The sequence below is a fragment of the Lemur catta genome, chromosome 9 (genome assembly GCF_020740605.2).
Source record: "Lemur catta isolate mLemCat1 chromosome 9, mLemCat1.pri, whole genome shotgun sequence".
In the NCBI taxonomy this organism is placed as follows: Eukaryota; Metazoa; Chordata; class Mammalia; order Primates; family Lemuridae; genus Lemur; species Lemur catta.
In genome coordinates, this window is record NC_059136.1 from 78,995,973 (window position 1) to 79,140,151 (window position 144,179).

The following is a 144,179-nucleotide window of genomic DNA, read 5'->3' on the forward strand; positions in this document are numbered from 1 at the left end:
AACTTCAGACAAAATTCCAGGTCTTTAAGACTTTTACATACTGCGGATCCTCGTGGTTGCATAAGCTGGGATCATGGAGTCCACAGTTAGCTCAGGATGTAAAATGCAACCATGAGTATAGGCATCCATTGGCAAGGAGTCAAGCAGCTCTCGGTAATGTTGTACCCGTGGGAAATACATGCTTCCTTTATCGGGCATCAACCTGGGTGTTCTTTCTAAAATACACAAACAAATATTGAAGAAAAAGTTACAGATGACTTGTTACAACCAAGAGTAAAATCAAAAACCTTAAGCCCTCATCATTAACATTGTCAACATATCAGGACATTCACAAGATGATGTATCCCCAGCCCAAACATTCAAAATTTGAAATGGCCTGACATAACAGACCAGATTCCAAACCATGATCACACTGGTATTCTCTCACTTCTCCACCTTGTAAACTGCTACTCAACCCTCAAGGTCCAGTTATTTAAGCCACTTTTTGATGAAGCATTCTCTGACCTCCTACAACAGCCAACATCTGACTGGTTCAGGCATGCCTTCCTCTATGTACCCATAGCACATTGTGCATACTCTATAGCCCTACCACACTGAAATTCATTGTTTGTATCTTTTTGCCCCATGAATGTCTTTAAGAAAAGGAACCTAGGATCCAGGGTCTAGCACAGTTCCTCACACACCTCAGTTCCTCACACACCTCAATAAAGGTTGGTTAAGTGAATAAAGACTTATCATGGGAAGATGATCATGGGCCATTCTTTTCTAGGTGCCAACCACCACCAAGAGTAACCTTGCTGATACCACATGAATGTGACATGACAATCTGTATAGAATGGGAAACGCCTTTTCTCAAATACCATAGTTGCACTTTCCCCAGAATTTCTAAAAATTTATCTCTGGAAAGTGGATTCTACATAAATCCTCACTTGCTAGTTAAAAATTCAGACTGTAGAGTCCTTGTGGGCAGGGACCATGTCTTGCTCTCTGTTAAAACCCCAGTGCCTAATATAATGTTTACAAACAATAGGCATTTAATAAATTATAGCTAATGAATATATTCTCAAGTTTCTAGTTATTATGGAATACTTGAGCTGGAGAAGCGCTGCAGTAGTTAATGAGTACACTGAGATACAGAGGCTGACAAGTTTTCCCAAGATCCCACAGATAGTTAGAGGCAGAACAAGAACTAAAGGCATCTGATTCCTAATGTAATGCTCTGTTTTATTACACCATCACAGCATCTTCAAAGGGCTTACATTTCAGAGACCATCCAAAAACAATAAAAGTGAAGGATGCAACCCAAAGGTCAGGGCTATGTTCCTTTGGGTTCATTTCCTACCTCTGGCTCTCAAACTGCCCCTGAAAAATGCCAACTAGCTTATTCCAACCAGTGAATAGAACAGCTTTAACTTTCTTTATTCATTTATCTCTTAGTTTGAGTCATTTAATTTAGAATCCTTTTGAGCATCTCTTGTTCATAAGTGTTGACAATCCAGAGTTGGCTGCCATCAACAGGACATTTCAGGCAAGATCTCATAATGCCAGACCAAGCAGAAGAAGCTTTTTAGCCAGCAAGTTATTTCTGACTCCCTAAGAAGAAACAAGATGGATTACTTCTCAAACCAGTGGGCAAATGTTTAATTCCCTGCGTGAGAGTCCAATTCTGAAGGCTGCATTAGAATAACCAAGAATGAAGCATCGGATACATACTGCTCCCCAACAGAATTTACTCAACTAAAGCATACTTCATTGCTGTCACCGTGTGGAAAGGAGGCAGATAAGTCACCTATGCATGTGGAAGGTAGCCTCTAAACAACACAGATCTAATAACACCTCAGATCCACTTTTCAGGACCTCAATATATCACCAGGCCCCCAGTCAACGCATGGTAGACATTTCCTTGAGGACAACAGACTGGAAACCTTGAAATTCTAAGAAGTTCTTAACCTTTCATGTGCCACTGACCTCTTCTCAAAATTGCAATGTTCTTAAATGCATAAAATGTAAGACAACGTGTTGCAAAGGAAATTGATATTAAAATATAGTTATCAAAATAATTTTAAATTATAAAATAATGATAGGCATGCATCTTTATTAACATAATATCAAGATCTAGCAGGTCTAATAACTGCCACAATTTCAAAGTACTAAGATATCCATAATAACTTAATATGCTATGAAAATATCTGTGATCTCTATTGGTAACAAAGTCACAGTCACTCCTAATATTGTTATGGATTATGCCTACATTGGTAGTGGAAAGAAATGATAAATTTCTGTTAGAAATTAGTGAAAATAAAGATGCAATTATTCCCCATCAAAGATCTCAAATCTCCTGAATTGTATTCTTAAACGCCTAAGGGCAACCGTTCTCAAAGTGTGGTCTGAGGATCCCTGGGCTTCCCCGAGACACTTTCAGAGGATCCACAAAGTGAAAGCTATTTTTACAGCAATATTGAGATGTTAATTGTTTTTTCAGTCTTATTCTTCCTCAAGTGTACAGCAGAATTTTCCAGAGGCTACAGGAAATGTGATGACTTCCTCATTCTGACAGCTAATGAGATTTGTGCTTGAGTATTCTGATGTTTTAAATTTTTCTCAGTTTTCATTTCTAAATGGTAAATATTGATAGCTATAACCCACATAAACAAAAGCTCTTGGGCATCCTCAATAATTTTTAACACAAAGGGGTCCTGAGACCAAAAATTTCAAGAACCACTTTAGGGATTCAAGAACCTCAGGTTAATAATGATAACTGGTACATTTTCAAATGCTTCCCAAATGGTCAAATTTATGGCTACTGAATCTGGCTGCTTCCTGGTGCCAGGTTCTGGGGCTTTTCTCCAGAAGACCATGAGAACAAGAAAAACAATGTCTAACTGCTTTCTGGAGAAGTTCCATCTGGCCAAGCCTGAATTCTTCAAAGGAGGACAAATGTTTAAATTCATGAAAATAATTTTCTCCTATTCAGTGTGCCACTACTGTCTAACTATTTCCTGAAGGACTTTATCAACTAGAGCATAAGACACTCACTGAACCCAGGTTCTCTTCCTGTCATACTTTCTCTCCTTGCACATGTCAAAGATACACTGTCCAGTGTCACATGGGCACTGCACTGCCACCCTCCTCCTCACACCAGAGCACAACAGTGTCCATTGCCTCTGCAAATAGAGTTTTTCAAAAGACAATTGGGAATTTCCTTTGAATTAAACATGAAATCTTCCCACTCAATCCCATTCTACTTTATTTTCTAGTCCTACCATACAGCATCTTTATCATAATACTAAAAAAAAAGAATCTTTTCTCAGTAATCTACCTCCATCAGGAGTGGGGAAGCAATGGAAGGTATGCAAGGGAGGGACACGGAATCATGGAATTTAAGAGGCAGGCAATGACAGGAGGTCCCAGCATTGGAGAATGGAATTACAATAGTGGATGCCAGGCTCAGTGACCAAGCTATTAATAGAAGAATAAATAAAAATAAATAAGTTGGCACAAGACTTGACTTCCTAGAAGAACTGAGTAGGGGACAAAGCAGGTCTTGTATTACATATAAATTTAGGAAGCAGATTAGAAACAGGCAGATAGACATAATGCAGAAAGATGTGATAAACAATTGCAGGAGAAACCAAAATAACCAAAAAAAAAAAGAGAAACAATAAAAGCATTCTGCAGCCACTTAATAGAGACAAACAGTCCCATACAATCTCAAGTCCCTGTACTGCTTAGTAAAGTAACAATGGCTCTAAGCCATTTAAAAAAATTGCATTTGGCTTCACCAAGAGCAAAAAATTAAAAAAAAAAATTAGGGGCTCAAAAGCATAAGCTTCTATTATTATACTAAATTCACTACTCTGGTTTCTCATATTTCCTAGTGATGGCAGATAAAGGAGGCATTATTATGTCTTGTTTTCAAAAAAAGACCCCCCCCCAGTCTATGTGAATAACTTTCAAGTTTCCTTTATTAGCTCAATGAAAACAGATTAGACTTCATTGCTCACTTTAGCCCTTTGCTGTTTATTTCACTTAGATTGCGTAGTGATGGCAATTAGTATATGAGACAATGTGCACAATTTAGCTAAATAATACTGTACCCTTCAACTAGTTACACACTAGTCTACTAAAAAAAATAATAAAGGTAAACAATTATGACCTAAAGCAAAAGATATGGTTACACACTGACTATAATTTAAAGCTGTCATAACTTTGGAGCTAGAAAGATCAAATCTAAACATAGATGAGTGGGGAAAGAGCATGGTATCAAATTATAATATATAAGTTCACTATATGCATTCAGGATTTTCTGAGACAGACACAAACTTGTGCATTATTTCAATAAATGTTATACATTATACATTAAATGTTTGGCTACTTCTAATTGGTATTATATTTAAGACTTTTAACAGAAACACTGGCAATGAGGGAGGCAAAAACTCCTTTACAGTTTGTTCCAATTGTTGGATACACATAATATAGAACTAGGGCCTCTGCATTTTAATATCCCCATTTATCTGCTGAAATTGGACAAATCACAAAGAATTTTTTAAATGTTACTTTTTAAAGCAACTTCTTTTTTTTGAGACAGTCTCACTGGGTTGCCCAGACTAGAGTGCCATGGCATCAGCCTAGCTCACAGCAACCTCAAACTCCTGGGCTCAAGAAATCCTCCTGCCTCAGCCTCCCAAGTAGCTGGGACTACAGGCGCATGCCACCACACCTGGCTAATTTTTTCTATTTTTAGTAGAGACGGGGTCTCACTCTTGCTCAGGCTGGTCTCAAACTCCTGACCTCAAGCTATCCTCCTTCCTCGGCCTTCCAGATTGTTAGGATTACAGGCACGTGTCACCGCGCCTGGCCAAAGCAACTTTTATTGACACAATCATTAGTTTTAAAGACTCATTTTCTTTTCCTTACCATATACCATATGGTATATTTTCTCCACACTTTATGCTAATTTGAAATTTCAGTAGTTGTGCTAAAAGGCATATAAAATTATTCAACTACATACAAGAGCCTTTTATTGATGGACATAAAGTTATTCTATAAATCTTAATACTAATTGGAAATTCCTTAATTACATAACTATTTTTAATGTAATAGTGACTTCAGAATTAACGTTCTTTTTAAAATGGTATTTTTGAATTTCAATATATATTGACAAAATTTATCTATAAAATAAATTTCTATTTCCTAATCAGACTTATATGTGATTTTAATATCATACCAGAATAATTTGATTATTTCCAAATCAAATTCTATTTCCTAAAAATACTTTAAATGATATACATAGACACAAGACATGGACATGATTTTTAGAGAACTGTTATGTATTAAATTACCAAAATTCATTATTCCCCATATGCCATCCTTGATTGTAGGTTACCATCGAGTTATTTGGTAGTAACGAATATACATTCCAGTATTTTATAGTTATTTCATACCATATTTTTCATTATCTAGTAATCAAATTAAAATTTATTGAAAGAGATTATGAATAGTACAAGAAACAGCTAAAATTTTTGGCATTTAAAATTTAAGAATATAGCTCCCCTCCCAGACAACCAGAATAAATAGTAAAGCTCCTTTTTCAAAAGTGGCGGGGAAAAAAAGAAGAAATAACTGAATTTTAAAATCTGCATTAGTGTGTATATGCACTTTGTCACATCCACTGTTCCTGAGTTTGCCTAGTTTGCTTATTATCATACCTTAGTTAGCCTAATCAATTGATTGCTGTAATATAACTATTCTTTATTACATGCCCAGATTGAAAAAGGTCTCATATATACATATAACAGTTTATAAAACTGAATAGTAATAACAGCATATACATACATGAAGGACAGGTTTGGAATTATTATCAAATTCATGGAAAGAAATTATCTTTGTAAATTAGCAAGCTTCTAATGATTTGGGATCTTTGAAGTATCCCAGGACCTAATTAATACCCAATAAATGGTTTACTAGAAGAATGAACAAAGAAATAGCTGTTGGCCAGCTCTTACTTGGGTAGCTGAGTACTTTTAAATTCCTGCTTTGACCCAAATTTTGCCCTCAGGAGTATCATTCATGTCTACACCATTCTTCCACATGACTGCTTTCCAAAAAAAACATCAAACATAGCCATTATCCAACTTAAATATTCACTATTTCAGGCTAAGACTTGAAAAGGATTCCCTTGGCTATCAAATTTCTCCCCCAAAACTATCAATTATTTAATGGATTATCCCAAGAGTATAAGGATGTAAATATGTAAATACTGATATATAAAAAGCTTGGGGAAGGTTAAGAAATGTTTCTAGGTCAGTAAGCCATTATTTTTAGTATAATCCCCAGCTGATAGTACAATGGGGGTAGATAACAGAGATACCAGTTCATTACATTCTGTTCTCTAGACAAATGGCTACACTTAATTAATTAAAGTCTCCTATCATGATCATGGGCAACTACACACCTCATGAAACCCATCCACTTACTAACATTCTAACTTAACAACATTCCTCAAAGTTCCATCCACAAATAGACAACAAGCCAAATGTTCCAACCAGCTCAGAATGCAGAGGGTTACAACTCACCATGATCTAGACAGAACCTACAATTTTCAAACAACCTGACATCACACTAGCCTTTCGTTTTATAATCGGCAATGTACTATTGACCCCCATCCTTCCTTAATGCAGCTGATTTTTAAAAACAAAATTCCCATATTGCATTTAGCCTTGTTAAACTTTACCTTCATTTTTCCATTTTATTATTGTTCCATGAGAAACATTTTATAAGCTAGTCATCATCTTAACTATCCCAGTTTTTCTGTCATTCATAAACGTAACAGTATTTCTTTTATGTCTCTATTCAAGTCATTCATACAATAGTTAGGCTCAAGTCAGAGAACAGAAGCCTACAAAAAGAACAGAAGCCTACAGAAGCCTACAAGAGATCCCTGTCCAGGCTGACATCTACTTCAATAATTCATTCATTTTAATCATTCAAATAATTTATTAAGTACTTACTAAGGACAATTCACTGTACAAGGCATTGGGGATACAGTTTTGAATAAGATAGACACTGTCTCTGACCTTATGATACTTACAGTGCTGTACAAATTGATTCAAATATTTAAAATAAAGTATGATAAAAATTATTGTAAGTAAAGCAACAGTCTATACCTGGAGGGGTAACTGGGTATAAGAAATCTGTAAATGAATATTCTTCAATATGGTAGCTTATTCATCTGCAAATGTGCATTCTTATCATCTAGCCATATTTGCTCCTTTATTCTACAAGGTATGTTATGTGAAGTAATTTCAAATGCTCTGCTTAAATTAAGATAACTATATCTAGAATCATGCATGGCACATAAAGCACATTTTTTAAAAAGTGTTAATGACATTCTCCAGTAATGTAAAACTTAAGCTGGTTCCTTTTACTGAGCTATTCAAAAATTTAAAATACATTTTTTAAAAAAACTTGACAATCTATTCTAGAATTTTGCCAGATTTAAAATCTGTAATTTATAGTAGAGCTTAAAGCTTAATGACGAATTTATAGCAGTATTCTCAAACTTTAATGTACCATATGAATCACCTGGGGCTTTTGTTAAAACAAAGATTCTAACTCAGTAGATCTACAGTGAGGTCTAAGACTCTGCATTTCTAACAAACTCCCAGGTGATGCTAGTGCTGCTGGTGGATGTAACATACTTCAAATAGCAAGGATTGGTTGAATTCACCTTCCCTGTCTTTGACACTGAGATGACAATTATCTACCTTTTGTCTGCCTCTTTCCCTATTCCCCCATGAGTTCTTAAAGATTAAAATAAAGTAGCTTAATTATAAATATGATAACTTTTTTATTTCAATACTCTGAGATAAACTTCATCGTGACTTATTGACTGAACTAGCCTTGATTTATATAATTATTATTCTCTTGCTGTCTTCATATCTATTATAAGTTTTAGGACCCTTATTCTTAATCTTTTGTTAATTGTTTCATATTGAATGACTATTCTCTTGAAATAAGAGTTGGTTGGACTTCTTTTATCTCTGCGACTAATACAACTGCCTCACCTAATCCAAAAGGCAGACGGAGAAATCTAGTAACCAAAGATATTCAGCAAGTTCGTGGCATCATCAGACTAAAACTTAGGACTCTTGATTGCTTACTTATTATAAAAGCTCAACCAGAATTAAAGTCTGTAGTTTTCATATTTCCATCCTATCATTTAGTCTGCAGTCCCTTCACCTCTAATTAAATCAATAGTAATCAAAAGAACAACTTAGTATTTCCCCTGTCTGGTTATTTAAACATAACTTAGAAGGATGCAATGTACTTGAATTTTGCTATTATTCTATAGTAAAAGCAAAATGGAAAGCCTAAAAAAAAATCTTAAAGCCTAACATCAGTAACATTACTATGTTATAAAGAATCACATTTTATATCACTGGATTTCTTGAGGAAAAACAGTATAAGAAGATGAAAAGGAGAAGGAGGTGGAGAAGGAAGGGAAATGATGAATAGAAGTCGTACTTCAACAATGCTACCAAAGATTTAAATGATTTTCCACTTATATCTTTTTAAAGTTTTGATCATTTAAAACAGAATTCTTACATAATTATTATGTTTTGTTCACATTACTACTTACAATCACTTCTCCCAAAAAATATAAATTACTGTTAACAGACTTATCCATTTCCAAAAAGCTCAAGATTGAGAAAAATTGTTTTAAATTAATTAGTCACCATTTTTGGTACAGTCTCCATCATATAAACTTATAAGGGATGGTAAATAATGGTGAAGAGAAAGTAGTTCATGAAACTCTGGTTTTGACTGAGGCTACCATTAATCAAAACCTCCAATCACAGTCCTAGGCAGCTAACACTGGGATTAAGAATGGGGTAGCCTATTGTTAATCTAATTCCCTGGGCTTCCCTCTAGTCACCCCATTTAGGTTGCATACCCATTTTCCTTGTAAGTACTTTAGACATTTTTTGATCCTAGAATTTCCTTTCTCAGCTTCCTGTAATTTAGGGCTAAATTCTGGTTTCATTCTACCCAATAAACATGAACCTATCTGCTGGAAGATGAAAAGTAACTGGATCTCACGCAGCTTCTTTTTAGAAGAACACTTAGCTAAAACCTTGGAGCCCTGTGTTCTGCTTTCAGCTCTGCTGATGATCAGCTATGTAATCTTGGGTAAATCATCAAAGCTACGGTTCACCTCAAAAAATTGTTATTAGTAACAAACAAGACAATGTGTAAGTGACAAAGACCAGGGGAGTCATGTGGTATAGTATGAAGGCTTTGGTTACTTTGGGCAACCCTCTGTTTCTCTTCCCTCATGTACAAAATGGGAATAACTAGTCTACAATGCCTATCTCAGTTCTTTTGAGGACTAAATAGAAATTATAAAATGTCTGGCACATAATAAACTATCAATAAATTATTACTTAAAAGAACTACACAAATTTAAGCCTTATAATTTCTTCATAAAGATATACAATTCAAACTACTCAGAAGTAACTGGGGAAAAGAACTCAAAGTATGCTAACTTTCTATTCTCCCTTGTCTAAAATTTATTCCTCTTTTTCCTTATTATTGCTTCTAAGATGGAACCATTTGGTAGATAAGATGAAATTGATTGTCATGGGGTACATTTAGAATCAATATTATGAATTTTAATTTAAGGCTAATAAATCACCAGCACAAACCACACACTTGCAGGGTTTTTGCAAGTGAATTTAAAAGGAAAGTTTCAACATTAACATTTATACTTTACATGAAATTCTTTTAAATGGAGTTGTGCTGGCTCATACAAAATTTGTTATTGACTTATTTTATATTTGTGTGCTTATGGAAATGGAAAAGGTATTTAATCACTAAGTCACCATCATGAAACGAGAGAGAGAAAGTGAGAGAGAAGGAAAGTGAGAGAGAGAGTGAAAGAGTGATAGAGAAAGGGAACATATATTTGTGTTGAAAGTAAATCCAAAAATCACAAATAGCCTTAACATTACCATCCAGGAAAGTCTGTTCAAGATAATCAATGATCTGAGTGGCCTCACAAATTATGTTTTCCCCGTGGATAAGGACAGGCACTTCTCCAGTTGAGTTCAAACGCATAAACCAAGGCTCATTGTGCTCACTCAGGGGCAGACTTACATCATGTTCCTCGCACTTCAATGCCTTTTCAGCAATTACCAAGCGCACCTGGAAGAGTTCACACCGGTTACTACAACACAGGTAAGTTTTCAATTAAATGACTTTCCTGGACACCTAAGCAGCCTTTCTGGTCTTCCCTAATTATTAACATTATCAACGGTCTTTCTAATGATTCCTATTCCTGGAATTAACAAGTGAGATATAGTCTCGCGTCTCATTCTTATAAATTAGAGAAGAAAACAAAATAAGTTCATGAAAATGACTCTGGCTATGTTCATTATACAGTCACTCTCCTCATCACCTCATCTGCGTATCCTAAACCTGATTATGCGGCCTCACCAGACAAGAACCTGAAATATAGGTATGTTAGGCCTTGTTGAAGAAGACTGAATCCAAAAAAGTTTAAAAGAAGTGAGTGTAGAGTAGGCGGGACCTGAAGGCGCTTTCTTCTGCCTCACTCCTCAAGGCCCAGAGGGCAAGGCCTCCAGGCCAAATGCGGAAAGTGATGCTTTTTCGGCCGCATTTCAGGAGTGGCAGCGCCTGAGTCAGAGCCTTCCATCTCACACTGACTCCCCCGCTCCCCACCTAGGAGCGTCCCTGCCCCCGAGGGAGCGCCCGCTCGGGCCGGGACTCCGGAGCGGGTCTCCGGGTGGGCGGGCGCCCCGGGCGGGACCGGAGGGAGCTGTCCGGTGCTGAAACCCGATCCGCGCCGTCCTCCGCAGCCGCGGCCTTTACCTTTTGAGAGCTGAAGGAATGCGTCCAGTGGTACAGAATGAGCTTAACCTCCGCTTCGGGCTTGCCTTCCGCCATCAAGGGCGCGCCCCCTCTCTGCTCGTCCTGCCTCCGAGCCATGTCGCGGTGCGTGAGCGCTGGAGGGCCGCGCCCGTCCGCCCTGAGCTTCTCCCACCCACACTGCCCCGCGACGCGTCCTCAGGTTTTCCACGGAGCCTCCCCGGGCCGGGAAGACGAACAGACCTCTGGGAAGTGTAGTTCCGGCGGCGAGAACGCTGCGCGGCCGAGTCTGCGCAGACGCGCGAGTCTGCGCGCGGGAAAGCCGCCGGAGCGCGGCGGTCACCTGGGAGATACACTTGAACTTTATTTAGGGGAAAAAAATCTAAAATGTGAGTCCCTGGTTATTAAGGTGAGTAAGGAAAAATGGTGACAGCAAATGTCTCAATCGGTTTGGAGGTTGCTCGGGGGTAAAAGCAGCAATTTCCCAAGATACTTAGGGTTCCTCTTGGAGCGCCTGTTCCTGCGGCGGAAAGGAAGTTCCGGACAACAGAGCAACAGGAAAAGGATCTATGAGTTTTCATTAGAAGATGCTACGATGGGGGAGTCATGCAAAAAGAAAAAAAAAAACTAATAAACAATGGCGCTCCATAAAATAGCCTAGTTGTTAAACACAAAAATTTTAGAGCAGTACTACCTGGGTTCATGCCCTGGTTTTTCTGTTTTCTCCATTTTGGGAGTGGAAATAACAATTTTATTTCCCTCGTAAAGTTGATGTGAAACTTGAATAAGTAATAAAATGTTAAACACTCAAAACAGCAGGCATGATGTAGGCACTCAATATTATTCCCAGGGTCAGTTGCCTTATAAACATTCTCTTTATAACCATGGTCAGAATCATAATTTTATGAGTCTAGTTATTATTGTACAGTTCTTAAAATTTGGCATGATAGTAAATTGATAAAATTTCTCTTTCAGTAAATACATATAAATATGACCATGAAACAAGTGCCTGTATAATTTATTCAACAAATATTTATGGAGCACTCACAAGGTTCCAGACATTGTGCTGGGTCCTGAGAATACAAAGACATGTAAGACCTGATACCTGCTGCCAGAGATACAAGTCTATGGCAGAGATGAGAAAGTAAATAGACAACCACAATACAGATGAGAACTGTCTTAGAGTGAACACAGGGTACCATACGAAAGGGGGGCAGGCAGCCAACCCAGGTCAGAAAATGGCCCCCCAGAAGAGATGGAACTTCCTGAGGTCCTTCCTCCCCTTTGCAGCACTTCATCTGTTGTTCTTTATAATTCTTTTATAATGTTTGGAGATTTTATATCTTTTTATATCCTTCAGTTAATGCAAATGCTACAGCAAAAGTGAACCCCTCACCAAATGAGCTCTATCATTTCACTCTTGAGAGTAGAAGGGGAAAGAATAAACCTTTGAATGAAACAGAGTAGGGTTTAAATTCTAGCTCTACCCCTAATTTGACCTCTCTTATGCTTTCACTTCATCATGTGTAAAATATGGATGTGTAAGGATATATGCTGACCCAGACTGCTGTAGGAATTCATTGGGAATGTAAACATATACAGAACTGAAGGCAACTTTATCAATTGCATCAAAAACCTTGAAAATGGGCATAATTTCTAACCTAGCAATTTATCTATTTGCACTTTAACTAAGGAAATAATTGTGGGAAATTCTGAAAGTTGATCCTAAAAATCTGTTTCCCCTTTCTTCCATGATAATAGAAATTTTAGCTGAGGACATGACCGCTGAGAACAAAGACTGCATTTCCCAGGCTCCACTGCAGCTAAATGTGGCCTCAGCCTTGAAACTATATTCTAACAAAGGAGATGTCACAGATGTGCCACAGGGCAAGCTCTGGGAATCTTTCTTAAACAGACAATTTGTCCTGTGCCTCTTCTTCATCCCATCCTCCATCCTGCTTCCAGGAGAGTGGATGCTAACTTGGACCATGAAGAATGGGGCCACATCCTGGCTGCACCATAAACCTGGTGGAAACTGAGCCTCTAAAGACACTGGAGAGCAGAACTACCTCCCCAGCCTCAGTCTGCAAACCTCCAAGCTTTTACTTGAAGAAAAAATAAAGCATCTTGATTAAGGCACTGTTATTTGGTGCTTTCTGGATGTTATTGTCTTAACCCATCCTAATATAGCAACCTTACAAAATATAGTTGGCTGTTATTTCTTTATGTTTCTGCATATTCTAATTTTTCTGTAATGAATACGTGTTGCTTTTAACTCTTAAAGATGTGAACATTAAAAGAATATCATTAAACAGATGAGATAAAGAAAGATGGTGTTTGTTTATTTATTACAACAGGAGAGAAACTGCTACCTCTACTTTCAATGATGTATAATCCTTTTTACTATCCATCCCAATAAAAGGCATTTTAGGTAATATGGAAACCTTATTATCTGTCTGGGCATAGTGACTCACCTCTGCAATCCCAGCACTTTGGGAGGCCAAGGCAGGAGGATCTCTTGAGCCCAGGAGTTTGAGGTTGCAGTAAGCTATGATGACGCCACTGCACTCTAGCCCAGGCAACAGAGGGAGACTCTCTAAAAAACAAAACAAAACAAAACAAAACCTTATTATGCATTCACATTATTCATAGCTTCTATTACATTGTCTTTATATTCTGTATCTATGTGCCTTTGTCCATCGTAGCATTATTGTGGGCTCCTGGAAGACAGGAGACGGTCTAGGTGAATATGTTTTCAATAAACATGTATTGAGTCCCAGGCACAGTGCTAGATATAGAAGATACAGAGTTAAATATCACAGTCACTGGCCTTAGGGAACTCAAGTGTGGAGGGAGAGAAGTGAGATTTCAACACAGTGTGATAATTGCTTTAATATCTAGAAAATTGTAATAGAAATATAGAGAAAGCCACCTAACATAGATAGGCTTCCCAGAAGAGGCAATAATCTTTACCATAACTAACATCATACTAGTGCAATTACCAATATATCCAGTGTTGTGCTGCCACTGGCTCATAACTGATTGTTAAATTTTCAGGAATTCTGCAAGTTGGATTACTCAGCCATTATTCAAAATTAAATTGAGTTGCATTTAAATAAGTTATTTTAAAAATAAAGCTAGCAAGTACTCAAAACTCATCACTTCCTAATTATTTTGTTTATTATCTATACTCTTGTGTTTATGTCTATTATATCTACATGATGGAAATAGCATATAAGGGTGTGCTACTGTGTATCTCTCTTCGTAACTCCCGTTCAGTAATGTCATGTTAGTAACTTGAAATTGGCCATGTAGGAGTATTTACACTACAGAAATCAATAAATGCTATCTATCATGTTTATTTTTTTTCCCAGAGACTTGGTTTTCAGACATTTACCAGCATACCACTAAATGTATCTGTTTAGTATTTGATCAATTGTTTTGATGAGGAGGAGGAGGAGGAGGAAGAATACCCTGGGTAAATTTGTGAATGAGTAAGTTTGTATGCTGATCTGTCTTTGGTACCTTTTCCTGTCCCAACCAGCTTTAGCTCTACTTCCCTCTCTATTTCTCAGACATCCACTATCCTTATTACCTTTCCATTCTCTTCACTGTGATTAGGAAGAAAGTAGATATGCACACATCAATCTACCCACTATCAAACAGTGAGCACTTTCTGTAGCTCATCTTCCCAGCAGCAAAACCATGAACTATTATAGTAAGCATTGGGCCGGGCACAGTGGCTCACGCCTGTAATCCTAGCACTCTAGGAGGCCAAGGTGGGAGGATTGCTCAAGGTCAGGAGTTCGAGACCAGCCTGAGCAAAAGCGAGACCCCTGCCATCTCTACTAAAAAATAGATAGAAATTATCTGGACAACTAAAAATATATAGAAAAAAATTAGCTGGGCATGGCGGTGCATGCCTGTAGTCCCAGGTACTCGGGAGGCTGAGGCAGAAGGATTGCTTTAGTCCAGGAATTTGAGGTTGCTGTGAGCAAGGCTGATGCCACAGCACTCTAGCCTGGGCAACAGAGCAAGACTCCTTCTCCAAAAAAAAAAAAAATAGTAAGCACTGAATGAACTGATTATTGCATCGCTGTTCAATATTAACACTTTATAAATAAATGAAAGGCATAATGTAGAACTTCCGTGTCTAAAGATCACAGACCACTTTCTTACAATCTCATTTTGTCTTCATTTGTGGCTAACATTCTTAATTTATAGTTAAGGAAATGAAGTTTAGTAAATGAGACAGTAGTTGAAAATCCTGCAGCTAGTAAGTGATAGAACTGTAACTCAAATATAAATTTCCTACCATTCAAGTATTATTTTCTACTACAATACGTTAGCCTTAAACCAAAGAGATAAGTTGTAGACTTTTAAGCCTTAGCCAGCCTGGGGTGGACTTTGGGGAAAATATAGCCACCTTCTTGAAAATTAGTCCACACAGTTGTATATAGAGCTCTTGTAAAACTACTGTGTTTAACTACCGTCTATGTGCCTTTCCTGTGCATCAGACTGAGCCTCTCAAGGACAAGGACCTAAATTATTCATTTAAGTATCCCCAGGAACCCAGAACAGTGCTTGGTACCTAGAAGATGTACCCAACTTGCTTATTAATTCATGGAGAAAAAGAGTAGATTAACTACCAACAACAAACGATGACAATAAATAATAATAAAAATTGTAACTTGTCTATTGCTCTAGAAATTCTATGTGTAAAGGTAATTTCATTCGATAAATTTTGATATTTACAAATCTAGACTGTAGATCATGGTTATATAAACTCTTTTATGTTAATATTTATTGAAGTTCTTTATCCATTTGCATACTTCTGAGTGAATGAAGTTCAAATGGATTTGAATGATGTTATAAAAGAACAAATCACATAACTTCTGGGCCTGAATCACCTTATCTATATGTACACTTATGATAAAAATTGAACCATTATGCTGGATACACTGATATACCCTGTTTGGGAAAATTCCTCAAACTAGACACATGATTTCTACACTTCCCTGTAAGTTTTATACTCCAATAAAGTTTTAATTTATCATATAGTACCGTTATGGCTAAATGATGTATATATCTATAAAAGTTACCTCTATGTAAAGCCTATTACTGATCTTATATATTTTGACAGTTATTAGGTAATTCATACATATATTTTTAAAATGAATTTCAACTAAGCCAGAGAGCTAGGTTTCTGTTTTTTAAAGTACTTTCATCAATGACCACCAGAGGTCTCTATTTTTTTAAGAATAACTAATCCCCTGCTATTTTTCTCTCTTGACAAAATTAGAAATGGTGATATTCTCCAGGGAATATATTTAACTCAAAACCAAATTTTGCAAAATTGAAAAAGATCTTTTATACATGCATAGAAATAGAATCATCTCCACTTTCTCCTGACAATAGCAATGTTAATACTAAGGGGCTGGACGAGGTGGCTCATGCCTATAATCCCAGCACCTTGGGAGACCAAGGATCAATTAAGACCAGGAGTTCAAGGTCAGCCTGGGCAACATAGTGAGACCCCACTCTACATAAAAATTTAAAAATAGCTGGGCATGGTGGCATGCACCTGTAGTCTCAGCTACTCCAGAGGCTGAGGCAGAAACATGGCTTGAGCCCAGTAGTTGTAGGCTGCAGTGAACTATGATCACAGCACTGCACTCTAGTCTGGGTGACACAGTGAGACCCTGTCTCTTAAAAGAAAAGAAAAAGAAGAAAAATACTAAAGACCCAGAAATTATTTTGCCTGCTCAGCCTTGACCTATCCCAGTAATTTGATACATGTGAGTTACATAAGATTTGTAATTGGGATATACATAAGAATAGCCACATAGACTCATCCACATAGGCACAGGCACAAGAAAGCAAGCATACTGTGTGTGGCCAAGACATATTATGAATACAGCACACTGTGGACAAGGTGCTCAGTGACCAAGGCTTGGGCTATGATGAAGGTATACTGTGTCAAAGGGGCTCTGTGATCAGTATGTTGGGACCAAGACATATGAGGACCAAGTAGCATTGTGTCCCCTCCAAAAAGCGGAGGAGTCCTTATTTAGAAATTTTTGTTGAGAATTTTTATCTTGAATGTGAACAATTCCTATTATCTAATGTCCTCAAGTGTCTACAAAACTTTAAGTATCATCTAATTGAATGAGGTAACAGACGGCTCATTAAATACATTGATTTAATAAAAAGAATTATGATGGCTAGTTTACTAGAGTTCCAATCAACTTGACTCCTGTATTATATTTGATTTATTGCAGTAGTTCTCAAAGTATGATCCCCTGACAAGCATCTCAATATCACCTGGGAACTTAAAAATGCACATTCTACTGAGTCAGAAGTTCTAGGGGTGGCCCAGCAATCTGTGTTTTAACAAGCCCTCCATGTTTTTCTGATGCAAATAAAGTTTAAGAACTACCAATTTAGTGCATAGCTGATGAACCATCCCAATTCTCAGTCCCTAGTTTTCCCCATCTGCAAAATTTTTAGAGCAGAATAGTGTGTAAAAGTCAAAAGGCTGATTTATGGTTGCCTAGAAGAAAACGTTAAATAATTTGAAACAAGCTCCACAAAATGGACCAGTAAAACCCCCTGGTGCCAAGCCACCAAATAGAGTTCCCAGGTACAAGGTGCTAAGACTCCGCCACTTACCCCTTGAAAAATGTTCATTACCCCCTGTGGGCTTCTAAGCAAAAGCCTCAGCAACCTTAGAATAGCCCAGACTTGATTTTGAAACTCTAAAATGTTTCCTCTGGTCTTTCAATGCATCCCAGAGCAAATAATACTGTTTAATACCAAGTGTGACTTATTGACTTAGCTTTGAGGTTACTGTATGCTTACAATAATTTGATTAATATTCTAGTTTCCCAAAAAGGGCTAATAATGTTAATGATGCACTAAATTATTTTTTAGTAGAGAAATCACTTTGAGCTCTATTTCTGCTCAAAACAAGGATTTGATATATCTACCCCACCCTCTTTCATCCATTTCTACGGTGATTAATGATATACATGTCCAGAATAAATACACAAATATGGACCAATATGCAATTCAAACAAAGATACATTTGTACTACTTGGTTGCTAATATTTTTTGGAATGTTTACTATATGCCAGGAACTGTTTTGAGGGCTTTATATGTACATTGTATTTAACACTTGCAAAATCCCTTAAAGCATGGAGAAATAGCATCCCTGTTTTATTGACAAGGATATTAAGGCACAGAGAGGTCCAATAAATTTCCCAAACTTGCACTATTTGGGCCAAAACTGGGACTTAAACACAGAAGTCTGGTCTACAGATCATGGTCTTACTGCTACAATATCTGGCCTTACTACATGAGGCACAACCATAGTCATCAGCTTTATTTCACCAGTCTTATATATAAATATCACCCATTCGTTAAGTTGCTATTTGTTTTACTTTAGGAAATTTTTGCCCAAGATTCTACCTTCAGAGCTCACAGAAAAAACTGGGAGCAACCAGGTAGAGAGAATATCCTCCTAAAAGTAAACCAACACTTACTACAAATTTTTACCAACATTCCTCTAATAATATCTAATTTCCTTCTAAAAGTTTCAAAGTGCCTTTATAAATAGTACTCAAATGATTTTCTCAGCAATCCCCCTTGTAGGGTTAGTGCTGCCCCACTAATAGTCAGTAGAGCTGGAACTGATACACAAGGCATCTACTGCAAACTCCACGCACATTCTACCACATCCCACCACGTCATCGTGGCCCACTTGCCTTAGCCCGTATATGGGACCAACTCTAGGGCCCTCTCTTTATTTATCTATTGGCATCACAGGCTGACTTTTGTTCTCTTTCTTGGCTTTATAATAAAGGATTTGGATACATCCATCAGGTACTGTGGGATCTTACCGTTGTGTGAGTGCGATGGCTGAAGTTATACTTCACTGTGTCATTTCTCCACTTTAATTTAGCATTACTCCCCGCCCCCAGAACATGGACTTGTAGTTAAGAGCTCAGATTCTGAAGTCAGAGCTGGATTCAAATCCTGACCTCACTGCTCACCAGCCTGTGATCACAGCTTATCCAACTATATAGCCCAGGTAAAGTAATTATACCACCATTTTGGGATATTTTAAGGATTAATTGTAATTCTTAAAATGTGAAGTATTTAACACAATTTTAGCACATGGCACATAAAAATTATAATAGGTAATGATGAAAGAATGGTAAAATAACTGATTTTTAATGCTTTTGGTAAATGTTAGTTATTTATATAGCATGTTCTCTAGTCAGAGGAGCTATCCTGCTAGATTGTCTGCACTTTTAAATTTCGTTTTTGGCAATTCTAATGATTTAAAATGAATTGTAGCCATTTATAGTTCAAAAATACATGTGAAATAATCACTACTAGGTGAAAATTAAATTTTATAATGAAAGAAATGACAAATAATAAAATCCTTAGCTACTACTCATATTTCCACATGGGATTCATTTCTTGACTTCATACTGTACCTGTTGGAATAGATATTAAAAGAACACCTCAATGATTATGTTAATATTCTGCAAGTAGCACTTACAATATGAAAGTAAGAAGTCTAGGAGAAAAAAAATCACTTCCCAATGTGTTCTGATATTTGAATAAAACTAACATTAACATTTCTTTCATTAATGTAACAACAGTAAAAAGGTCTATTTATAAATGTTTTCAACTATGAAAGCCTCTAGGATATGTCAGACACAATCTCAGAAAAGCATATTCCATAGAGGATACTTAATGCCTAGGTTTGGAATTATAGCATTTAATTAGTTATATCTTCTAAAGTTAAGTACTTTCTTGCTAATTCAAAATGTGCTTGTGCACATTTAACTATCCTCTCATCATAAGTACAGAATGCCATCCTCTCAGTGAAAGGTGCCCTACTCTTGCTATTTCCCAATAAATGTTTCAGGTAGTCTTCTCAGACACCTTATTTTATCATTCTCTTTTCATGATTAAAGGAATCTTTCCAGGGATTTAAGATCATTATAAGTCAAATTAGAATGTTTAATTATACATTGGAATTTATGTTTCAAATGTCCTTGCTTTCGTGCTTTTTTAGTTATTAATACTAAATAATAGGTGGAAAAGTTCATTTATGTGTGCATTGTCTCTGACCACATGAGAAAAAAATAGCATTAAAACTTTGGAGACATAAGCTTTAAAGGAAGAAAATGCTAACGTTGCATGGGTTTCTCTAAGTGAGATTTTGCTTTGTGAATGTACAAATAGGGCAAATTACGGTTCTGGGCAACAGCGGATGCCGGGCACCAATAGTCAGTCATCTATGTTCCTTTGGCACCAGTTTCAAGGCACTGGCATGATTTTTTTCTGAACTACCTACCACCACCAGGGACCTTGAGAGAACGAACATGAGAGCTAACAGTATAACAACATACTTCATTTATCTCGTTGGGCTTAACAAGATCCTAAAGAAGCATAAGATAGCAGTGACAATAGAATACAGTGTTGGATTTTACAAGGACACCAAAGTCTAAAGCAACATTGGCTCTAGTTTTTTACATATTATATTTTTCAAATAAAAGCAATATTGTGATCCTTAGAGAAAAGATGAATTTAAATCCTCCGTGTACCTGAGACAAATGAATGCATGGAGTTCAGTCTGTGCCTATTAAAGCTATGTGAGGGAAAGGGTAGATAGACATGGGGCCAAAGTGAGCCTGCTTCCAGGCACTCCCGGCAGGGACATGCTGCAGAAGTCAGTGAACCACAGAGATCGCAGAGACAAAAGCCTTGGCTTTATAAGAAACTGTATCATTTTAGAGCAGGGAAGTTTAACGGAAAAAAGGGAAACTAGTCAAATTCAGGGGATGCTTTTGTTTCCAAAGCACATGGGAAGAATCAGCTACATAAGTGAGCCTAAAAACTGTTCACCTGTCAGACTCCTGCTGGGCTATTACATGAAAATGTAACAGTCCAGTTCCGCCAATTCCAGGTGGCAAAAGAAAGTGAAGATGGGAAAACTGCAGCTACCCAGAGACGCGGCCATATGGAATATGAAATTGGAACAGACAAGAAAATGGGCAGATGAAGAGGAAGCCCCCAGAGATGCAGAAATGGCCTGAACCCAGTGGCTCGGTCCGGAGAGGGAGACTTAAGGAGTTTTGAAGGGAGGGAGATGCCCCCTTCTCTTAGACCTTCCAGAGCAAAGGTGCTGATTCTGTACAATGAAGTGGCTAAAATCCGATGGGCCTTCTTTAAATACCTGATGCCCCATTGGCTCATTAGCGCCCTCTTTTTCACCTTCCTCATTACGCATGTGCCCTGATGGCTGCGGCAGCTGCAGATAACAGCAAGTTCTCAGGCAGACGTGTGGGGAAGTTCTGGGCTCAGCTCTCGAGAGCCCTGAGCCAGCTGTCCTGAAAGCTGATTTAGAACGTCTTCCCTTGTGGCCAGAAGGATGTCGAGCCCCCTCTGGCTCTGAGTTAGGGTCTGTGCCGTTTCTTTCTGTGCCAAGTCACAAACTCTGAAATCAAGCCTCTCACTCAGCACCAACTTTTGCACATGTTCCCTCCAAACCCCTGAGCCACCTCTGGTAACCAGGAGGCCTGCTGGGTGCCATAAATGTGATCCTGTCTGTCGTTTCAGCCTCAGCAGAAGAGCGACATGACCATATTTATTGCTGTTGCTATTCTGGGGGGTGGATGACGTTTTTCTCCCCTTGTGGCTGAGCACTGCCCGTTCATCTTTCACCACTCCCTCCAAGTCTACCAGGCTAAGACCAGTGATACAAATAGATTCTATCAGGAGGAAAGTTAAAATGAGAAGTTCTTAGGCATTTCCAAATCTATCTGCTGTATGTCATCAAAAGCTTTAAATTCTCTCATCCTGTATTTTAAATGTATAGTGTCAGCATCCCACTATTACCATAAATGGCTATTGGTGGTAACTTTACTTAGGAAAGAAAACATGGATAACAGGGAAAAAAAACAACAAATAAGCACAGCTTAGAAATTTGGCAAATGTTGACTTTATCACTGCTGAGTATGGAGACTCCAAACGTTACCAGAACACTTGAAGATTTTCCAATGGCCTGTGTGTGAGCTCAGTCCCTTCACTCTTCCTCTTGTGTGATGTGAAAGGGACTCAATGACAAGCCACAGAAACTCCAATTAAGGATACAATGATACAGGGCACAGGTGACGGCTCCTGGGAAGTAACTATATACAGGTTTTCTAAATGAAGGACTTAGGCACATAAATAACTAATTACAACATGCATTACATGATGCACCAAAGGAAATGATTCTGACTTAACCACTAACCCCAACTCATTACCAACTAGTATAATCTACCATAGCTCACCATCCCTCTGTGTTACTACTCCTGGCTGATCACGTGCATTTGGCATGGTAGCTTTGCTAAAATGACCCTTTGGATTTCTTTCTTCAAATCAGTCTGGAATCTGATTTGAAATGTATACAGAAGCAGAACAGAATAGGGGAGGCAGTGGGTTACAGAGGTGACATGCATGGTCTCTGGGTGGGGATCCCTGCTTGGCCACAGCCCAGCTGCGGAACCACTTTAAGACTCCATTTCCTCTGTAAAAGTAAAGTGATAATAGTGACCACCTTATAGGCATGTTGTGAAAATTAAATGGAAAAAAAATGTGTGTAAAAACAGAAAAATGAAAAGGCTGAGAACATAAGCCACGTTTTCATTTTAGAGCAGGGAAGTTTAACCTCACTCCAGCTAGGGTTCTTTGGATCAGCTGTAGTTCATCTTCAAACTGTCTGTTCACTCTTAAAATGACAACACACAAGAGTTGTGCTCCAGATTCCAATGTTTCTGGCACCTGCTGGAGAAATTCCTTTTCAATATTCAGGATGTTATTTAAAGTGTACTATTAGCTGGCAGGTTGACTAATTTTCATCTGATAAGTCCATAAACTATAGAATTATTTAAATAAAAGCACTTAGAATCAGTTGTATATCTCTGCACCGTCCCATCTCAGATGTGTAAAAATGAAACTGTCTTATTTCTCTAGGAACAAAATTAATTGCTCTAGAGACCTACTTCTACTGATGGTGAAAAAAACTCTTAATTTTGTCCCTTTCAAGGGGTCTCAGCAACATCTGGTATAGTACAAATCTCTTTGGGGTAAATATTCAGTTGTCCTTCTCCCTCTTTCTGGTCGTAGGAGGGAGGGTGGAAAATGGATCTAATTTTCTGGTGGCTTAGTCTTCTCCTGGCCTCAAGGGAGGGGCAGCTGGTTTGAGAACCATCTTCTGGACCTCACTGGCCTCCCTTGAAGTGTCTTTTCCAGCTGGATCTTTAGGACTTGACCTCTGGCCTTGCTGCAACTGCTGAAAGATTCATATCTAGGATCACTCGTGGTCAGTCCTCCCAGCACAGTCAGGCATGGTCAGCGTGTGGCTCGCCACTCCTCCTCATTAAAGCTGACTCAATCTTGGCTCTAACTGATCCTCTGAAATACAGCCACATCTTCCATCCCATCTTTGCCTTTGTGGTACACACCCAAAGCCTCACCTCTCACAGCAACCCACTGGCAGCCCACCAGCTTGCAATTCTTACCCAGATTTGGTCAGGAGAACTCATCTCTGGTTTTCTTCACACTTCATCCCCACAATCCAGAAGACCTAAAGAGCCTTGATGCAACTACGGATTCCTAGGAAAAGGACTTTGAGATTTACAGAAGATTTATTGCCAAGTGTCCTCCATGCAACACCAGTAAGGAAATGAGGGCAGCTGGGTTGAGCAGAGAGAGAAGTTAGAACTGCCGTGGGGTTGCGAAGAAGCTGATTATACAGGGAACTCGAGCTGGGACAGCCTTTCTGAGTTGTTCCAACTGAGGCAAGGGGGCCAGACCTTCATGTCCCCCACAATCTACCAGTCATTGGATGTGGGCTGTCCCCAGAAGTTCACGTGACGTCAGGCTAGGAGGCCCCCTTTGGCTAAGGGCCATCCTAGGAGAAGGACTCAGCCACAAGGCATCAGCTGCCAACACTCACAGCAGCTGAGAATGAGTGCCGGATGCAGAAGCGGGGTCTGGACCGCTCCGCAGCACCCACTACACGGCTAGCTCAGGCTCTGCCTAACTAGGCAACACTATCCTCTCTGTCCTACAGAGGAAGCTGCTGCCACTCCCTTCCCCAGACATCCAGGAAAGAAGTGTCATCTAAGTCACTTTTACCCTCAGATACTCAACATATCTGGAAACTTCTATCCCCACTCAACTTCTCCCAAACCTCTCCGAACTGCTATGATATCACATCCTACATCCTCTCTCATCTATGTTTCGCAATAAAAATCCTGTATTCAATTCTCCAATTGATGACTTTTAGGAACCCCACAAATCATTTTTTTTCCTCTCAGAAAAACCTGAATCTTACAGATATCAGCCTTGATATCTTCCAAATCATTTCTTCTGAAGTTAAAACCTGTTTTCAAGTTGGAAGTTTCAAATTTACCCCTTGGTACCATGCCTTCCTCTTCCTCTGAAGCAATAAACATGGTCGGTGGATGGGAAGACTTGTGACAATTGGAACAATGAAAATTAGCTTTAGTTGACATTTCAAATGTGTTAACCTGATCAACTTACAAATGTAGACTACACCATTTTCTGCCTTGTCACGAAATGCACATCTCTTTTATTGGCTACTCTTTGCATTTGGCAGATTATACAAACTGTTGAGAGCTCTCAGTTTTAGAGAGCCCCTACTCAGACATCTTTGAGAGCTGTTCTTCATGTGCCTGAGGGCAGAGCTCAGGTTTCCCAGGGCTCTTAATATTTTCTTCCCCCACCCCAATGGATCGGTTTGTGCACCTGACTTTGGAAGCTAGTTCTCTAAGCCTTTTTCAGCCACATGGCCAGGGAGGCAGAGACCTCGCAGTCGCCTCTTTCTAATCCTGTCTGTCCTGCAACCCCAGGGACGTGTGACCTCACCCAAGTTCGTCTCTCCTTACACTCAGATCTTAATGATCACTCCCTCTCGACCATACCAAACCTTGGGTCCTAATGATCCCTTTTTAGAATGTCAGAAGGAACAATTTATCCTGTCCCCATGGATCTACATGAGAAGAAATAGTTTCCCTTTTTTCCTCTAGGAATAATCCACTCTTTATTTAGTACTGTTTTCATACAGAAGGCCACATGCCCATGGAAGTTTACCCAAGTATTCTAAAGGACCTGGTAATTCTCTCTAGAGTTTTCATCTCTGTGGACTGTTACTTGGTTTTAAAGGCTGATTTTGTGTTTATGTTTAGGCTGACTGTGGCAGTGAGTCCTTTGACTTTAATAATCTCTGATTAATGAGAAGGGAGGCAGACCTAATATGTAACTAACGCATCTCCACCAAGCAGTAGCCAAATGGCACACCAGCACTCCGTACAAAGAAGCCTCCTGATAGATCACACAGCAGAGTCCCCAGGGGCATCTAGCAGGATCCGGCGCTGTACTCAGGAGAGAAGCTGTGCGTCCGTGGGCAGTACCATAGTATTTTAAAATGCAAAACATCATCTGTCCCATTAAATTCAGGTTGTTAATTTCAATATTATTTCTTTCCAACTTAGGTTGGTTTTGTGTTGTAAAGAAACTATAAGCATACAGAGATATACCTTATTTAATGTTTACATATCAAAGTATACCTATACAATGATAGTAAATTTAAATAAAAATAACAAAATTATTTAATCCATCATGGGAGAGAGGTCTGGCTACATTTTTGTTTTCCTTCAAAAGCTAATTTATATATTTCTGAAGTTTGAAAAACACTTTTCTATAGTAGAGAAGTCACACCTTGCTTCAAGGTATGCATCAGAATCAATAGGGAAGAGCGGGCATTTAACACCCTTTTCATACTTTCTTTCTAATACTACCCTTCTTCCTCTTTTGCTTTCTCTACCCCATGGACAACTATGAGGGAAGTGACTAAACAGTTATGGCTTCTCTCTGAACTCTTAGGATAAGATCACAAACAGGCCCTGGTCCCTGCCTTCCTCCCCACCATCATCTCTTACCAAGATCCTCTCTCTTGCTCAGTGAGCCTTAGTACAATGTCCTTTTTTTGGCTCCTTCAATGTGCCAAGTTCTTTTCTACCTTAGAATTGTTTCCTCTTCTCCAGCGGATCCACTCACTTTCCTGCCTATCTCCTACTCATCCTTCAGAGCTGAGCTTAAACGTCACTTCCTTAGAGAAGCATCTCAGCAATATCTGTTGGAAGGATGGATGATGGATAGATGGACAGATGGCGATGGATGGATGGCTGGATGGGAAGGCCTTCCCTGATCCTGTAATCTAACTGAAAGTGTCCCTTGCTATCCTTTTTTATAGCATTACTTTTTCTTCTGCAGCACAGCAATTTGCAATGATATATTAATTTTGTACCCACCCCCTCAGAGGACTGTAAGTTCCATGAGGGCAGGGAGTTAATGACCTTATACCCATTGCAAGGCATCCCATTCAGAAGGCACTTGCTACGTGCATAGTGAGTAAGTGAACAAATCCACATTCACAGCAGATTACATTCATATCACTGACAAAGCTGTAAAGGAGGGAAAAGATCTTTTCTAACATTTGGAAATCTTTCAGTGAAAAGGATTACATTAACATGGAACAATCTAAAAGAATGATAAATTTTGAGGAGAAGTAACATGTGGCCTTTGGGATGAAGGAGAAGAATCACAAACTGAAACAACACTTGCAGACAGCCTCTTCAAACACTAATCAGACAAAATATACATCATAATCAGCATGAAAATGACTTCAAAGGCTACAGATGTTTTGGCAAAATTCAATTACTGCTTGAACAGAATATCTCTTAACATATATATGATTCAACAGTTACTGAACCATTTGCTCATAATAGTAGAAAAGAAAGATTTATTTTTTTCACCTGATAATGTTAAAGAGCATTCTGAAAATAAATCTGGAAGACGTCATCCCAGGATCACTTGGACACATTCTCTTCCTGTATGTTCAACCCTGAGTCCCCACCCCCGTCTCAATATCGCTCTAAACCCCCAGAAGTGATAGACTGGAAACTCAGCTCACGTAGGTGCAGATACTCAGGAGCAGGGACAGGCCAATGTGCTTGGCTGCCACAAGGCCCAGCTAGCCCAGGGCCATGCAGAACTTGCTGGTTGGATCAAATGCACGATTCCACAGTGGCAGGGAGTACTTTGCCAAGGGGCAAGCTCTTCTGGGCTTAACCCAGGTCCTGTGCCCTGCCTCTCCTCCAAGGGGCGTGAAGGAGGCAGACCTTCCAAGACTAGTGGCCCCTATAGACAGCACACCTCCTGAGTTCAGGCTTCAGATGCTAGGCAAGAGATAAAGAACTTACAAGTCCACCCACTGGTTTGGCCTACGGTTATCAGAGTTTTGTTAAGGTGTCAATTTCCAGGCCACCTCATTAATGGGTTGTTTTGTTTTATAAACATTCACTGTCCATTCTATACCCACCGTTAGGAGACATGTTCTTACAAGATACTTTCGAATTTTGCTTTTAAAATGACAAGGAGAAGGATATTGTTTACAATTATCAAAGCACTTATAGAAAGAATTCATCCAAAAAAGATGAAGTCCTATTACAATCATTAGTATCAGGCAACTTTGGATGTATTTGATCAGTTCATGGAGTCTAAGGTAGTCCACATGAGGGGATTACCCTATAATAATGTTTCCCTGAAGAACACTCAGAGTATTTATTTAAAACACAGATTTCTGAACCCCAATACAAACTCACAGAATCAGAATTAACCAAGGATGAAACCTAGGCATGTGTGTATAGATGGTCCCTGACTTACAATGGCTCATTTTCCCACTTCATGCTGGTGCAGAAGCACTATGCATTCAGTAGAAACCATATTTCAAGTACCTATACAACCACTGTTTTTCACTGTCAATATTAAATTACATGAGATATTCAAAGCTTTATTATAAAATAGGCTTTGTATTTGGTGATTTTGCCCAACTGTAGGTGAATCTAAGTGTTCTGAGCATGTTTAAGGCAGCCTAGGCTAAGTTATGACATTCGGTAGGCTAGGTGTATTAAATACGTTTCCAACTTATGACATTTTCAATTTATGATGGGTTTATCAGGATGCAACCCATCATAAGTCAAGGAGCATCTGTCTTTAACAAGTGTCCCCTAGTGACCGTCAGCAGGGGAACTCTGGAAATTGCCCTATAACAATGACTCTTCATCAGAGAAATACATTAGGATCACTAGGGGAGCTTTCAGAATGTGTGTGATGCGGCCACTCTCAGAGATTTTGCTAGGGAGGATGGAGTCTGCACAAACATCTTTTGGAAATACTTGCCAAGGGATTCCACCACTGCTTTAATGAAATATCACCCCTAAAGGAATATTTAATATGGATCTGAGGTGTGGAAATGCACAATTTAGCCTAGGCTGTTACATCAAAGAAAATGGTTGTGCATACTTCTTTTCAGAAATAGCAAAACTTTCAATGCAACAAATACGACAGAACTGACACATCAGTATACAGCTGGAGTTTTCTAAATGTCCACTTCTGTCATAGTCAGGCAGACAGTCTATGAATTATTCAATCAGTTGGTGAGTCAGAAATCACTCATACCATCTGGATTACCCAGGCAGTCTTTTTCCATTTGAAACAGTAAGTTTTGGAGAGTTCTAAAATTCATTAGCTCTACTCATTGCTTTACACATGTTATTGCATCATCTGCCACTGGTAGCTCTATTCAATCACATATACAGCATTGGTTTTTAAAATAAGTAAAATAATACAATGCTAAGATGCTGAAGATTGACATAAGTTGTATAATTTTGAGGTTCAAAATAAAAACAAAGCAAACTGATCTTCAGTGAAGATTTCCACTCTTACCTCCTTTATTTTTCTTTGTATCTTCACGGGTTAAATATAGCACACTAAATACATTGTTCTGTATCTTGCTTTTTTTCCCCCACTTACTAGATCTTGGGGATTTTCACATCAGTAAATAGAAAACACCTCATTCTTTCTTAAGGACCATGAAATCTGAATTTCAATTCAGTTTTATTACATTCAGGATTAGACCTTTCATCTCTTTGACCAAGACCCCCACATAAATGTAAGTATGTGTGTGTGTGCGTGTGTGTGTGTGTGTGTGTGTGTGTGTTATGTGTGTGTATTTTTTAAAGATCACTAGGTGGATCAATTGAGGGCCTCCAAGAAGCAGATGCCAGGACAAAATTAGACATAGAAGAGATTTACTAAGGGGAACATATGTGCAGGATAAAAGCCACAGGAAGCAGGAGTAGGTGGGGAAAACCTCTGGCATGATGTAGGTCTGAAACTGGTGAAAGGAAAGCAGGAAGGAGGAAGAATTGTGTACAGAAGGCTTAGACTGCAGTGCAGCCCTGAGAAAGTTCCAGCTAGGTCCATGGAGAGCACAGGAAGTGCCACCCCTCAGAGGAGGCCTGTGCTGTGAAGGAATGGCCCAGCTCATGGATCCCAGCATGATCAACTACTGGCTGGAAACAGCTCGGCGTGGCTTCGGCATGGACACTGTGGGGACCCAAAGGTATAGCATTTGGAGGCTGTCCACCAACCTCCTCGCTCACAGTGAGTGCCCTTGAAGGAAGATCTGAGTGGTGCACATCTGTGACCACCACAATCTCCCCCTTGTGTTGCAAAGCTAGTCTTCACACAGGTTTGGGAGAAACTCCCATGGGCCTCTCTTCCCAAAGGGAAGCTTTAAGAAGGGAAGTTAATGGGACAAATAGCAGCCCCTGTCTCTGCAGTCGGTCTTGGGGCTGAAAATGGTTCTCATGTTCTCCTTTCTGACTCCACTCTAAATTCCCCCTCACCATCAGCTATCGCATCCGCAGGTTCTGGTGGCTTACCTGGTACTGGAGTGGGGAACCTGTGGCCTAAATCCTTTATTAAAAGGATTTGTTCTGTTAAATTTAGAGCCAGTCAAAAGGCCACACTTAAGGATCTAGGAGGCCACATGTGGCCTTAAGGCCTCACATTCTCCACCCCTAGAAGTCATACCCTTCTCAGATGGGGCTGCTGCACGTGTGCATCCAAGTTACAGGGGGCCCATGGAGGACCAGGAAGCACCTGAATGGATCACCTGGGTTTGGCATATATTCCTTTCTGTCCCTGTTGTGTAGGAGTCTCCTCCTGCTCATCAGGGTCAATCACCCCTGCCAGTATGGCACTTCCTCTTCTCACCTGCTGTTCCCTGGGCACAATCCCTGCCGCTGGCAGGCAGTAGCCATGGTTTGCAGTTCAACAGAACTCCTGTTTTGTCCTCTGGCAAGACTGCTTCCCCGCTGGGGGCCCTGCAGAGCATGCAGTTGTGGGGATAGGAAGGACAAAGACCCAGAGTAGGTCACTGGATGTGATAGTAAGTGGGGTACAACTGCGTCCACCTTAGTTCCCAGGCCTATGTTTTCTTCCTATTAGGGATCGTGCCACAGAGAAAGTCTGTTTTAGTGCATACAGTACATCCCAAAGAACACCACTCCATTAATACCAGCAAACTGGAACTTCAGCTGTGCCTTTAGGAGACCATCCCATCATTTGATGAGGTTGGCTCACCATGGATAATAGAATATGCAGTAATACGATATGTGATAAGAACAGTGGGCCTCAGGATCAGGGCTCACTTTAGCACCTCCTCCACTGTGGAGTGGGTACCTTGATGGGACGTTTGTGATGTGAGGTTCCACACCTGTGGATCAGGCATCCAGAAGCCCCTGGACAGTGGTGGTACAGGCTGAGGCTCCATGGGCGGGGAAGGCAAATCAGAATAGTTGTCCTTCCCTGGTAAGGATGAACCACTGGCTTCAGAAGGAGCCTGATATAGTCAGCTTGTCACCAAGTAGGTGACTCGCATTCTCAAGAAGTAGTCTCAGTTGTTGGCAGATTGGACATTCAGAGGCAGCAGGAGTTAAACTGACCTTGATAAATGAGAGTCCTTGCTGCTGGGCCCATGTATAACCTCCATCTCTGCCACGAACGCTACTAAGCTCATGCGCACCTTGTTCTACCTCTGGGATGGCTGTTGAGGAAGGCCAACTAACATCAAATGGCTGAATCCTGTTTAGTGCTTTTCCTTGATGGGCACTAACAAGCAGTACAAAACTCTCCATGCTTTGTGTCCACTCCTCATGTTCATCCACACGTCTCCACCCTGGACTTCCATATCTCCAGTCCTTTTCCTTCCAGGCATCTGACCAGATGGCCAGGCTGTCAAAATCTATATATATTTCCACTTTGGGCCACTTTTCCTTTTACACAAAGGTTCACCACTCACAGCTCTGCCCACTGGACAGATTCTCTCTGTCTACAGACTTTCAAGATCAGTCCTGAATGTGGTTGTAATGCAGCTTCCATCCATTTCCGGCTCCATCCACACAGAGCTTTCCCTCCTCCCTCAGCTGGCTGATGGAGCCCTGATCTGCCCCTTGAGAGAGCCGGGGAAGGGGCACTAGTGCAACCCGGGTGGAGAACATGGGGGTCGGGGCAACCTGTCCTTGCAGCCTTTCATGCCCTCTGGTGCTGCTCAACTTGATCCTGGATACACCACGTCCAACCCACAGTAGACTACTTCTGGTCTGTCCAACTTTGCCTTGGCAGGTTCAACAGGACTAAGCTCACAATGGGAAATTCTGGATCAATGGTCACTTGGTCCCATGTTTACCAAAGCCAAGTAACTTACCAAGAACTGTTTCTCAAAAGATAGATGATTCTCTGTTGCAGATGACATGTCCTTACTTTAGATCCCCACAGACCTGCATCGTGATTCCTCCGCAGGGCTTGCTATAATTTCCATGTATCTTTTATCACCACTGATACCTCCAACATCACAAGATCTGCCTGATCATATAGCCCAAGAGGAAGGGCTGCTGGCGTCACAACCCGGGCCTCTGGCAAAACCCTCGACCGCCCTAAGCCCTCTCAAAGCTGGCAGCCTCCCTTCCCTGCGACCCAGCATATAGGCTGGAGCAGTTTCTAAGTGAGGAGTATGTTGCCACCAAAGAAGCCTACCGGATGTTCTGTTCCCTTTTTTACACTACAGAACACAAGATGCAGCAGTTTGCCGTTTACTTTGGCAGGGCTGTCCTGGGCAGAGCGTGGCCTTGATGTGAACACCTCAGCAGATCTGGAGTCAAAGCTGCTGGAGGCCGTCTGCCAAGTACCCTCCTCACCCAGGTCTTCCAGAAGGGAGATCTGAGCATGCACCTCCATGGCCACCCTGTGGGTGTTCTGATGTCTCAGTAAGCTTTAAAGAGTGCCTGCCACAAGAAAGCGGTAAGTGAAATGCAAGACATGACAAAAATGCTACAGTGTGATTCAGGAAAAGAAGAGGAATTTAAGCTTTATCCGGAATGCAAGAGTATCTGAAGAATCCTACAGGGCTCTGAGGTGTGCATGCTGAGGTGACATGCAGACTGGGACTACAACACTTGGCAAGGATTAAATATCCTCCCCGCCTTTGTCATTCAGTTTGAGGAAAGCCTTTTCTATTATTGGCCATTGTTTCAAATCCCATTCCAGAACTCTCGGAACCATTCATTCCTCGGTTATAATTTACATTTCTTTTACTGTCTAATAATTGATTTCTTTTTTCTTTCCTTCAGCTATGAGTCACTTAGCAGCTACTTACTCCTTAGCTGTGCTTTCAGCAATATTGTGTGCTTCCCTTCTTTATTTAACTGCTTTATGAAAAGGTTATCCCATCAATTTTCGTAACTTTTTAACATCTTAATATCGACACTCCCCAAAATGCTTTTATATTCCCTTGCCATACCTACTCTATGTGATTTCAAGTACTGAGTTGCCTTTTCAACCATAGCTTGAGAACAAAGCATTGTGATTTTAAATGTAGCATGAGAGAGATGAACTCGTCATCATGTCTCCTCAGAGCCCAGGGTCCTCTTTTCCAGGAGGTCTCTTCTGTTCTCACAGTCACAGACATGGATTCTCCTCATTCCCTCCTTCTGTACGGTGCCTCTGAGCTCAAGAAGATCATTCCATTATAGATGTCTGGAAGGATGAACCTCCACTATCTCCACAAAGCTAAACAATATGCCCGTGATTCCCAAAAATAGTTGGAACCATAGCAGTTGACAAAATCACTTTGTCCTCTGAACTCTTAGGACATTTGGCACTTACTGGCTACTTGTAATTGTCTCCTTTGTACTTTTATTACTTTTTATCTCCTGCCTCTTTAGAGATGTTTTATATCCTTAAGATCAAGGTCTGAGCCCTACCACTCTATGTCTCCAAATGTAAGATAGTAATCATACACACCTATACAGACATATACATTCTATGGTTTGCTTCAGGAACTAGGTCTTCTACCCACTCTGTCTTCAGGCTTACTGCTTTTTTTGAGTCTCCCTTTAATCTGGCACTACCTTTTCCATTGTGAGAAAATCTGACTTTCCTAAAACTCTCTGTAAGTCTCATTGTGAGCCTCATCGCTAGACACGGTGCAGTCCAGGTCTACGTGGAGCTTTCCCCACTAGGAAGAGCAGGCAGAGGGCCGCAGGGACAAGTCATGGGAAGAAACCAAAGCATTTGCCCTTGAGATTTAAATAAGGCTCAGCTTGTGTTTTTGCATCAGAATTAGACTATTTCCAAATCACACTCTTAGCCTCTAGGGCAAGATTGCCTAGTTGTACAAGATAAGCCAACAAGTATCCAGCAATTATGCAAAATTCTGGTACCATGAAGCTAATGGTTAAAACACAACAGATAGCCTAAAATTAAGGACACTAGAAAGGGATGAGAAAAATACAGGGAATGAGACAGCTGAAGTGGTAGGAGAAGAGAGAGAAGAGAAGCATGAGATACAGGCTTCACAGAAGCCCCGGAGGTAAGTGCTCACAGTATCAGATTCACAGCTGCCACTAGCAGGACAGGAACTGAAGAGATGCCACTGTATCTGTCACATAGGAGGCCCCTAATGGCTAGACAAGTTTCACTAGACTAGCGAGAACAGAATCCGAATCAAGTGGTGTGAGAATCAGAGAAGGAGAGGTAAACACTTGAATGTAATGTACTCTTTCAAGGTCTGCAACTTCAAGAAGAGACACAGAGGACTTGAGAAGAACACAGGACCAGCCAACCAGGACTGTTTCAAGATGGAGGACACAAGAGCATGTTTGTTGGCTAGCCCCTGTAATTTAAATTTACTCTCCTTCTTCCACTTTTTAAAAAATTCTAGACAGTAGCATTACCATTCACCCAGGCAGCTATTCTAAAAAAAAAAAAAAAAACAAGAAATAAAAAAATAAAAGTCATCTTCACCATTCTCTTTGATTCTCTTTGCTCACCACCCAAACTGCTTCCTCCCTGAATTTGAAAGCTTCCAATGTGCTCTCATCCTCCCTCCAATAAAGGATAGGGATAAAGAACTGCCTCTAGAGTCACACAGACCTGAGTTTGAATCCCATCTAGACCATTTCTTCCTTGAATAACCCATGGCACATAAATGCCCTAAACCTTATTTTCTCCTTCTGTAAAATGGTTGTGTTACTAGTACTAATAGCATGGAGTTATTATGAGGTATAAGGGAATTAATACCTATACAAACCCGAGCATGGTACTTGGTACACAATAGTGGCCTTAAAAGATCTGAAGACCATTAATTTTGGAATTCCTTTCCTCTTCTGATTTCATGCTGCCTGCAAAGCTTGTGACCATATTTCCCAATTTTTGTATTTATCATGGACAAATTTCTTAAATTTTTATGAATGCTTTATTACAAATATTCAAATTATTTTGATTATTTGATTTTATAAATTAAGCTAGTAATACTCATTTTGACTTACAAATCAAGTGATTTTGATTTATTTTATTTATTTTTTTTTGAGACAGAGTCTCGTTTTGTTGCCCGGGCTAGAGTGAGTGCCGTGGCGTCAGCCTAGCTCACAGCAACCTCAAACTCCTGAGCTTAAGCGATCCCTCTGCCTCAGCCTCCCGAGTAGCTGGGACTATAGGCATGCACCACCATGCCCAGCTAATTTTTTCTATATAGATTTTTAGCTGTCCAAATCATTTCTTTCTATTTTTTGTAGAGACGGGGTCTCACTCTTGCTCAGGCTGGTCTCGAACTCCTGACCTCGAGCAATCCACCCGCCTCAGCCTCCCAGAGTGCTAGGACTACAGGCATGAGCCACCGTGCCCGGCCAATTTTTATTATATTGTATTGTATTTTCTTTACACACTTTGAATCAAATCCTTTAGACAATAAACATTGACAGGTTAGCTTTTTGTCATTTGTAAATTTTTTAATTAAAAATTTTTTAAGTCTAATACGTAAATAAAATGAAGTCACCAAGAAGTTTTTCAATGCGCCTTCATTTTATAAAAAAACACCATTAACTTCTAAGCAAAACAACCCAACCAATATGGTGTTAACTGGTCATATTCACACTCAAAATGGCTTATAATTTGTTATAAAATTTTTTAGAATGGAAATATACATTATTATATAAATAGCTGCGTTTTGCACATGGAGGAAAACAAACTGCTAGAGTAGTTGTTGGCCCCTGGGTTTTAATAGCCTCCCCCATCCCACCTGTCAAACCAACATTCACATTCTCTTCTTACTAATCCCTTCTTAAAGCTAAATTCAACTCCCCCTTATCCAGGGCAAAGGTTCAGAGTGAGAGGGAAAATAAGGACATTACTAACACTGACTATTAAACTGAAACACTATTCCAGTGCCTGACTATCTGCTATGCCATCACTCTCAGCATCTCTTCCTTGTTTTCCTTCCTAGTCTTCTCTAACCATTACCACTGACCTTGAACACTTACATTAACAAATGCATCTATGTGACTGCGGAAACATTCCATTGTAATGGCAGCAGGTAAATGGAAGCATGGCTTATATGGTTACTTTGCCAAAAGTTGTTAAGTTACCAAAAATTCAATACCAACTTTCTTCCATGAAGAGAGTCAATGGCAAGAGTCAGGTTAGAATTAAGATTAGTTAAAATTTAATAGTAGATAGCTGGTAGTAGAGTCTCACTTTTAATTAAGGTTCCTTTTAAGGAAGGAATCTATTAGGGATAGTCAGAGGAAAAGATTAAGAAATAAATGGCCATGTCTTTTATCCTCCCCAAATCTCATATATTCTACCCAGATGTGTGTGTAACACCATCCTTTGTCCATCTACCATAAATGAACTAGATACCCATTATAGAAGCCAGAAACTTGCTGTGCCATATATTCCAGAAAATATATTCTCATTACACACTCGAATGAGATTTAGGAAGAGAAATAAATGTTTCCAAAACTTAAACCAGAACATATATGAGTCCACACACACACAAAGCAAAGGGACAAAAGCTACTCTTGTAAAGAAAGCCAGTTTAAAAAGAGACAAAAAAAAAAAGTTGGCTTGAGCAACCACACTGTTTCTCATATCAAACAGAACCTCAAAATAGATGGGACTGCATCTCTCCACACTAGCTGCTGATTCTGGTGTATCCCATAAGAGAAATGGAGTTATGGCTCAGCCTCAAAACCCTGGGCCCTCGTTTCCCAGCGGCCTAAATCAATCCCCAGTCCAGGACAAAATGCTGTGTGAGATGCGTAATTATTTCAGGCCACTAGGGTAAGCACTATTCCTGGCAACTCTGCGGGCAGTGCCATGCATGAGGGTTTCTAATTCTCTTTGGTGATTTGGTTCTGCATAAACTGAGATTTTTCCTTCAGTCTTTCAGCCAGATAAGCAGCAAAGGCCAACTCCAGTGCTGAGATAGAGACCATCAAGGTCAATTTCAGTTCCTTTTCTGTGCAGATTAGTCTACTTTTTCCCTGCTGCCTTCCTGACATCTGTCCTTATATTTTTATCTGATTATCAAATACCTAGTGAGAGAACCTTTGATGGCTTCTGATGTTCACCCAGTCATCCAAAGGCCTCTCAGCCTAAGAAATAACAGGAATACCCTACAAAGCAGTTTCCTTGAAAGGCTAACCTAAGATCTTTGGCTGTGAACTTGTAAGAAGTATCTCCCATGGGTATTTTGAGGGTGATGCTGAGACTAATACTTCCTCTCACCAGAGGCAATACTGATTCAACTTGCCTATTACCAAATCTCTTAATTTTTGGCTTGGCACTGCACCTACAATATACTCAGTTATTACCTAACATAGAAAGGGAAAGGCAAATCTTGTCATTCCCATTTGGGAGATGGCGAAATCAAGGTTTAGAAGTTTAGAAGAATTGTCTAAAGTGAATTCAATAAAGCAGTGTTGTAGCAGGAAAGTACTGTAGATCAGCTGACGCTTGTTCCTGGTTTTGTAGGTCAGCCTCTTTGCAAGTTTAGAGCAGTGTTTTACTTACCATATTCCTCCTTGAAAACTTCTATTTACTTTCTTAACCCGTGGATACCAGTGGAGAAGTATCAGGTATACATTCCAGACACTTCTACAATATACACAGACTGAGCCATCTGCCTGTTGGGTACACAGCTCCAGGTTGAAGAATCTCTAAGGTTGTTCAGAAGAACAAATGAAGCACGAGGGGGAGCAGGTTCTAATATAAAAGTAATATCCTGTACCCCTGAAAAGGCAGATTAAAAACATCCTCATTATTACAAACAAAAAAATAACCAACTTATTCTGCGCTTTCTTCAAACTGCATTGCTCCCCTCCCCAGTAGCTTCATTAAATGCAAACACATGTGCTCTGAAATGGGTAGGTGTAAAAGAACATTCTGCACAATTATATCTAGGCTGCCGCAGATTTATAGCACATGCATACATATATCTGGGGATATTAACTCATGACGACAGCTGAACATGACAAATGCAACAGTACAGAAGTTGGAATGCCGGAAAAAATGCAACTACAAACCCCATGCAGACAAACACGCATACAATTGAGTTTTCCCTCAACACACACGTGGCGGCACTTACAGGAGCTTAACCACATCGAAAAACCCCAAACACAAACACAAGAGCCTCCGGCGGCCGCGCCTTCATCCACAGGCAGGGATTGTCGCGCGGCCCAGGGCACACTCGCCCTCCAACTGGCATCCCACTGCGCGAACACATGCGCGCCAACCGGTCCCCGCGCCCGCCCGCGGGGACGCGGCAGCTCCCGGGGCTGGGGGCAGGGCCCGGTGCCGCGGGAGCGCCGCGGGGCCGGGCCTCGGCGCCCCGGGGAGGGGACGAGGGGCGGGCACGGGGCGGCGCCCGGCTCACGTGGGCGGGCGGGAGCAGCTGAAGGTCCGCTCCGGAGCCTGGGCTGTCCTCTCGCGCGCGGCGCTGGCCGGGGCGGCGGCGGCGGAGGAGGAGGAGGAGGAGGAAGGCGGCGGTGGTGGCGGCGGCAAAAGAGGAGGGAGGACGGGGGCGGCGTCGGACTGGAGCCGAGCGGCGGCGCGAGCTGCCCGGGGCGCTGTCGTGAGCTCGCCCGCCGGGCCCCCACCCCCGAGCTACACCCTGCCGTGCCCAGCACTGCCCGCGTCCGTGCCCCCGCGGGGAGCGCGCCGGGGCTGCCCCCCGAATGACGGGCGGAAGGTTCGACTTCGACGATGGCGGCACCTATTGCGGCGGCTGGGAGGAGGGCAAGGCGCACGGGCATGGCATCTGCACGGGGCCCAAGGGCCAGGGCGAGTACTCGGGCTCCTGGTCGCACGGCTTCGAGGTGGTCGGAGGCTACACCTGGCCCAGCGGCAACACCTACCAGGGATACTGGGCGCAGGGCAAGCGGCACGGGCTGGGGGTGGAGACGAAGGGCAAGTGGATGTACCGGGGGGAGTGGTCACATGGTTTCAAGGGGCGCTACGGGGTCCGGCAGAGCCTGTGCACCCCCGCTCGCTACGAGGGTACCTGGAGTAACGGGCTGCAGGACGGGTACGGCGTGGAGACCTACGGGGACGGAGGTGAGCGGCGTCGCAGGCGGCTCGGCCGCCCCGCGAGCTGGTGCGGTGGGCTTTGCCCAGCCTGCGGGGAAGCGGGGCGGACGCGAGGCGCACGTGTCCGGAAACCCGCCAAAACACCTGGGAAGCTTCCCACCCACCTCCCGCGCCCTCCCTCCCCCGGAGGGTGCGTTGGGACGGGACTGGTGGCGCGCGGGTTTGAGCTGACCCCGTTCTTGAAGCGGGCGGTGTGTCCACACCCGGGGGAGCGAGGCGTGAATGTACCTGGCCGGCGCCAGCGCTGCACTGCCACCAAGAGGGAGCGCCGCCCGGGAGGGTTGGGCTGGAGAGAGGACGCTGTCACTTGAGCCCGTCACATTACGTTCCTGATCCCTCCCTCTCCCGGCCGGGTTTGAAATCGCCACTCCGGAGGAGTTAGAGCGAACGCCCTGGGCTTGGGAGGCCGGCGGTCTGTGCTGACCGCTCCCCGGATTGGTTTCACGTGGAGTCGTATTTCGCTTCTGGTCCTCTAGTAGCCTAAAGATAGAAGCCAGAACCCCATAACTAGGATGTTGGGGAATTACACCATATTTAGGGGTGCATTTGGAAACGTCCTAGTTATGGAAAGAGGAGAGGCCACCTGATGAAGGTGGGGTTCAGAGGGTGTAACTTCCTAGTTGTCATTCTGTTCCTTAAAGTATTGGTTTTCGATCAAAAGAATAGCAGTCTTTGCTGACCTGGAGACCTTTGTATAAATCACTAGGAAAATATTTTTGAAATGGGCAATAATGTGTGCATTTTTAAAAAACAATTGGCAGGTATGTTCCCGTAGCAGCTAAGTTAATAGCTACTGTACTGAGAATGGTAGTAATGAAACGCCAATTTGCATTAAGGTGTATGACCTACTAAACTATGCCTGGCTGTGAACAAAAGTCACCTGATTTTAATATTTAACAGTATTTGCAAAAGAAATTGTGTATATAAATAGGACAGAAGTTCCTTTTTTTATTGGGAAAAGTATACATCATTGAAACAGGTGTCAAAACCTGATCAATTTCGTTGTATAATAAGCTGAGAGATGAATGGCTTGTGCTTTGGCAAAGTACCTTTTCTGATAATAAACATAATCACATTTAATTGAAAAGGGTTGTAGGAGGCGATGTCACCTTTTGGAATTAAGCAGCTCAGAGTTGGAGGATATTAAAGGGATCCAATTAAAAGTTTCTCCAGCCCACTGCAACCCCAGTTATGGCATTGCTTATATAAAAGCTTATACAATTTGTACACTTCACTTACTCAGAACATTCCGGCTGTGTTTCAAATGCAAAACTACAAAATGGTAGGACTTGCTAAAAAGGACATCTTTTCATCCTACAGTATAAATAAAAGATATGGTTCTCATGGACTAAAAGGAAAAAAAACTTTCTCTAATACTTTTCTATGGGTTATGTGAGTCCCAAGTTCCACAGTAGTTAATTAGAGCCCTTAAATGTTCTGGATGGGCATAAAGTTCCTTGGTTGACAGCCCTATAAATATGTTAGCTTGTGTGTGACCGGATTTTATTGGAGGCCCCAGCTGTACTATATAACTAAATTCCATGCTCAAAAGTGGAATGCATAATTTATTCTTTAAATATGTGCCTTATTTTATAACCTTTTAAGAAGGCCATGGATAGTTCTCTCACTTCAGTTTTGGAAGGTTAAAAATAGTCTTCTTTTAAAGTTACTACTCATTAAACAAACTCTCTTGGTTTAGAGTATTCATTATACCTAGTAATCAAAATATATATAGCACAGTAAAGGCTGTCTATGTACATGTTGTAGAAGCCCAAATAAATATCCAGGATGATTTTCTGAATAATCTGCCCTCTGTTTTAAAACAAACTTTTTAAAATTAAAAAAGTTAAAATTTGGCGTCACCATAGTACTGTAGTTTTCTTTTTCTACTCCCCCCCCCCCCCCCGCAAAAAAAATCTAATATGCTGCAACTAGGAAGGGGGAAAAAACTCTTAAAAATCACTATTGAAAGTCTACTCTGCTACTTGATTTTCTACTTTCTTTCATATGTTGCTTCGTTTCATTGGAAAGTCCTTAATCACAAAAGGGGAGTCTAAATGCAAGTGTATTATTATAACTTATTTCATCCAAAAGTTTTGGCCAAAATGGGAAAATCACTTTCCTTATCTTCACTAAAAAGCTTGTTTGTCTCCACTCTCTGTACCGCCACATGTCCATTCCTGTACACTCTATATCGAATTCAAGTAAAATCTAATTCCATGTATTTTGTGGCAACATTAAACTGGAGGAGGAAGGAAGTAGTAATTCCATATGAGAAGTATCACTTAATTTATTAGTGATTTGTATGTGAATTGTTGTTGAAATAGAAACTCTCTGAATACGTTAGTACCATACTCATGAAATCCAAGTCTAGGTGCCCAGAATTTTTTATGCAAATTCTGATCTGCTGTACTTTGTTTTTTTACCTGTCATAAAACTATTGAAAACATCTGGGAGGACACAATGTCTTGTTAACTAGATGCATACCCATTCGTAGCATATAAACTTAAGTTTGGCAGAATGCAGTGCAAATTTGACTGAAACTCATTCCTAACTGGATGTCTTCCACTGCAAGATTGTGTAGTTAAAATGGCTAGATCTAAAAAGTTAGCTCCCAAATGAACACAACTTAAAACTGGTAAAAAATAATTTCTATACTTGAGAAATACACATCTATATTTTAGGAATCGAGGAGCTAATTAGAACTTTATTTGAGCAGCAGGGAAAAGTTGGAACCCACCTGCTTCATAAAGAAATAGGCCCTTTTTTTCTAGGTTCATTGACTAAACCTATTTTAAATTTCAGATGAACTACTAACAGTTTGACTGTAAATTGGTTTCTAGCAATTCCATGGAGGAATTCTTTCATATACTGCGATTGAACAAAATGGGAGAGGAATGTGGCCAATGCTGTTGTCCCCCGCCCCCCCATTTGACAGTTGAGCAGAGACAAACTTTCTAATTATTGCTGTTGCCTTAGACAGCTTGGATTTTCTAGCAGTACTTCTTTGGAAATTCTAAATACGAATCTTATTTTTGGAAATATCAGTTTAAGGAAACTAGCTGTTAATTTTCCGTTAGTGTTAAACATTTACCAAGATGGTATAGTTGTGTTTAAAAAGTGCAAATACTTATTGGTATCAAACACCATCTCTGCAACTTGTTCTAGCAAAATTAAGTTGTCATTATATAGAAAAGTTAGGAAGATATGATTATAGTATTTATTTAACCAAAGGAAATATTAAAAATAAGGTGGTTTAGTATGTACAAGTCAAGTTGTATAACTTTTATCCTACAATTTATATATTATATGTATAAGCAAAGGAAAAGTCAAAAGTTGAAATTTCCTAATAATTCTATTCCCTTTCCTGTTGAGGTGGTATTATTTGGTGATGGCTGAAATTCAGTAGGAAGCTTCTTAACCTGAAATGTTTTATGTGACTGTCTTATCCTCTTGGGTTAATCCTTTTGAGAAATCTATGGTTCACCTCAGAAGTTCATAGATGTCAGGTTAAGACTTCACATCTATCCAGAATTTGACATTCACAGTACCAGACCTTCTTAGTATTTCACTGTTGCCCTGCTATTGTCTTTGTGATGTAAATATGTCAGAATTAATGAAAGAGAAGGTAGTCTTCAAATTGGTCAAACTTTTGATTTGGCAGTCATTTGGTTTTAACTCTTCAAAATAATCAGTCCTTGTTAATACAGTGATATAAAATAACTAGCATTATTGTTCAGTATTTTAAAAATGTATGCCACACAATGGAAATTTGTACAGGGAAATATAAAATGCAATGTGACTGCAGGGTAGGTCTATATAATCAGAAATGGGAAAAGGTCAAGACAGAGTAATGATGTATTTTCTGTGACATTGTGAATTGTTATGAATAACACAAAAGTAATTACATTTTAAAATTTCCAGATAGCTTCTTTAGAGGGATACTATAATTTAAAATTTGCCTTTAATGAAAGGAAATGGCCTTGATTTTGAAAAGAAACTTCTAAATTCCCTAATTTAACATTCATTTCCTCCTAAGATGATTTAAAAACCTATACCAGGTTATTTTTAAGATGTCTTTGCTTATTTAGTAGAAAAACATACTGAGAATAAATGCTTTGGATTAGAGGTTATCCTATTCCCAAAAAGGCATAATATTTGTTGAAAAAGTAATTTGGTATCAACAAAGTGTTAATGGAAACTGTCAAATATACCTTTGTTCTGAGATTAAGTCCAAAATGGTAAGAGTGGAAGGTTTCCTCTGGACTTACCTCAGTTTTTCTAGGGATAAAGGGTGTACTCTTTCTAGCCACCATAGCTGTTTACTATAAACACAGTCATCAAACGACCTCAATCCACAAACGCCAATACCCACAGACCACAGGACACAAAAGCATGAGTTTGGGAATTTTGTGTTCTCTTATAAAGTAATTCCTACCCTCAGGGTGCTTTTAGTCTGTGATTCACAGTGCAGTGGTGGAGGCTAGGAAATCCATAAAGAGAATGTAGACATTTGACAAGTAATGAGGCACAAAGCTTGACCTTTTCACTTGGAAGCACAAAAATGTTAAAGAAATCACTCATTTTTTCACTAATGGTTCACTATATTCAGGATATATATTGTTTTTGTCAAGTCATTCTTGGCTCAAAAAGGTTCACCCAAATCTAAATTTCAATCCTAAATATTTTCCCTACCCTAAAAAAAAAAAAAAAACAGGTAAAATGAACATAGACAACTTAAGACATTCATTGACCCATGTCCCGAGTATTCAGATCACTGATATTTTTGTCTTTGTGCTTGTTGGAATGTTATACTGACATAGACCTAAAAGTCATTTATAGAGTTTTTCAGCTAAATTAGTAAAATTAGAATAAAATTTACAAACAGAATTCATCATCTACAGTTGTACTGTCTTCCTAAAAGAGGTTTCTGATGTGTTAATTTCGGGGGGGGGGGGGGAGTTGTTTCCTAAGATCACTCTTTTTGTATTAGGAAAGTAGTGGCTTTCATCTGAAACATTCATATACGGTTTTAAATGAAAAGCAAAAATTATCACAGACCATTGGAAAATTTTATACAATTGCATTAAAACCTTAGACCCAAAATTACAGGGCAGGGATTCACAGGTGGATGCAAAGTAACCCCTAGGGTTGACTTGGCAATGTGTAAGATTTGACCTTGGGCCTGCCTGCCCTGCGCTCTGCGTTCTCCCAGTGCGCACAGGCTGGTTGCAGGTGATTGCACCCCGTCTGTCCCCAACTCACGCTGTGCTTTCTTGCGGTCTCTTCAAGGTACCTACCAGGGCCAGTGGGCCGGAGGCATGCGGCATGGCTATGGTGTGCGCCAGAGCGTGCCCTATGGCATGGCCACGGTGATCCGCTCCCCGCTGCGCACCTCGCTGGCCTCGCTGCGCAGCGAGCAGAGCAACGGCAGCGTGCTCCACGACGCCGCGGCCGCCGCCGACAGCCCGGCCGGCACCCGCGGGGGCTTCGTCCTCAACTTCCACGCCGATGCCGAGCTCACGGGCAAGAAGAAGGGCGGCCTCTTCCGAAGGGGCTCCCTCCTCGGAAGCATGAAACTCCGCAAGTCCGAATCCAAGTCTTCCATCTCCAGCAAGCGCAGCTCGGTCCGCAGCGACGCGGCCATGAGCAGAATTAGTTCCAGCGATGCCAACTCCACGATCAGCTTCGGCGACGTAGATTGTGATTTTTGCCCCGTGGAAGACCACGTGGACGCCACCACCACGGAAACCTACATGGGCGAGTGGAAGAACGACAAGCGCAATGGTTTTGGCGTCAGCGAGCGCTCCAATGGCATGAAATACGAAGGCGAGTGGGCAAATAACAAGAGGCATGGATATGGCTGTACCGTGTTTCCAGACGGCTCCAAGGAAGAGGGAAAATACAAAAATAATATTCTGGTCCGTGGAATAAGGAAGCAGCTTATACCAATAAGAAATACAAAAACTAGGGAGAAGGTGGACAGAGCAATTGAAGGCGCACAAAGGGCAGCGGCCATGGCGAGAACCAAAGTGGAAATAGCAAATTCAAGGTATGTAAATATTGGGGTTTGCTGGGTCGTTCAAAACAATGTAATATCAAAAATTATGTCTATTGGTCTGCTGGTGACATCACCAAATGGGTTCTACAACTGCCAAAAAAATCAAAGGTGGCAAATAATTAAGCCTCATAGAATGAGAGTCAGAAATGTGCCTGTACTGTTCTGAAACTTTCTCGCATCAAAAAATGTTGAAGGCACATTGAGCCCCTCTTCCTGTTCTAAGTTACTTTCCCTAAATTTAACAACTTGGTGGAGTTCCCTGAGACTATGCGCATCTTCCTGAGCCCAGGAAGTTACATGTTTCAAAGAAGGACCTCTGAAACGCTGCCACAGAGAGCGTTGTGTTGTGCGTACCAGAGTCAATTCGCATGGAAGCATACCTAGTATAGAGGTATACCTTTATTCTAATATTTACGTTGGAGGTGTGTACCTCTCCCCCTATAAAATTATCCTAATTTATAAAATTTAGGTTCTGCTTATTGAAGTCTTATAGGTGAAATTGGTTTTGAGACAGCCACCGAGATCTAGTTATAGTAAGCATGGTAAGTTAACATGACAAAGTCTAGCATGCAATGTTTGAAACAACAGAGCTTGTCTGCATGGGAAAGGCAAAGAGACTAAGGCTCACAAGAATCATCACATTCTATGCAGGAGAGATTAGATCATTGGTATATTAAAAGGAAAGGGGTGGAGGGAACCTGACATGGACAGATGGGACTCTCAATGTGCCAAGGTTGGAAGAAAGAAGAGCAGTGGAGAAGGGTTGGCATGAGTAGGAGAAAGCGGGCGAATAATAGATTGCCAAGTGGGGTGTATGTGGGCACAGAAGGACTATGTGCTTGAAGTTTTACCATTAAATAGCTGGTTTCAGGGATCCAGTAAGAGGGATAGAGAAATCTATTAGGAATGGATATTGTAAGTTAGACGAAAAGGAAAAAGGGCTGGTTATAAATGGAAAATTTTATTTTTAGGCTTAAGTGGGTACTGACCGGCCATAGTTTTGTGTGACTTGAGGCATAAATTTAGCTTAGAATATTAAAAATCCTGTTCCTGCTTCAGTAATACTCTTCTACAGAAGTAAACCTCCTTTTGAAACCACAGAATATTAGCATGTCTCCAGGCTTTTGTCTTAGTATTGAATTAATAAGTCCCACTTTTTTTGTTGAGCCATATGAAATTTCCGATATTTGAAGTTTTTAAATGTCAAAAAAAAAAAAATGGCAATTTCCTGTGGTTCCACTGAATACTTCCAGACTTCTAGAGTTCTTTTTTTTTAATGTCCCTGTTAAGAAAAATAATGTAAATAGGGCTACTAAATAAAAGAGGTCACATTTTTTGCATTGCTTTTAGATAGATATTATGTTAAAAGTCCTCAAAGTTTTCATCTTTACCCCAAACTAATCCTATTTTAAAGTTAATATTTCTTATTAGTAAGCACAAACTTTCATGAAGAATCTCTTTCTCTTTCCTGTCTTCCCTACCAAGCATCTTTTATTTTAGATCACAGTTTTTGCTGATCACCAAGCATTGGATCTACTTTGCTTTTCAGTTTGCTTGTAGATAGGGTACGTGGCATAGTTAATCTTGCTGACTAGCTTTTACAGCTAGCGATATACCTTTTGTTAGGCCCTAGCCTCTAGTTTTAAATGCGTCCTTGGATTCTTCCATTTTATTTTCATCTTATAATTTAGTGATACGTTAGAGGCAGTTCAGTCTTGGCAGGTGAAAAATAAACCTGTGCAGAACACTCCAACAAATGATTTATTCTAATTATTGACTTTTATGATTAGTTTACATTGGAGGAATCTACATCACGGAAGGGGACTTAGTGACGCAAAGATGGTCTGTGATTACACTAGTGCCATAACACTCTTACCCAAGTTCTAGCCATGTTCTCTCTGTTGAAAGTCTTTCGAAGGTAGTATCATGTAGTTTGGGAGTACTGTATTATATAGTTCTAATCAAGAAATCTTTAGCCTAAGACCTTATATTTTTAGCCAGTTAACTACTTCATAAAGATTTCACTAAGGTATTTTTAAAAAACATTCAATTCTCTATGCTAAGTGAAATAAGCCAGTCATTGAAAAACAAATACTGCATGAGCCCACTTAGATGACTTATCTAAAATGGTCAAACTCATAGAAACAGAGAGTAAAATGGGGGTTGCCAGGAGCTGGAGGGAGGGTGAAGTGGGGAGTTGCCATTCAGCGGGTATAAAGTTTCAGTTATACAAGATGAGTAAGATCTAGAGATCTGCCGTTCAACACAGTGCCCATAGTTAACAATACTGTATCGCGCATTTAAAAATTTGTTAGGAGGAGATCTCGTGCTATGTGTTCTTACCACAATAAAAAAAGTAGTTTGAACGTCACAATGGACAAATTATAAATAAAAATTCAATTAACCTTTTATATTTTACTTTCACTGTTTTAATCCCCTTTCCAGATTCCTTGATATAATGAATACTTTATACGTAGAGCTTTGCAGCTTGTTTTTGGAGAAAATAACTGAAAGACTGACATTCCCTTAATAGTTCTGAGTTTAGAGTTCACAGTCGTTCAAAACTTTTTCAACAAATCAAGAGAAGATCTTTTATTAAGGTTTTGGAGATTGCCACCTGGGGGAAAGGACTTCTAGCTATGTTATTGTCATAAACTGTGGTTCAGTACAATGCCAGAATATCTGCACAGTCCTTCCTGGCCCCTCTACAGTTGCCGTTGTTAATGTTTTTAAAAATATCATTGGCCAGGTATGGTGGTATATGCCTGTAGTCCCAGCTACTTGGGAGGCTGAGGCAGGAGGATCGCTTGAGCCCAGGAGTTTGAGGTTGCAGTGAGCTGTGATGACACTACTGTACTCTAGCCTGGAGGACACAGCGAGACTCTGTCTCAAAAAATAAATAAATAAAAATAAATAAATAAAAATATTGAACATTTAAGAACATACAGTGATACTGCTCCCGACCCAGTCCAGTAACAGCAGAGTAAGAACTAGAAACTGAGACTCCTGGCAGCTGCTGCTGTCAACAAAGGGAGGTGATCAATTAATAGTTATCAACCATTCAGTTTGTCCACCCAGTCACTGTTCTCTGTTATTTCTTTGCTTTAGAGACTTTTGTTTAAGTTCCAGAGAAATAGACCTGCCTTTGTATTATCACCCAGTTTTATCTTAGAACAAAGTCTCAAGTTGGCTCTGAGGGAAAATAATTGTATCATCCAATAATGTCTCCAGGAGACACAGAACCAACCATTTTTGTCCCAAAGATTCAAGAAAATGTGGTAGATCTGTGGACCTTTGCTTTGTTTCTCTGAAGAGGGAGTGGTGGCGTTTCCCAGTAAGCACACAGGAAGCTTGTTTTGAAAAGCTTATTATGAGCCCCTACTTAGTTCTGATAGGTCAGGGAATATGGGGATGACATAACAGTTATTAGTAGATAACACAGATAGTTCATTAGCAGGTTAGCACTTAAAGCGTCAAGACCATAAGAGAAGCTAATAATTTACTGACTCCTAGAACTTCTTTTTAGGTCTCTGCTCTGATCGAAAAAGTACTATATTTGTAAGATTTAGCAAAATTTTATTTCCCTTTTCTCTTGGTCCTGAGAGTAAAAATCATCATCTGGGATTGAGAAAGGGTCTCAACCTTGTTTTTTAAGAAATGTGGAAGAGGCAGGAGAGCAACTCTGCATATTCCAAGAAATAAGCATACCTAGTAGTTGCTGAGGCCCCTCCGTGCAGTGGCTGACATACGGTTTGTAGTCCTGGAATCCCAGCCGCTCTGCTTTGTAGATGAAGACACTACTCTGACAGACAGATGTTGGGACTGGGGAGAACCCAGTGCCCAAGCCCAGGCCTCATGGTCTTCCCTGCATCATTCTTGACCCTGGGTAGGAACTTGGCCAATCAGACTCTCTTTCGAGTCGCAGGAATGCTATGTAGAGACATATAAGTGGAATGCCTCTCCTCATATGCTGAATTTACTTCCTAGAAAATATTATATAATACGCAGAATCTGTTTTGTTAGAGAATACTAAAGGTCCCCAATCTCAGATCTGAAAGGGCCACAGGAGAACATCTGGTCCAAGCCCCTAACACCCAGAGGCAGAGACTGAGGCCCTGCCCAAATACACCCTGCTGTCTCTGTTGTTTCCATTCTGTTTCTTAGGTGTTCAATTTTTATTCCTTTAGCTCTTGCCTCCCATAATTTCTTCAGTCTCTGTCATTTCAGTTATATTTCTCACTTGGTCAATTTTTACGCCATCGACTCTCATCTCTAATAATTCCTTAAGTGAGATGTTCAAAGAAGTCACTGTTCCTTGAGAAAAATGTTTTAAGGAAGAGTTTTAAGGTAAGGCATTTGGTTGAGATAGCCAATAAGAAGTGACCCGTACAGAACCCCACTTGCGTGGAAATGAACAGATCACTTAGGAATGGGCGCAGGAAAAAAAAACAGAGCTTTGTATGATCTGAGCCTGAGAAGAAATAATTATCATGAGGATGCAAGATTTATAGTAGGAGGGATGGGAGAGAGCCGGCCTAAATCACAAGCTTGTACTTCTGGCTTTGTTGTATCAGACAGATAAGAAGAAAGACTGTAAAGTGAGAGAGTTAGCAGGTGAGTTGGTAGTAACTGTTCCATTCTGCAGACTCTTGGTGACCCTGCAGCAGCCTCACTGGCGTGTGCCGGGGTAGGCTCCCAGCACTGCTGTGGAGGGTCAGTGGTCAGGACAGGCCACCCAGTCATGTGAGACTGGGCTGCTGCTCTTGCCAACCTCTCCCTGACCATTAGTGCCACTTCAGGTGACAACAAGTAGCATAAGAGGCAGTTCTCTCCTGCCCAGCCCAGAAACTAGAGATTGGACTCCATGTTTGCTAGTTTTAGACTTAAATATTAAGATGATATATAATGTTCCTGTAGGATTTTTAAAAACTACTCCGCATACTTTTCTTTAAAAAAGATATATTACGGTTTCCTACCACTCTCCCTGCCTCCTCCATGCTCAGAGTGGTTCAGCCACGCCAGCTTGCTTCTTTCCCTGGGAGGAAGGTCTTGGCTCTTCCCTTCCCTCTGCCTGGCGCCCTTGCCTGGCTCACTGCTTAGTCCTCACTTAGGTTTGAGCATAAAGTCTCTTCTTCATGGCAGGTTTCCTTAACTCCACTCCCCCCTACCCTGCTTCTATCCCCCTCAATCTAAATTAATTCCCCTCACCAGTCTAAATTGTGATTGTGTTTCAGAATATTTGTTGAATATCTCTCTCTCCAACTGGACTGGGAAAGATGGACTGACCCCGAAGGCAGCTTTACTCACTTTTGTAAACCCAGCAGTGAGCTTGGATCAGGGCACGTTAGTAAGTGCTCTAGTAAATACTTGATGAAAGAGTGAGTTAACTACTCACAACTTAGGGTATGAACACTGCCAGTGCTTCTAATTTCATTTTGCTGGGCATTTAAAAACCACAGTCTTAAGGATGGAAACTGAGTTCTAATAATTCACCATACTGTAGTCTGACAGTAGTCAAGGATGTGTAGAAAATGCAAGTGTGTGCTACCCTTTCCCTTAGTGAAGTCAGCAGCGTACCAGGCATGACCAGGGAATGTGAGCTTCAGGTTAAGCCAAACTGTTATCTCCATTCTTGCAGGTATTAAGCTGGTTCAGTGACACATACAAAGGATTCCCTTACAGATAAGGGAACTCCAGGAAGTCAACTTATATTAACTGTAATGACAGTGGCTCAGCCTACACGTTCACCATCACCAAAACATGTAATAAGTCAGAACAGGAGAGCTCATTGTCTTTTAAAAATCTAAGTTTGCTGAATGTTCAGCTGTCTTTGTTTCCTTTTGAAAGTTTTTTCTTGTCCTGCCACTTTTAAAGTTGGAGTCATTTTTCTTAGGCCCAAATAATATTATTCAATTTACCACATAAAGCTGGCAGAGATAGATAGAACAGCCCTTCACAAGACTGTATGACTTGATTCGTACTTCATTTATTAGTAATTAAAACCCAAAGTCAGCCATGAGTCAGTGCACATTATGGTTCCAAATTAAACTGACTACTACCAATTTTAGGAAAAAGTTCATTCTCTGCCAAATTATTGTGAAGGGCCAGCACTTTGAAATTCTTCGATTCTGTTGGGCAAAACAATAATACCCTTTCTCTTCTGCAAATCAAAATGAATAGTTTATACACTGTATTTCTTTTCTGTAATGATAATAGTTGTATTATATTTTTAGAAAGCAATTTTAGATTACCTTTTCCATGGAGTTTTTTGTTTCTTCTACTCAGTCTCTGGTTAATTGTCACTTACTAGCACAAGTAATTTTTGCAGGAAGGAGAAATTCTTCTGATGCCTTGTAAGTCATTTTAATGAAGAGGTGGTTAAACAAGTAAAGAAATTTTAGGGAAAAACCAACTAAAAATGTGGGAATTTACAGCTAAGGAGAGCATTGGTTATTTTCTTTAATTGTACTGCCTGTTCTTCCGTATCTGCACCTTGGCTCCCTGTCACCCTTTCCAGCTGTCACAACCAGCGCTTCTAAGAACAAATTCCAGAGACTTGGTTAAAACAGAAACGCTGAAGCTGAAAAGTTATAGTGAACAAGGGCTAGTGTTTGCCTTACCCTTCTCGCAGGTGGTTTTGAGCACTGAATGTGAGAGAGTGGGTGTCACAGGGCTTTGTAAACCGTAAATTACTACATACCCTTAAGGTTTAGGAAAATGTTCTGTTCCTAGAAATACCATTTTCAGAAGTGAAAGTTGATGAAAGACCCAAGAAGCCAGACTAGGATAGAGGTAAAAATGGAGTGAGGAAGGAAGGCTTGGGAAGCACAAATAGGGATAAGCGAAAGGAAAGGAGTTAAATCTACCAAGCCTGACCACCTGTGCACGGATGTGAGCATGCATCAGAACTCAGCCCATTTCCAGCCTCAGACCTGTCCAAAGTCAACAGGCAATTTTATTTTTTAAGACTGAAAAGAAAGTGAGCAAGGAAATGGCATTTGTATTTATATCAAGCTATGCCAGGGCACTATTCTGAAGATGATATAGGGTAAACATATTGTTTAAGTATATTAGTAGGTCACCATCCTCCTTTTATATTTTATATTATTATCCTTTATAATATTTGTATTGCGCCTACATTTTTCAAAATACACGTTTCTCCTGTTTACCAAGAATGCTCGTTCCCCATGGGTGAAAGCAAGGAGCCTGCTCTAACTTCTTCCATTTTTCTACGGGCTGTTTAAAGAAAGACGTGCTTCTCCATATCAGCGGGCCCAGGAGCAGTCACTGAGAATTCTCTCCGTGTGGGTGTGCAGAGGGAGCAGCTGAAGCCAGAAAGATGACCTAGGTGTCAGCTCTGTCCTGCCCCAAGCAAGGGGTTAGGCGTGGATATAATGGCACTCAGAGGTGTAACTTGGGACGACAGAAAAACTACAGTCAGCTCCTGTCCTTTGACCCTGATGCTGTGTCACTCGCAATGTAACAGGCCATGACACATAACATGAGAGCACATTGTGTCATGACAACCTTGTAAAACCTCCTTAGGGTATCTTGTTTCTGAAGATCTTTCTTTGAAAAACCCTTCAGCCCACCAAAGTCCAACCCCATTCAGAGGTATTGAGGTGGGCATATATTGTAATGACTAACAAGTAGGTTCAAGCAAACACAAATTTCATGAAAATTAGTCTTAGGCCATAATAAATGGGAGAGTCACACAGTCATCTAGACTTGTAAGCCATTAAAAACATATTTTTAAAAATTTCAATCATGTAGGCATGGCCCTGCACTTTGATTAAACAGCAAGGGCGAGGAGAAGGGGCTCTGTGTGGTGTGAATGGGTTGCGAGATGATATTCAATTCTGCAGAGATCTACTTAGCGAAGACTGGTATTGAAGACTGGGAAAAACAAAAACAAAAAGCCCAGGGTGATGATAAGCCGGGTTCTAGGGGCACATCTTGACTTACCTTGTTTTAACTAGAAATCTGAGCTTGCTTAGATAGTACAAATTTCAATAGCTTCCATCTCATTTAGCTCTGAAATATGCTTTCTTGAGAGTTTAAATATGAAGAATGGAAGCAATTTCTTCTTAGTGTAGCTTTATTTGTAATGAACCCCCCCACTATTACATATTCTGGAAAGCCCCCCAAAATGTGATTATGTTCATATTGTGTCCCATACACTCCGTCTGAATTTCAGCTTTGACCTGGAGAAACTCTGTTTTTAGGCAAGTGGCCGAGTTCTGTGGCCATGCGAACCAAGCGGGCAGACTCCCCCAAGCAGCAGCTGCCAGGCGGCTGAAGCACCCCGCTCAAAACTTTCCATTATGGATTAAGCTGACTCTGCCAATCTCACTTTACTCAAGACACCAAACTGGATGCTTGCAAGACTAGTGCCTTGCAAATCTTTGAGATGCTTTTCTTATTATAGATGAAATATGAACATTGTGTTTAGGAACAGGATCCAACAAATGCCAAAGGTATTTATGTAAGTCATTCAGCTTTAGTACAACGGCCTCTTGAGAATAAAATCAAATCAGCTTTTAATAATTTTTGCCCTTCTATTTTAGTTGGTGTTTCACATTTATTTGTATAATATGCTAAATTCAAAATAATCTTCTTTCTCAGAAATTTAATTAATATGTAAGGAATGAAGATTGCCTCCAAAATAGTACAACTCTTTGAAGTCAATCTTCTTAGGACTTCTATGTGGGCCAAAAGAAACTTACTTAAGCCAAATAAAATACATTAATTCGCTTTCTAGCACTTTTAAAACAGTGGATTGTCAGAGATTAACAAATAATTTTATTATATTTTTGTTAATTTTTGAAAACTTTTAAATAAGGTAAAAATCTTGAATTTTACTATATTGAGTCAATCGAATTTTGATCTCTGGTGCTCGGTCTAGAAGTCTGTTTAGTTTTTTATATTGCTGTGGGAGCTTTTTGAATTAGTATTGCAAGATTTCATACATTTACTTCCACCCATTAAGGAAGGGTTTGAGATACGCCCAGGGAACCCACTAGTCAAAACATGTTGCAGTGATATCCCACAGAAGCTAACAATTTGGGGTTCAAGGATGAGACTGGAGTAGCATCAGATGATGGGGCTCTACCCACTATCCCTCCACCCCTGGCCACTTGTTCCCCAGCCCCCTCCTGCTCAGCCCAGTGATTTGAAAATCAGTTGCACTGCAGACTAATAGGTTGCTTTGTAAAGACCCACGTGCCCGGGAAGGGGTGGTACCTTTAGCCCTCGTCTGTCGTCAGCATGCTAGTTAACGCTGTGGTTAACTAGAAAAGGCAAAGGGTAGCCCAGCTCATTTTATGAGATTCCGTTCTAATCTTAATCATTCTTTGTTATACGAATCGATTACCTACCATGTAAATACAAAATCATGAGTTAGAACTAGTCCTTTCCTTCCTGGAGTCTGGTTGGAATAGATGAAAAAGTAGGTTGGCACCTTGCTTAGGTGGCACATAGGAGGGGCTTGACTGTGGCCTGGGACTGGAGGCAGGATTCCGCAGGGGGCATCCAGGATGAGACCCACAGGGGGTGTGGGTGTTTTCCAGAAGAAGATGGAGGAGAGGGCAAAGGACAGTGGCCCACATGTACTCGTGGTATGGTAAAGTGTGCGACATGGTTGGTAAAGAGCGGGCTGGGGGAGGGGGGGTTATTGAGAGACGAACAACCTTGCACCTATAAGGGGAAGGGGGAGTTTGGACATTATCCCAAGGATAGGGGAAAGCTATCAATAGGTCTTAGGCGGAAGAATTACATGATCATATTTAGACAGATCACTCTGGCTGCAGTGGTATAGGGATTGGGGAGAGTAAGGGACAGAAAACTGGAGACTAGTTAGTCATCTGCTAACTAGTGATCTAGGCAAGAGCCTGTGGGTCAGGCCCAGCAGTGGCAGTGGGGACAGAAGGAAGTGAATGAATGTTTGAGTCTCCCAGGCAGACTTGGAACTTAACGACTGGTTGAATTAGTGTAGTAAACCTAGAAAAGGAAGAGTCAGAGTAACTCCTAAGTTCCTGGCCTACCCGACTGAGTGGGTGGTGGTACCAATTATTCAGACACAAGTCAGGAAGGGACAGGTTTAGGGAAAAAGATGAGTATGTATTTTTGACTTCTTGAATTTTGAGATGGTAGAACCAAAAGAGAACTGGGAAGATGGGCCTGGAACTCCGATTTGCACTGTACCTACAGAGCTCAGATCCAAACCCTGAAAAACAAAGACATTTTTGGGGCATGCAGAGAAAAGGGAAATTCTGTATATGTGAGAGGAGACACAGCTCTTTTAAAGAAGTACAAGTAAAGCAATTCTCCCATTACGTGACTAGGACTGTGTTGCCTTGTGACAACACAATCCAGGTATCAGGATTTCTGTTCTTGAATTTGTGAAATTGTGCTTTCTAAGATTTGTGCTCAAGGGACTTATCCAGTGAGCAAGATCTGTTGCGCTGTTTTGTTTTGTTTTGTTTTGTTTTTCTTGGCAACATACTAGAACAAAATACCACTCTCACAAATTGTTATGCTAAAGTAACATCCTTTGGTAAACATTTATTTAGTGCCAGCTCTGTCTAAACAGGACACTCGGCCCTGGGAATACAGAGATGAATAGGAAACACAACCTGTCGTGAAAAGTAAATACCCCGCCGGTTCTCACACCTTGTGCAGCTGGCAGGTGCTGTGGGGCTGCAGGTTGGATGGACCCACTGGCAGGCACCTGACCCAGCCTGAGTGAGTTCGCCACAGACACTTCCCTGGGACTCTGCACAGCAGTGCTCTCCGTCTGAATGCCTTCACCCCCACGCAGACCCCCTCTGGACCCTAGCCTCTGTTGGTCATCTGTGGTTACACTCAAGGTCCATGGCAGACGTGGACTAAATTAAGAAACCTAACAAAAATGACTCTTCAAATAAGTAGTTTTACCCTTGATAATAGGAATGCTATCCGTAGAACATACATAACATATATACATATATATGTGAATTTTATGATGCAAGAGGGAAAATGACTAGGGGTTTCTTTAAAAAGTTTAGAGAATTAGTTTTTGTATAGTGTCCATAAGATAATGATTTTGGATGGTAGTGGGATCTTATTAGCTATTTGGATACAGAGACATCAAAGGTAACTGTTTGCAGTAAATTAACGTTTTAACAGTGTTTCCAGATAAGGAAACAGTGTAGACGCTGCTGCTAAATGTTTCCCCCAAGTGTATTATGCTCTAGGGCACGTGCCCCGCCCCTCCTGCTCTGTGGATAGAAATTTGGGTGATACCTTTTGGCCACTTACAGAGCCAACAGGTCTTGAGTGATTACCTGGTGCCTGGACCTGTGGCGTGAACTTGGCATCTGTCCTCTCTTGTAGTCCATGCAGCCCTATGAGTCAGTAGGAAACCGAGGCATGGGAAGGTCACTAAGCAAGTACACAACAGAGCTAGGGTGGGTCCCAGGCAGCAGAACATCAGAGCCCAGGCCCTGCACCTCCACTGGGATTTGAGAATTGGGGTAGGGATTTTTTTTCTTGAACCCATGTACTCTCCTTAGGCTGATAAAAGATCTATCTAGGAGCTGTGTTACTTAGAGATAGACTTCATTTTGCCACTGTTTCATTTAACAGGCATTCATTTATCAGCCACAAATCTTAGGGGCCAGACAAACATAAACAGGTAATGTCAGCATAATATGGTAAGTTCTAAGAAAAAACTAGGAAAATGCAAAAGAGGAAGGAACCCTGCGCACGATGAGGCTGAGCCTGCGCTGTGAAGAGTGAGGGAGATGATGTAGGAAGCGAAGGTGGCAAAGGTGTTGCCGATGCAGGAAAAGCCTGAGCGAAGATGCAGTGGAATAAGGGTGTGTGGTGTGAGTTCCTGCAGGCAGCTGGGCAGTGGAACACTTTCCCCAGGAGTAATCCGTCCACTCTCTGCAGCAGATCACAAGGGGTGCTTAAAAATTCCTAGTCTTCCACCCAGCCGTGAGTTCACATTTCTTTAGACGAGGCCTAGAAGCTTGCATTTTACAAGGTTCCCAGGTTATTCTCAGGAACACTGAAGTCTGGTAAGTGGAGATGGGATATGATAGGAAATAAGATCTCGAAGATGTGGGAGTCGAATTTTCTACTGTTGACTTTTGGGTGTCTTCGAAGGGGTTTGAGCAGGGAGCCGTTGCCTGTGGATGGATGGTCTGACTGCTTTGTGGAAGAGGAATTTAAGGGGGGCCAGGACAGGAGGCCTGGTCTGTCGAGGGAAGTGATAAAGACCTTGGTCAAGGGCAGGGATGGGAGAGAGACAAGGGATAAAATTAGCAGGACGTGATGGACTGGAAGTTGTGGATGAGGAACAGAGGCAAGTCTAAGATGATGTGTGGTTGATACTCTGGTGCTTCTATTAAGATAAGTGAAAAGGCTCATTCATTCGCAGTATGTGGGCAATTTATTTCAAGTATATGAAAGAATCTCTCTGGGTCTCTTTCTCATCAATAAAACAGATGTGAAGAAGTGGGAAACTAGACCAGATTGTCCCAGAGAACCTAAGTCTGGGCCTCCACGGCCATGTGAATTCTCCTCCTTTTTACCTGTTTTTAAACCTGACTGCACAAAACACTGCCAGTAATATTTCTCATAGAAATTATTCAGTTAGTAAATGTCGTGGAACATCACCAACCTTTTCCAACCCAAATTTGTCCTCAATCAGATGATGGTGGATTGAAAGGGAAAAGCGTCCTACTGTGTCCTTTTAGGAACAAGAGTATAGTTAGGAAAATCTAACTAAAATTAAAATCGTTTTGAAGTACCCATAAGCATTCCAGGAGCACAACTTGCATACCGATCATTCTTGTTCATTTCAGAAGTATTATTAAATACTTACACACTTCGTACTGTGCTGGACCTGAAGGGAGAAAGGGGGAAGCATGAGCCGGACCGCTCCCAAGCTTTGAGTCAGGTGGAGATAACACGTGCACATAGGAAGTAGTTAAAAAATTACACGCAGCCATTCAGTCCGTCAGCTGTTTGTTTATTAGAGCTCAGCCGCCTCCTTCCATAAAGGTTTCAAAGTTTACATAAATGTCAAAATGGTTAGTCTTCTAGGAATGAAAAAGGAATAGATTGAATTGTTTATAAAGCAGTTCCAAAGACCTCTTTTTACTTGGCCACATATCCTAGTGATACTTTTCTGTTTTTTCATGTGACCCTATGAATTTGACAGTGAAAGCATTTTGAAAAATTATTCTTCTTACTCTTCACTAGATCAGAATAACTTTCAACCCGTTGTTGGGTTTATTGAAATCTGATTCTAGGGCGAGCAGACAGTCACTAATGTTCACAATGAAAACTAAGGTAAGAAGAGCATTTTTCATTTTTTTTTTTTTTTAACTTTAGACTCTTCAATAATGTGTTAATTTTATGGTGTTAAAGTTCAGTTACTAAGCTTCATTGTTTAACGTTTTCTTTAAATTACAGTTGCTATATTTGTAACAGTTACAGAGATGCCACACTGTATTCAATGCCCAATGATAAGATCTTAAAGACATTTCAAGGGAAATAGAAGGCGTAAGCCAACAAAGGAAAGAAAATGCCCGTTCCCCATAAACAGTGTCTATGTAAACATGCATTTGTAGCCCTAGAGAAATGCCAATGATGAAAAAAAGGGAGAAAAATTAGATGGCATGATTACCTGGTACGATTGGTGTGTCTGGTGCCAGGTGGAGTTGTCCTGGAATGACTTCATAAAGAATTTGTTCCTTGGACAACATTTTGAAGGGAAACTAAGGCATATTTGTCACAGAAGCAGATGGAGGTTTTGCCAGGAGGGGGATGGAGAGCCCTGGTGATGACTCACAGCCTGAAGAGAAGGAAACACCCTCATATCAAAGGCAGTAAAGATCGCCAGTGCTCATTATCTGTGGACAATATTGTCCTTGTGGTTTGCTAAAGTAGGTCTTGATTTTAGCTTCAAGATTAATCGTCTCTTGGTGTTCTGGGTTGATATTCCCTCATGACTCCCATTACTAATGCAAGCAGAAAGCAACAATCTTTTATACACAAACAGCTCCCTCTTGCTCTCATCCTACCACTAGGAAAAATGTGATCCAAAAAGATAGTAAGTTTGTGGAGAACCGTAGCACTGGTACTCCTAAAATTTCTGAAAATTAATGCTGTTGGTCTGTAGCAAAGCATTAAAAAAAGAAAATTAGGGAAGGTTGGAGTCTAGAGATGCTGGATACAAGCCTACTGACAGATTTATACTCTGGAGCCTCAGCCTAGAAGTCTTACAATTGTGTGTGCAAAAAGGTACTCAAAACCCTTCTGGATTTTGCACCACCCTGTTGGTGTGTATAATCTGAGACTCAGTGTTTTGCATTGCAGCAGCGTAGAGCACAGCTGAGTCATGGCAAGAGAAGAGGACAATTAGATAAGGGGTGCCTGACTATTCAAGGATCTTAAAAGCACTAATCAGGTGTTATGCAACACACAAGTGGAAACCTTTTCAGAGTTCCGAGGAAGCTAGTAACATGAGCAAAACAACATCTGAGGAGAATGATTTTAGCTAGCATGCTCAAGGTGAATTGCAAGCAGCAGAAGTTGGGACAGGACCATCAAGGACATGAATAAATCCATCCAGGCATAAAGAACTGGATCCTTGACATTTATAAAGGAAAACTCATCTTGTATTCAACTGGTTGTTTACAAGGGAGTTAATGCTTTGAGGATGTGTGTATAGGTAGCTAAGAGCACAAGTGGCACCATGAAGAATGATGGAGACATTTTAGGGAGGAGAAAAATGAATGTTTGGATGTATGGCCATTCAGGGTAGAACAAGACAAAAAGATATTGTGTAAGAAATGAGATTGTGAGAAGAAAAGTACTTTGAAGCCTTGAGCATTTAAGAGCTTCCCAAAGAAATGAAAAAAGATTTGTGTTGTCATTTATAACAACAGTTGTTAGGAAAGTGAGGAGAAGGGGGCTGGGTAGAGAAATCCCCAAGGAAGAGGCAAAGCATTAGACTACAATAAGACAAGTTGCTAAACAAGGTTTGATTGTGGTTATAAATGTAATTTCTCTATTTGCATAATTCCATCATCTAACATCAAATTAGCAAATCCTTTTTACTTAAGTTGTAATAAGAGTAGCCATCACACTGTCTAGATAGTTAGCCAGATAGTAGTCAAAGCTTTAATTAACTCTTCATGCTGCCTGTTGGTTTTGACTAAGTCCAAGAATGAAATTCCTATCTGTGACTTTCTTTGCCTTACAAAAGGCATTTTGCTTTTTTTTTATTATTTGTGTGCAAAATGGAACAAGAGAATGAGCACATGGCTTATATGAAGATACTTGTCTGACCTGTTAAACAGAGTGTGAAAATTTTGCCGTGGCAAATTTCAGGCCCCAAACCCTATGGTCTGGGGCTGTACCTCCAGGAGGACGTCACTAGGCATTTTAACCACATGGAGTAGACAGGACAAAGAAGTGAATTGGGAGTCCTGGAAAGCACACTCAAGTTCAGCGTAGGGACAAAACCAAGGGGAGCTCAGGGTCTGTTTTGTGTTTATGTTCCGAAGTACCGTCTACGTCTTTTCTTTCCCCGGTTCATGCTCAAACTCATTGCACGTTTACTTTGTTCAGCCCCCCTCTCTGGGTTATAATGGAGAATCCACACAGGCTCTGAGGTTGTCCTGGAGCACAGTCCAGCCTTCCTGCAAATCCTTGGTGGTGCAGGTCCCTGCCGAGGGCTCCTGGCTCATCTGAGTCTGATCAACCCCCTCCTCCAAGGAAACAGGCAGCTGTGGGTGTGCTCTATGAGGTGCAGGGCTCTCTGTTGGGCAGTCTAGCCTTTCCATTAAGAAAATGCTAGTTATATGAATATTCTGCTCCAATCAACCAACTGTTTTTCTTATTGCTCATACAACAGGAAACTCTGAAAAGTTTTTACTGAATGGTGAACAAATTAGTCAAAATATAAAATTGTTTATATCATATACTCCCCTGGTATAAATCGCTCTTAGAAAATCATGGATTATTGCATTTAGTCATGCTTTACACTTTTGTCTATATGTAGGCTTTGAATCAGGCGGAAATGTAAAAGTTTAAGTTTTCAAGCCATGGAGGTTAAGAAGGAATTTCTTGGATGTATTAATTAGCTTGATTTAATCATTCCACAATGTTTATGTATATCAAAGCATCACATTGTACATCATAAATATACACAATTTTTATTTGTCAGTTATACCTTAAGCTAAGAAGGGGGGAAGAGAAGGGATTTCTTGGTAGGACAAACAAAATTTCAGGCAAGTTGATATTTTTGCAGGCCGTGCACAAAGGAGATATAAAGACCTTTAAGAACTTAAAATAGGCTGTGCATAATTGGATTTTCTCATGACATCTTCAGGAATTTTTCCCCTTAATTTTTCTGTTCCTCCTTACCCCATCCAGTGCATCTCTAAAATTAGTTTGAAATTCTGCTCACTTAAACTCTAAATAATTTTCAGAAGTCTGAATAAATACTGAACTAATGAGCTGTAATGCCAGATAGAGTTACTAAAAGATTTTCCTAATAATTAAGTAGAAATCTAAAGCAAGCTAGAATCATTTTTAGTAAGAACTAACTCTGGGGATTGTACCCGGAGTAAAATGTTATACTACTCTGGGAAAGAAAGTGATAATCATGAATAGGTCATTTTTAGACTTCAGTGGCCTACTTTATGCTTATTAATATATACTATATAGCTAATAAGTCTGTTTTTTATATCTTGCATGGAACCTAGTACAGATTGAAGACATTGTAGGCACTCTAAATATTTGGTTTTGATTTATCTTGTTTGAGTTAGCATTATTCCTTAGAGATTTAGAATATACAGTACCAAGCTAAGATTTAATCAGGTTTCTAACAGTTCATATACCAGCTCAATACTACATACGTGTGTGTGTGTATTTAAATATCCTTAATGAGATTGCAGCATAAAAGTGGTTCACTTTAGTGGAAATGATTATTCATTACTGAAAGTGCTTTATGGTTAGTGACACCAATTTCACAGGGCTCAGGTAAAACACACACTACCTGAGTGATGTGAGATTAGCAGATGCACCAGTTGCAATTTTAGAGTTGTGATTAACTCATGACCCAGGGACTGTACCCACTCCCTAAACAGGTCTCAGATTAGGCCCAAGAGCAAGAACCCAAGAGACTCATCTGCAGGCATACTGCAAGAGAACACCCTTCTCCTCCTCAGGGTACTCAGCCCTGCCCTGTGTTGAGAACAAGAGTGCTAGAAAAACTCTGGACCTTACTAGACTGAGCTGAGGTTGGAAATTTTATTCACACATTGTCTGATAATGAAACTTTTAAGCCTTTGATTTTTTTACCCAGAAAATGGGTCAGTTTGGCACCCAACTTGCAGAAAGTTGGGAGAATTAAAGGAGACCAAGTATATATGAGTGGCCCTAACACATTGAGTAGCACTTAATAGGTGCTAAATAAACCATATTGCCAACAATTATTAAATATATCCATGCTAAGTATTGTGAAAAGACAGCCTTTGCCCTCAGAGAACTCATATTCTGGGGCAAGAAATTGAGAAGAAAACCAGCAGATAATATGTCATGAGAGCTGTGATGTAGCGAAGGAATATATGCTTGAAAAATAAATGCCCAGAAGAAAGTTTCTAACCACCTGGAGGAACCAAGAGACTTTCTGGAGATGACTCTTAAGCAGGGTCTGGAGCAAACAAGTGGGAGTTTTCCAGAAATAGAAAAAGGAAGAAGAGCTTTCCAAGCAGAGGGACCTGCATGGGCAAAAGTATGGAGGATTAAAAGATCTTGTTTGTTTCTTTCCTACTAAAATACTATTGTCATTCCCTTTCGTGTAGTTCCAGGGCACAGAGAAGCAGGACGTGTCATTAGTGGTTAAGAACATACACTGTGTAGCCAGACAGTAGGTTCAAACCCTGGCACTGCCAGTGACGTGAGTTGGACAAGTGGCTTAACCTTTCCACGTCTCAGGCTCCTTCATCTGCAAAATGGGAAAAGAATGGTAATAACTACTCAAAGAACTGTTTTGAGAGTTTAGACTGAATAAATTTGAAGTAGAAAGTGGATGCTAAATGTTTCCTGCTAGAGTAAAGTTTGTAATCATTTCAACCAGCATTTCCCAAATGCCTGCTCTGGATAATACAAGTATACAAGTATACCAGGTGCCTTGGGAGAAACCAAAATGAAAAAGGTACCATCTCTCCTGCAGGAAATTTATAACTGAGAGACAGAGATGGATATGTAAACAGCTAGCAGTGCAGCTTGAAATTAAATAAGAGCTACATAGAGGTTCAGGCAATGTGTGGGAGTATCACCAGAAAAAAAAAAATTTGTTCCAAGGAAGAGGAGGAATTCTTGGGAGAAGAGAGGCTGGTGTAGGATTTTTGCTCATTTTGGCTTGCTTTGCTTGTGGTACATGAGTCAGGGCAGGTGCATCAGTCCTGCACTTGGCCCTATTTCATTCGCCTTTGTCTTGGCTCTCCTCTGGTCTGCCTGGATGGCATTCAGATGCTTCCCTTAGAACTGCAGCTGGAGAGGTGGATAAGGTGGGTTTGTGTTATCTGTTTAGTCACCAAGCAGCCCGAGAGAGGTGCAGAAAGAGCAGGAGCTGAGAGCAGTTGGAGCTGGGGAACTTCATCTTCGAAGGGAAGCAGTCAGGTTACAGAGAAGTCCCCAGGCCCTGGGCTTGGAAGCACATTCACTTAATTCCCTTTCCAGCCTCCTGTGCTCTGACTCCCACATTCAAGGGAGCACCCACAGATTTGCAGGGTTGCCACCCCATTGCTTCCCCAGGACAGACCAGAGCCCTGTGTTGTGTTTTGGAAGCTGGGTCTGCTATGAGGGCAGCCCTCCCCTGCAGTGGAGGGAGTTACCCCCAACCCTGGGCTGCTGGCTCTCGAGTGGGAGGTGGGTGGCAAGAAGCCCCCAGTGTCTTCCAGCAGTTGGATCCAGATTACCCTATTTCTGGCAGAAATATCTCACAGGTGGTGGTATGTTCCTGGTACTGGTCCATAGTTTCAGCTCAGGAAAAGTGCCCTCTATTACTCTTTTTGGTCAGTATGGCCCTGGGAGGAGAGGTGGTAAGTCAACTCTAATTCAATTATGGTTGCCAAAATCAGGGAAGAAGTGAATATGAGCTGCTTTGCTAAGAATTTCAGAAGGGAGAAAAGAGAAACCATTCAAATAAATCTTTAACATGACAGCCTGATTTTTACCCAGAGAGGTTTAGGAAATTATTTTGGAATCTTTCTACAATATGAGGTAGTCGTTAAGAGCACAGATTTGAGGGCTGGTGCAACTTCAGACCTTGGCTCTGTCACTTTTTGGGGCATGGGGAGACAGGGTCTTGTTCTGTCACCTGGGCTAGAGTGTTGTCGTATCATCATAGCTCTCTGCAGCCTCGAACTCCTGGGCTCAAGCAGTCCTCCTGCCTCAGCCTCACAAGTAGCTGGGACTACAGGCACATGCCACCACGACCAGGCAATTTTTCTTTTCTTTCTTTCTTTTTTTTTTTTTTTTTTTTTTTTTTTTTTGTGTAGAGATGGGGTGTCACTATGTTGCTCAAGCTGGTCTCCAATTCCTGGCCTCAAGCAATCCTTCCATGTCGGCCTCCCAAAGTTCTAGGATTATAGGCATGAGCCACTGTGCCCGGACAGCTCAGCCACTTTTTATTTGAGTGGCTTCAGGCAATTGACTTTACCTCTCCAAGGCTTAGTCTCTCCATCTGTAAAATGGGGGTGATATTTAGGAGAACCTCCTCACAGGGTTAGAATGAGCTAGAGTGTTCAATGAGTTGGAATGTATTCAGTGTTTGGAGTCTGCGCAGGTGTGAGCTCTTACTCTTCATGTGGAGCGCATTGAGAGATTTCTGGTGAAGTTGTTCTGCTACACAGGGCCTATCTGAGGACATGATAGTGCCTCTGGGACATTATCCAAGGCTTTTATGAAGTTCAGATAATAATATATGTGTTCAGTTGTTCGGTTAATGGCAGTTCATTGGCACTCATAGGCCTCTGAGAAAGATGGCTGTGCAGATTCCCACCTGAATTCTGGAATAGGGTAAATGATTTTCTCCTAATACATCACATACACATATGAAGAAAAATCCCAGCCTGCAGCGTGTATGGCCACACCTCTGTTTGAAGTTCCTGGAGGCCGCTCCAGGGTGTGTGCAAACTGCGGCTATAAAGACAGATTTTTGTGATGCAGGTTTCCTTTTTAAAACTCAGACCAGCCTGATTCACCACTGCATGCCATCTGCTGTGGAGTTTAAAGAGCTTTGAGCTGAACACCTGTGTCTTTGTCCCGGGTCTTGCCTTGCGAAACAGGACTTGATTGGACGTCCCTTTTCAACACAGTTGCCCCACCTACACATCTGCATCTCTGCATTGCTACCTCATATTGCTTCAATAAACCTGTTCAGAAGAAACAGAGACTTTAAAGCAGAGAAAAAAACATTAAAGTTAAGAAAATTTTTCTTATACTACTTTTCTGTTTAATTTTTTTTAATTAAAAAAAATTTTTTAAAAATTAAGCAGTATGAAATGTCTGTCTTAAGATTAAGACATCTTCATTTTATCCTCTCCTAAGTGTATCTGTTGAGGCTTTAGGGAAATAACTGAAACCAGTGCTTTCCCCCCACACACAGTCGGGTACATTTGCAATGTGCAAAATGGCCTCAGAAGAATCAAGTGGAAAACACAGAGCTAGAAGTCAATACTCACAGTCTCTGCGCTGTGTGGGTTATGGCGATGTGTGGACGTCCTAGACCGCTCCCCTGATCAATCCACACCTGTTGATGCTTGCGTGAGTAGACGCTGCTAGTTCAGAAGTGAGCATGAGATGATCCCAGCCTCAAGTGGCATACTCTCTAGAGGTAGAACATTCTGTATCATCTGATATGGTGAAGAGTAAGTGCCATGAGGGAATCAGTTGCGTTTTTCACAATGTTTTAAGTGCTGGGTTTAAAAGCAAAGGCATTTATTCATGAGGGAGCATCAGGAACGGCCTTGTGGGGAGTTAAGTTGGATTTTGACCCATGACAGGGATCTGGGCGGGCAGAAATGGGGAGAGCAAGAGAAAAGGGCACCAAAGTGGGTGCTGGGGACAACAGCAGCAAATGGGGAACATCTTAGAACATGCCTGATTTCAGGTGTGCTACTGACAGGTTGTGCATATTGTACATTTTTCAGTTAAATACCTTTGGAGTTGTCTCCCCCCTTCTTTTTAAATCAAAGCATTAATTACCAATATTAATTTGTTACACCATCCTGTTCCTGCCAAGCAGCTGCATGTTATCAGCTTTCTCTGAAGAGGGCCGCACCGTAGCTGTGGTGTCAGTGAGATGGACACAGTCATCGCCTGCAGTGAGGTTGAGCCACGATGGCCATTTCCTTTCAATCTTGTGAAGGAATGAAAATTCAGTCTAACTGAACTATGGCCTCATTTTCTCCAAACAGGAAGGTTTCTATAGAAGATGTTCTCTCCTGATATTGAAGGGTGCTTGGTTTAAAGGTTTCTGTAATGTTAGTGTAGATGCATTTCTTCGGTCTAGTTGTTGGCATCTTTCGGAGTTTATGCAGTAGCCCCTCTACTCTCTCCACGGGTAGGTGAGTCCACGTTTGCCCAGTAATAAACTCTTAGGTGAAATCTTCACTCCATGCACAAAAGAAGGGCATAGTTTGAGAGTCATTTTTAAGGCCAAGGCAGCTCTACACAATTAAAATATCTACTAGCTTTTACCTGAAATAGGCAAACAAAACATGATTCAAATAACCTAAGACTATGAATTACAATTATTCAAGTCTATGATTTCACACCCTCTATTTATTTAGTATTTACTAAGGTTGGCACACATGTTCAGCTCTCTTGAGAAATTGTCCGAGAGAGGCTTAACTGTCTCTTTGTTTCACCTTCCTAGTGAAGCATTTCCTTGCGTATTCCTGTGCTCCTTAACTATCTCTTTCCTTCTGCCTCTTGCTTTTTCTTGCCTTCTACCCACATCTGCCTTTCTCTCCCTCCCCCCACCCCTGTTTTTCTTCTCCCACTTCTCCATTTGTAGACTGTTGTCCTCTGTCCTTACGGAGGTCTGTCCGTATTTTCCCCATTTTACCCTAAAGTCGTTCATCCATCTAGTTCATGTGTTGGAGGTTGATTGAGAGAGTCTACTCCTTGCTAACATTGTGCGTGCTGTTCAAGAAATGGGTTTGCAAAGGCAGCCCTTGGGTGAGAGAAACAAGTACCCAGCCAGCTGCAAGGTGTAAGTGCGGGTGCAGCTGAAGTTCTGCTGTAAAGGGCAGGGAGGCTTAGCGACCCGTGGAGGATGGGAAAATGAAACTGTCCCAGACAAAGCCCCTCCTTGGGAGGCTCCTCCACCCCCTCCATCTGCTCCCTTCTCCATGGCATTTGGTACAGACCTCTCTTTTGGTACTTGTTAGGTGATACTGTACTTGTTTCTTTAAGTCAGTCCAGCCAGTTCCTTTTAATAATTGTGCACCTCACAGACAGGACTCATCCAATGAACTGTGACTTCCCTGGACTTACTTTTCTCATTTGTAAAGTGGAAATGGTGACTTAGAATTGTTGCCAAGGTTTTTCTGGCTATAAAAACAAAATCTGTGATTATCAGCTAAAACTAGTACATATTTGTATTGAAAACTACATGGATGCTTTGTCTTTAGTTTATGATTATAAAGGCGTGGTTTAAAAGTGAACTTCTTCAGTAGGATTCATTTCCAAGAGAAAATGTAGTTTGTTTGCTTTGCTGTGGTTTTGATGGTTTTGAATACAAAAGTTTATTACCAACGCCAAGTGGACTTGAATGAAAGTATAGTCAGAGGGAAATTTCACTTCACTGGATGGAATTTCACCCTTCCTCCAAAGTCTCTGCTTTCTGCCTTAACAAAAGAGAAACTGGACGAATTGTTAGATTGCATGTGTAGTATACTAGTGCCATTTAGTGACCTTTTCAAAAATCATCTTGAAGTGATTTCAATGATTCTAAGAAAGATCAGGATTCGGGTTGTTTCTAAAGTTAGTAGCTCATGGTTTTTAAGGATTTTGACTTGTGGCTTAGGTACTCGGGACTCATAAAAATCAGTAGATAACTTTTTTCTTCAATATTACAGGAGAAAATGTAATTGTGGCTTAGGTACTCGGGACTCATAAAAATCAGTAGATAACTTTTTTCTTCAATATTACAGGAGAAAATGTAATTTTTAACTCAGTAGTTCTTACCAGACCCTTTATGGTACGTACGTACGTACGTACGTACGTACGTACACACACACACACACACACACACACACACACACACACACACACACACACACACACACACACACACACACACACACACACACACACACACACACACACAGCAAATATTTATCAGTTACTGTTTGGGCAGATCCCCAAAGGCTCGTGAGGAGACCAAAGAAACACACAGTACAATTAACCATCGAGAAACTATGCCAAGTAAACTCTTTAAAGCCAGGTTATTTTATGCCTTCTTTCATGAATTTCCAGTGTAGTGGAGAAGATAGGACAAATAAGTAAGCATGTATGTGGCCACTTACATAAGTTTTATACATTTACAGATTTAATTGAAGTAAGCTCAGGTGGGTTAGGGAGATGAAAGCTTCATTGAAGAAATGATCTGTAGGGGGAGGGTGGGGCAGAAGGGAGACTGGGAGGGGTTGGTCAATGGGTAAAATGTTAGAGTTTAGACAGGAAGAGTAAGTCCTGGTGTTCTGTCACACATTAAGGCGACTATACCAAATAACAATGTAGTGTATACTTCAAGATAGATAAGAGAGAAGATTTTGAATGTTACCACCACAAAGTAATGATAAATGTTTAAAGAGATATTACCCTGATTTGATCATTATATAATGTATACATTCATTGAAACGTCTACTGTACCCCATAAATGTGTGCAATTATTATGTGTCAATTATAAATTAATTTTCAAAAAGAAAATCAAAACAACTGTAAATAGTATTTTAAAGGACGAGACAGCTGCATCGGGAAAGACTTAGGCATGCTTAAAGTAAGAGTCAGGAGAAATGGGAGTTTATGGTGACTGAGCAGGGCTGGTCAAAGTTATCCACCAACAGTGGGTGTGAGACGTTGCCTACTGAAGACTTGTTAGCAGGACGCATTTTAAATAGGTCAGGCTCTTGCCCTAAGTGGTGATTTTTAAAACTGTTAATTTTCTTTATTTCTTGAATAGATGATACATGTTCATGGTTCAGAATTTTCAAGTACAAAATGGTAGAGACTGAGTAATAAATCTTCCTCTGACTCCTGACATCAGGTGACCGGGTCATCACCCTGAAGGCAGTGAAGTATCTTCATAAAACTTTTTCTGCTCTTTATACATACAAATATATGTTTATCTCCTTTGCATGTGGTTATGTGCCACAAGTCCACAATTACCATCCAAAACCTTTTGGATCCAGAGATGTTTTAGAATTTAGAACTTACTGGATTTTAGAAAAGCCATATGTTGCATATAGCATAAATTACATAATATCCACAGGAGCACCAAGTAATCAAACACATTAATTCTCCAGGGAAACTGAATAGTCACACTAAGTGGGATAAAGAAGGACCATAAATAGCCTCATGTCAGTTGCATTCAGGTGTTACTGTCAAGTTTTGGCAGTAAACTTACAAAAAGAAAACTTGGGTTTCTAAAGCTTTCTAGATCTTGGAATTGCAGATAAAGGATTGTAGCTCAGAATACACAGACTGTACCCTGGTTTTTCTTTTTTTATTATTAACAATATACTGTATATTGTAATTCATTCCATATCAGTACATAAAGAGCTTCTTTATTCTGTAAGCAATTAAAACTGGCTCCCCTGCTAGACTTGTAGAAAATAATTTAAATACATATAGTGGTCCCTGTGAGTGTGAGAGAGATTCATATATATGTGTGTGTGTGTGTGTGTGTGTGTACAGCAGATTCAGGTCTAGATGAAATCACTGACTTCAAATATGGGGCTCATTACAATGCCATAATGTATTAAAGAAAAATAAAAAGAAATAGTAATCATACTGTTTACTGTGCAGTTTAGCCCAGCCAATAGAGTAATAATATACAATATTATAATTTGTTCCGTATTGGGGGAAAAAAGCCTTAAGAACTAGAACTTAAATTGTATTTTTTATGAGAATTCTTTTGCCAAGTAAACATACTCAGATTGATTTGCAATATCATTCTTTGTTCATTGTAGGGAAGTTGCTAGTAGGAAAGGCAGTAGGCTGTTTCAATAATGGAGACACTTTTTAATTGGCGTGTCAGCAGATGACTGAAAGGAGAAAGCCTTGTAATAGCATGCGCAGTTGTCACCGTGCACCGGTGTTTTGGCAGAGAAGTCTGACTAAATAAGGCAATGCCCAAGTGAGCCTTATCAGCATTTGACCGGAATACAGGCTAGCAGCTGATAGAGAGTGCCCATCCACTCTCTGCGATTTCTTAACTTCATGGCAGATGTGCATTCATTACATCAAAAGTTACTACCTGCAGTGCTGGAAGTTGTTTCATCCGCATTTTATTTCATATAAAGTTGAATAAGAATGAAACGTAAGTCTCTAGAGAGGATAAAGAAGGGAGTTCAGTTTACTGTTCCAAAAATGTGTTATGCATGTAAGCATACTTATTTTTAGTGATGTGTCAGTGGAGAGTTTGTTTAAGAGTTCATTCACCAGCCCTGGCTCCCAAAGGCTTTTTCCCCGGCCTCCACAGCCCTCCCCAGCTGGCCTGAGGTTAAGAGACAGGAGGACTCTGAGACTGGGGTCCAAGGGAAGAGAATTTGCAAGTGCTGCCACCCCTTGGATTCACCGGGTGTGGGGTGGAGGGAGGAGAGTGGGGGGGAGGAGGCAGGTGCAGACTTTAAATCCCACCTGATCGCTAGCTCTCCGCTGTTCTTTTCATTTCCTTCATCTCTTTGTTCCATGGTGTTTTTATTCTGCCAGTCTATATATTTATAAAAAGAAAATGAAGCATTTTTTATAGGACCGAATCCAAGAGTTCAGTTCTAATCCAAACAAGTATATTTTCATTTTATGTATTTCATACATTTTCAGCATCTGTTTAGTATTCAAGCTACAATCTGGGCTTCTAATCAGGGCTTGGGGAGCTGGGAGCTGTATGTTCACATGCACACTGTTAAAGAAGTTTGCAAAACTGATGATTGTATATTATACCACTATAAAATAAAAATAGAACTAAAAGATAAAAATGAATATGTGGAGTCAAAGCTCTGAACTGGATTCATAACTTGTTTCCATTCTCTGTCTATTTATCTATCTATCTTCCCTCCCTCCCACCTTCCTTTCCTTTTTCCTAACCCTTCAGTGTAGAGGGTTGAAGTCGTCACAATCCTCAGTTCCTGGCTTTCTGCACTCAGCCATCAGTGCAAGGCTCTGCTCTTGTTTTCTCTTTTCCCCATTCCGTCTATAACCATTCAGTAATACATGTTTATTATGTCATTGATTATCTATAAATTGAAAAGTGTAGTGTTGTTTTATTTTTTGGTTTAAATAAGTGATACAATGTCACACAGGTAATTTTATTTATATATTTTTAAAATATATCTAATAACATTTTAAATTTTTATTTTTTCCATTGATTTTCTTGCCACTCAACACTGTTTACAGATTTATCCATGCTGCCATATGTATACCTGACCCATTGATTCTGACTGTTGCATCGTAAAGTCTACATGCACCACATTTTACCTACTGCTCCCCTAGTGATGGAAACTTAGGTTGCCCCTAACACACCACTCTCATAAGCATTGCTACAATAAACATTGTGTTTAACTATCTTTTAAAAACCAAGATGCTGTTCATTAAAATACCCCTAGTAAAATATTGTGGTACCGATTTAAATTTATTTTTTCTTAGTAAACATTTTTAATTGACACAGAAATTGTACATATTTATAGGATACAGTGTGATATTAATAGTTCAATGCACATGTACAATGTATAATGATCAAATCAGGGTAATTGACAAATTCATTACCTCATACATGTATCATTTCTTGTGTGTTAGACACATTAAAAACGCTCTCTTCTAGCTGTTTGAAAATCTATAATGAATTGTTAACTGTAGTCACCTTATAGTGCTGTAGAACAGCAGCCCCAACCTTTTTGGCACCAGGGACCAGTTTCATGGAAGACAGTTCTTCCACAGATTAAAGGATGGGGGTGGGGAGGGGCGGCAGAGCTCTAGGACCTGCAGCTATGGAACATCAGAACTTATTCCTCCAACCTCACTGTCATTTTGTATCCATTAACCAACCTCTCCCCATCCCCCACTTCCCTCCTATCCTTCCCAGCCTCTAGTAACCACTATTCTACGCTCTACTTCTATGAAGTTAGCTTTTTAGCTTCCACATATGAGTGAGAGAACATGTGGTATTTATCTTTCTGTGCCTGGCTTATTTTCAAATATATACATTCTAAAGTTCTTAATTTAAACCATTTTCCTACAGTTTAGAAGACTGGTGGTACCCACCACAGCATGCATATTCATGACATCTCTGTCCTAATGGCACAGAAAAAAATTCAAGCTTTGTGATAGAGTATGGAATGCATTCTGTGGTTGGGCAGATAGCCCCTGAGTGTTCGGTTTTAGAATAAAATATTCACCTATGTTTCCTAATAACAGTTGGGTCTTTGGTGGGCAAAACTTGGTGGGAGATTCTAGGCTAAAGTAGGCATGCAGGGGGTGCTGATATTATTCACACTCTGTAATTCAAGTGGAGTATGGGAAGAACACATGTTGGGAGTCAGGCAAAGTCTTGACTCCATCTTGGGCAAGTTATTTAAGCCTTGATGAGCCTTGATGTCTTCATCAATAACATTAGGATAGTTATAGAGCCCTCTTCATGGGAAAATCAAAAGGATTAAATAGGTTCATGTGTGAGATGGGTCTTGTGTGATGCCTGACACACAGTGATCCTTCAGTCAGGGTTAACTGTGGAACAATAGGAAAGTCTCCTGACCTCAGGTTGGATCAGACACCTCCTCCAGCATGAGTCTGAGAGCCAATATGATCACTTCTGTGTAGTCTCTCCCCATCTTCCAGTCTGTTATAATGTCAAAGGTAGCTGCTGTTTGGTTCTCTTGGGAAGGAAGAGGCTGGCAGTGGGTGGTACCAGTGATTATAAGAAAAGGGCAGGATGTGGGAGGGGGAAATCCAAGAAGATCTCTCCCATGAGCTAAGATCACAGAAGTATGAATGTGAGGGGATAATTGTGGAATGAGTTAGGTCAGGGTTGGGGTCGCTCCCAGTAACCACACAGGGTAGGAACACATTGTGGTGATCCTAGGGCTTGGATATTTAGATTCCCAGCAATCAGAACTTGTAGCATCTTTTACAGACTCTCATGAAAACAGAAAGTTCATATCATACTTCAGTTAGATAGCTGTCCATAGACATTTGCTTCTAAAGAAGTATGGGGTTATTTCAGTGTGTTGGGTACTGAGCCTGGGTCTGTTCAACTGAAATAATTGCGTAAACACATCTGTCCACTTAGTATTTTCATCTCTCTTGACCAAATTGTCTCACTGAGGGATCAGTAGGATTTTTGCTCCTACTATATTAAGGCAAGGCTTACGTGCCCAAGTAACCACTGGTAACATTCTGATCCAGGGAGGATAATGATAAGCAGAGTTAGTTCAGCAATACTAGTTAATTTCCAGGTGCTTATTAGTTTTATCTGTAGCTCACAGAATTGATAAAAATCATCTTTTTTTTGAATGGTTCATCAGGATTATAAGAATTAAATGCAAAAATTTGAGATATTCAAGACTTAAATACAAAAACCAGTATAATAACCAAATAGGTATCACAAGTTGGCAGGATTTTCCCGGTTAACATTTTAGTTGTTTCTAGGTGATGGGCACCATAATGTGGAGGAAAGCTCATGAGCCGTATCATTAAACATACCTGGGTTGAGGCCTGATTCTGCTGTTTACTGATGTGTACTTTGGACAAACCACTACCTATTGGTGCATGTTTCCATATATATAAAATAGAATAATAACCTTGAAGGATTGTTGTGAGAGTCCAACACAATAATTTTGTTCATAAAGTGCTTAGCAAAGGTCCTGGAATATAGGTGCTCAGTAATTGCAGGGCAGTATTATATATTTGTGTATTAGAGTGTGTGTGTGTGTGTGTGTGTGTGTGTGTGTATTACATGCATGTATAGTCTTATGTAAATATTAAAATTTTAATTTTCAAATTTCTCTTGAGCACTGAAGATAGTTTTTCCACGTGACATTTAACTCTGGAAGGTTTACTGGTTACTTACCCTTTGCTATGTTGGACCCACAGTAGACAATGTATCTCTGTCTTTCCTTTTCTCCTCGATTTTGCTATTATCCACCTTTCTCTGGGCTGTTTCCTCCATTCCTGGCTCCCTTCCTCCTTCCCACTGCCATGCATTTCATCACTGATAAAAAAGGTGAACGTGTCAGAATAATCAAAAATTAAAAACAAATATCTGTGAAACATCTGATTTGCTTAAGAGTAACGCAATTCTTGGCAGTCAATTTTAAAATGGCCCATTCTTATCCCGTGAACATAGCAAGAACCCCCAAGTTTTCACAACCTTATGGCTGAGGAAGTGATACCTTTGCCCACCCCATTAGGGATATTTGTACTTTGCATCCTGTGAGGCTCTGTTGTGATGCCTCCTCCCACGCATGCTGTCACCATGGCTGCCAGAACCGAGTAGGTTAGGGTCACGATGCCCGTGTGATTTTACGTATATTGTCTACATATAACGCAGACATTATAAGTGTGTGTATGGATGGGTGGTAGTGTAAACTTTAGCTGTTCCAGGCTTCACTTCCTAATCTACATAAATGAGTTGGAACTAAATGATCCCTGAGATTTCTGTTTCCAGATTTTGTGAAATATGTTGATGTAATGCTTAATAATTCTGGGTTTAATTAGCAAGGTATGGGATATTTAAAGACTATGGCTAGCATTTAGAGATCCATTTATAGTCAACTATTAATCCTTGAGTGCTAAACTTTTCAATCTACAGTTACAAAATACATGCACCTTTGTTACTTGCCACAGGTTATTTGATTTCTGTGTACAGGCCATTACTTAAGATTTTTATCGCTGGGGGATGGACACACTTGAAGCTGTCACTTCAGCGGGGCAAAGGCCATATACGTAACCTAAACATTGATACCCCCATAATATGCTGAAATAAAGAAAAAATAAATAAAATATTTGAATAATTTGGATAAAAAGATTTTTATCATTCAAATGATAGAAAAGTTTAGTCAGAAGATATATTTGCCTCTCCCTACTTGAATCTGATACTTCTAACTTTATTTACCAAGGCAAAATAATTCTTCATATTTAATAAGAAGACTGTCATCTTTTTAAAAAAATAGAGAGGTCTAGTTTGTATTTATATGTAATAAATGAATTTCCCTAGAAATAACAGTATAGCTACCACAATTATTGAATCGTTAAGTCGAAGGGAACTTTAGAACCCTTCAGTTATCGAGTGGTTTTCAAACTGTGCTTTTATTGAAAGGCTGTTGCTAGGCAGGGGGAAGCCAAGGGGGGGCGATGGGTACCTGTAAGCCGGAACATGGGCACTTTTATCTGCTTTTATTAATAATTGAGGGGAAATAATACGTTAAACTTTCTTACAAGAAATGATTTAGAATGGTTCTAATCCTAACCCCTTAATTTTACGGATGAGGAAACTACTACATCACAATAGGTAAAGGCCTCTGGGCATAAATAGTAAGGACTCAGCAGCAGAAGGAACCAAATCTCTTAAACCTCCATGCAGAGCTTCTCTTCGCCCACCCAGTGCTCCGACCCTGAAGGAGTCAGGATCTAGAGGGGCCCGGGCCGCAGCCGCGATTTTAGAGGACCAACCACGTTGCATTGCTTCTGAGGAAGTCAAAACTACCAGGCAGTCTTTGGTGTCACCTTCTGCTCTCCCTTCTAATTTACCTCGTTTGTTTTCAAACCGTAAGCCTAGTGTCAGGTAAAAATTACTGTTGACAAAATGTTAAATCACCTCCCAAAGAAACAGTATCCGTGTTGGAAACCTTGGACAAGGTCGAGCTAAAGCACAGAGTGCACCCCACACCTGACCGGGGCCTTGTTCCTCAAGAAGTAGACCCCTGTGACCCTAGACAGGGAGAGTCCTCTGGCCGGCCAGATGCTGAGGCAGAAATAGGGACTTTATGTCCTCCACATCCACATACTGGCATTTCCAGAGTAGAAAGAGTGATCTTGTGGTGGCATCTTCTAACTGGTAATAATGCTGTGTGTGTGTCTTAATAATTTACAAAGCTCTTGCACACATACCCCATCATATTCCCGCAACAAACACGTTGGCAATGCCAATTCCACACCTCTGAGTCTCTTAAGTCACCTGCCCAGGGTTGCACAGCTTGCAAATAGCAGAACAGGACCCAAGTCCAGGTCTTCTGGCTGGTTACATTTTTTTTTTTAACACAAAGGTACAGAAGTGTATATATTGCCTTCTTTTGTTCAGAAATGGGAAATAGGATTTTATATTCATATTTTCTTGTATATACTCAAACTCTGGGAAAATCCTCTTGTGTACACAAGAAAAAGAAACACTGGTGCTTAGCTGTGACTGGGTTAGTATAGGGTGGATGGAAAACTTTTTCCATTATTTTTTTAATATATTTTTGAGCCATGTGCATATTTTACTTATTTAGAAACTTAGTAAATTTTTAAGTTACTTAATGAAATGGGTAAGTAGTCTCTGTGATGTGGAGTGTCTGCTCTGTGCCCAGCTTTGCACCATCTGTTGTCAGCACTTTCCATGTGTCGTCTCTGAGCCTCGTGGAACCCTGAAAGGTGGGTTCTCCCACCAGTCACATTTCACAGAGGAAGAAACTGAGCCATAGTGAAGCCGAGTGACCTGCCCTTGGGTTACAGGCTAGTGAGTGATGAGAGCCAGTTCACATCCAGGCTGTCTGCTTCTAGAGCGCATGCTCTTAACCACTGTAGGAATGGATCAGACACAAACAGCAAGAAACTCGGCTTTGAGTGGGTTCCAGTATGATGTAAGAGGTAATTTTAGTCTGGCACATTTAAAGTCTGTAAATCCTAAATGTGTCTACATCTGTAGAGCAAGTCCAGGGAGACTGTGGAATTTCCATTATGCTAATCTAACCCAAGGATTGCATTTGTGCTGTGGTTGTAACAATATGCTATAGATTGAGGTAGCTGGGTTTTCAATGCCAAATGTAACGGGTGCCAAGACACCTAAGGACATGCCGAGGGCAGTAGGTGGGGAGGGAACAGTCAGAGCCTCCAGATGACAGGAGCGTAGCGGGGGATGGGATGGCAAGTGTGGCCTCAGGGTGGCCTTGCAGGCAGAAAACTTCATATGCCACCCCAAGAGCGTGAAGTGCCTGCTGTAGAAGGCTTGGCCTGTGTCATCACCTGCTGAGTCCCCGGCGAAAGAGAACAGCACTGACACACCTCAGCATCCTACAAGGGTCTAAGGGAAACCTGGCATATAGTAAGGACTCGGTAAATGTTAACAGTAATTACATCATTGTCAATATTACTTGCTTAGGTGTTTATATTTTCCAATGGTAATACTTTATAGGTGGCAAGTCATTGACGATTCTGTGGCTCTCCCTTGTATATTGTCCTGTTACTGCCACAAACAGACCAGAGGCAGGCACTGACCTCCAGATCACAGAGGGCAGAGGCCACAGGTCACCTCCCTGCTCCCACCGTCATGGCTTCCAATTAGCCTGTTGCTCAGGATGAGTGGAGCCGGAGGCCCAAGACTAGTATAGACATCTGGGACCTGTCCCCTCCTTTCACCCCTCTTTCCCCTAAAAACCCAGAGATTTGTCCTGTGCCCCTTTTTTTCTGGCTCCCAACACCTGTGGTTTTGTCTGTTCAATGTGAGCTCTTCTCCTGGCCTCCTTGAGAAATGTATAGTTTCTCTTAATTTTTTCTTTATAGTCTCAGTCCTAGAAATAATGACCCATAAACCCTTTTGTCCATTTTAGTCTTGGAGCATGTATGATCTGTATATGTGTTGATAATAGTTACCAGGAAGCACACAATATAATAAAATTTGAACTAATAATTAGGAATTATTAAAATATATCTTTAAAAGCTCTAATAGTAATCATTTAGATGATTTTTTTTTTAAGGCTAGATTTGGTCTCTGTCTCCTTGTTTTGATTCTGACCTAAGAAAGAAGACTCAGAGACCTTTTCTCTGTCCCTGTTTTGGAACAGGGAAGAGCCCACTTCATATCCTTATTCTGTGAGGAAAATCCCAATGACTCCTAGAACAGTTACAATAAAGGATTTTAAGTTCCTTTAGGGACATCAGGCTCCCATTATCTATTATGATGTAGCGGTAGTTGCCTTCTGTGGCATATTATTGATCCAGACTGATAAATACATGAATTATTGCTAAGTACAGTTATACAGAGTTAGGGTGGAAGAGTCTCTCACATTTTTCATTGTCATGTTGCCTTTAAGAATGAGCTTGGACAACATCTTAGAAAAAGAAAAGGAAGTCTTGGAAGACGTTAGGTAATTTTCTTACCTAAAAGAATATTAGGGAGCTGGGAATACATTGAGGAGAGAAGATGGTATCTTGTTTATTGAAATTTGAAATTAGCTGTCTGAAAGCTCAGAGCACTAGGGGTAAAATGAGATTTATTTTGAGTAATGTTGTCATGATATTCAAAGCGTAATTATTTTCAGTAACATTTGTGTGTCCTCCAGTAAAAACAGACATCTCTGTTTTGATCCATTTTCTTCATCTCTGTTTTGCTGCCACGTAGATAAGTTTGAAAGTCTGTATCCCTAACTACATGTAACCAAATAGTCTACTAATGGCCCCTCCTTTGTTCTGGACATTTAAAAATGGCTTCATGGTAATTGACTAAGTCGGGGAAAAAAATTTTTTAACACGTTTCTAAGATGGTTTTCCTGCTTATTTCAGAAAACAAAAGCCCAGTCTACTATGTACTTCTTGCTTGGGTAGTAAAGTTTATTTAGCAAGAAATCAAGTAGAAACTTGGCTGGCAGCAGGAAAATTCTCATAGCTCAAGCAGTCAGAGTAAACATTTCAAAAGTAAATAGGCAGAAACCCTGGTTTCTATACTTAAACTCCTCTAGACCTGCTAGGTGAATATGATCATATAACTTAACTAGGCTGGATTTTAATTCCACTGCCAACCAAATGAGCTGGCAATATTATGATATCAATCTCAGCATCACATGTGTTAAGGTCTCTAGGCAAAAGTCCTAGATTTGTAAAAATATTTCCTTAAAAGTTAACTGTCTTTTGATTCTTCATGATAGAGAAAGAATTCTGGCTTTAGGTTAGTTTAACTGTGAAAGTTTACAAGAACTCAGAAGCTGTTCTCCAGAAAGGTGTTTTTTATGTTTCGTTTAACTTTTAATGATTAGTGGGTATTTCCGACCTATTCTTCTTCTTGAAGCAACAGCATAACTCCAGGTAAGAATCTACATCCTCTGTCTAGCACAGAAGTGTGTAAACAAGTGACAATAGAGGGGCTAGGAAGAGAGAGACAGGTTAGAGCCAAATGTTTCTTAGAATGTCTTCATCTAAAAGCTCAGAAACTTGAGAAAGCTGGCTTTTTATGTGCATGCAGTTTCCCTTAAGTTTCTTTCAACAGATGTATTATATCTTACAAAATTCATATCTGGAAATTGGTCTTTGAAAAATTATTCTATAAATATTCCAGCAGTGCTCAGCTGGAGCCAGAAAACATCTTTACTTTTCCTTTTCCTTTCATTATTGCTCATGTTTCTTGATTTACTCTTTAAGTTTGGGGTGACCGCTGCATGGATCCCTGCCAGGGCTCATCCCTCCCAGAAGACTCCCACTGCCCCACCTGTGGGTGGTAAACACCTGGAAAGCCGGGAGTGGGAGTCAAGCCAGTGTGGGTGATGCAGAATCTCACACAGCTTGATTCCGAGCCAAAGCACAATTGGATTATGTCAAAAAGGGAAAAGGTGCCACGTGCATTTGCCGTGTTTCTTCACAGAGCAGGCCAATTTAAATATAGCCTACTACCACAACTTGTCCAGAATTAAAATAGCCCAGAACAAGTGGCAAATGGCAGGGAGAACGGGGCTCCTTGCCAGGAGATGGCTAAGGGACGGGAAAATGGGCTTTTGGGAGAGGTTGTACAGGCTCGAATAACAACAGAAGGTAGGACGCCGTGGGATCCTGCTTCATAACTTAAATTTCAGGTCAACATCGGTTCCCAGAGCATAAAAGAGAGGACCGGTGAAAACACTCAGAAGCTTGGGAAGGCTATTTTAAAAACTGACTAAAATGTGCTATGTTATTTTAAAAATAAAATCTGGTTACCGAATTCCATTTAATGATTTCTTATCAAGAGTCAAGGACAATACCATTGCAATTAGGTTTTCCAGGCATAGGAGACATTTGTAACCTACAAATTGAATTACATAATAGCCCTGCAGTAAAGCCTTATTTGACAAAGGAGCCTGGCACTGTATAATGAAATTACAATTTAAAAATATGAGCAACCCTGACTTAACCAGTTACCAAGGCAATGTTAGTAGTCAGTACAAGAGTTTTATCTAATATTTTGGCGAAACTATTCATTCTGGAAGTTTTTTGTTTGTTTTTTAATTTATTTATTTTTTAGTTTTCCTTTATTCCAACTCTATTATATTCCCTGGGACTCAACAAAACCAAAAAAACCGGATAAGTAGTACAGTTAAGCATTTGCCCCAGATAAAAACAAAAAAAAAACCTTCAAATATTTACAATAGTGGTTAACATTTGTTGGTAGAGATGTATCTTTTGATCAAATATAATGTACATATATTAAAAAAGTGTGTGTTATATATTTACATATACTTACGTATTCTTCTCTCAAAATTCACTGTCAGATTAAATTTACCAAGCATTTAGTACTTCCTTAGAATTTTTAATGATACAAGGAATTCTTCATCTTACAACATTTAAATTGATAGTTACAATTGATGTGGTTAAATTGATAGTTAATTCTAAGATTACAAAGCAGATTTTAAAGATATTCCAGGTCTTGCTCTTATATTTAGAGTAGAAAAGGTTTCACTTCAAAAACGAATTTCAGACTTTTAGAACCAAGGTAGACAATCTTTTCTGGAATTATGCCAGCATCAGGAAAAGATATTTTAACAAGTAACTTGTAAGAAGCTAGTTATCATATTAAAACATGTCGCTTGTGAATTGTTATGGTACTTCAGAGCTCAGGGTACAATAGAGGCATCTCTCTCTGACCAGTATCAGAACATTTTTTATTTTCCTCTGCCATACAAGATCATTCTTTGAGCTATTGTCACTGTGACCTCTTGGAAAAACATTGCAGAGAAATTTCATATTTATAATTGACCATTGCCAGCAGTGATCGTCTGCCAGAGAGAGATTTAAGGGGAAAGACGCTCTCATTTCACCCCCGAGCACTGCAGAGGGGTTGGAGCAGGAGGATGATGTGTGCAATGTATATAATAAGTAGGGAAAGAAAAATGAGCGTGCTGTTTAGAATTAGGCAGAATTACCTGGGAGCCTAAAGTAGCAAATAATGTAAATGATTATCTACATGGGTCTAGAAATGCTTTAAGTATGTTAAGGTTTGGTTTGAGGTAGAAAATAGTAGTAGTTGATCATGAAATGGGAATTTAGACAGCAAGGAAAAAATGTCAGGAGAGATAGGCCAGGGGAGGTTATTTTAGGAAACATAAGTTCAAAACCTGCAGAAGTGTCAGTAGGTAGACAGGAACAGTGGGACCTTCGTGAAGTTAGTAAGAGCTCCTGGCAGCATAGATGCCAGCATCGAGCAGTCTCCCGCCTTGCGCTTCCGTGCACTGTCTCCTGCTCCCAGTCTTGCATGGAAAGATGCTTCTTAAGTCGTCTTACTCTGCGGAACGAATGCCATTTTCCAGGGTGTTCCGATTCTTCCTTGGCAGAAGCAGTGCTGTCCATGTGCAGGATGGACTTTCTCTAGACACGACTGACTCGCACAGGCCTCTTCTTTCCTTGACGGCCCTCAGGCTTTCAGGGTAACTGGTTGACCTACGGGGACTTCATATGAAACTGTGGCAGGGCTTTCTGTGCCCGCATTTCACTCATGCCCAAAACAAAGCACAGAATGAAAGTCTCATCTTCCATGGTATCTGTCCATTGCAGCAGGCTTTAAATCCAAAATTTCAAATACGTTTTTACAAGTTTCCACCAAAATCCTAGAAAACCTCTCACGGCTACATGGTTGCCCACCTTAAATGCGAGGGGATTTTTCACACACATGTTTCAGATAGGGTAGAGCCAGTCTGTAAGGCAAGGGCACATGCCTTTGTTGCCAAGTCTGTTGTCATTTCAGAAGACTAGTATGATTGTATTGAAAAGGCAGGAAGAACTAGTTCCGGTACTTCTATCCCTGGCCAAAACTTAGCACGTTGAGCAAATCTAATTTGGAAGGTATAGTTTGATGCTCTGGGGCAAACCTGGAGAAGCCCGCTAGAGCAGCCGTTAGACACCAGCAGAGTAACAGGTAAGGCCCTGGAGCTTAGTACTAATGCTGGACAGCTCTCAACAAGGGCAAGGGCAGACTTGGGGGTTTGGCAGGGTAACTCTTCCTACCCATCCAGAATCCAGTCTGACTTTCCCACAGTTACAAGATGGTGTCAGTAGATTCTGAATTCTTAGACCTCAGGAGACATCCTTGCCTCAGTGGAAATGACATCCTGAATTTCCCCCTTGTTTGGGGTATGTGCAGTATTACCATTGTGCCTAGAATAATTTTTGAGATTCTTTGGACTCGGTCTGAATCTCAGACTGGTGAGGAGTGGTTCCATTCAAGTTAATGCATCTGTCACTAAGCAGTGGAGTCCAGGAAGGCAGACCCTGCATTCCTCAGGGGCTGCAGCAGGAGTCCATCCAGCCCACCCACAGCCGTGGCATCCCAGGCCCCAGCATCAGTCAACCCCACCATGAAGATAAAGGTTAAAAGCTCATTAAAAAGTGTCTAGAGTAGATACACAGGCAGACAGCAGGCTCCTGTTCAAGAATATTCCAAATGTTATAAGCATTGCTAGTGCGTAAGCATTGGAGCAGTTCACTAACTATTATTTGAGCCAGAGCTTAACATGATTCTTTTATTTAGTTGGTTTGAATCCTCCCTTGCATTTCTACTACCACTTCTAGAAATGAAGGAGAAGTAAACATTTTTATCTTGATGTACGTGCATTCATCTTCGTAACCACTACTGCCCTCCAAATTGTACCAAGTGTTATTAATACTTTTATTTAAAGGTACTAAGCAGAAAACCAGTCGCCCTGGTTTGTATATTTGTTTCTGCTTCCATTTTTCTCAGTGTCCTTGGATAAGCTGTTTATCTGTTGAGTGCTAGGATAAAAAATAGCTCAGTTTAACACAGAAAATGTTGAAAACAAACTCAAAACAAATTTTTTGAGATCCTCATGAGGAAAAAGAAGAAAACTTTTTAAGAATTCAGGAAGAACTAGATGATCTTCTGATATTTCCTTTTAAACTTGGAGGCGTTAATTACTAATTTGGTGATTTGGGGAAGGCAACTATGAGTTAGATGAATCTGTAGTATTTTTAACACCACCTAAAAATGTTCCTGCTAAAGAATAACCTTGATGAAAACCAAATCTGTCCTATAGTCTTTAGTAACATGTTTCCTAAGCTGTGTTATTTCATTTGGAAGTCAGCCAAAACTGGTTAAAAATATATATGTAGGAGAAGAAAGCTCAAAATTTGCATTTTCCAATAGGAGTCCTAAATCTATTAAAATTAAAGATTAAATAGAGAAATAGAGCAGTAACAGACCCGAAGAGAAAGCATGAATATAAGAAGATGAACTATGGATATGAATGAATTTTTGTGGCAGGAGATTTTATAACTAGAAGATGAAATAATTAAATAACAGAATATTTGCTAAAGTAAAATCTGGAAAATGGTGAGACAGATCTTACAACGTAGTCACCAGTCTTTGTCCTAAAGGTTAAGAGATCTGGGTTCCACCCATTCATTAGCTGTGTGCCTTTCAATACGTTCCTTAGTTTCCTGAGTCTCAGATCTCTAGAGAAGGAAAAGTAATTGGCCACTGGGAGGGACCATGTGGACTCTCAGAAGCTCTTTTGGTTCGAACTGAGTTTTTAATATGTCTGGTAAAGCAGGAATCTCAAGAGCAAAACCGGAAGGTTAACATAAATCAGAGCAAATACCCCTGTGCCCATTATAGTATTGTCTGCAATCTCTGTCCCAGCAAAAGGCTGAAGATTTAAAGTAAAAATACGTGGACTTCTTAGTTGAACTATTGAATGATTCCTTGTCACCAACCGGGCATGAAATAAATGGAGTAACAGAACTGCAATTTCTACAAGGAAACGTGAAGTGAATAAAATTATTTTCCTAAGAGAATAACTATGCCCCTAATGTTTCAGTATTCCTCACAAACAGTTCTCTCATAAACTCTGGAACTGGCAATGTGTACCTTGATGATGATAGAGCTTACGATGATGCAAGGTGGTGTTGTGTAGCCGGTCCCCAGCAAGTTCATGTTCATACCGTTCAGCTTCAAAGGCCCAATAGAGAAATAGATCCCTATATGGTTCACTATTTAGGCATATCAAGACAAGACAAAATGAAGTGGTAAACTGGCAGATGTGGGATTTCTAGAGAGTCATATGAGATAATATAAGGTGGAAAATAGATGTCTTATTATCTAAGAGAATGTTTTCAACTATGAGTTCAAAGAGGAATTCTAAAGGATGTCTGTCATTTTTAAGGAGCAATGGTATTTGCTTAATTTTAAAAATGTGTTTTTATAAAATGGGATAATTTACATACCACAGAGTGTGCATTTAATGGACATTGGCATCTGTTAAGAGATTAGGTCAGTTTATGGTGTGATCACTTGGTCAGTTTATCATTCATTTGAATACCCCTAGCTGCCATCATGTGTTTCAGCCATTATATAGTCTTGAATTGCTCTAATTCTTAGTCATATGTTGATTTGTACCCATAATGAACTATTGTAGCATAACAACACTGATGTAGAAATATAGACAGCATTGACATGGTAATTCTCACTGTTACCCAGAAGGTCTTCTCAGGTTCTGAAGGTTGCAAAGTTCTTATCAGGAACATCCAGATATGTGTTAAAGTGCTAAAAAAAAAAAAAAGTCTTGATTATATCTAATATTTTATAGAATATGTGTCCATTTTAAAATAATTTGGTCCAAGTAATTTTTTAGTCAATCCTAACTTAACCCTTTCTATGTCATCTAGTCCAAAGACCACTGTTGGCTAATATACTTCCTTCCTACCCAAAACTCTGCGATGGGTTACATCACACTCCCTGCACCTGCCCCTGCATCTGGACCACCTCTTACCTTCTCCTCTTCTCTCAGAAAAGAGAGGGCCCTGCTAGAGAAAGATGCAGAATCCTATAGGTGCTAATGTTCCTTTCTTCCATTCCTCAGAACTTTTGAAAAGTGTTGCTTCCAAATCTTTACCCCTTCCCTTTAAAACCCCCAGCTTCTCCCTATCAGTCCATAATTTCGGAAAACTAGCAGTGGCCATTTATCTACTAAGTACCCTAAGTTAGCATAAGTCCTTCATATAAATCCACTCTGATGCCAGAGCAACTCTACGAGGTAATATTGTCCCCATTTTATAGGTAAGGAAATTGAGACTAAGGTGACACAGTGAATATGTGATAGACTGTGGTGAGAACCCAGGTCTGTCTGGTTGCAAAGCCCACAACACTCCAGGTCTCTTTCAAGCTTAGGATCCTAAAACTTGAAGGACCCTCAAAACATTGGATCGACTCATCACTGTTCCTATACTTTTTCTTGTTTCCTTTCTTTTGCCTCATCCAGGACCTGACTTCAACAATTGTCCCCTTTTCAGAGCTGCTTCATTTTCTCCTGTTTTCTAAGCACCTTTCTTCCTACCTTCTGACAGGATCAGCTCTCATTTTCTTAAAATATCAGTAAAATGTCTTTTCCTTTGGCCCAGCTAATCCTTCTGGTTACTGTCCAAATTTCTTCCTTCCTTTCTGGGTCAAAAGTCTCCAGCATGTGGCCCACACCTGCTTCCTTCCCTTCCTCTGCCCATTTCCTCACCGACTCCCTTCAGTGTGGCTTCTGCAGTGGCCTCATTATTACAGCTGCCCCTCAGAGGTCCTTATCCAATTCAGCAACCTTTACCCAGCCCTCACCTTTTGTAGCCCTTGGCAGGATAGACAGACCACTCCTCTCTCAGATTCTAACTGTACTTGTTCCAGTGATTGAACGTAAATTAGCCCATCAGGCTCAGAAAAGTGCACCTGCCTCGGAGGAAAGACAAATTGGGATCTGGTCCACTTACCTTCTAAAAGGAATATGAGATTGATCCAAGAACAAGAGCTCTAAATGAGTTCTAGTAGACGTTTGCCTTCCACCTGTATGTGACTGCTTCTCAGTTCCCATGGCTTCTTCCTCCACCAGGTCCCCAGGGCGCTCTTGTCGAGGATTCTCAGTTTGCTTTTTTGACTCACTTATTTCTTGAGTTCATCTACCTTTTGTTGAACTCATCTTCTGTGATCACGCTATTCACACTTCTGTTTAGAACCTAGGCCTTTAATTTGCATTGCAGCCCTTTATTTCTAACTATAAATGCCTATGTCATGTAAAATCCTACTTGTCTAAAACTGAATTTGTCATTACCTTCAGGCTACAGTAAGGCCATTCATCTAGATACCTAGTTAGAAATTTGGGGGTTATCTTTTGTGTTTCTCTCCTCTTTATGTGTTTATCTATTCCACTATTATTTGTTGAAGACAGCCCCTATGCCAGGCTTTATGTTAAAAGCTAGCAAAACAGACACAAGCCCTCCCCATGTTTCAAAGTTCTGATACTTCTTTCCTTAAAATGCCCATCAGTTATTCCTTTATGTTATGACTGTTTCCTTCATTAGGTTCTTATTAGCATGCCGTGGCTAGAATTAGTGCAGCAACTTCTCACCTGAGAGCCCAACCTTTGTTTTTTTCCTACTTACTTTCTCTGACACATGGGATAGTCTGTAAATACTAGTACATTAGGTGATTTTTTTTTACTTTTAGTTGATGTAAAAAATACATAACCTATAATTTACCATCTTGACCAGTTTATGTGTACAGTCCAGTGAGTACGCCCACATTGTTGTACAGCCAATCTCCAGGACATTGTCATCTTGCAAAACTAACACTCCATATCCATAAAACAGTAATGCCCCATTCCCTCTTCCCCTAGCAATCACCATTTATGTCTCTATGAATTTGACTATAGGTGCCTCATGTAATATTTGTCTTTTTGTGACTGTCTTATTCTACTTAGCGTCATGTCTTCAAGGTTCATCTGTGTTGGGCTATGTGTCCCAATTTCCTTTCTAAGGCTGAATAATATATATTACACATAAAATGTGTACCACATTTTGTTTATTCATCCATTGACACTTGGGTTGCTTCTAAACTTTTGGCTGTTGTAAATAATGCTGCTATGAACACGGGTGTACAAATACCACTTTGAGACCCTGCTTTCAATTCTTTGGAGTGTTTACCCAAAAGTAGATTTGGTGGGCCATGTGATAATTCTATTTTTAATTTTTTGAGAAACCACCATTCTGTTTTCCAGAGTAGCTGCACCATTTTACGTTTGCACAAGGGTTCCAGTTTCTCCACATCCTCTCTAACACTTGCTGTTCTCTGGGTTTTTCAATAGGAGCCATCCTAATTGGGTGTGAGGTGGTATCTCATTGTGGTTTTGATTGGCGTTTCCCTTATGCTTAATGATACTGAGCATCTTTTCATGTGCTTATTGGCCCTTGGTAAATCTTTGCAGAAATGTCTATTCAAGTCCTTTGCCTGTTTTTTAATCAGGTTGTTTTGTTGTTGAAGTGTAGGAATTCTTTATGTATTCCGGATACTAACACCTTATCAGATACATGATTTGTAAACATTTTCTTCCATTCAGTGGGTGGCAGGTGATTGATTATGTTTTACAGAGAAGTTTTGATCTTACTTAATGGTAGTGTTTTTGAACTTGAGAATGACCCTCATTGTAAGGATTTTTTTTTTCAAAAAATTATTTCAAAAAGAAAACATCCCTTAAACATTTTTACGTCAGATTTTTCTCAACGCATAAATAACATGGGAAGGTAAATCTTAGATAAATTTTATAAAGTTCAAAATAAAGTAGAATAACCAATTATTTGGCATATTCCAATCAAGGATTAGAAATGTGCCTCTGACTTGGCCTATCCACAGAATATAGCCTTTAAGCTTATTAAGTTTTTGATCAAATGTTAGGGAATAAAGTCTATAAAGTACTTAAGAATGAGGACTTATTTTCCAAGCTTAAAAATGTTCTGGTTATAGAAAAAAATCTGATAAAAGGAAGGTAAATAGTAGACTCTGCTATGCCCATATTTTTACATATGTCCCCTGAGTATTAGCACAGGGGGGCTAATTAGCATTAGTAAGGGCTAGAGTTCAGAAAACTTATTACAAGAGCTTGTTGATCCAGGAATTGGTTTTTTTGTTTGTTTAAATATCCTGCCAGTTTCCAGAAAGTATTTGCAGGGCACTATGATGAGTCACATAGACAGCTGCATTCCTGATATTGGGAATATAGAGTTAAAGCCATATGGTTGAAGAAAATTTATGCACAGAAGTTGAGGATAGTTTTACTGCAAGTTGCCAGTTAGCCTTAAGAGAAAGAGAAACCATAGATTATGTAGTTCACATTGTAGGATACAAGGAAGCACACCAATTAATCATCAGAGGCCAAATTTTTCCTGGCACTAAACTCTAAGAGGAATATGTCACCTAGATCTTTATAAACAGGACAATGATCCCCAAAATGGACAGCATTTTACAAAAGGCATGTAAACATTTTTCATACAACTCTCGGCTCCTCCTGTCTCCCTGTGAATCTGTGAAGGCATTTATTTGTGTGATACAGTAATGTGGTTTAACGTCTGATCTCATTGACAGAATCATTTGTCTCTCAGACTGGCCTCGCCTGGTCCCTGGCTATTAATGCTTTCAAAGCCTGTGTACTACCTCTGCAAAAGTTTGGGCCCTTAAAATACCAAATCCCAATATCTGGCCCCTTAGTTTACATTTTATAACTAAATAACTTGATATCACTTTTAGAAAAAAGGAAGACTTGAACTCCTGCATTGGGGAAAAGAACAACTATTTGCTGATGACATAACTTGTTTTAAACCAGAGCCCTACCACGCCCTGCTAATTTTTCTATTTTTAGTAGAAACAGGGTCTCGCTCTTGCTCAGGCTGTTATCAAACTCCTGAGCTCAAGAGATCCTCCCGCCTCAGCCTCCCAGAGTGCTAGGATTACAGGCGTGAGCCACCATGCCCAGCCTGAGTTGGTCTTAACAGAGAACCAAATCAAGATTGAAAGACCCGTTTCTTACTAGGTGCAGGTACCTTAGAAATCTCAGGTAACTGAGATCTGTGGAGCCAGTTGATTCTTGTCCCTATCAAGAGTATTCTTTGCTTAACAGACTGATTTCTTCTTAAAAAGGGAGACAGCTGTCTGCACAAGATAATTGCTTTTCTCGAATCTAGGTCTCTCATAAATGAATAATGTCACGGTCCAAAAGGAAGACTAACAGGTCATCTGTTTTGCATTTTCTTACCCATGATGCCATAAGCCAGGACAGAATTTTTGGTTATCGTCAGGCAGTTTCAAAAGAAACAGAGGGGAAACAGAATGGCAGGCGGAAGGATGGATGGAGGCAGAGGGATCAGTTCTGCCCTTGCACTAACCCTGGTGAGATACAGTGACGTGACCAGGGAGCGAGGAGTTGGATCGGGCATATATATTTTGAAGGTAGTGCCAGCTGGATTTGCTGACGGTAGATGTGGCATGTGAGAGACCGGGGGTGTCAGGGGATGACTCAAGGGGTTTTGGCTTGAGCACCTGCAAGAATGGTGTTGCCATCGACGGAGATTTGGGTTTTTATGTGCCAGTTGCTCTTATTTTTAAGTTTTTCTACTAAGTTTCTTTAAATACTTGGGTGCCAAAGCAAATCACAAGTCCAGCTCCTGAACCAAATTGATTTATCTCTGCTATCAACTTTTAAAAGATCAGTAAACTAACTTTGACCTAATATGTCTCACATTTTAAAAGACATCAAAATCAGCATAATTTTGAAGCAGTTTATCATCGGGAAGAGAATTATAAAAAGTAGAAATCGCGTTTTACCATTAGTAGAATCGTTGTCCATTCTAGATTAAAATCCTTATCAGCTGTGTCCACTGACAGGTGTATAAAAATTGAAAGTCAGAGTTGGGACATCTCAGGGACCTATGTGTCCGTTAACAGGAAGAACATACGCTGACCATGTTCAATGTAAGGTTGAATATGCTTTTTGTAAAAGCATTATATGTTTAAGAAAAATAGGGGAAACTAGATTATTTCCTTCTAAGATTACTTGAGAGCTCATAAAACACTATTTTCAGTCATTAAAGAAAACTGAGATACTCATGAAATGGATGATGAGAAAAATAATTTGTCATTAAGTTCTTAAGTACAGGCGACACCTAGCATACAGAAATTCCACATTTACTGCTGCAGCTGGTCACAGTTGACCTTTGCAGAGCTTGTGTCCAGGAGAGGGTCACTTAGCTGCTCAGTGAGCTTAACCAGCTGCCCGGGTGTCCATGGCTCAGCCTTGCTGTGACACCTTTGCCCATACCTTATAACTCTCCACAAGTTAAAACTTGTGTTTATTTGTAAAAATAGAGCCCTAAAAGGAAGTCAACACCTGATGCTTAACATAAAGAGGTTGCTTTTCAGTTACTTTTACTGCATATGATGGGAGAAAGCATATGTGATAATGGCATTTGGAGACTCTTGAGGGTCTGAAAACTTGTAAATGTCAACAGTCTTTTGAATAAGTGAACGGCTTCTTGAGCACATATGTCCCTTTGGTGTGTGCACATTTTCCACGTGACCAGCTGCAGCGGCAGGGCCTCCACTCGGAGTGGTTTTAGCTGATCCCCCCAAACTGTCTATCCTAAACCCCTCCATCCCCCAACCCAGGAACAATAGCATGTCTTACCAGTTGGCTGATTAAAAGGTCGTGTGTTGCTCTGGAACTGAGCCTGGGATTTGATCACATGAATTCACTAACATGAGCCAGAGGCAAGTTCAGATTATTTCTGGGGGAAATCTAGACACGCCAGTAGCCTTGGCCACATGAGCTGGTGTTAACAGCAAACTCAGAGTGGGTTCTTGTTCTCTCCCACTTCTCATCATCAGTTCCAGGGCTACTGAAAGCTTTTGAGCAGACCTCTGGATTCAGGTTGGAATTTAGTTTTGACCTGTCTGGCCAGCTGTGCAGTAGCACTGACCCCCGGAGCTGGGCCCTGTAGAAAGGTCCTCCCTCCCTGTTTGGTCTCACAGGAAAGATCAAGTGGAAAAGCAAAGGGTTAAGTACTAACGTTGCAGGTGAGGCTTTACTGATGCTGTGCTTCCAAAATATATTTGCAGAAAGATTAAGCTGTATTCGTCTGTTCTCCAGTTTAGTATTTTGTAAAAAGTGGTGGAGGCACTGCTACCGTTTTCTTTGACTATACGGCGGTGTGTTGTGATTGCATCAGAATAAACTGTTCGTACCTGAGTTTTGTAGCTTTATCATTGAAGGGCTAGCAGAATACATTATAAGGCAGCATAGCTATACCCTCATGGCTTCATTAATTATGAGACCTAGACATAATTAGGCTCTAGCTAAGAATAGCAAACAAAATGGAAAATCATTCTGGGGAAAAAAATGAGTTGAGATTCTGAGAAACTGAAAGAATGCTAACAGAGGGCACCATTGATTCTCAGGCACAGCACAACGGGACTAAAGCATCACCCGTCACAGGTTAGTGACGGCGGCCACTTGCTGGGGGAATGTGTGCTTACCCTCCTGATTTTGTTTCCATTTCATGTTTCATGATACTCTAAAAACAAAGGTAATCTAAATCAGCCTCCATGATTTAGAAATAACAACTTTGATGATTGGAAGTTGGTCTACTCATTCTTAATTAATAGACTTTTTTTGGGGGGGACAAGTTTTAAGTTATCACAAAAATTAAGCAGGAAGTACAGAGAGTTCCCATATACCTCCTCTCCTCACCTCATGTGCACACCCAGGGCCCCTTATTATTAACATCTTGCCCTTGTGGGTGCATTTGGTACAACCGAGGCACCAATGGTAACACATTAGTATTAATGTCCAGTTTATACCAGGGTTCACTCTTTGTGTCACATATTCTGTGGGTTTGGACAAATGTATGCTATCATGGATCCCCGACTACAGTATCATACAAAATAATTTCACTCCCCTAAATACACCGTCTGTCCCACCTATTCATCCCTTTCCCACTTGTATCCTGAACCCTTTGCAACTCCTGATCTTTTCACTGTCTCTGTAGTTTTATTGTTCCATTCATTTTTAACTACCCAGCTGCTCCTGGAAGCATGATTCATTTCTTCATTCATAAAGTGGTCCCTCAATAAATACTATGTGCCAGGCAGTGTTCTACACTTTGGAATTATAGCGGATGACCAAAATAAAAAATTCCAATGTTCACAAAGTTTACCTTCCAGGATATGAAGCCTCCAGTCTCGGCTAGGTTCTAAATAGGAGTGAAAGGGGCCCCAGGAGCACACAGGATGAGAGGAGGTGGTTGGAGAAAGTCATGTGAGGAGGGGGCTTCCTGCCGTTTGGCCCCTGGTCTCCAGTGAGACCCACACCCCACATGGCCTGCAGTCTAGTCCCGGGAGTTCTGCCTGCCGCTGGCGGCCTCCTCCAGCTGCCGCCCCTGTGTTCTCCCTGCAGAGCAGGAAGAGCACTGTGCCTTTTCCCAACTTCTCTCTCCTGCTGTCTCTGACATAAGGACAAGCACCTCTTTCAGACTTTCGTTAAGCTTTCGCTACTAGTTATCTATAGCCCTGCCTGGTGCTAATGTAATAGAAAGTTTACAAAGAAATAGGTGCCCGTGATCATCATCTAAAGACTAATTGGGCAAGGTCTTCCCCCTTTGGCAGTGGACCACGCAGAGTTGTCTCTTCTCAGGCTGGTAGACATTCGGTCTCCTGTCTGGCCTCAAGAAGCCCCATTCTTTTCCCTGCTGCCTTCTCTGTAGCCCTAGTTCTCTGGAAAGATAAGAAGTTTCCGTGAGTGAGGTTGGGCCGGGGGGAGATGGGAGATTGAAAGATCCATTTTGTCCTTGCCAGCTCTGTCCCACTCTCTCCTTTTCGGTTCATGCAAGAAACATGCTTCACAGTCAACTAAATGGACTCTGCAGTGTAACCCTCCTGAGCACATTCTTAAAGCCGCCCCACGGTCAGCTTTTATCAGCTGGTGAGAGCCGAGGGTGCACATCTCTTCCCAGTTACACACCCAGTGGCATCGTGCTGGTGGCCTGAAACTGGCCGTGGTGGGAATATCTATGCCATGGAAATCAGTGAGCGCTACCAATACGATAACAGTTTTGCTAACTCTCTTTTTCTCCAAAGAGCCATTTTACCAGCATACTACTGGGCAGACCTTAATCAAATTCTTACATTGATTGTACCTTAGGAATAAAGTCATGAACACTATATTGTACCTTAGGAATAAAGTCATGAACCTTAGGAATAAAGTCATGAACACATGGTATGCTCTAATTCTACTCTGCATAGTTTCGGGGGAAATGCCAACCAAAGTCAACAGGAGACTTGATCCAGTAAGTTTTGAAAGCCAGACTTAGCATCAAGCTACATGGACCTTGCTCATATTTTCCATTTCCCTTGGAAGAAGAACTGAGACAATTTATAGAAAGTTTTACCTGCGGTATCTTCATTGAAATCTCACAGCAATGTGACTCTAAAACCCGCTCTTGCGGATGTCTGGCCACGATCGTAATTACCATTTCTTTTCCCAGATCACAATTTGCTTGTCCATGTGTAGTTAATACGGTGCTGCCTTTGCTGACTCACCCTTTTGTGCCCCGCGTAGGACTGCACACGCCAGAGCAAAAGCTGACGCTGCTGACCAGGCCGCGCTGGCTGCCCGCCAGGAGTGCGACATCGCGAGAGCTGTGGCCAGGGAGCTGTCGCCTGATTTCTACCAACCAGGTAAACCATACCTCCTCTGATGGGAGAGGTGGGAGCACTGGCTTGGGTTTCATTTCCTTTTTCCTTTCAACATGAAGGTGTTCCCTTTTGAACATCTTTTGAACCCCTGCAATCCTACAGAAACAAGTGGGAGCATGTATACAGGTTGAGTATTCCATATCAGAGATGCTTGGAACCAGAAGTGTCTCAGATTTTGGAATTTTTCAGATTTTTTTCTCTTTTTTTTGAGACAGAGTCTCACTCTGTTGCCCAGGCTAGAGTGCCGTGGCGTCAGCCTAGCTCACAGCAACCTCAAACTCCTGGGCTCAAGCAATCCTTCTGCCTCAGCCTCCTGAGTAGCTGGGACTACGGGCATGTGCCACCATGCCCAGCTAATTTTTTCTATATATATTTTTAGTTGTCCAGATAATTTCTTTCTATTTTAGCAGAGACAGGGTCTCACTCTTGCTCAGGCTGGTCTTGAACTCCTGGCCTCAAGCAATCCTCCCGCCTCGGCCTCCCAGAGTGCTAGGATTACCGGCATGAGCCACCGTGCCCGGCCTCAGATTTTCATATATTTACATATATGTAATACTTGGAGAGGGGATCCAAGTCTAAACATGAGATTCATTTATGTTTCATATACACCTTATACACATGGCCTGAAGGTGATTTCATATAATACTTTTAATAATTTTGTGCACGGAACAAAGTTTTGACTGCATTTTGATGGTAACCTGTCGCAGGAGGTCAGGTGTGAAATTTTCCACTTGTAGCATCATCCTGTCTGTGTTCAAAACTTTCAGATTTTGTATTTTGGGATTGGGTATGTTCAACCTGTAATAAAAACTTATCACCTGAAGTCTGAGTATCAACTCTGGAGATTTGGAGCATCCCCCAGCGTATCCTCCTTCCTGCCCCCTCACCCCCAGCTGCATACAACCAGCACACTTTGAGCTGATAGCAGTAAATAAGACAAGATCTCAAAGACATAGCTGATTCTAAAAAATTCTGCTAGTGACAATTACAGATTCTGTAACAAATACTCCCAAATTCAGAGGCATCTGTAACATTAGTATTAGCAGTAAAAGAGCCAATAAGTACAGGGACTATTTTTTTTTAATGTACCTGAACTGATGCCCAAAGGATTGGGGTTAGGAGGTAAAGCAGTGTACCACTGAAAGATGAATCTGCACAGATTAAGAGGAAAAGGCAGGACATGATGGAAGAAATAATAACCTCAAAAAGAATCGATCTCAATCATCTGCCTCTTAAGTGTTATAAAAAAGCAATCCACAAATACTTGCAGTAGGTTTAAATATTTAATTTACTTCCTAATAGTTTCCTAGTAGACTGTTTCTAACTCTTCCTATAATATACTGGTGTTTTGTTTTGAATTTCAAAAAGGCAACAATTGCCTTTTTATATACGTTCTCCATCACTGTACAAACATCTTTCTAGTGGTTGCTTGGGGAATCAACAGATTTCTAGGTGAAGAGAAAAAAAATAAATTGCTCTCAACTTCTAACTATCAGAATTTATATTTTCTTGGTAAAGAATTTTACCATGTTGGTTTTTATTAAATCAAGCTGTGTAAGTCAAGCCCTGTCTCTAGCTCAGCACCCTGCCCAATATAGGTGTTCAGTACGTGTTTGGTTCCCATGAAGGGGATACAGTATTGGAACCCACAGGGCATCACTGATTCCTAAAAAACAAGGTAAGTCAAAGTGAACAAAATAGCAAGACATATTGAAAAGCTAGAAACTTCGCTATAATAAAGTATAGAGGAATGAGAAAGAGAGGATCTAGAGATTTTTTGTGGGGGATGGGGAGGGTTGTGTCCTGCAAAGACAGAAGACAATAAAAGGCCAGATTTAGAAGAGAAAGGCTGGGGAGGGACCCAGTCTGGTTGCTGAATGATAGATACTGTTGTCACAGCGTGACTTCCCTAAAAGTTCAAGTCCACTGATAATGGGTATTTTCTTCAACATGCATCGTTTTTAAATCTCTGGGTAGGATTTAAATCATTTAAATATGTATGTATATTTTGTTTGGAAAGGGAACCTTTCCATTTTTTGCAGTGATCTCTGGTAGGAATAAACCATCTTCTGATGTGAAATGAACTCACACTTCCCTGGTACCTAAGTGCGTTGGCAAATTAGCTGTCACAGGGTCTGAGAGCTGGGGGTAGAATTCAGCCACCCGAGAGGTACTGTGCTCCCCAGCAGTGCTGCCATTGGGAAGAAGCTGAGCAGTCAGGAGACCGTGGGCTTGAACTGCTTTGAAAGCAAACAAACTTACTATTGTTGTCTGCAGATGGTAATTTCTAGGTTCTGTGAATTCCAATGGGGAACGGGGTCCCTCTAGATTTCTATTAGGTGTTACCAAGAGGTAAATGATATGAAAGGTCATCTCAGTTTCCCAGACTGAATGGTTTTAAAGGCCTTTTATGGTGTAAAAGCATTTGAGGGGAAAAAAAGATTGTGGGAAAATGTAATTCCACCCTTTCTTAATGAACACAGCTTCATATAAGCAAGTTGTCCATCGGTAATGAATACATCACAGTAGCCTGATAGGACAGTGGGTCTGTTTGAGACCAGAGCTAAGGGGGAAGGCTGCAACCCCCTTTGACCCACAGCCAACACTTCCTTCAGCAACTGTATAGAAAGCCTGTTCTCTACTGCGTATTATTGATCTTCTCGGGAGACATAACTCATGCTTTCCATTCTGCAGTTACGGGGTGATCAAATCAGATAGACATTTTCTAAAAGGGCTTTCAAGTACTTCTTCTAAGTCAGGCTGTTCATTTAATTTACATATCTCAGATACAAAAGTTTGCACTGTTTGGAATCCATGTGTCATGCGTAGAAGTCGTTAACCCTGGGATGAAGGATGTCTGTCACAGCTTACATTTTGAACACTTTCACAGCAAATTACCTCTTTTTAGGAGCTGGCAGTATTTTCAGATATTTACCATCTTAGTTAAATCTTATGCCTTTAGTTTAAACTGTATCATTCCTACAGTTCAGTTAAAAAACCAAAGGAAAAAATATAGCCATTTGGGATGGCTTTTTCACTCAAAGGATTAAGCTCTAATAAATAAGAAGCATACAAATTGATGGTTGTGAATAATTGTGTACATGTACAGAAACCTAAATTGCCATTAATGGGAGTGACACAGTGGGTCATCCCTCCAAGAACTTAGAAGATTGCCCTGAAAATGAGTCCCCAATACTACACAGAGATAGGTCAAGTGATCTGAAGTGTTAGCATGGCTTTAAGAAGTGCAAGAGTTCCCTGTAGCCTGATTAAGTTACGAAAATATCTAAAGAAAGAATTGGTTACCCAAGGAAACATAGAAAAAAGAGTCACAGAGGCAAAAATTGGCAGTGTCCATCCCAACACTGTCCAGAAGAGGAGAAGCCTGAGCCAAAACCTTGGGGTATTGCTGTCACATTGGCAAGGATGTTTTTATTATGGGGAAGGATGCAGGGAACTGTAGCCAGTGGTGTATGGCTTTATTGGCAAGATCATCCTGACTCGGGAAATGGATGCATCAGGCTAGCCCAACTTGATGCCATTAGATATTTGATTCATCTCATGCTGCCTGTCCCGATTCCATGTTCACCAGTAACTTTCTAATTTTGGTGGAGCTTTCCATGGAAGTCTGCCAATAGGGAGAGCACGTCTTGGTGTGTGAATCCCTTGACCTATGCGACGTTTACATTGCTTGCTGTAAACCAGCAACATTCTGGTGTTGTACATCAGTCATGGGAGCTTTGGTAACGTGAGTCTGCCCCAAGGAGTAGCTCTGCTTCAAAACATCAAGTTGCTAAGCCAGCGAGGCTGACCTAAGACTGGAGGATGACCACCAAGGATGTGGGAAGGATCAGGGGCACAGGGGGAGGACAATTGGGAGACTGTGTGTGTGGCTCTTTGTCCCACTCTTTCAATTTCCTTTCAGTCAAGATATGTACTTTGTTTTTTATTTCAAGTGATACTAAGTAGAATGTGAAATTTTTATATTTATCAGTGGGGGCAGGGGCTGACCGTGGTTTAAAGAAATTGAAACACTGCCCTAGAATGTGGTGAATTTAGTACTTTGAGCCCTCTTGGGAGGTAGCCAGCCTGCTTCCCATGGGCAGCATCCCCAGCAAGCTTTGTCTGTAAGCGTGAGTGTGCTCACACACACGGTGTGGCAGTTATTTAGGGTGAAAGTGAAATCTTTCAGCTATGATGGACCAGTGTTAACTGAGCTTGCGTTTCTGGTATGAAGTAGAAGTTGTTTAGAAATCAGAGTGTATCTTCATTACATAATTGTCTGTAGCTACTATTAATATGTAGTATTTTTGGTTAAGAAAAGGGAAACATCCTAGAATAGATGACTTCTAAGCTCACCTTCCAAACTCAAAATTCTGAATAAATTTTTTGATTAAAAAAAGGCAAGTGAATAATCCACTAGTTGCCATGAAATTAATAATTGATGAGTTTGCTGGTTGCTCATACCGCTTAGTCATTCCAGTATAATCAGTTTCACTAATGTGAATTGAGTGCCAGATACTGCAAGGTATGGAATGGACACCCCACGGCTGGCAGACCAAGGCCTTGCAGCTGTGCTCACAGAAATTGCAGTATTGTTACAGATGGGACCGTGACGTCCTGTGGGAAAGGGGCATTCTCTCCATGCAGAACACAAAAGTGATCCTGCTACTAGTTATGTAATCTCTGTAGACTGTTTCAGTCTGCTCCTTTCTCACTGATTGACAATCTCCATAGAGTATGTCTCACTTCTATTTAATTACTGCTGCTGTTGCTACAAAACATTTCATGTTGGAGCTGACCTCGTAGACATTTGTTTTAGGGAATTTTCATGGTGTTCCTGCCTGTAGCCAGCCCACCGAGGCTCACCTCTGAAGAATTAGCTAGATACCCTGCTGCTACCATCTGCCATATCTGCTCAGGGGCTTTGCGCCAACCATAACAAGTAACCCTTCAGTGTCGAATGTTGTTTTGTATTTTGTGGCTGATTGGTGAGCAGGTGACCTGTATCTGTCTTCTTCCCAATATAAATCTTTAGGGGGTGGGGGGGCAGAAATCCCTTAGGATTCATAGATACTGTCTATAGAAACAGATGAAAATGCTGACTGCAACAGCTATCAACACTTGTCATAATTTCCCTCCCTGGCACTATTCTGAGTAGTCTATTTAATGAATTGCTGCATCTCATCAACTTTATGTTGCTGGCTTTGCAGTGCTGACACACGTTACTTCGCAGAACACGGAGAAGGCACAGCATGTGCCTTCCAAGAGAAAATAGTCCAGGAAAAACTTCTGTCTTCTGCATTATATTAAATGTCTTGTTTAAAAAGCATTTAATGTTACTCTGGAAAATCTAACTATATAGCCTCATTTAGTTGGCCAGTCCTCATCTGACTGCGCCTTGTTGGAACCGTTTCTAACCTGGATGTAGTCGTGTAAGGCTGGCATTATGTCCACCTCTAGGCAACGTATTTCTTACACTCTTTCAAATGCCTGTAACTGGGTATGGTAGAATCACCTGGAGCATTGGTTAAGCATTGATATTTCTAGACTTCAGTTCATACTAACTAAATCAAAAATCTGAGCATAGCACCCTAGACACTTCTGATGGGTAGCAAGCGTAGGAGCCGCTGCTTGGCGGTGCATTTACGCCCTTACTCGGCCATGTTTTGAATGCATAATAAAGCTAGGATTTTTTTTAATCTAAAAGTTGGTACTAAAATGTACTGCTATCATTCTAATAAATTCTTTGCGCTCAACAGATTTTGAGTATCATCAGAAGCCCTGTAGACCAAGCTGAATGGGAATACCTAAAAAACTCAGACGAGTGGGCATGAGTATCACGTGAGACATAACTTTCCTGATACACTTAGGACAAGAAAACTGTCCAAAGAGGTGGCACATCAGATTTCTAAAGGTTAAAGAAGTGATTAGACTGGTATTTGAGAGTTAAGAGATGTAATAAGAAATACATTCTGTGGAATCCAAAATTTAGCTTCATAAATTTATTAATACAAATTATTCCAATGGCCAAATCATTCTCAACTCAGCTTATTAATGACAGTATAAATTAAGAGGTAGGCAGAGTTATATGCACTGTTTACAAAAAGCATTTGAAAATGTATTTTATATTCAAGTACTAATAAGTTTTTGATCTTTTTTCTTCTTTTTGTTCTTTTTGTTTTTTTTTTTTTTTTTTTGAGACAGAGTCTCGCTGTGTTGCCCGGGCTAGAGTGGCGTCAGCCTAGCTCACAGCAACCTCAAACTCCCGGGCTTAAGCAATCCTACTGCCTCAGCCTCCCGAGTAGCTGGGACTACAGGCATGAGCCACCATGCCTGGCTAATTTTTTCTATATATATATTTTAATTGTCCAGATAATTTCTTTCTATTTTTAGTAGGGGTCTCGCTCTTGCTCAGGATGGTCTCGAACTCCTGAGCTCAAGCAATCCACCCGCCTCGGCCTCCCAGAGTGCTAGGATTACAGGCATGAGCCACCGCGCCCGGCCCAGATAATGTATTATTTCACTTTAGATGCTGACTTTCAAAAATTACTAATTTTTATTGGACCTACCATTATTGAATTGCCTGAGTTTACCCCAATAAATGGCCTCTTGTAGCTGTTAGTGTTTTATCAGTCTCATCCTTTGCTGGCAGCTGTCAGTTTTGTTGAAATTTGTCAAAGCAGCTCCCATTTCTGCTCCTAATCTGCTTTCTGCAGCAAATGCAGGAGGGACCAAAGGTCACTGGGAGAAATTCTAAATTTTCAAACCTTATATATTGACATTATTGTTATATACACTCATGGAGTACAAACTGATGTTATGATTTTTTAATACAACATGGAATGATTAAATCAAGCTAATCTATCACCTCAGAAATTTGATAATTTTTCTGTGATAAGAACATCACAAAAATTTAATTCCTCAGTTTGTAAGCTGTACTATCACAATCTCAGGTCTTCAGAATGAAATTCTTGAGCTTTGTTTCTCAATTGCTCAAGCTATCCTGCTGCCTTAGCCTCCCAATTAGCTAGGACCAAAGGTGTGCACAACCATGCCTAGCTAATTATTTTATATATATATAAATATGTGTAGAGATGGGGTCTCACTGTGTTCCCCAGGCTGGTGTTGAACTTCTGGCCTCAACTAATCCTCCCACCCTGGCTTCCCAAACTGCTGGGATTTCACTGTGCACAGCCTAATTTAAACGTTAGCTTTTAGTGTGCCTTAATGTTAAGATAGATATTGGAAAATTTTTTTTTGCAAATATAACTTTTGCATTTATCTCTTAAATTGGAGACATTAAAAGTACCTGGTAATTTGTGTAATCATTTCAGTGTTATGTGGCTTAAATTAAAACTTTATTGGCTCCAAGAAACTTGACTTTTAATTATCTTTGCACAATATATTCACTACCATACCTAAATGAGTATTTCAGCAATGCTATAAAATTGAGTAACAGTGAAGCACAAATAAAACCAACTCTGATAAAATTTCGGGTGGCAGGGTTAGGGACAAGTATATAAGCAACACTGTATTTGCATCTATCAGAGAATACACCTTATCACAGAAGAGAAGATGAGGTTTTATAAAAATCTTCAGTAGAATCACAAGGGGCTTTTCCATGAAAGACCAATATCAATGACCTTATGGGTTTTTAAAAGTAGAAGTCAGTCAGCTGATGGAGGAACATAACCTTTCTGTGCTCACGATGCTGCTTTTCTGCTTGGTGCTATGTCTAGACACAGCACCAAGGAAGAATTCAGAAGTAGAAAGACATCACCTTTTAGATGATTGCAATTGCTGCTTTTCTTTATTCAAGTGAGATACCTTTCACTGGCCCAAGAATTTATACTGTCATTTTTGATACAGGATTTAAAGGAAAATTGCCAATTTAAAAAAAGGGTAAGCTCTTACCAAGTTTAGAAAGGAAATCTCTGTTGTTGACCTGTGCTCTTGATAGATTTGGGAAACTTAAATCCTGAGGAGTGGATGTATCTTCTAAAGGATGGAAATTGTGATAACACTATTAGTTTTGGGTCCTGAGGACAATGTGCAATGGTAGGTCCTCAGGAATTCTCATCTCTGGCTTTGTATTATTACGTGTTGCATTTTTTCTGAAAGGATACATAGGAGCTATGTGACTTTTGGTTTTTCAGCTGCTCCAGCTGTTTCCAACATCAGAAAAATGTAGGTAAATAACAGCTACCGCCTAACATTTTGGTGAGGTTTTAAATTTTGAAAAATACCTTGCTTAATAAATAGCAGTCTCATTACAATGCCTTATTACTCAGACCACCCTGGGAAGAGCAAATAAAAGTGTAAGTACACAGTATGTATTTTTAGCAATTAAGGATAATTGTTCTTTAGCCCCTCTGTAAATCTTTTAAGTTGGTCTGTCTGGAGTGAGGGGTCAGGGTGGGAGGCAGGAAGATGAACAGATGCAGGGCTGTAGAGTTGAGGAGAGCTAGCCAGCTCTCTATAAAGCAGGTTGATGGGGAAAGTTTCTTCTTGTATATTTGCAAGACATCATCGGCTTCTGGAAGAAGGCCAACTGCGCTGCGTGGGATCTTGACTTCACCTTAAGGGGTGAAGAGTGGCTGATGGGTGGAGTGGTAGACAAAGTATGCACGTGACTTGACTACAGGGGAGGGGCTGAATGACCTGGAAGGAGGACGCTGCCTTGGAGAGCTGTCCCAGAGCACCGGGGCACCCCCTTAAGCAATTAGGACCTAAACCATCTTGTGGCGCACAGTCTGCTTCTTTGCATGTCACTCTCTATAAAATAACAATGCAGCAGGGTCACTTAAAGAAAACAATATATCCTGAAAGCTCAGAACCAAAGATATCTACCTTGTCTCGACTTCAATGCCTTCACAGCTGTGGATGGGCTACATGAACCTGATTTTGTGTAGGGCAACCTAAACCACAGAAGTTGTTCCTAAGTAGGAAGTTTTAATGATCCTTTGATGACAGATCATTAAAAATATGTTATATGCAGATTCTCCTCTTTCTTACAGTGTACTCTATTAAATGCTCAAACACATAACAGCAGTCAGCTTAGTTGTCTATACAAGTGTATACTTTCTGTCTTTGTTACACCACATAATTCGAATAGGCAGATTAATTATGGTGCTGTGGCCAGTGCTCCATCAACATGAACTTCACCTCCATATTCTGCAATAGGCAAGGACAATGCAAGTATTTGGGAAGCCAGAACTGTTTAACTTTTGGGGCTACCAAAATAATGGTAAATACTGTATTATCTTAAAAGCAGCTTTTTAGTAATAAATAATCTTTTCCCCTGGAGAAAGAAATGTGCTTATGCTTAATCAAAGCCTTACAAATGTATTTAAAAGAAAGAAAAAGTCAATCTGATTTAGCAAAAAAATATGTATACATAAGGCACAAGCCTCTGTGCCTTATTTGCTATCACCTTGCTTTTTGTTTTGTTTTGTTTTGACAGGCCCTGATTATATCAAACAGAGATTACAGGAAGGTGTAGATGCTAAAGAAAATCCAGAAGAAAAGGTACCGGAAAAGCCACCTACACCAAAGGAATCTCCTCATTTTTATCGCAAAGGCACGACACCCCCGAGATCTCCTGAGGCAAGTCCCAAACAGAGCCACTCTCCCCAGCCTCGTTCCCCAAAGCCCACGAAGAAGCAAAACCCCAGCTCAGGGGCAAGACTCAACCAAGACAAAAGGAGTGTGGCTGACCAGCAGGTGACGGCCACTGTCAATAAGCCCTTGATGTCAAAGGCTCCCACGAAGGAGGCAGGAGCAGCCGTACCCCAGTCCAAGTACTCTGGCCGCCACCACGTCCCCAACCCCAGTAACGGGGAGCTACATTCTCAGTATCACGGCTACTACGTGAAGCTGAACGCCCCCCAGCACCCTCCAGAAGATGTGGAGGACGGTGATGGATCGAGCCAGTCTTCCTCAGCACTGGTGCACAAGCCGTCCCCTAACAAGTGGAGTCCCTCCAAATCTGTGACAAAACCAGTTGCCAAAGAAAGCAAAGCTGAGCCAAAAGCTAAGAAGTCTGAACTTGCTATACCAAAGAATCCAGCAAGCAACGATTCGTGCCCTTCTTTGGAAAAAGAAGCCAATTCAGTAAGTCTCGCACAACGTGTTTTCCCTTCCTTTCTTCCCTTTGGTTCTTTCGGGGAGGCGTGTGGCATAACTGTGCATCTCAATCACAGCCATGCTAACAGAGGTTCTAGGAACATAGCGTTGTTTAGAGCAGAACAGGTTTGTAGCTTGAAGACAGCTCCCCGGGCAGAAATACCTCCATGTCCGCTCAGCCACCCACCTTCCACATAACTCAGGTAGGCAAGACCTGACCAGCTTGGCACAGCATCACTTTGTGTCAAGGCCTTATCAGCACGTCCTGGTGAGCTTCACGGAAGTTTGCTCCAATTGCTAGAAAGGAATCGTGGCCCCTGCCAAGGGCCGGCCCCTCTCCGAGTTCCAGCTAGAACGACACCACCAAGTTCATAGCTTTTGCCCCCACAGCGCTCAGCATCTTTACACAAAAAGATCTCTCCTAACCACTGTGAATTCTTCTCCTAAGTACTTAGTTTGGATTTTACTTACTTAGCCAGGCTTTGCAGCTAGAACATTTTTCTTTCCCAGAGGAGAACTGAACACTTCCAACAGTTCAAGGGAGTTTCTCTGGTCCTCTGACTTCTCAGAGTGTGAGTGTATCTTCTAGTTTCAGTTCTCCCTGCAGATGTTAGTTATTATTATCAACTACTCTTGAGCATTTAAGATATTTATTATTCGGCCAGGAAAGTTCTGTGTTATTGAAAAATCTCTACATCCTCTTTCAAATGAGATTTACTTGTTGAATAATATATAGAATTAGTATTTTATCAAATTCTGTAGAATTTATGAAATCTGAAGCTAAGTAATTATCGATTAAAAAATTGGCCAGCTGACCTATTGACCTGGTCACGTGCCTTTGGTATACAGGTGTTGGATGTTAACTGTAGCTTAAGGAAGAAACTTCAGGTGGCCTAATGTTTACTTGTAATTACAGAGACATATTTGTATACTAGTATGGAATAATACCTTGGCCAACAAGAATATAATACAACCATCAGTTTCTTATTTTGGTCTGTTCAGTTTACTCATAGGATTAAACAGTTGAAGTTTGTCTTTCTAATTAACTTATGCTTGAAATAGATTATGTTCATCCATTTTGCTAATATCAATAAAATACTGTTCTTTTTTTTTTTTTCAAATTCCCAACTTTTTAATTAGCTACATATAAATTAATCAGATTAACTGGACTAACTTCCTGAGAGACTCCATGGAGATAAATGGTTTTCAAAACAGACTAACTTTATGAGACTCTGGCTGTTCAGTAAGCATTTTTTTAAATTTTTAACATTGATACATCAGCTTCCTGATATTACAACTATAATAATATCACTGCTGAATTTGTAAAATGTAACGCTTCACTTCTCATTTGACTTTCAGCATGGATAGCCCACATTAGTAAGGCCTCACATACATATCAGTGTTAGTTTGCCTGATTTAGAAGGGGGAAATTCAAACAATGCAAGATCATATAGTTTACATCTTGGGTGCCCAGTAGTGGGGTTCAGTTGACTTCTGGAACTCCACAAAGAGAAGCATATGCCCCAGTGTCCTACCTTAGGCTGTGATAGGGAAAAAAAAAAAAAGGTTGCGTTTACCTAGCTTGTACCACATAAGTATCTTTCTATAAAGCAGCCTCCTTATTTAGAAAAATGTCTGTTTTATGTGCAGAATCCTCCGATTCTTAAGTTGGCCAAGCCCCCTCCACCTCAGTAGGTCAGTGCCTAGGGTTCTCTTGCACAACCAAAGGCACAGAGGAGGCCCCAGGAGCCGGGCAGCCTCGCTGAGCCTCAGGCTGCCTCTGCATGTGACAGGGACTGCAAATCAAGCTTGACTTGGCAGCTTCATGTGAAGAGTCTAACAGTTAACGTCGTCTTCCTGATAGTAACAGAAAGCCGCCTTCCCCCATCCTGGCAACTGTTTTCTTCCCAGAGTTAGCGGGTAACACAACCATCATAAAGGTAGTCAGTGAATGACCTTTAAAACAATGGAGTACTACATACAATTTTGAGATGGACACTGCATAAGTTAGAGGTTTATAAATAACAATTTAAAAATGCATGGAATTGGACTCTGGTGCCAGACTTCCTGGATTCAAATCCCAGCTCTGTTGCTTACCACCTGTGTAACTCTGGACAAGTTTTCTAACTGCTCTGTGCCTTGGTTTCCTCATCTGTACTTATCTCATAGGGTTATTGTGAAGATTAAATGAATTAATACTTACAAAGTTCTTAGCACAGTACTTAGCCAACGCTTTTTGAGCATTTACTGTGTGCTGTCATGATGGTGATGTTTGTTTCAACACTGTACTAGTTGAAGGAAGCGTAAGTAGCTCATAAATATTCAAATGCATTTGATCCATCCTTAGGATCACCCTGGATATTGATCTCCTAGAAATACAGAAAATCTCCTGGGACAGACTACCACTTAGAGCAAATTAGTGACTTGAGTGTGAGAGGCAAGAGGAGGGAGGCTGTGGCAGAGATTATGCTAAACTTGTGACACCTGTGGGCAGTGATTGCATGTGAACTCATGTCCCAGGGCACACAGTCTATGCAAAACTGAAATTTTTGTAGGGTTTTACAACATGGCAATTTTGGAAGATGCCAAAAGAGGCATCTTTAGAGCCTTATCAAGTAGACAAGGAGGACTCTTCCAATGAGCGATCTCAACCCATTCTGAGAACTGCCTGGACTTTTTTCCCAGCCATTACTATGGTCAGCTTCCAAGCTTGCTTTGAGATTATCTGATCTCTCTTTTGAACTTGTGTAAAATCTAAAGCATCCCTGGCAGGTCAGATTTGAACCTCACACCAAAAAAGAAATGTAAATACACGTAATTAAACTTTGCTATTAATGCTAAATTTAACTTTGCATTTTTCATGTTTTTAGTTAGAGAAGTTTTAGATTAACATAAAGAAACCATAAAAACTCTTCTACCAGGAAATTCCTCACAATTTTAAATATAAGTCTCTTAAAAAAATAATTTATGGAGTTAGAATTTTTTTCATATTATTTTCTAACTGCCCAAAAGTTTTTTCCAACTGAGACTTACACTTTGCCCTGCTACAGCTTCTTTCGTTACACCTGTCCCAGTCAGTCTTGAAAAGCAAGACTGATTTTTTTTTTTCATTTTGCTATTTTAAGCTACAACTGGCCACCACAGTCATATTTATGGGACTTCACCTTAAAGCTTTTCACCGTGTACCCTGCACCTCGGTATCTGAAGAACACAGAGGTCACGGCTTGATATCTGCCTGTTAAACACAGCATCCCAGATTTTTATTTTTCACCTAGTTGCTGTTCAAACCTTTAATATCTGGCTTGCTTTCATCTTCACTGAGTCATCTTTAAAAATAGCTTTATAAATGGAGCTACCCTGGTAGGAGAAATATATATATGTGTGTATTTTTCATTCCGGATAAAACATTCATTCATTATTCATTGAATCCAGGTTACCAGTACAAACGTGAAGAAAGATACTAAGCTAAATTCAACCCAAGAGAATAGACACACTCAAAACGCGAACCAATCTGAAAGGGTTAGATAAATTCACACAGCTTTATAAAGATTTACGGAATGGGCATGAAAGAGTCAGGCACATCTTAGACTTTAGAGTTGGCTTCACTGAAGACACTTCTCTGTCATTCCACTTTCCTGGGTCCACTGTAAGACCCTGCACTGTGCAGTGTATTGTTCTGACCCAGTACACTTTTTTCATCTTTTATATCACTAAATTATCTTTGAGAATTATACATTAAACCCACTGGCCCAAAGAGTTGAAATGATCCCAAATTCTTAACACACTCATGAACAAAATCTGATCAAAGTGCATAGTAGTATAGGTTGAGCATCTGAAATGCTCCAAAATCCAAAATTTTTTTTTTTTTTTTTTTTTTTTTTTTTTTTTTTTAAGAAACAGGGTCTCACTGTGTTGCCAGGCTGAAGAGCAGTGGCTTTTCTCAGATGCGATCATAGATTATTGCAGCCTCAAACCTCTGGGCTCAAGGGATCCTCCCACCTCAGCCTCCTGAGTAGCTGAGACTCCAGGTGCTCACCACCATGTCTGGCTAAGATCCAAAACTTTCTGAGCACTGACATGACACTCAAAGGAAATGCTCATTGAGGCATCTTGAATTTTGGATTTTCAAACTTGGGATGTTCAACTGTTACATCCATCAAAAATCTGAAACCCAAAAAACTTTGAAGTCCCAAGCATTTCAGATGAGTGCTACTCAACCTGTAATAGTATTTCCTTAATCTCTGTGTGAGTGGTGATGTAGAATGATCATCTCCATTATTTGCTGAGTTTTGAGAGTTTCCTACATTATGTTCTAAGTTAAACATAATTAAGGAGTTGCATAGGTTAGGACTCTCCTATTAACTTAGAACTATTCTAAAAGAACAGTTGGCCATTATCAAGATCTGATGTTTTTCCTATACTGTGGGAATTATAGAATATAAATGAAAATGTCATTTTAAATAACTTGATGGGAAATTGCTTTTAAACTAAGGCCTGTGGCTTTAATAGGGATGTAGAGAAAAGAGTCTGGAGCTTTGAAGTGAACAGGCTAAAGTTTATTCTAGTTCTTATCTGTTCAAACTGGCTGAGTAACCTTGGACAAGACACTCGTCCTCTTGAAGCTCTGCAAAATGGAACTAATAATCACAGGTAAAGAATAAATGACAAATAATCAACTTAGAAATGCTTAGCCCACTGCCTGGCATTAAAAAGACCTGCAGTAAATGTTTATTTTCCTCCCATTTCCATGGGGTTTGGGAACTGGGGTTTTTCTTCTTCCAAATAGTCCATATCCCAAAGACACCCATGTTCCTTCCTCATCCGCCCCTCCATTTGGCTAATCACCCTGTGTGTTCTTCATTTCAACAACCACATCCACAGCACCTGGGACAGTATGGGGAGACAGGAGGATCTTGGTCAGTATTGGTTGCCTGGGTGACTAGGTGCGCTGGGTACACAGTGGTGACCAAGACAAGGCCCTGCCACTGTGGAGCTCAGAGTCTAGGGGAAGATGGCAATGAACAAATGACAATGAAGTAGGAATAGTGTTAGGCTAGAGAAGGAAGTGGGCCCTCTGACCTCTCCCAGGGAGATGTGGCCTCATGCAAGGAAGAGACCCAGAGTGAGCGACGTGGGACCCAAACCGTAGACCCTGAGAGGGGAGCACTTGACTGATGGCAGTTTCAATCTCCCTTACCCGCTTCTCCCCTCATAGAAAAAAAAAAAAATGCCTTTGAGGCTTCTATAACATTGTTTCAATGTAGTCTTATTTGATATCCAAATAGAGTGTAACTGTTTCCTCATCTGTAAAATAAGGACAATAAAACTACCTACCTACCTACCTCGTAAGGCCCATTTGGAAGACTTTTAATACTATTTAAGAATTAGATAGACATTATTTTAACAGTAACTACCAAGATCGTATCTTTGTAATAAAGGTGACTTCTCATAAAGTCCTTTAAAAGGCCTGAAAAAACAAAAGTGACTTCTCCATGGGCCAGATCTGAAAAGATGGGTCATATGAGGTTGGTTTGTTTAAATAAGTTTGGGGAACTTAGGTTATCTGGTGTTTATTACGATATTTATCAAAATAGGATTCTGTAGTTTTTTAAATATAACTGAATTTTGAAACGTTGTGGTTGTGATTAGAGAAATAAAAAGTTGGACTTGTAAAATAACTTCTAAGAGTATTTGACTTCCCATGTGCAGTTTTATAAGATAACTTCTAAGAGTATTCCACTTCCCATGTGCAGTTTTTACTTAAAGGACAGGATGGTGTCCCAAAAAAGAGAACAGGAAAAAGCAAGAGTTAGGGAGCCTCATCTTGAGTTTTTTCCTGGGAGGCTTCATTGTCCTACAGATTTTACCCCCATGTTCTAACTGCCCTTAGGAGGAAACAGTTCATCCTCATCTGAATGACATCCTAACAACAAGTGCATATCTCGGTTCCCATCAGTTCCCACTAACCCCCTCTGTGGTAAACTGTGCCTCAACCCAGGCTGTTGTCCATTGTTTTAGGGTGAATGAAGCAGATTATTGTTTAAAACATTTTTAAAACTAATTCAAGCCTGGATTCATTTTTAAGTAAAAATTCAGAAATGGCATCATCTAAATATCTAGCATTGCTATTTTTAATTTATACCTTTTGGAACTACGGTCATCATTCATGCCTTGTTTAATGCAGCCATGTTTTCTTATATTTTTGGTAATTGGCTTTGGTAATACAGTGATGTTAACATGGAAAAGTTATGCTTGTTTTGTTCTGTTTCATTTCCAGGGCCCTAATTCAGTCATGATTGTCCTTGTCATGCTGTTGAATATCGGGTTGGCCATTCTTTTTGTTCACTTTCTGACTTGACTGGATTTAGGAAAGGTAAGAACAGCCTTAATTTCTATCTAAAAATCCCAATGAATAACATTCTTTTCTCATATTCAAATTTGCTATTTTTTTTAAACAACATATTGTCCTTCACTTTAATTTTGGCTATGCCTGAATGTGATTCAACATGGTTACCTAATGCTGTAACTGTTTTGACCCTTCAGTGAAGTCATGACAACTAGTGGTGTTAGCCCACAGTTCTCTGCAGTGGTGCCGTCAGCCTTTTAATTGGCCCACCCCAGGCAGACTCAGACACAGGGAAGGAGGCTTGGAATTAGGATGGGATCGCAAGAGAGATGAAAACTTGGAAAATTCAGCCAGAGGACCTGTTCGGTTCCCCTGGGAATGCTTTGTGGCTTTGGGGTCCTCTGGGAGCTGAAGCACACAGCCATGTTGGAGAACAAAACGTAATAACGATTCTTTTTTAAAATCTGCTGAAGCAGCCCCATCCGGCGAAGTTCTTGGCATTGGCTACTCCATCTGTCCTAGCAGAGTGTGACTAAACTGGAAATGTATGGAGCTGCATTTTTTTGTTGTTGTTTGATGGAAGTCAACAGCTGCCTTACTATTTTACCATCTGACGTTTTTAGTAGGGAGCTGGGGAAAGGACTGCCCGAGGAATGCGGTCGGAGGATTGTGTTGCTGTGGACGTGGTTCCAACATCCACTCCTATCTCATTAGAAGAAATAGGTAGCAGCATCACTCACCAGTCTTATGCCATGACCTGCTGCTTTAACATCTCCTGGAATGTTCTGGGAGAGAAGGTTTTGTTTGCTTGTGCACGACTCTTGTTCATTTTTGCTGTTTATTTAAATACGATGTATAGTCACCTATCACCTGCGGTCCTGGCCAGACGAAACACACGTGTTGCATCTCAAGGAAAAGAAACGGCAAAGTGCTAGTGGAAATGTGCTGATTTTGATAGCAATACACCATTTTTTATGTCATTTATTCTTCTTAAACCTGTAAAAGGCTATTTCTCTTTAAAATTTAGCAATTTGAAGCCCTCGTACCTTCCTAAGAAATCATTTTATTTTAAAAATTTTATCATTTACTGAGATGAATTATTTACGCACTTAGGAGGTGCTAAATTTTAAAAGCTGAAAGACAACAGAATTCGAAGAAGTGTAGTCCAAACGTTGCATGGATTGCAGTAATCAGTGTTTAAAGGATTCAGTTTCTTTGCTGACGTACTTTACAACCAAATAAAATCTTGTCAGTGGCTGTGTTAATTCCCATGAAAGTTAAGCAAGATGCTATTAATAACTGTGCTTCTCTTTCTTGTTTTCTTTTTCCAACTTAAATTTCTGTTGAATACATTCAGGTAGAGCATAAAGCTTTGTTCAGTCCCTGCCTCTCAGTTTTCTGCCTTTACTGTTTTTCAAAGTCCTTTTGTAATTTCATTTCAAATTTTAAAGGCTTAGACATTTTTATTTTAAATATGTGTCTTTTGCAGTCCTTTGTCATTCTGACATCTTCTGGTTTTTTGCTGTTTTATAATTTATCCTTTATTATTCAGAAGCATGCTTACTTAGAGAAACTAAGTGGTCTTTATAAAAGTAATTATTTAAAATGAAATCAGGGGAGGAAAGGTATCTGTTAAATCTTTTTAAAACATTACATTGCAGAGGGGGAGCTATTCCTAAATATTTTCATGATTTGCATGGTTTAATCAGATTCTTTTTACCTTATTAGCTACCTTTTCAGTGCAGAAGAGAAAGTTCACATAATTCCCATGTTAGCACAGGTGTGGACTGAATGCTTCGTCACCTGCAGGGTAGTAACCCAGTGATGTTTTTTGCAGAAGTACAATATGTTGAGAATCCTGGGTGTGACCAATATGGAATAAAGAAGAAGGCAGAAAGAGAGCAAATGAAAAATTACAACTTGTATATTTATTTTTTACGTTTTGCTTTGACTTTTAAATTTAGGAAGTAACGTTTTTACCTGAGAACAGGCGTTTAAGTTCCTGTGTCGGTCTCAGTACTCTCACTGCTCCTTCCTAACCCCATAGCTCCTTAGGCTGGGAAAGCTGATTTTTTTTAAAAAATAAAATAAAATAAAATATTTAATCTTATTAAGTGTTTATTTAAAACGTGTAATGCTTTGGAAGTAATGGGTAACAGATAACTAAAGGATATGTTTATAAAGTGAGCATGTGGGTCCCATTTATAAATATATGTATGATTTATAAGCTTTTTTAAAACAAAGCTCAAATTGTTGGTATTTTTCTAAAATGTGCACAGCTGTATTTTACATGAAGGCTCTTTCTAATGGGTTGTTATACTGTACTCTACATTTTGGACAGCACATGCAGTCTGCCAATGTACTTAATAAAACATGACTTTGTTTATTTAAAGTTTCTTGCTGTGAAAAAGAACTCCCTACCTGTGAGTTCCTTTATTTATAATCCTTGAAACCAAAATGTATAATGTACAGTTTTCACAACTGTATCTGCTCTAATAAAAAAAAAGTTGGTTATTAATAAAGTTGGAGGTGTGTTTCCTTTGTGAGTAAATTACTGTCTTGAGTTATATGGAATGTTCTGGTGGTGGTGTTGAAAGAGATCTGCTGAAAAATTAACAATAGAAATAGAAAAAAAAGACCGGGTGTGGTGGCTCACGCCTGTAATCCTAGCACTCTGGGAGGCCGAGGCGGGCGGATTGTTTGAGCTCAGGAGTTTGAGACCAGCCTGAGCAAGAATGAGACCCCCATCTCTACTTAAAAAAATAGAAAGAAATTAGCTGGGCAACTAAAAATATATAGAAAAAAATTAGCCGGGCATGGTGGCGCATGTCTGTAGTCCCAGCTACTCGGGAGGCTGAGGCAGAAGGATTGCTTGAGCCCAGGAGTGTGAGGTTGCTGTGAGCTAGGCTGACTACACGGCACTCTAGCCTGGGCAACAGAGCAAGACTGTCTCGAAAAGAAAAAAAAATGCTCAAAGAAGCCACATGGCAGAAGGTAATTACACTGTGCCACTATTTCTTGCTACATTCCTTTCATCCTGGGCCTTTGAAATAATTTTGCAAAATAGGATTCATTGCTCCACTGTTAATGCCTTCATAAATTGGATTAGTGCCTTATCCCAAGTTTTAAGACTGCCCCTATTTTTAAGGAAAACTCAAAGTTGAATTAAATCTCCGTCCTGCATGGGTACTTTTCAATTAATTAAAGTTTTTTGACCATTGTGCCCCAAATGAGTTAATATGTTGCTATGGCCCCCTACTGCTTAGGCATACTCCGAGAAGGTTGGGCACAACATGCAGTTGAATAAACTTGCTGCCACAAGAATTTCCAGCCACTGCGCTCTCTTTGAAGCGTCCTAGGTGCCGGCCTAAGCTGCCTCAACACGTAAGCAAGCTGCCTGTGCAGTGTAATAAAAAGACCCTCATGTAAATCACACAAAGTTATCACCTCTAGGTATAAACCATTGGTCTCCTAGCTAATGCTAAAGGAAGAGAACACAGAACAGACTTTTGAAGCAGGAAGGAAAACATAAGGTGCTAGAGAGAGTATTGATTCCAGATGATTGGTGTCCAAACCACACATTTGGAGGGCTGAAGCCAAAGCTAGGGTGAAACCGGTGTGGTTGGGAAATCTGTAAAATATTCTGCATGCCCTTTTAATGTGTAACTACTTCTCAAGAGTTGTGGTGAGCAGGCTCCCCAAGGCGTACGGTTAAGTGCCATTTGCAGCTCTCCTCCCATGCACTGGAAAGTCATGGAGCCTCGTCTCTCCTGTTTAATAGATGGCTGCAGACATGGTATATTTTCCCAGCACAGCATAACAGTTCATCGGACTGTGTTTAATTATTGCAGGTTTGAGAATTACCTCTGTCCAACATTTGCCTCTCACCCAAAGCTATGGTAGAATACTTTGGTATTTTGCAATAGCCTCTATAGGGGTCTGATTTGCAGGAGTAGGAGAAAATAGCAAACATATAGAAGATGGTGAATACTAACAAATGCAGTAAATACAGATGAAATTCCAGGTCATGATTGCTGTAGATCCTTCTCTAATCTGTGTCCCTGGTTTCCTCATCTGTAAAGTGGGTATGACCATAAGCACTGACCTCAGGGTGGTTGTGAGAATGAAATGACCTCATTTGTTAAGTGCTTATTAGTACAATGCCTAACACGTAACTGTTTTGTATATTTTAGTTTTTACTGATTGGAAGAACTTGGAAAAAATAATTATTAAATTCCTGTTAGCATCTCAAACACATTGAAAAATATAGTGAGACCCCATTCTAAGGGTCTTTTTACAAAGGTTAATTATGCCATAGATCATATGTTCTTTCTTCAGTGGCGATTATTAGTGAGTCTTTCTGACTGTGAAAATCAAAGGCCATACCTACAGAATTTCTTCTTAATGCTAATATGCAATTTCCAGTATGGGAGCATAGGAGACATTTGCTTTACAAAGAACTTCCACATCAATGTCTCACTGGATTCTTACAACCTTCCTGTGAAAGTTTTCCTGAAGTTAAATGACTTGCCCAAGATTGCATAGCCAAAAAGTCATAAAAATCCATATCAGAGTCCCAGACCTGACTCTAAATCTTGTGCTTTCTCATTTGTGAGAAATTACTGGCTAGCATTGTTCTGCATTGCCACTCCTCAGCCATGAAAATATGGCAAATGCCATGAAATTCAAGGTAGCAGTGTAGGTTGAATGAGTCCATTTCCATATCTCTATCATAAGCTCGCTAATATCGCTGAGTTGATATAACTACAGAAGAGTCTATTAAAAGTTCAGAATAGCATGTACTTACAACCCTACTGTTTCATAATTTTCAGTACAATATTTATATTTGAACCTTATAGAATACCAAATATTACTAAAAGTTTAGCATTTAAATGACATTGTTTTAAAGTAAGAGGCATGTTATAAAGGAACGTGGTTATATATGTTTGAACTTGATCTCAAGAATTAACACAGAAATTACACATAATGCTTAGAAGACCTAAAATGGTTTGGACCAGTTCTGTGGTATTCCTTTGACTTTATATCTCAATATTCCATAAAACTTCCTTGGCATTCTCTTGAATCCCAAGTCTGATTTAGATAAACTAGTAGAATTAACACAAAAGTGAGGCCCTGAGATTTGTTCAGCTGGTGATTGATAAAGCTGTTTGCTTATTGTGGTAAAAATACAGCAGTCCTTCTGGAAAGGATGGGTAAGGGGGGGCAGATGAAAAGAGGTAAGGGGTACAAACATACAGATAGAATAAGTTCTAATGTTCTACAGTAGCAGAGTAGGGTGACTATAGTTAACAACAAATGTATTGCATTTTTCAAAATAGCTTAAAGACCTGAAATGTACATAAAACCTAAAAATATTTGATACCCAAAATGCTCTGCCTTGATCATTACACATTCTATGTAACAAAATTTCACATGTACCCCACAAATATGTACAAATACAATATATCAAAAAAATTTTTAGAAATCAGTCCTCAGAAAGAGATGAATTCAATGGAAGAAGATCACAATGCTGACGTACAAGTCCTTCCTTGCCCCCTTCCTCACCTCCAGCAAAATAGTTCATAAAATACCAAGAAAAAATATTGAACATCCAGTGGAATTCATGATATTTGCTTATGGGAAAGCAATGGAGGACTTCAGTTTCAGGAATGTATATGTCACACCCCCTCCATTTATGGCACATATTTGGAAGAAAGGAATCTGATAAATGTCACGTCCCCTGCACAGTGAAAGCAGAAGCAAAGGTGAGAAGAAGACAAAGGTCACCTAATTTTCTCATTTTCGGGGAGTGTTTTCCCCCCCTCCCTTTTTCAGAGGTTTACTTGCCAGCATTCTGGGCATGTTTTAACAGCTCCCAATCAGTAGAGCAAGTACCTAGAGGCCACACAGCTGCTTCTGAAGTTGACAAAGGCCAGGAAAATATTCAAACATAGCATTGTTGTAGAGCTAACAGGTGGTGGAATCCATCACCTAAGAACTGCAGATGGCATTTTAAAAGCAGTTTTACATCAGATAACTGGGCCAAGTAAAAAGTTAGCAGAGGTTAGACACATTCAGATCCATATATTATTCAAAAGAATAAACAAATACCACTGAAGGGTAGTGTTCCTCACTGAAGCTGTGCAAGAATTTGCAAAATAATCTCACACAAGAAAATACTGAAGACTGAGATATTTCTGTGCTCAAAATAAAGTTTGATGTTCTCTATCTCCAATTTGTCATGATACAAGTAATGTGAGGAAGTCAGTATAATTTTTCATTTCTCAAATGTCAACTTTATCTCCCAATATTTCCTTAACTTTACAATTTGGTTTTCTTCCATTACACTTTTTGTGCATAGACATATCTTTTCATTTTTTTTTTAAATCCTAGCAGACTTTATCTTTCAGTTTCCCTTTGTTCACTCAAACTATTAACAATTCACCAATATTTGTTCTGACATTCTAGAGACGACTACCTGAGTCATAAAGGAAGCACTCCAGACCTTTTTGCTAGCCTGCTCCAAGCTTTCGGGAATTGCCTGTGCATTCAGTGCACAGTTTAATGTCTTACACCCTGCAAAACCTGAGCTCTGCCCATATCTGACCTTAGCTCCTTGTCAGTCTCCAAAGACCAGTCTCACAGTTTACTGATGCAGTCTGACAAACAGGTCAGATTAGCTGGGGATATTCCTTCACAGAGAGAAGTATAATATAAGAAAGAACTAAGTTCAGGCATGCCAGTATTCACTTTCTCAGATGGCTTTTACGAAACCAACCATACACTTTAAGTCTTATGCGTATTCATTGGGTATGCCAACACCAAACACCATGTGTCCCTTTTGGTACATTCCAAGGATTGTTTTGATGTCTGTAAAATGGGAACAATAGTATCAGCCTCATAATTTGATTTTTATGAGAATCAAATTAGGTAACTTTAGTAAACTCCCTGGCACACGATACACTCTCAAAATATAGTAGATACTATTACAATTAATAGACTTTTATTAGCAATTTTTACTTATTCCCTCAAACATTTATTACATGCTTAATCGATGCTTCCTTAAATTCACTGAAATGAAATTCTGCTAGCCTTTGGTCATTAAGCATCAGGGCCTACCCTACGGAATGTACTCTGCCTATAGGATCAATTGTAGTTTATACAATTAAATGGGTTCCTTCTCAAAAGCAGAGGGCAGGCAATTAAAATTCAAAGCTCCTTAATGGTGATCAGAAGATACACTAGTAATTACTGATGCACCTCTCATAAGAGGCTTAGGAATATTCGATAATACAGAACACTCATTATATACACTAGGCACAACTATTCATTAATATCTGTTACTCACAAAAACTGCATGATAAAAGGATACAATTAAGGTGTATGAGAAATGAGCCTGACAAAGCCTTGCCACAATGATTATTCTCTTGGTTGTAGGAAGGAACTTCCTGGTGCATCAGGATTTTCACTGATATGCAGAAATGTGTTAATGGATCTCTATTATGTTTAATCACTGTGGTTGTGAACACAGGCAAATGGCTCTGGCTTTAAATATATTTAATCAGAAATGACACAGCAAAATATCACATCAGATCGTCCAGAGCTTAAGTAATCAGTGTAGCAACCATTAGTTTACAAGTTCTGTGATTAATATGTATAAAGACCAGAAAAGATGATAAAAACTTATTAGTTCCAGTTCAGTGTAGACATCCACATAGCTTTTCTCAAATCCTGCATTAAGCTAAATGCTTGTGTTTTTATTCAATAAGTAACAAGAAACAATTCTGCTTGAAACATGTTTTATTATTTTCAGGAAAACCTGACATTAAACGAAAATCATCTCCTGGGACAATAACTTAATTAATTAAAAATAGCTTCTATATCATTAAAACTCACACATTTTTTTTTTCTTTCACCAAATCTCACCCTGTATTGAAGACCAGGAGACTATTTCAGTGGTTCTCAAATTTTAACAAGCATTTCAATCACCTGGAGGTTAAAACAGCTTGCCCCCACTGCAGAGTTTCTGATCGAGTAGGTGGAGGAATTTACATTTCTAACCTGTCCCCAGGTGATGCTGATGCTGCTGGTCAGAAGACCACATCAAAGTGGTCCTCAAAGGAACTGCTGCTCTATTTCATTAAGCCATGATTAATCAAGTATTAAGCATCAACGACAAGCAAGGCCCGTCGCTTGGCTGTGTGTGTGGTGTAGTAAGAAGACTAAAGACAAGTGAAAAAGATACACCACATCTCTATACCTCACATCTCTATAGCAATTTATTGTCATGTTGTTTAATCCTTATGATTCAGTGAGCTAGGAAGTACTTTCCCCATTTTGCCTTTGGGAAAACCAAGGCCCAGAGAGGTGGAGAAAATTGCTTAACAACACACAGCTGATAAGTAAGGTAGCCCCCACCCCACCCCACCCCACCCCACCCCTCACACACACCCCACCCAGGTGCCTCTGTGCTAAGTCCTGGGTGCCCTTTCCCCTACATCTCAGGCAGCTTCAGCTTTGTCCTCTGGTCACTAAGCAGTTAAAACTCGAGGCACAGTTGGAGAATTCTTCTGACTACCATCAGGCAAGGAAGCAAGAAGGTTAACTGGGACATTGATATCTGCAGTTAAGAGCAATGCATTTTCTGTTACATGAATGAAAGGCATTCTCAAATCCATGGAGTAGTGTATCTATAGATATTTCTTGCAAACCAGATATGAAATTGAACCTCATTCTTTAAGATTTGCACACTCAAATACTTTGTTCTCACATTTGCAAGCCTACACATAACTCCCTCTGTCCATCTGTGTAGACTTTCTCCCTTACTTTTGACAGAAAAAAAAAAAAGTTAAAAATGATGCCAGTGTCTGCACATACAGATTCCATCACGTCCTGCTCATCTCCCTTAGTGACCACCAGGCTAGAAGAGGAAGCAGGATTATTGGAGAGAAGGCAGAGATTGACAGGAAGCAAGGGGGATTTTAGGAAAACATCCTGATTCTTATTTTTGTCCGTAGATGTGTGTAGCGTTTAGGAAATCAGTCCTTCAAAGAGCAAAAGATAAGTTCCCTATCTGCCTTGCACAGTTGATTTCCAATGCCGAGATTTTCCACAAATGATAAGACAACACACAGAGAGAAAATGCACAGGTTCGATAATCATGACAAGATGCTCAGCCTGGCTGGTAGCTGGGGAAATACAAAGTAAAATAACAATGAGACTGTTAAAACCCTGTGTCTGCCACACTGATTACATTCTTTGCTGAAATGGGAAAAGGGCCAGATGCGAAGCAGCACTGGATCTCACATGCAGATCGTCTTCACTTTCTGGCTCTGGCAAGCTCTCCCCGCTCATCCCCGACGGCGAGGAACGCCCCTCCTCTGTGACTGCAGACCACCTTGCTCGGTTCTTAGCACTCCACTCTGTAAAGCAATCGTCTGCCTTTCAATCTCTCTCCACCTCTAGGCTGTGTGTTCCTTGCACGTGGAGACTTTGTCCAATGTCTCTACCTCTAACAGTGTCCCATACAGATAGATGGTGAATAAATGCTAATCAACTGATGAGTAAACTGATAAAAACGAGGATAACCTTGCCCTTGGACAGCTCACACTAATGAAGACAGCCATTTTCCACCACATGCCCTGAGGACCTGACCCCCCCACAATCCTTCTGTCTCACATTGTCGATGCTACTGTGCTAAATGGGAGGGGTGAATATTTTGTGGAGGATTAAGAAGTTTTGAGCATATGCAGAAACTCTGTTGAGTCATCTCCATTTTTCAAAAATTATGGCTGAGTGCCTTTGTAGAATTGGTTTGCTAAGCAACTTGGTAATATGTTTAAGAAGACCAGCAGAATCATCTACATGGGCTAAGAAAATGATTTCCTAGTTCCTCGAAAAGACCCATGTTAAGATCAGTGGATGGCAGAATGGATGCTAGGGCTTATTTCAGAGAGGAGGACTCCTGACTCCTCTTTTACCTTAGAATGGAAACTGTGGGGTGAAGAGAGGTGGAAAGATTAGAGAGAGTGACATTGAGGAGACAGAAGTAACCCAACGTGTTGATTGATTTGGTGTGGAGTATAAGCGAAAAGTTGGATTCAAGAATAATGCCCAGATTTCCGGCTTGAGCAGTTGGGTGCACACTGGTGCCCTTAACTAAGACAGGGAAGGGGGGAGGAGGAGCAGGTGTCCACAGGTGAAATGAAGACACCGAGTTCACTTTCACACGCGGGGGACCCACAGTGTCTGTGAGACGTGCCAAGTAGATAGAAGGCATTTGGTACTCAGGCCCAGAGTTCAGGGACACTCTGTGATCAATTTATGTACTGAGTGTAGGGTGCAAACACCCACTTACATGCAACTGTTTGCTCTTCTCTTTACAAATTATTCTATCCAGTCACTTAAGCAAGTCTCTCAATTTAACAAGGCTACATTCAGTAGACTTTGTTGTGGTAAAATATACATAACATAAAATAGACCATTTTACCCATTTTTAAGTGTACAGTTCAGTAGCATTAAATACTGTCACACTGTCATGCAACCATCACCACATCTCATTTTCAGATTTTATAAATTGAGATTTTTTTAATTGCCTCTTCAAAAGAAATAACCATGTTGTAATTAATTTCACGAATTTGGGCTCTTTTTTATTACAGGGAATTTGAGGTTACCATAACTTGTTTTATCATTGAGTCTGAAGTCATTGCATATCACATCAAATGACTTTTCTAATTCATTCTATAACAAGGAATTTGATTGATTGTTAAACTACTATAAATATCTGTGAATGCTTGAGCTCTCTTCAGCTGAATCATGAAGGGTCAAGAAAGTTTTCCTTTACAAAAGAAGCCTGGGCCCTGCTATGGGGCCTAAGGCACAAGAGGGGCAGCACTAATCAGGGCCGCACAGGCCCTTCCTGCACAAGGTGGAACTCGCTCCTTTGTCCTCCTTCCTGTTGCTTCGGCTTCCTGTGCCAGAGTCCACTGCTGAACCCAGAAGAATATAAAAAGCAACAACAAAGTTTCATCTTGAAGTCCACCAATATTTTTTAATTATGTAGTTCTAGAAGCCCTCTATTTAATTGAAATTTTAAAAAGAAAAAAAAGGGAATGAAAAAAAGGAAACAAAAGGAATTAAAGCATCTATAGGCCCTGGAATACCACAATGGCAAAACCATCTCTTCTCAAATGGCCTTTCAGTTCTCTTAACCCTCTAGATCTGCGGTTCCCAACCCCAACCCCAACTCCAACCCCCAGGCCTCAGATAGGTACATCTGTGGCCTGTTAGGAACCCTGCCGCACAGCAGGAGGTGAGCAGCAGCCAAGTGAGCGAAGCTTCATCTGTATTCACAGCCACTCCCCATTGCTCACGTCACTGCCTGAGCTCCGCCTCCTGTCAGATCAGGTGAAGCATTAGATTCTCCTAGGAGCACGAACTCTACTGTAAACTGTGCATGTGAGGGATCTAGGCTGTGTGCTCCTCATGAGAATCTAATGCCTGATGATCTGAGGTGGAGCTGAGGTGGTGATGCTAGTGCTGGGGAGCAGCTGCAAATACAGATTATCATTAACAGAGAGGGTTGACCGCACAATAAATGTAATGCACTTGAATCGTCCTGAAACCATCCCCCACCCCACACACACACCCTTATGTGGAAAAATTGTCTTCCGTGAAACCAGTCTGTTGTGCCAAAAAGTTAGGGACCACTGCTCTAGAAAACCAAAAGACTACATACTCTTTCATGAAAATGTTCATTGGCCTACAGTTAAATGATAAATCACTGGATAAACCAAAATTCTAAGTTGCCAAAATCTTATGCCAAAATCTCAGCAGCTGCTTAAAAATCTCCCGTTAGGATACATAGCCATTATCAGACAGTCCTGTTCCTCTTTGCCAGATACTTGCTTTCCTGGACATTTTTAATCCTTGAGCATGACCATATGACCTAATTCTGGCCAGTGAAACTCTGCTGGGTCTTCTGGAAAACTTTTCACTTTCCTTATTTCAGGGGTAGATAGCAGAGAACGCAATGGTTCTGTGCCCTTCTGTTTTTTTTTTTCTGTATTGAACATAGATGGGCCTTATGCTCTGGCACCCACCTTGCAACCATGAGACAACAAGAACAAAAACCTAACAAGAATGGGAAAGGAGAAGATTGGAAGAGCCTGGATCCTTAATAACATTGTTGAACTTTTCATGTTAAGTAAACAATAAATGTCATCATGGTTTAATTCCCTTTAAAAAAATCTCAGCTGCTATTAAAATGGTAATAAGAGAAAGAAAATTATTTCAACCTGACGTATGAAAGGGGTGATCAACAGTATTCATGTTTGTCATTTGCACCTATTAATAACTCTGAAAAATAAGAGAGATCATTTTATAGATCAATTCATTTCTTGGCTTAGGAGAGATGGCCTTCTAATTCATCAAAGACACGTTCTAATAACATATTCTCAACGTTTGCTTACAAAGATGTTTCTTTTCAAACACTTCCATTCACTAAAAGAAAACAATTCATGATGCATCTTTAAGAAAGTATGTTTACATTTGCCCTTTATAGCAGGATGCATGCACTTGTCCTTATAGGTACCAATGCAGAAAGAAACGTGTTACAATAACATATTCTCAAAATTTGTTTACAGAGTTGTTTCTGTCACTTCCTTTCACTGAAAGAAAACAGCTTATGATGCATCTTTAAGAAAGTAAGCTTGCATTTCCCTTTTAAAGTCCCATAATTCAAACAAATATAGAATAAACATGTTGTAATAACAAAAAATAAAACATCAAAGACCTGAAGAGATACCAGCACAGACCCTGACTCCTGCCTGAGCTCTCCCTGAGCAGATCGGCTAGACGGGTCCCTCAACTCTGCAGGCCCAGCTTCCCCTACAGCCTCGTAAATTGCACTAAATCCGACTCCATCCAGTCACTACCATTTATTAAGTGTTGATTGTGTGCTGGCCTGTTGCAAATACTTTGTAATGTTTTCTCATTTATTCTTCACAATAGATAACTATAAAATGTTATCATCATCTTATATTTTACAAATTTAAAAAAAAAAAAAAATCAGACTCCATGAAGTGACTTTATATGTAATGGCACCCACACAGCTAGTAGCAATAGGACTAGAATTTGAAACCAGATCTATTTTTGAAGCCTGTCTCACAGGGTTTGTGAGAATTGACATCCCAGTTTCTTTTAATGGCATTATCAGCCACCATTCCCTCGGGGCTAAAACCAGACTTGTCTCTGTCTGAGCCATTGTTGCTTACCACACATTCTGTCCCCAGAGGGTCTCAAATGATCCCCTCTTTTCCATTCCCACTGCCACCATTCTCGTTTGGCTCCTTACTATTCCCAGGTGCTGGATCCATCCCAGGTGCATCCACACTCGTCTTCCCACCCCTGGTCTGCCCTCTCTCCTGCTGCTGTTAGCTCTTGCCAGAGACACAAACCACGTCTTTCTAAAACTGAGCTCTAAGCCTGCCACTTCCTTATTCAAAAATGTGTGCCAGCTTCTTGGCTGCCCTAAAAATTAGAAGAAACGGGGGAACAGGCACCAGTGTATTCTCCAGATCGTCTGACTCTTTCTGACATAAGGATCTGAAGAACGGTCAGAGGCTGCCCCAAGCATGGGACCCAGTTCGCCTGCTGGGTCTGGGCTTTTCAGTGGCCGGCACCTGGCCTTGAGAACTCACCCAGGAAAGGGGCAGAGAGCAGGCCCTGGTCAGTTGCTCAGAAAACTCACTGGAAACTTGAATGCTGTGTCTGTTCCACCCCAGGCAAGCCAGGCGGGCCTGAGAGGTTTTGTCAGGCCTGTGCCCTCCTGTCCCAGTGGCCCTGAGTTCCCCACAGAGCTGCTCTGCACTAAAGAGACCCCAAAAACCTGGCTGACCAGATTTTCCAGCTTCACCTACCCAGAGCCTCAGGCTGCTCTGCTTCCCATGGGGAATCTCAGCTTTACAAATGATAACTTCATATTCCTAAAGTAGAATGAAGAATAACTTGCTTCTTACATAATCCAAACTACAGACAATAAAATCCCAATGGACCCATCTCTCCTGGTGGGGCTTTGGGGAAATCAGGCTCTTCATTCTGCACATCTGTGATCCTTTTGAGCACAAGCCTGTTTCACTATGTTTTAACCTAATGGATATGTTAATTTGTTTAACTGTAGTAGCCATTTTACTATGCATATGTATCTCACAACATCCTGTTGTAAATGTAAATATGCATAAATTTATTTTTAAAAAAACAAAACCAAAAACATATCTTAGGGGCAAAAAAACCCACGTATTTATGATGTTTTCATATCCTTCAAAAATGAGCACAGGTTTAAAAAGATTGAGACCACTTAAGTGTCCTTCTCAGACTCTGATTCTCCTTCTGGCCCAGTGCTGTGCCCCGTCCTCAGCCAGGCCTGCCAGCTGTCCTTCCCCACGCTCTGCTCCCCTTCCCGAGGAATGGATGCCTCCCTGCAGTCCTCCCATTCCCTGACCAGGCCCCCCACACACACTCAGTTGTCCCACCAGCACAAAAGAATGTGTCCCTCCCAGATGAGAATGCTAAGGGGGTGGAAGGTGGGCTCCTGGACATCGGTCCATCTTGGTCTCCCACCACACAGCACCCAGGGAGGGGCTGAATCCTGGAGACTCAGCCGCAGTCCAGAGCTACAAGTTATGCTCTGGATCTGGGCGTCGCAGGGTGGGCTCCGCGGGAAGTCAGCTGAGACAGGTCTGCAGAGGTGCAGACACCCCTGAGGGAGTGCTCTTGGGCCAGCATCTTTGGAAGGGAGGGACCGGAGCAGGACAGGGAGAGGTTGCCCCAACTTGCAGCCCCAGCAAGGACCTCAGCGGACCCCGTGGGAGCTCGAGCAGGGAGAGCGCTTCAGGTCAGCTCAAGCTGGGCAAAAGACCCAGGCCTGTGTGTGGAAGCAGGTGGGCCCGTGGGCGAGGCAGTCCCCAGAGGCTAGACTGCTGAGGGCCAGCCGAGGGGAGTAAGTCCTTCACCCTGAGAATTCCCCACCCTGGAATTCCCTTCCTGCTTGCTTCCTTCAGCAGAGTCAGGGGCAGAGTTCCACCTCCTCCAGGAAGCCCACCACCACCACTGCCCCCAGCAGAACTGCACTGCAACCCTCGGGCCCCTTCTGTTTGCAGTCCAACTCTGTTTTAAACATGCCAGGGTGTACACTCTTGGAAGGTGGTGACAAGCGTCGTTTATTCTGCCTCTACCCACATCAGGCCTTTCTCCCCGTGGAGCAGCGTATTTCAAGGGACAAAACGTGGGCTCAAATCTGGACTGGGATTCTTCCTTGCTGAGACCACTTGACAAGCTATTTAAACTCGTTCAGCCTCAAATATCCCAACTATAAAATGGAGATTTACTCAGGCAGCAGACCTGTGCCGAGAGGCCACGAGGTACCATACACTCTGCACATATATTATTCCTAGTCCTTGCAACACTTTTTATACGTTTTCTATTAACATGCCATTAGAGAAGGCCACACAGCTTTGAGTGATAAAACAGGCCTTGAAACCCAAGTATGCTTGATGCCAAAATCCACGTCCACGATGCTGCTTCTACACTTGTGGAACAAAACCACTTTCCAGCTGCATTTCCCATGACATCTGTGCAGCCTCAAGGGTGGACACACGCTGTCGCCCAAGCCCAGCATCACTGCCTGCCTGTCCTTTGCCTCATCCTCCCACTGCTGAGACCCTTCTCGTCCCTCAGAGCCGAGCTGAAACAGCACTTCCTCTGCGCGGCTTCCCTCGTCTGCCATTTAGAATTAATAGCTCCTGCTTCTATATGCAAAACGCTATTCCTACTTTACATAAGCTCTGATGTCAGCCTCTTTGTACCATGTCTACTTATTCATAAGTCTCTCTTCTTCAATAGATTGTAAACTCCTTGAGAGAAGGAACAATCTCAACCATCATTGTATTTTTAGCATTTAGCATATGGGTTTTTTAATACTAATAGGTGCTCAAAATTCATCTGTTAACTTCTTCAGAAACCATAGTTCTTTAGTTTCAGAAAGCCTTTTTAAAGCTCTAATTTCATCTCCTTAAGCATTTTTGTGATATTTTCTGTTAAAGTTCCTTCTTACCTTGTGTATGGGAAAAGCTTTGCTTTGGAGAGAGGCACCTGGGCCAGATGTCCTGCTCTGCTCTCGGATCCGGAGGCTGCAGCTCTTTGCTTTTTCCTGATTTTGTGCACCCCAGCCCTGCAAGCAGGCCAGTCAGGCTGCCGGGGGCCTTGGCACCCGAGCAAACTAATGACGGGTTGAAAGTGTACCATCATGAGCAAACAGAGGCACAGACCAGCCGGCAACCCAGTAGCACTCGACTGAGGCTCAGGGAGGGAGCTGGCCCTTCAGGGCAACCAGGTTCACCAGGTGAAGGTAATATAGCTGGCCGTTCTCCAGCTGCAGCCTCCTTTGGAAACCAGGAATGGCCAATGTTCCCCAGCCTCAAGGCCAGGCAAATTCTCTCCTCTTCTACTTGTGCCTCAGCCCTCCAAAGACACCAAGGAGCAGGAAATCCTGTGCCTGTTCTCTTTAGAGATCCTGGGAAAGTCATGGCCCAAATGCCTGCACCAAGCCCCATCAGCTCAGCTGAGGATAAGCAGAGACCGACAGGGTGTCAAAGATGAAGCCCACCTGCCGCCTTCTCAGAACAAGGCTACTTAGGTGAATCTAGTTGAACTAACGTTTTTCCTGGAAGAACACTATGCTAGGTGCTATGGGAAATACATAAATAAACATGCAACTCCCCTGTTCTCAAACAGTTTACAGTCTGGCAAAGAAGACAGGCACACACTGCCTCTCTGGTTCCCTTTGGCTTTGCTGGACCTGGCGTAAGGGTGCCCATCCTCTTGCTGTTGAAGCGCCGGGTCACAGCAGAGGAGAGGGGTGGCAAAGACCTGGCTTGCTCACCACCTGGGCAGCCTCACTGGCCAAACAATACATTCATTACTTGGATCCTCTTAGATGACTATGCAATTGGACTGTCTTTAGTCGTCAGCCTTTAAAACTCAGATCAATGTGTTTCAATCAATTCCCAAAGAACAGACTCTGAGTGCTGAGAGCCACAGCTGCACTCAATGGCGGCTTGTTTTCAGGGCGGTGTTGGCAGACAGGAAAGGAAGCATGCCAGTTATCTGCATTTCCTATTCTAACAAGCAGCGTTTCCTCCTCCTGAGGCATCTGCTAGTTCTATGCAATGCTCTTACCCAGGGAACCCATAGGAAAGCAAATTCTTTTGCATCTGTTGGGATCTGGCGAGTTCTCCAACACAGAAACCTCCGCACAGGGAGGCAGTGGGGAAAAGCAGTGCTGGGAATCGGAACTCCTCGGTCCTTTCTTTCCCCAGCCCGCAATAGGCTAGTTCAACACAAATTTGCAAAGTGCTGAAAATGGAAGCAGGAAAAAGGAAGGGAAAGGAACAGAAGCCTGGCCCAGAGATGCGCTAGCAGTGTATAAGAAACTCTTCTTAAAGAATTCAAATGGAAGGAATTGAATTGGACTTTGAAGCAAGAATAAAACACTTAAACAACATTGTTTGAAGACTTTTGAAAGCTTTGAACCTGGTCCAAGATTACTTAAAATGTGGTAGATATTTACAAACCATATTTAGGTTCTTAATTGAATTCATCATCTCAGAGAACTACACCCCGATCCCCTCAGCTCCCCAAAGATGTTGTCCTAGGCGTCTCCTTTTGACTGTCCAAATCTAATTGATCACCAGCACCCATCAATTCAACTTTCCTAAATAGTCTTTGAATCTACATCCCCACTTCATTTCCACTAGCTCTGATTTAGTTGCACCTTTTCTAACTTCTCATCTGTGTTACAACAAAGGCCTCCCTGAACAAGGTCTGCTTGCCTGTGTTTTTCTCTTTTTCTTTTTTTGGGGGGTGATTTTTGTTTGTTTTTTGCTACGAGAATTGTATTACAATTTCCCAGTATGATGGCCCACAGAATAACAACCACATGCTCATGTCGCAAATGCACCACACTTCTTCATGGGCTCTGTGACTTTCTTTCTTTACATGTGTTTTTACCTTCCTGGAATGTCGCTTCTCTTCCACCACACTTGTCCACCTGATAAATTTTGCCTGATTCTTCAATGCTTGAGTCAATCATTATTTCTCCATGGAAACACTCCTCTGACCTCCTCAAGCTGAAGTAAGTACCCCTCCTATTGCTGTAGCTTGCAAAAACTGTTGGCTTCCTTCTTTTTTCTTCCTCTACCATTAGCTCACTGGAAATAGAGACTACTCCTTATTCCCCTTCACTCTGTGCTTGAGCTTGGCACTAAGCAGTTGCTCATTAAATAGTTGTTGAACAAATGAATGAACAAGCCTCTGCTAAAAGAAAATAAGGTAAAACTAAGGGAAGAAATATACTACTTAGTTACTACTTGTTTTATAAAAATGGCTGTAAAAATGTTTCACCCCAAGCTCATACCATATACAAATATTTACTATGAACTCAAAATGAATCATGAATCTAAATGTAAGAGCTAAGACTATAAAACTCTGAGCAAAAAACAGGGGAATACATTTTCATAATCTTAGGTTAGGCAATGGTTTCTTGGATATGACACCAAAAGCACAAGCAGCAACAACAACAAAAAAAAAAACAAACCTAAATAACTTGAACTTCATCAAAATCAAAAGCTGTTATGGTTAAAGAAACACCATCAAGAAAGTGAAAAGACAGCCCACAAAATGGTAGAAAATATTTGCAAGTTATATACCTTGTAAGGGACTTGTATGTAGAACATATAAAGAACACTCACACTGAAAAATATAAAAAGAAATAACACAACTTAAAAAATGGGCAAGTTTAAGTAGGCATTTCTCCAAAGAAGATATACAAATAAAGTACATGAAAAGGTGTTTTCAATATCATCAGTTATTAGGGAAATGCAAATTAAAACCATATTGAAATACCAGTTCACATCTACCAGGATGACTGTACTCAGAAACAAACAAATAGAAATTAATTTCTCCTGTGGCCATTCACTTGGGTTCTATGTCTCTTTAACCAGCACACAACTGGGTCATAGGGAATAGGACAAAGTGACAAAAATTATCATATATGTGAATTCTAGATGCATCAAGTTGACTGTAAATTTAATGTCAAGGGCACATATTGACTCAGGATTATCTGACATAAAAAAATAAGTCCTGAAGTCATAAAAGTTGAAAAATCAAATTGCAAGAGACACCTGGAATGATCAGGGGATGGAAAATAAAAACAAGAAGGCAGTGGAGAGCTATGCATGGCCCTAGTCAAGGGATCGCCCATAAAGAGCAGATAAAGGTAAGAGACGGGTGATCGTGGAGCGTCAGTGCAAGGAGCTGTAGAGTCTGAATGCGTTGAGGAAATTCGTAAGTTAATCGCCAATGTGATGGTATTAATAAATGGGGCCTTTAGGAGGTGATAAGTTTAGAAATGCAATTAGTGACCTTATAAGAGAGGTGTGAGGCAGAGGGGAATGGGGTGTGACTGTTAATGGGTACAGGATTTTCTTTTTCAGACCATGATGGAAATGGTCTGAAATTATATAACAGTGCTGGTTGCACAATTCTGTGAATATACTAAAAACCACTGAATTGTACACTTTAAAAGGATGAATTTTATGGTATGTAAATTATACCTCAATAAAGCTGTTCTTTTTTAGAAATGTTTCAGGACTAAAATGGATTGCATATTGAGAATTTAAATCTTCCTTTGTGTAAAATTGTGAAGGGTAATATTTAATGTAAACACCCATTGATCCAGACTGGGTTAGGGGTAGGAAATAAGTGAAATTGACAACTTCTATGACCACTTAAGAAGTTAATAAGACAATTAATGAAAGTCAGGTTGACAAAATGCCATTTTTACTTATCAAATTGGAAAAATTCATGGCGTTTAATAATACACAGTGTTATCTGGGTTGGAAGGCAATATGCATTTTTATATACTGTCGGTGAGAATGTGAAGTAATGCCAACACTTTGGAGAGCTATTTGACAATATATAGTAAAATGTAAAATGCAGTTACCGCTTCAACCCAGCCATTCTTCATCTGTAAATTTATCCTAGAGATACTCAAACAATGAGTAAATACATATGCATAAAAAATATTAATTGTAGTGCTGATTATAATATCCAAAATATTAGAAATAATTTAAATATCTACCCATAGAGGATATGTTAAATAAATTTTAGTATTTTCACACAGTAGAATACAATGCATGTATTCAAATGAATGAAGTCTGTTTGTATTACTTTGGAACAATATCCAAGATACATTAAATGTTAAAAAGCAAGGTGTTGGATTTCTATAAAATAAACCTGCTAGTTGTCTACCCAATATTCATTCTTTCCTTCATTCTTACTAAACAAACCCTGATTTTACTCAGCTGCAAAGTACCTGTCTAAAAGGACTTATTCCTCAGCCTCCCTTGCTGCCAGGGTTAGCCAATGAGACCTAAGTGGAAATTGTTGGGTAGGGCCTTTGAGAAAACTGCTTAAATGAGGTTAACTCAGCTAGGAGACACAATCTTTTGTCCTTTCTTTTTTCTTTTGGCCTGGTACATAGATGTGATGGCTGGAGCTCTCGTCACTCTTTTGGGACACAAATCAACTTTGAAGATAGAAGCCATGTTAAATGTGATGGAGCAGATTGGCAATAGCCAGGGAGCTGCCCCTAGTCTGCCTTCCTGCCTGCCTCTGACTTTCACATGACAGAGAACAATAAATCTCTCTCTTGTTTCAGCCACATTTGGGGGTTTCTTCTGTAAGCAGCAAAATCTTATCCTAACATATGATCTTGTAAACATAGATGAATGTTTGGTATACACGAGATGTTAGAGCAAACTACAGACAGTGACTTGGTGGTCTGGGCTGGAGGACAAACATTTCATTGTATACTCGTTGGTATTGCTTAAATTTTTACTATGTCTCCATTTTGCCTGTCTCACGGGCTACCCTAAATTCTCTAGCTGCAGCCAGCTCTCTCCCAGAGCTCTGCCGCTTGCTCCCAAACTGCTCCCACCAGGTGAGGGAAATGGCCGGAGTCTCTGGCTCCTCCCACAGCTTCAGGTGACGTCCCACACAGTGGGGTCTGGCTTCTCCAGCAGCTGCCAAGGGGTCAGGGGAGGCAACCTGAGGGTGTAAGAGCAATAACACCCCGTAGGGTGAACTTCAACCTATGAAAGGACAGAAAATGAGAAGGAACCAACAAATCTTCATTCATCCCCGACAGACTGCTACAGGATGTGGTGTTTCTGCATATCTTGTCCAGAGCCACGCCATGGGGCCACCAAACGTTCAGCCCCATTGGTGAAGCAGCAGCCAAACCGCATGTGAATGTGAAGTCACAGCCCTCCCTGTACCTGCTTCCCGGCCTGCCCCACCGCAGCACCCCTTGCCCTCACTCTGGCTGCCCTGGCACTGAACCCCCAATCCAGCAGTACCACTTAACCTTTTCTTCCAGCTCTGTTTCCTAGGGTAAGGCAATAGGTGTGTATTTCTTTTTCAATTAAAAAAAAAACTAATTTTTTTAGAAACCCAGTGAGCAGAGCAAAAATGAGGGCATTGGACCCCAGCCAGTGTATTGGGAGCTATTCTAGTCCATAAACTCTTTTATTTTTGCAGTTAACCAAAACATTAAATGTAAGTCCTTTTTTGTTTTCTATCACAGTGCAGCATCCTTATTTTTCTTAGTATGTCTCATTAGGCCTTCTACACTGCCTAGTAAGCAGTAAAAAAAAAAATACAATAAAATCATAACATATAAAAAGATCTGAATTTTTACTGAATTATTGAAACTCAAGGGACAGAGCCCCAACCAAGGACGCAGGAGAACGCCTGCCTATGCCGTCCTCATCTGACTTTGTCTGAAATTTAGAGACAGTCAAAATCCCATCATCCTGGAATCTGATCTCTGAGACTGCAGGATCAACATAAGAGACTCCAAGGCCATGCGGTGGTTTCTATGTTGACACCAATTCTGACATTCGCTGGCAGCCAGAGTGAAAACCGCAGGCCTGGGGAGCTGTGTCTTCAGGGCTAGGTGACCTCAGTGAGACTCCTCGTGACTGCGGTGCTCAGAAGCTGGAGTAACGGCCACAATCTTCAGGCTTTCTTCTGCTGTTACACAGCTTCAGAGTCGTCAGCTGCTGCTTCTACAACAGGGAGCCAACCTTGAGAGACAGGAGGATTATCAGCCAAACACACACACGGCCCTTGCAGTCCCGGGGTATGGAAGCCCTGACCTCCAACTCCAAGTCTCCAAACTCTGACCCACTGCTCAGCAAACTGAGGCGCCCCCTCATCCAGCCTGGGAATATCGGGTGTGACTTGTTATATCCAGGAACAGAGGGAAATTCATTTGCACAAACTCATGTTGAGCCCATACACCCCAATGTCACCCTCCCTGCATTCTCTTTGTCCTTTAGAGTCCTTCCGTGCAAAGTGAGGAGATGGCAACACACTGCGAGCATTCTCACAGCTCCGCCAGGGACCAGCTGTTGTGTCTAGGCACCCGCGAGGCACTCGGGACTCCAAGCATGGCTCCGACAGAGACACTGTGGGCAGGTGCCAGTGTGCTGCCCCTCCCCAAGAGAAACACACAGGTCTGTTCCAGACATGACGCCAAAATTGCTGCTTTAACAACAGATCAAGAACTTACATGCCCTTGTTCACAGCAGCAATATTCAGTAGCCAAAGGTAGAAGCAAACCCAAGTGTCCGTCAATGGATGAATGGACAAACAATATACGTTACACACATACAATAAAATATTATTCAGCTTTAAAAAGGAATGAAATTTGACGTGTGCTACGACATGGATGAACCTTGACAACATTATGTTACGTGAAATAAGCCAAACACAAAAGGACAAACACTGAATTATTTCACTTACATGGGGTACTTAGGATGGCAAATTCATAGAGATAGAAACCAGAATAGAGTTTACCAAAGGCTGAAGGAGTGAGGAACAGGGAGTTATTGTTTAATGGGTATGTGGTTTCTGTTTGAGATGATGGAAAAATTCTGGAAATGGAGAGTGGTGATGATTGCACAACAATATGAATGTATTTAATGCCACTGAATTGTACATTTAAAAATGGTTAAAATAATAAATTTTATGTTATGTAAATAACAAAATTAATTTTTTAAATGAAGATAAAATATTCTGTGCAGAGAGCTATTCACTTAAAAATAAGCTATGCCTTTAACATATACTCATTAAATATCTATTATGTCTTAAATTTTGGATTAGATCTTTTGGGTGTTGTGGATATAAAATCTCAGGAATGCTCAATGCTTACAAGCAGTTGAGTAAACAAGAAATCAATATGGGAAAAGCAAATAATAATATATGTGAAGTGGAGAAACTGAGACACAGAGAGGTTAATAACTTGCCCAACAATTATTATGTGGCAATGCGAAACTATTAATTCAACACTGATATTTGAGCTTATGCTGCTAAATTATAACTACTCCATCCAATGGTTCTCCTAATATATGGAACCGTCCATCCTTACCAGGGTACAAAATACCCTTTCTCATCAAAGATGAGATTTGTTAGGATACAACTACTATGACACATGCCAAAATAACAGAAGCTTAAACAAAATAGGGTCTATTTCTCCTTCATGTCACAATCAATGTGTAAATGGTCTATTTCTATAATGACGTCTCTATGGTGCAGGGAACGCATCCTCTTTTGTCACTGGTGCTCTGCGTTCTCAGCATTAACCTTCCATTTCGCAGCCTAACATGGCTGTTACAGCTCCTGCCATCGTGGCAACATTCCAGCCTGCAGAAAGAAAAGAGGAAGACTGAGTAAAAACCCCATCCCCTGAGAGTACAGCCCAGCAGTGGCACATACCACTCCTGTTCACATCACAGAACTTAGTCTCACAGCCACAGGTAGGTGTAACAGAGCTCAGCTGTCATGTACCCAGCTGTAACTGGGGGCACTCTGGCCGTAGGAAGAAGGGGGGTTGTTAGGAGTAGTCAGTGTGCAGTCTCTATGACGCTCACCCCTTACCTCTGGACAAAGTTAGTCAAGGTCCCTGGTTCCTGATCTCCGTGGGGCCGGGTCGCCTGGCTGGCTCCTCCTTCCCCTACGCCAGCAATCCACTCCACACTGTGCCTCTGTGCTGAGCCATGAGTAGCTGACAAGCAAATTCCAGTGTTAGGAAAGCAGTCTGATACGAAAACCTACAGCAGGAGATTCCAGTTTGGCATGGGAGGAAAGGAGACTTCCCTTAAACCAACTCAATGTGCTCTATGTGTCATATTAATCGTGAGAAGTGAGAGACACAGGAGACTGTGTGACCTGCAGCAACCCTAGAACACACACCTCAGAGGGGAACCCTGGCCACAGAGCATCGAGAAAACAGCGAATAAAGACTAGGACTGTGTCATCTCCATGTTCATATTCGCAGCCACTAGGGTAGCACAAGACCGAGCACAAAATACAAATGAGCATTTTGGGGGCAGTTTACAAAGTATGTCCATAGATGTTATCAAATCTTTACCAAAACCCCAGGAAATAGTTATCATTGTTGGCCCCATTTTACAGATGATGAAACTGCAGCTCAGCAGGCCAAGGGAACCACTGGGCAATGATATACCATCAGGAAAGGGCAGAGCTGGGCTCGAGTCATTTGGGGGGAGAAAGCTGAATGGGGGAAATTTTCTATTGTGGCCAAGTCTTTCTGTAAAACTAACAGCACTTAGCTTAACCTTTAAAATTTAATACTAATCATACTTATGTGAACTATTTATTTATTCTTGCATACTATAGGACATATAACTATCATGGGTATCATGGGTATGTGTCAGATTAGTTTGCAGCACTAACTCCTGTGCCTGTTAGCTCAGTGTCCTTCCCTGGGGCTCTCCCTCCCCCACGATGCTGCTGACCCTCTGCTCCAGCACGGACTGTGAGGGACGGAGACAGGGGATGAAAGCAGGATGGCCATACGGGTCTCACAGCCAATCTAGACAGGATTTCCTTCATTTCTCTTCTGTCCTCCCGCCAGATCCCCTGTGTAGCCCCCGACAAGGACAAGCACGGGAGTGAAGTAAGAAGTAATGGAATGACGGGGCAAACTGCACTGGGCTTGGACTCAGGTCTGAGGGGTCTAATCCTGGCTGTGACACGGACTTCCTAATTGACTGTGGGAAAGTAACTTGATTTCTTTAGCTTCAGTTTCCTCATCTATAAATCAAAGATGACAGCAGCTCCACAGAGAAGTCCATGAGAAAATGGAATCCAATGAGATACCACAAAGATGCCCAGCCCATAGTAGACCCACAGTACATGTCCCCATAGAACTCTTCAGCTGAAGGACTCATTCCAACACTTCTGTTTCATAAATGAAGAAACTCAGAGAGGTAAAGCATGGCTCTCAAGGTGGCCCAGCTGGGCAGAACAGGGCCAAGAATAGAGAGCAGCTCTTTTCACTGCAGCCTGGTGCACCGTCCTGTGCACCAGGCTGCTCTGTTGCACGGAAGGCGAGGCTGTGAGAATGCAGGTGAGGATGCGCGTTTCAGGAGCAGGTTTAGACAGGGGCGAGTCTCAGGGTTGGGCATGTGCGTGGGCACACACGCATGCACATACCTGTGTGTGTACACACTCACACAACGAATTCTCCTTGAGGGAAAGGACTTTGTCATTTCATTCTCTGCTGTATCTCTGGTGCCTAGAAAACTGCTTGGCAAATTGTAGACCCCAGTCAATATTTTTGACTGACTGATTGAAACACACACACACACACACACACACACACACACACATGCACACACACATGCACACAGACACTCTTCAGCAAGGAAGAGCACAACTGGAACTCTACTGCCGAGTCCAATAGCTAGAGTCAGTGCTAGAATTTAAGCCAGACTAGTTGTGCCTCAGAACCTTCTATCGCCTGCTAGAATGCTCTCTCTGCCAGTGCTCAGCACCCTCAATGTTCCAAAAGCTTTTAGGCTCCAAACAACTTCTCTACCATCAAAATTTAGCCTTCTCTTGTCCCATTGCTTCTGGGCCCTGACCTCTCAACAATCTGTATGACAACAGGCAGGATTGAGCTGATTAAATTAACCAATGGACAAATTAGCAAGAATGAATAAAAATCCTCAGCAGCCTGGTATAAGACAAGGTAGTGGAATATTGCAAAAGGTCGGTGGGAAGTTAGCCATGGAAATTTCCAGAGAACAAAAAGACTATAATTCACCAGTGTTTCCCTGACACCCAGAAAGGGACATGGGGAGAACTTCAAGGAACCACGATCTAAAGGACGTTTGCGGTTTGTCTTTTTCCTTGAGGCTCTTAGCAATTATGAGTGTTACAATGGCAGGCTGGTCCTCATGCTTGAGAACAAGCACTTCAGGAACGTCTCTAGACACCCCAGCTGGTGTCTAGGATGTAGGATTCCTGGACAGGATGGAAAATGTAATTCAAGGAAAAGCCAGAAAGGAAAAGATTCTGTGAGACAGAAGGAAATTGAAAGTGTCCACAAGCTGATAGGTTAAAAAAGGAGATATGGAAGTAAACTGCTATCACCCAAAAGAGGAAGCGGGCTTCATTCATTTGTCTGTCGATCCATTTACTCACTCAACTGGTCCTTACCGAACACCAGCTACGTGCAAGGCCTGTGCTTGGCATTACAGAAACCACGTGAGCCAACAGACGCAGGTCCTGCCTGCAAGGATGTTGTGCCCCGATGGAAGAGACAGATTTCAATCAAATAGCCACACGTGTAAATGTAAAAGTTCTACTTGGGCGAGTTCCAGGAAGGGGAGCCTGTGATGGCAGCACACACTGCTGGTGCCCTGCCCAGACCTCTAGAATGCCTCTCACGGGCTTGGTGGGCGAGCCGTGCCCAGCTGCTGCCACCAGGCTCCACCCAATGGCTCCTGCGTGCAGCTTTCCCAGCGGATTGCCCAGGACATTTCCTGCAGGAAGTGCTTGGAAGCTAACCCACCCTGGGCAGCCTATGGCCAGTCACCGACTGAGGTGGGAGTCCAAGAGCCCCCACATCCGCCTCAAGGCAGGACAGACTGTTCAGCTCACCCCCCAGAGCTCCTTCCCGACCAGGCTGAAGCCAGACTCACCTGAAACCACATTCTCGGGCAGCTCTTTCTGCATCCCTGTCTCCGTTCCTTTATTCCCTTTCGGTTTTCCTGAGAGTGGTCTCTCCGTGACCACACACACACACCCCCATCAGGCTCTACTTTTAGAGAATAGAATCTAAGATAATAATATTTTGAAAGTATATGATTGGGAGATTTGACCAAGTCAGGGGGCTAGGGAAGGCTTTCCTGAGGAAATGATTGAGTTGCCCTGAAAGGAGTCCAAATTAACAAAATGGGTTGGAAGAGAGAAGATAGCTGTGCTCACTTTGGTAGCACATACACTAAAATTAGGACAATACAGAAAAGATTAGCGTGGCCCCTGCGCAAGGATGACATGCAAATTCGTGAAGCATTCCATTATTTAAAAAAAATAAAAAATATAATAAAATAAAAAGAGAGAAGACAGCCTTCCAGGTAGAGGAAACAGCATGAGCAAAGGTCCTGTGGCAGCAAGGAGCCTGGCCTTTTTGATTGCCTAAAAGAAAGTCAGTATGTCATGAGCCCGCAGAGCAAGGGGAGGCTGGTGTGTGGTGAGATGGCAAGATGGGCTCAGGAACCAAGAGGGCTGATTCTTCTGGGGGATAGAAATGGAAGTTACAGGAGGATAGATTTCAGCACAATAATTTGGCCATGATAGCAAACACTAGTGAAGGAATTGTTGCCTTGAGAAGTAGTGAGTTCTTATAAATGAGAATGTTGGTACCCGTCAGGGAACTTACATATGGTATAGAGGGGGAGTGGATATTGGAAAAGAAGATCCTTAAGCTTCCTGATTTTAAAGCTGAATGATAAAATATTTGGCCTATTTAGTACGGCTTTAGTGAATAAAGCTATTCCTCCAAATTCTGAGCTAGACAGTGGGCACAGGCAGCCCAGGTGAAATTGAGGGGTGAAATAGGTTATGTCCACACTTCTCGGTGTCCCCTTCTCCCCAGGAGGGCCACAGGGCCCCAGACTGACCTTCCCCACCACACTTGCTCTCCCCGAGAGAACTGGGTGCTACGGCTCACAGGTGTCTGCTCTCACCCAAGTGTACGTCGTAGTCGAGGGTAGCTGTCCGAAGCATGGGGTGTTGGAGTTAAACTGTCTGATTTCAAATCTTGGCTCCATATTTCCTGCTTTATGTGACCTCAGTTCTTTTTCTTCTCTTTTATTTTTCTCATCTGTAAAATGGTAATAATAACAGTACCTACTCTACTGGGTTTTATTAATGATAAATAAAATAATAAACAAAAATCACTTGGTGCAATGCCTGAGATATCATAAATGCTCATTAAATATTGGCTACTATGATTTAAACTAAGGAGCCAATTGCTAATAAAGCTCAATGCTACACTTTCTAGAACAGCACGAATTTGAAGCCACTCTGTCTGGATCCCAACCTCACCCCCACCCCTTTCTTGTTGTGTGACCTCCTTGGACGAGTTCATTCAGAGCTCTGCACTTCATTTCCTCGTGTAAAATGGGAATAGTGATCACACCTTCCTCATTAGGTTGTTGTGAGAATGAAATGATTTAATAGCTGTAAAGCACTTAAACCAGAGCCTATCCTGGACGAAATATTAATAGGTATTATGTTATTAGTATTTGAAGAATTATTCCAATTTCCAATGATCATTTGTTCACTGATAGTCTGAAGAAATGAATCTGTAATAAAGCTCAGTGCTACGCATGCTATTCTAGAAAGCACAGCACTGAGCTTTATTAGCAATTGCTTCCTTAATTTAAATCATAGTGGCCAATGTTTAATTGCCTGGAAGGGCAGGCAATACTGGCTTCTTGGGAAGTTACTGCCAACTGGGAGAGTCTTTGGTGCCCAGCAAATAGAACCACGTGTGTGTGGTAACTGTCGGGCTGCTCGTTGCCAGGCTGCACCAGCTGTTCTGCCTCTGAACCTCTGGGAGGCCCCTGACCATTGTGGTGTAGAGATAGGAGAGCAGGTACCTGTCACTCATGCAATTATTACAAGGGGACAGCGTGGAGTGGGGACCAGGCCAGGCTTCCTCACACACCCTTAGTCCCTGTGGTGCTCAGTGGTGTTCAGTCATCGAAAGAAAGGCCACATCTTGTAATCCTTTCCCACAGACCCTGGGGATACCAAACCCCTCCTCCAACCTCTTCTACTGCAGCCACAAACCATTTCTCATGCATCTTTGTATCCCCAGAACTTACAGGGGACCTGACACACACCAGCTGCTCAGCAAGTCGCAGCAGATGAACTGGTCTGTCCACGACAGGCTCCATCTCTAGTCTCCTGACCAGTTCCATTTTGTAACCATGAAACCAGACAGCTTCTGGGGCTCTACGTTTGGAACATTCTTCAGGGGCTTCCTGGGTTTCTAAATCACAGCAGTGACATCTTCATCTGTGACTATCAGTGGTCTCAGAAGAGGACATCAGCATAATGTTCCAGGGCAGCACCCTGAACTCATCCAGCATAGAGCTCAGAGAGCTCCAGCCAGGCACACACCCCCATCTTCCCAGCCCCACCCAGGGAATTCCTTTCAGCTCATCCAGGTTTCAAAAGAGAGGTTCTTAGACCACTTCTCTGAGAATCTTCTGCTATGTTCTGAATGCTCTGAGTTGTTTAAGGATTTCATTATTTCCTCACGACTTCACCCACAATTTTTGATACAGTCTCTCCTGATTCAAAATAGCATGACCAGGCAGCCATGGGACATCTGTCCCCCTTTATTTCAAGATGGTATAAAATGTAGAAATATGGGATATAACAGCCTAAAGATATTGCCTTGCATTTGATGCTTTCATGTACTCAGTTAATACCCACAAATATTTAGAAGAATAGTCCTTCCATTTTATAGAAGAGAAAATGGAAGCCCAAGGAGGCTAAGAGACTTGAGCAAGGTCCCATGGCTGTTTAGTGGTAGAGCTGGGACAGGCCTTTGGGGGGCTTGGTTTTTATCCCCACTAAAAGTAATTGTGGTATATCAGAGTGTGAAGGGAACCTACAGATGAACTAGTCCAATGCACTCATTCAAATTTGATTGAGGAGAAAAATGAAGCTAGTTCTAAAAAGAAAAAAAAAAACACTGAAGCTTAAAGCAAGTCTTGAACGAGTCCGCATGCAATGTGTAATAGGGAACAAGGTAGACAGAGGGAAAGCTGAATTTATCAGCAGCTCCGATGCTCTACAGGACTTTGCTCAGCTGAAGCAGGCACCAACTCTGCCATTCGTTCAGCCAACCATTGTTTACTGAGGACCAGACGCTGTGCTAAATGCTAGGGAATCAGAGCTGAGTGCCTCCGTGACATTCCAGGCTGTGGGGCTGCACATGGAACAGGAAAAGCAATAGGTGACAGCGGAGTGGGGTAACAGCAGGACGTGGGGTGGGGAGGTGCTCCCAAGGCAGGCACTTGCCCCAGAAGGTCAGCTAAGCTTCAAAGGGGAGGTGATGTTGAAACTGAGCACTGCGAGGCTTAAGCAGAGGTTGCCAAATGGACGAGGGGAAGAGGAACAGCTTGGGCGAAGGCAGGGGGCTTGTGGCAGCACAGCATGTCGGGGGAGCTGCAAGTGTAGCTGGGAATGGGGCCAGGCCGTGCAAAGTCTTGTTTGTCATGCTGAACGGCTTGAACAGATCCTGAAGATAACAGGTAACCACAGAATCATTTTGTTTTTCAATGGAAGTGATGGGATCAGATTTCTACTTTAGAATGTTTAAAAGAGAAAGTACATGGAATGGGAGAAGAGTTAAAAACAATGACAGTCAAGGAGGTGAGAAACGATCAGAGATTGAATTCAGGGAGCACCAGACCAGGTGAAAATGTTTGAAGTACATTTAGGAATTAGAAATCACTGGGCTTAATGATAGAGGACACAGGAGAGAGAACAGTGAAAACTGACTCACAGATTTCCAGTGAGCAACTGGGAAGATGGTCGCATTCTCTATGATGGAGGAGGGGAGGCTGGAAGGAAGTGAACGAGGTGAGTTGGGACACCTGAGTGGCACTACCAGCGGGATCTGTGGATGGAGAGGGCGGCAGGCAGGGGGACAGGTGGGCTGGGAGCCCAGGAGAGAGGACTGGGGTGGGGCTGTAGACTTTGGAATTGTTACATAGACAGCTAGGGACCTCTGGCCCCTCCTGGGGAAAAGGTGGGCAACTGTCATACCTAGGGGAGGAGGGAACACCCCACAAATCTGCCAATCAGAATGTAGTATGCCAACTGCAGAAGAAAGCAGAGGACTCTCTAGCCCATGGGCCAAGCAGCATAGGTACCACAGAGTCTGGAAAGTGACCTAGAATAACTGGCTTTCAGAGAGGCTCATGGGAGATCTGCATGCGTAGTAAGACTCGGGTCATACAACTCCCAACTGTCCATTAAAGTGGTTCCATGATGACCTCTGAACCATAGGGAGGTCCCTGTCCAAACACCAGAAAACAAGACCCAGACCATAACCAAGGTCTCTTTTGCTAGGACAAGGGGTCTGGTCATCACCTGGGGCGTATGTATCTCGCTCCATAAACACATGTCTTGGTCTTGCTGTGTGATCCTATCTTGCTCCCCCTCACATTTCACCTCACGCTTGCCTCACTTTGGTGCGTCTGGTCATTCCTCGGCCAAGAGCTCAGCAAGACCTGGGAACACAGAAGGAGATCGCCAACCCAACAGAACCACTGGTAGATGGTAGCCGGAGTCACAGGCGTGGATGACAACCCGGGGAGCACACAGCAGCAGAAAAAGAGAGCAAGGCTGAGGATAGGTTTGGGGAACAACAATAGTTCAGGAGGTGGGGAGAAGGATAAAGAAAAGTGGGCAAGGGACACAAAGAAGCGTCCCAAGAGAGGGGGAAAAACAGAAGAAAGTGGAGTCTCAAAGGCATAAAGGAGAAGGGAGGAAAGCGACGGAGCTGACGTTTTTGGAACTCTGCCTGTGTCCTCAGTCCCGTAGAGCCGAGTTTCACGTACGTTCTCTCACTCAGTCCTCCTGGGAAAATCCCAGGAGTGAGGTGTTAGTATCCTGATTTAACTAATATGGTGGCCCGGAAAGGTAAAATAACTTGCCCAGAATCACATAGCTACTAAGTGGTAGTGGTGAAATGGGATTCAAAGCCAGACCTCTCTTGCTCCAAAGCCCATAATACTCTTTCCGTAGCATAAATCGCTTTGGAAAGGTCGAGTCAAATAGGAACTAGAAAGAACTGAATGAATGTAAGAAGTCCTGGTCCAGCCAAGGGGAAAGCTTCATTGCAATAAATTACAAAATGAATGGAAGGAAAACAAGCAGAGTCAGCGAAGGTTAGAAGACTTTTCGAGAAAACTGCCCGTACCCATTCAGCAAATGTTCCCAGATACTTTTGACTGTACCTCTCCAGTGCCATGGGCCATGCTAGGCACTGGGGGTACCAAGTCACTGCTCTCACGGAGCTTGCACTTGGGTGACGGGGAGACAGACACCTAGCATAGCATGTCAAACACACGGTACCTGTCAGGTGGTGGGACGCGCTAAGAAAAGTAGCAAAGCCAGAAAGGGAGGAGGAAGACAGTATTTCAGGTCAGGTGGTCTCTGGTCAGACAACAGGCGAGCAGATGCTTGGATGGAGCTGCAGGAGCGAGGCATGAGAGCAATCCAAGGGGGGGGAACAGCAGGCACAAACGCCCAGACGCAATTCCACCCGTGTGTCCCAGGACCAGCCCAGAGGCCAGCAGGGCTGACATGAATTAAGCAACTTGGAGAACGATAGATCATCAGGGAACATAGCACGTAGGACCCAGGAGGCCATGGTAAGAAATCTGGGTTTTATTCTGAGTGAGATGAGACTCCTTTGGAGGCAAGAGGTGCTGTCCTTCATTATTCATCCCCAAAAGGGAGGTGGCTGGGTCAGGGCTCTCCTGCAAATGGTGCTCCCATCCCCACCTCCCTTCTGACTGGAGTGGTCCACGGGGACCTGGAGTGGTAGCGCAGCAGGGATTGGCGGGACAGCTGGCAGGCCCCACCAAGGCCACAGCACGAGCCTATGTGGCCTTCCCAGCCACTGTTTCAGTCATCATGCCCTTGGCCTTGGTAGGGTGTGACATTCATCATAAACACCATGTGGGAGTAATCTTGAGGATTCCTACTTGGAAGTCTGTATCTCCGCCCAACGCCAGCCCCCAGACCCCTCCACCCAGGCAGATGTACTTAGACAACAGGAATGAACCTCTTCAGTAGCCAGAACCTTGAACAACCTCAGAGAGACGCTATGTCCCAGTGTGGCTTTGGAGAATTCCAGGCTGATCCTCTTCGCAGAGACAAAGGTTTTCTGGACGTGTGAGGACCAGCCCTGCCCAGTCCTGACCACTCCTAATGCAGGGATTAATTATAGGCACGGGCTCCAGAGTACAGGGTTTCCACAGGGCCTGCACTGACCACGCTCGGCC

The 144,179-nt window shown here is 41.2% G+C and overlaps 2 protein-coding genes and 1 non-coding gene across 8 annotated transcripts in view; 2 read left to right on the plus strand and 1 right to left on the minus strand.

The window, feature by feature from the left end:
• The window catches only part of GDAP1 (ganglioside induced differentiation associated protein 1), a 17,606-nt gene extending 6,526 nt beyond the window's left edge, over nucleotides 1–11,080 (minus strand). For 2 of the 3 annotated variants that reach the window (XM_045560849.1, XM_045560848.1), the window contains exons 1-3: nucleotides 10,894–11,080; nucleotides 10,014–10,206; nucleotides 42–215 (exon numbers count right to left, since the gene is read on the minus strand). In XM_045560849.1, the coding sequence (XP_045416805.1) occupies nucleotides 42–215; nucleotides 10,014–10,206; nucleotides 10,894–11,010 (484 nt within the window). In that variant the 5' untranslated portion in view covers nucleotides 11,011–11,080. The remainder of the gene's footprint in view (nucleotides 1–41; nucleotides 216–10,013; nucleotides 10,207–10,893) is intronic. The other variant, XM_045560850.1, reaches the window with a different exon arrangement.
• A 27,069-nt stretch (nucleotides 11,081–38,149) lies between these two features.
• Nucleotides 38,150–113,168, plus strand: JPH1 (junctophilin 1). 4 transcript variants are annotated; one of them, XM_045560853.1, is made up of 6 exons: nucleotides 38,150–38,781; nucleotides 44,107–44,866; nucleotides 94,036–94,154; nucleotides 103,639–104,288; nucleotides 110,578–110,673; nucleotides 110,844–113,168. In XM_045560853.1, exons 1-5 carry the CDS (start codon nucleotides 38,403–38,405, stop codon nucleotides 110,656–110,658), a joined length of 1,989 nt encoding a protein of 662 aa, XP_045416809.1. In that variant the 5' UTR covers nucleotides 38,150–38,402; the 3' UTR covers nucleotides 110,659–110,673; nucleotides 110,844–113,168. The 4 variants fall into 4 exon arrangements, with proteins under 4 accessions (XP_045416809.1, XP_045416810.1, XP_045416807.1 ...); XM_045560854.1 differs by having other exon boundaries at nucleotides 111,123–113,168; XM_045560851.1 differs by having other exon boundaries at nucleotides 38,253–38,781; nucleotides 111,270–113,168.
• A 24,890-nt stretch (nucleotides 113,169–138,058) lies between these two features.
• Nucleotides 138,059–138,165, plus strand: LOC123645304. Its single transcript, XR_006737497.1, has one exon. It is a non-coding gene; the product is annotated as a U6 spliceosomal RNA (small nuclear RNA).
• The last annotated feature ends 6,014 nt before the right edge of the window (nucleotides 138,166–144,179 follow it).

Coding starts and splice junctions, on each gene's coding strand:
- JPH1 (XM_045560853.1), top strand. CDS start 38,403: ATGACGGGCGGAAGGTTCGACTTCGACGATGGCGGCACCTATTGCGGC. Junction 38,782..44,106: donor GGAGACCTACGGGGACGGAG/GTGAGCGGCGTC, acceptor GGTCTCTTCAAG/GTACCTACCAGGGCCAGTGG. Junction 44,867..94,035: donor GTGGAAATAGCAAATTCAAG/GTATGTAAATAT, acceptor TGCCCCGCGTAG/GACTGCACACGCCAGAGCAA.